This window comes from Myodes glareolus, chromosome 6 (assembly GCF_982192425.1).
Source record: "Myodes glareolus chromosome 6, mMyoGla1.1, whole genome shotgun sequence".
Taxonomy (NCBI): Eukaryota; Metazoa; Chordata; class Mammalia; order Rodentia; family Cricetidae; genus Myodes; species Myodes glareolus.
Window position 1 is genome coordinate 51,098,972 of NC_142031.1, and position 121,896 is coordinate 51,220,867.

The window sequence follows — 121,896 nt, forward strand, 5'->3', positions numbered from 1 at the left end:
ATCAAAGTGAGAATAGCTAGAACACTATTCTAGATATACGGCCTTTGTCCTAAGCCTGACTTAGAACACTGGTCCCATGACATGTCTACGGGCTAACTGGCATTAGAACACTGGTCACGTGATGTGTCTATGGGCTAGCTGGCATTAGAACACTGGTCACGTGATGTGTCTATGGGCTAGCCAGTGTTAGAATACTGGTCACCTGACATGTCTCCGGCCTAGCTGGTGTTAGAGCAGCAGTCGCTACAGCTTTCTTCTGCTCTGTGGCTTGATGCTAGCTGATTTTCTGGTCCTGTCATGGTACGCTGAAGCAGGAGAGGAGCTGGAAGTGCAGAGGTGAAGCAGAGACTGTTACTTTTCACTCCAAGTTCCTGATACAGTCTGTGTGGAACAGTGAGCAACCAGAGACCCAAAGCCCACAAGGAGATCGTCTTCCTTCACCAGCTATTGTGAACAGTTTGAACACCCAGCCTTGTCTCTAGTAAAATTATAGCAGCAGTACAGGACCTAGGCCTCTGGGGTTTGGGTCACTCAGAATTCCAGCAACACCAGGGCTCTCATCCCTCTCTGAAAGAAGCCACACTGTGGAATTTTCTGCCACTCAAGATCAAAGGAGGCAAATATTTCTGGTGCTACTAACTGGAGAATTTCCAGAATGGTGGAGTTCTGCTTTCCTCGCCTGGTGGATGGTCCTCCATCATAGCGGCGATACTCCAGTTTGCTCGATGCGGTGATAGCATTTATGCAGCCCGATCCCCAGGCTGGAATCCCATAATTCTAGGAGGCTGAGTTAAGACTTGAGGAGGTAGAGACACAGAGAGACCAAATTCAAAAGAAGAAGGAAGTGAATGGTAGATGGGAAGATATGGAGGTCACTCTGCTAGAAACAAGACGTCGGAATTCCTGTGTCAAAACGCCTGTGGATGCCACCAGGCACGCCAAAGAGAGTATTGGTGTCATGTTCCACCTGCAATGCCTTAAAAGCCCAAAGTGTTCTTGAATGAGTGAGAAGTGACTGTCAGCGAAACTGCGAATGCGGAAGTCAAAGCGGAAGCTCTTATGTCTAATATATGTGTTCCATGTAGCTGGAGATCTGTGTTTTAGTCGCTAATACCACACAAAGATGCCTCCAGCTCCAGGATGGAGAAGCCGAGTGTGGAGATCCTTCAGCCTTTATTCCTCCAGTGGGAAACCCAGGGCCCTTTCAAATTCATCTCCTGCTGCTTTAACTAAAGCAAGCAAGCACCATCATTGTCATGATCTCCTGGCAGCCAATCTGGGCTCTGAGTTCCCAGCTTGTATACCCAGCCTGAGTACGGAGGCTCAATCCCCTACCCAGTGGGGTTCAGAGTTTGGAAATTAAGTAGCTGCCTTAGACCATAGGCAGAAATGACATTCATGGTTTTCAGAAATAGTTTTCTTAAAAAAAAATGAAATTACGTTTAAAGTTCATGAGAGAAATCATGATAAATTTGAAACAAATGACTCTTGGTTATTAAGGACAACTCGCTATACAAGTGTCGTCCAGCCAAAGGTGCGTATGGCATTTCCATGCTTAGGACGTGAGGGTTCTATTTTCTTGTTTTGTGAGGAAGGTTTTCCCTTGCTGGTTTGGAGCTCACTATGTGAACCAGACTTGCCTCAGACTTGTGGTTACTCCCCGTTTCAGCCTCCTGAGAGTTGAGGTGGTATTTTACCTCTGAAACATGTCAGCACATGCTAAGGGAGCTTGAAGCCGTTGTGTAAGGCAGCATTGCCCACACTGCCCTGTTGATTCTCGGGAACCTGAGACTAAATGACAATATGTAGCCACTGTGGGGTTATGTAGGTGGGATCCAAACTTTCTATGTGAACTGAACTGTGGCAGCATCCTACTGGTAAGAGACGGGCCTTCAGTGGACTTATAGTTCTGCAGGCAAATAAGGAAGTAATGGTCTTGAAAAACTTCCAGGGTCGGTACAGGAAGACAAGGAAGGTAAAAGCAGGGTGCAGACTAGAAAGGCTAGCGTGCAACCCTGAGCTGGCTGGGCATGGGGGTCAGCCTCTACACACAGAATGCAGACATGTCATAAGAAATGGCATTTACCCAGATATGTGCTTTACGTTATGAGACATTCAGTGGATATAATATAACTTATGAATCACTCATTCGCTTCATTTCTCCTCAGAACGTCCTCTGGAGATTCAAGTTCTCTCAGCTTAAGGGATCTTCAGACGACGGGAAAACTCGAGTAAAGCTGCTGTTTCAGAATCCAGACACCAAACAGATCGAGACAAAGGTAAAACTTGCACATACCACATCCGGAGAGAAGGGTCAGCTGGTAAAGAGGCGTGGAAAGGAAACAAGCTCATCCTAAACCTGGAAGTCAACTTAACAAACCTAGGACTAATATTTTTCCACTGAGAGTTTGTGTCCTGAAATGGTGACAGATGACACAAAGTATTTAATTCCATCAAAATCCACAAATTGCTTAGTAAATAGTAGCAAAGACTTTAAAATGTTCTAGAAGCCAAAATCTAATAGGAGAGTATTGCAAACTACATTGTCTGATGGAATACCTACAGAAACAAATATAAGAAAAAGTCCCCTATCCCTTTCTTTCTTTTCTCTCTCTCTTTTTTTTTAAGAATTTTTAAATACAATCTTTTCTCATTTTGCCTAGCTGTCCCCTCCTTCTGCCCCACCCTTTGCCCTACCCCACCCCCATCCACTCCTCAGAAAGGGTAAGGCTTCCCATGGGGAGTCAACATAGTCTGACCAAGGTCTTCCTTCCCTATATCTAGGCTGAGCAAGGTATCCCTCCAAAGGGAATGTGCTCCAAGATGTCACTTCAAGCACTAGGGATAAATCCTGGTCCCACTGCCAGTGGCCCCACAGACTGCCCAAGCCTCCCAACTGTCTTCTGCATTCAGAGGGCCTAGTTTGGTCTTATGCAGGTTTCCCACCTGTTAGTCCGGAGTCAGTGAGCTCCCACTTGCTTGGGTTAGCTCAAGCTTGTGATTTCCCCATTATGGTCTGCCCTTCCCCTGTAATCAGATTGATCGCTGCCTTAATTGTCATCATAGAACCTTCATCCAGTAACTGGTGGAAGCAGATGCAGAGATCCACAACAGAGCCCTGGGCCAAACTCCTGGAGTCCATCACAGAGAGGGAGGAGCAGTATTATGAGCAAAAGGGTCAAGACCATAATGGGGAAACCCAGAATTGCTTTCTACGTAGAAGAGAAATTGTGCAGAATTGCTTGAGGCTTCCATGGATAGAATTGGCCAAGGCCAGTGGGATATGTACTTCCTAGGTAGTCTGTGGAGACTTCTGGATATACAGCCCTGAAGGGAAGTAGGAAGTTGTGGGCTCCTGAGGTGGGACATGCAAGCTCTAGGTTCTGAGTGTAGGCAGATTGGTTGTGAAGCCCTGAGGTGAGGGCAGACTATAGAGGTTTGAAGTGATACGTGGAGGGAGACAGATTGTGGAGCCTTGAGTTTGGGAGGAAGGCTATGGAGTCTTGAGCAGGCAGAAGGGTGTGAAACTGTGGGGGTGGGGCAACCTGTGAAGCTCTGGGTCTGGACAGGCTGCAGACTCTTGTGAAGTTAGAAGTTGGGGAGATGAGACTGTCTCACACTGCACTGTCAGGAGAGGTTGCCTCCTGCCGCTCCACAATGAGTTAAGTTCTGTGGTCTGAGTGGGAATGACTGAGTGGGGGCAGTCGGGTAGAGAGCGACTCGCAAACACATTCAAGTCAGGATTTCTGCTTCCCCCTGGTCTGTGCATTGATGGGGCACCCACGGCTGGGAGGGACCTGCCACCCTTCCCCGCATGGGTCCTTCTCCAGTCTGGGAGTCACAGGGCCCTGAGGATTTGGGCTCAAAATATGCTTAAGGCACTGTTGTTCCCTGGAGCACAAGCTGAAGGAACAGCACCTGCTTGCCTGATATCTGAGATGCCCCTTAGCAGAAGGTACAGTGTGGGCTAAAGGTATAATTTCCTATCTTACCATCAGTCAGTCAACTGCAGGTTGGCTTGTTGAGAGAGGGGTGGGTGTATCAGTGTGAGACGAATTTGAATTAATGTGTAGTGATCTGAAATGAACGCTAACTTCCCTGTGGCCCTTAGATTATGTGGGTTTCCATCCTAGTGGGTATAGAGGAGAAAGATCTAAGGTTTGCAGAGGTTATAGAAATGAATACTGCGTCAATAATGCTAAAATTTTAAACATTCTGTGGGGCTCTTTTTAAGGAAAATATGAGAAATCTGACATACACGCATAGAGATGTTTAGGAGGTGTGTGGATACATCTCAACAAACTCAAGTGCGCAAACTTGCAGCCCAACCCGGATGCTTCACAAATCTCAGACTCCCAGGGCTTCTCTTGGGACACAAGCAGGGAATAGGCAGAAAAAGGCTGAGGCTTTAACTGAAGTGAAGCAAGAGCCAGGGGCACCTCCTGGGCTTTGGAGGCTTCTGCAGGTACAGACCAGAGCTCATGGGGATGAGGCTCACATAACCCCACTCAGCTCAGAAATAATTTCCCTAGCTGCATCTGCTAGGGCTTATGAACCAGCAAAACAAGTTAGACCTCTAGGTATTCTTGGAATTAGCACACAGCCTCAATTCATTCTCTCTCGTGCAGTTCATGTATGTGCGCTTACATAGGTATGTGTACATATGCATGTGGGTGTACATACATGTGTATGTTCTGTGTGTAAAGGCCAGCGGTCAATGCTTGATATCTTTCTCAGTTTCTCTCTGCTTTATTTTTTGAGATGAGGACTCTGGACTGGAGCTCACTAATCCGGCTAGGCTGGCAGGCAGTGGGCTCTGAGAATCTACCTGTCTCCCCCTGTCCAGTGCTAGGTGGCTTATGCTGGCTTTGTGCAGCTGCTGAGTGTCTCCATTCAGGTCTTCTTGCTCGCATAGCACTTTGCCAACTGAGGCGCCTCTCCCACTTCTAAAGCTTTCGTAAGTGAAATATTTACTTTCCTGGAGGTCTGTTCAACTGACTAGTCATGTGACTTACAGTGAGATTATGAGGAAACACAGCCCAGGATAGTGGTGGAAGAAAAGCCCCCACCCCACAGCTGGCTCCTGCTGTGATGTGAAACTCCCCCATCCTAGCTTTGTTTGGGGGAACGTTGGTTATATTTAAATTTCTTATGCTTTCCTCTGTGTCTGAGGCTGAGCTTCTCAGGGTAGGTTAGATGGGTTATTTCTGCAGCCTGAGGTCCCCTGCACGTGTGTTTAATAAATGTGTTGTAAATTAATATAGTAACACTGAAAGAAAGAGAAACTTAGTACAGAAAGCACTGTCGGTTGTTGGGTGTGGTGGCACATGCCTGTGATCCCAGAGGTGGGGAAGTAGAGATAGGAGGATCCTGGGTTGGAAGTCATCCTTGGCTATGTACAAATTCAAGGCCACCCTGGGATACACAAGACTCTGGCTCAAGAAAGAGAGAGACTGGGGGAGGAGAAGAGAGGAGGAGGAGAAAGAGGAGGAGGGGAAATGAAAGGGAGGGTTGCCAAACAGACTCAGAGTTTTACAGGTTTCTCAGGAGAAAACACTTCCCATGATGCAAATGAAAGCCTTTCACCACTGCAGCCAGTGAGCTCATCTTAATCTTAATATCCCCCATCTGTATCCCTGCAACAAAGCACAGTTTAATGAAGAATAATTTTGTCTTTGGGAGAAACAATCACACTTAATTTTCACCCTCTAAGAGGGATTCCTGTATCATCAGGAAGTCAGTGAAGCCTATCAGATGCAGTGAGAAGGACCGGGCATAGGCAACTCTGAGCTGAGAGCAGCAGGCAGCAGACAGAACTGCCGGTCCGCCTTCCCGCAGAGCCCAATGCCAGGCATGCGTTGCTGCTGTTGCTGAGTTAGTCACACTGAAAAACCCTTCCGGGAAGCCAGAAGGAGCAAAGAGGGGCGGATGACCCAACCGAACCATAGACAGGTTGGAACATGGTCCATGAGCTGGAATCAGGAAGAGCTGAATGTATCATCTGCAGCAGCATGAGTTGAGACCTCTACAGTCTTAGAGTAGAGACTCTGAGATCCAGTGCCCCTCGGGTACAGCGCCCAGTCCCCAGTGTTCCTCAGAGACCTTTGATCGTGTGGTCCCACTCTGGCTTGCTCACACAGCTTAGCCATCCACCAGACAATATCACGTGGCTTTCTATAGCTCTGTTTTGTTTTGAGTACGCCCTGTCTGTTGTGGAATTAGAAGCACTGCGTCCTGTCTGTCCATGGAATTAGAATTATCATAGTAACAGAAACACATAGCTAAATGTGATCTCTAAGCAAGTGTGCAAGTCTTCTTCCACTAGGAAGACACCGGAAGAGGTGACGGGATACGTTTACCCCATCTAAGACGTCACCAGATGGGGGTTTTGGGGGCACACTATGGATGTTCATATCCCAAGCTAACTGAACAAGCGGCTCCTGCAGCAAGGTAGCAAGTGCCTGTGGAGCCTGTTCCTAAAGAAATCCATGAATCTTTTGCCCATGAGCTATAAGGAGGAAGGAAAAAAGGCCAAAGCAGGAAAAGCTTGGCATAATTAGACACTAGTAAGAGAGGGTTTGAGATGCTTTTCTAAAGTGAGGCACGGGAAGACACCAGGTATGTGCCAGCATGGAGCTGGATTTCAGGACTGCTTGGTTCACAGTCCTGGGAGCTTCAAGTCCTAGGTCCAGTCAGATCTGGCCTCTGGTATCTGAGGCTTCCTGGTTCACAAATACCACCTTCTCTGTGCCCTTACTTAGTGGGAGGATTTTGAAACAAGAACAAAAATGCCATCATGTGGGCCCCATCCATGTGACCCCCACCATCTCCAACATGTTCTTCTATCCCAGGGGACTAGGTTGTAACATGAACTGGAGGTGAGCACAGAATCTCAGATGAGCGCTATGTTTTCTTCTGCCTGTCTTCCCTACTCAGCAAGGCATGCCCAAGTGGGATTCTCATCGCCGTGCCTGATAGATAAGGAAGATGGAGAAGCAAGCTGACTGATGACCCACTAGAGACCACAAGGCTTCTTTCTGGTCATGCCACTCGGAGCTAGTTGACATCCTGCTGGAAATCAGGCCTGGAGCCAAGGTCCAGAGCCCTTAAACACACATACACATGCCCGATTCTTGACATGGACATCGTTTTCCAAGGCAGAAGCCTGTTTTGTGGGCAAGCATGGGGTGTGCTTGCAACAATCACCATCAGTTAAACTCAGTACAACACACATACAGTGTGTTTCAGGACCAGCACATCCCATTCTTTAGAAATGATTCTTTTTTTAAAATCAGAAATGAGCTATGAGCTTTTTGGAGGTAATAATAATAAATCATGCTGTCTGTTTAAAATTTAATCTTTAATCAAAATTTAAAGATTTTACTAGTGACAAGGAAAAGCTACCCAGCTAGATTATCAGAAAGCTCTGAGAGCTCCCCAAGTCACGTTCTTGTGTCCAGGGTCCCTTCTACAGGACAGATGCCACTCTCTGGGTACCAGTCAGGTTTGAGGAGAGACAGAGAACCCCCATCACTGGAAGTGAGCGTAGGCTGAAGCATCACAGAGATGAGGCTCCGTCTGGAAATAGGCACTATCTAGAAAGCTAATTGAGTTCCTGGGAACTTTATCAAAGGATTGATCTCCACATACGAAGGGCACCCTGTCCCCATGGACAAACAACACATGTGTGTGTTGGGCACCCAGAAGCATGGCTGACCTCGCTGCACGTGCTGTAGACTCACTTTATCTGTATCCAAGGAAACCGCCTAGATTAGTCCTTCTACGTCCACTTTATTAACCATTTTGCTTCTAATTATAGTTTATTAAATAACAGATTGTACAAGCAGAGACAGCTGGACCCAATTTCCATCCCTGTTTTGGAATGCCAGTGTGCTCTCATTGATCGCTGGCCCTGGAGATGAGTGAAGGCTGAAGATTTGGGTTCAGAGCAGCATCATCCGTGTTAGTGGTGAACGAAAAGTCAATCTGAGAACTATGTTTTTAAAGGAGAAACAGACGCACATGTGCTGGTATGCCTCCCTCCCAAAAAGGGGGGTGGATGGAGGTTATCGCCCTGCTGTCCTTCCTAGAACAGGAAGGAAAGACAAGGGACTGCACTGGGCAGCCTTACAGAGGTTAATGATGTACCAGGGGCAAAGGAGATACTGGGGCGTGAACAGCCGCTGGTTTCTTGCATTTGTAAACTATTTGAACTTCCCAATAACCCGAAGGTATCTTTCCAGTGCATCTCTATCAATATTTTACCCTTCAACATTAAATGAAAAATGAGAGAAGTTCTATACTGTCCTTCAAGATATTGACCTTGGTCGAATAAAATGGGCAAGAGTTATTTATCTTTGTCAGTACTTGGAAATTTCCAAATAAAATATTTACCAGCACAGAAAAAAAAATGTGAAACTGCGGGCACTCTTCCTCCCTGGCTTTCGCGCTCTCAGTATGTGTCTGAGTTATTCTGGATCCCCTGCGAACTGCAAAAACTGAATTAGTTAAAAACAGCCTTGCCAACGGGTTGTCGTTCATCTTAAAATATGTGGAAACAGCAAAAGTGATAGAGCCAGGGTCACTGGTAGAAGTCAGTTTGTTTGATTATTTAACATCCTGCCATGGTCAATAAAATACATTAATTTGTAATTCTGTTATTAGCTAAAAAAGAAAAATTAAGAATGTGAGCCAGAGGTGCTGGAGAGATGGCTTGGTGGTTAAAAACACATACCGCTCTTGTAGAGGACCCAAGTTCACTTTACAGGACCCATGCCCTACAGCTTGCAATGCCTATAACTCAACTCTAGGGAATCTGCTTCCCTGTTTGGACCACTAGCGGTATCTGTAGTCACATGTACATACCCCAGCATAAACATACAACCATACACATAATTAAAAATAAACATCCTTTTAGAAAAGGATGTGACCAGGGAAAGTCTAGAAGAGATGGATTACAGAGCCAATGTTGAAGGTGACGGCAAATATTTTAAAACCAGGTGTTAGGATTCCTGACAAACAAACACTTGGCTTTAAAATATTTGTCATAGTTTGAATCTATGCCCATATATGTGAGTGCTTAGTCACCAAGGATTGAACTATTTGAAAGGATTAGAAGGATTAAGCGGTGTGACCTTGTTGGAGTAAATATGGCCATGTTGAAGGAAGCATTGAATTTTGAGGTTTTAAAAACCCCTGCCAGGCCCAGTCTCTTTCTACCTGTGGATCAGGATGTGAAACTCTCAACTACTTCTCCAGCACCATGAATGCATGCTCCTATGTTCCCTGCCATGATGATAATGGACTAAGCCTTTGAAACTGTAAGAAACCCTCTAATTAAATACCTTCTTTTATAAGATTTCCCATGGCCATAATGTCATCTCAAGCAATAGAACACCAATGAGAACAAATATGAGCTTTGGAGAAGAGATGACAGGCTATTTCCAGGGGTCATGTTTTAAAATATCCTCTACCCAGTGGCTATGAGAAGCCACAAATAGGTACCTGTTTGAGTTGAGACTGAAATGTCCACCACATGTGTTGGATCTCTTGGGCCCCAACTGGTGGTGCTGATTTTAGAGGTTGTATAGACTTCAGTACAGAGTCTAGTTAGCAGACCTGAGTTGCTTGGAGTAGGACTTGAAGGTTATATATCTGCTTCTGGTTCTGGCTGAGATCTCTGTTTTCTGATCTTTCAAGCTCTAAAGAGCTGCCACAGCTCCACACAATCCTGTCACTATGAGCATCATGTTAGGTCCTGGGGCCTAACATGGTGGACTGCAATCTCCTGAAATCTAGAACCAAAGTAAAATCCCCTCCCTTAAGTTCCTTCTGGAAGATACCCTGTGACAGTGATGAGAAGTAGCTAATTTAAAACTGAAATCTTTGTACCTGTGTTTCCTCCTTTGTATGCCATACAAGTATTCCTATATAACTTTATGATAAACTTAAATTTATTTTGTTTAAGAGAAGCACTTTATGACTTCTTATTGTCACATCTGAATTGCCAATATCACCATTCTTCTACATTCTGGTCACCATTACGTAATGATAAGGGTCACTGCGGTACCGTGATAGTTGATCTGATAACAGATGGTTCCCAAATGACTAGCAGCAGGCAGTGTAGCCAGTGTGTAGACACAGAGAGAGGGATGTCTCACATCCCGGGTAGCCAGTGTGTAGACACAGAGAGAGGGATGTCTCACACCCCAGGTAGCCAGTGTGTAGACACAGAGAGAGATGTCTCACATCCCGGGTAGCCAGTGTGTAGACACAGAGAGAGGGATGTCTCACATCCCGGGTAGCCAGTGTGTAGACACAGAGAGAGGGATGTCTCACATCCCGGGTAGCCAGTGTGTAGACACAGAGAGAGGGATGTCTCACATCCCGGGTAGCCAGTGTGTAGACACAGAGAGAGGGATGTCTCACATCCCGGGTAGCCAGTGTGTAGACACAGAGAGAGGGATGTCTCACATCCCGGGTAGCCAGTGTGTAGACACTAGAGAGAGGGATGTCTCACACCCCAGGTAGGGCAGAGAAAACAGTGTGTGACTCCATCCAGTCACACAGATCGGTGGGCAACGTAAAACTTACCAATTGTTGACTTCTGGAAATCTCCAGTATTTTTATATTGCAGTGAGCTACATGTAGCTAAGACTCAGAAAGTAAAACCACAGACAGTCTACCCAAGCTGATGCAAGTAAATTCCAAATGCAGTGAGAAGAGACTCCTTTGAGGAGAGTGGTTTGTTCTTACACTCTCCATTAGTCCCTCCAGCTCCAGTCTGTGCCTTGAGCTGATCGTCCCTTCTTTTCCTGCTCCCATCCTCCCCCTCTGGCCTCAGTCTGTCTCTCTGTCTCTTCTGTGCATCTCTGTCTCTGTGCCGGTCTGTCTGTCTGTCTGTATCTATTCATCTATCTATCTATCTATCTATCTATCTATCTATCTATCTATCTATCTATCTATCTATCTATCTTCCATTGGTTACCTCACCATTTCTGGAGTACACCCCTTTCATTGCAGTCCTGGTGCCTTTGGGGATCTCTCAACTGGGTTGTGCCAACAAACACCAACCCGATTCCTGTGCATATCTGCCCTCTCAAAGCTGACATTGACTTCCTTTCTAGATCTAGCTCATGCCCTCATCATTTCTCGTGGGCACTTGTCCTCTCCTGAAGGGAATTCCTATCCCAAAGACTCCCCTTCTGTCTCATGTCCTTGCCCTACAGACACCGTTCTGTTTCTCTCCTAAACACCCTCCATCCACGGCTTCCTGTGCTTCCTGGAGGGTTGTCCTTAGAGTGGTGTTTGTGGTTCTGTGCCATGACCTTAGGGACATCCAGTACCTACTCAGCACGTTTTCTCCCTGATGCTACCCATACACAGACCCACAGTCACCACCTGCTTTGACTTTTGGTCCTTGGTTCCTGTCTTTTTCTGGAATGCCTCTATCCATACCTCTGTCCAAAAGCAGAAATGTTTGTTCAAGGATTGATATGCATGGGAACGTACCATCAAAATGACTCTTCTATTTCTCGGCACCTTTACTGTGGGGTTACTGGCCCTGTTCCCTATTCCTCCCAATTGATGGCACCTGAGTGTCCCTTCAACAGCACACATAGTCCTCAGGGTATTCCCAGGATAGAGACAGCCAGAGAGTGAGGAGGTTGAGTAAAGCTGAAACCGCCCTTGAGAGACTCTCAGGAGTCCTGGTGATGCAGGGTTGCTCGGAGTATCTCCCATTTCAGACAGCTTGCATTTGTTGACACTATAGTACCAAATTCTTAAAACTCTATCAGGACAGCATAGAAGCCCCTGGGGCTTCTTGGATCCCTGGCACAAGTGACATTTCTGCAACTAATTGGCCCTGTCACTTTGGAAGATTGCTTTAAACCTCCATTTCCTCATTTGAAAACTGGAAATGGTAGCCTCTGACTCTTATCTCACTTTACATTGTAGCTTTGAGGCTGATTATTTTATTATGCTGATAAAGAAATTATATCCACGTCACACTGATGTTGCTCTAGTGATGGTCCTCTGCTCTCTGCCATCTTAGTTCATCACACAGGGATGCTGAGGATGGTGTGGGGTCACGGTTTCACTGACAGGGTTATTACCACCAAGATACACAGTCTCCTGGCTGCCCAGCTCAACCGTGCACTATATTTAATCAGAACCCCACCAGATTCATTGAGCAAATTTTCAGACAATGTATTAGCCACGTGGTAAGTCATTTATAACTTAAAGACAATCCTGGTAAGACTATTGTCACCAGAGCAAGAAACAAAAGTCAGAAACATTGGGAGCAACTAACAGTGTCCCACTGTGTGCCTGCACAGTCAACCAATGGAATGACCAGAGTCTGAATTCCAAGGTGGCATCTCTGTGTCAAAGACATTAGCCATCAACTCAGCTCCAGGCTGTGCTGGGACAGGTAAGCAGGCACAAGTCATCAGTCAGGACTTCTTTCCAGATTTGCCTTCTTCACCTCAGAAACTGAGCAATACTGAAGAGTGGGCTCCACTGACAATGAGCTATCATTAAATACAGAAGTACCTTTATTTAAAACAGTATAATATATCACATCCCACCAAGAATCTCGGCTTCTCATGGCTCTATTGCACTGGTGGCCAGTGGCCATCTGGAGGCCCCAATTCTTAAAATGTCAAGTATGTTTGAAAAGTACCTATGTCACTCCTGGAGAAAACAGCCTCACTGGTGTGGGAAGCAACAGTTTATAGTTACAGATATTATCTGGCTTTCCCTGCTTTTCTCCCAACTTGTTTTTTAAAAAGAATTATCTTTACAATTATAATTTATAATTATAACTTATTTATAATTATCTTTATAATTTCAGGCCTGTAGGACAAATTTGGAGAAGGATGCTATGTCCCTGCTGTACAAATTCCTGTTCAAGTGTACAGATTTTCTTCCTCAGCAGGTAGAAGGTGGCAGCCCGCCACTACCTGTGACATAGTTTGAGGGCCAACAGGGAGAGGCAGTCGCAGAGATAGCACTGGGATCACCCTGATGTCATATTCAACAGAAGCCAAACATGGCTTTGGCTAACAACACTTACAAAGGTGCAATTCGGGATGGCCCTGCTGGCAGCGTCTGCTTAGGATCTAAGCAGAGCCGCGGGTATCATGATTGACCCTTGGCTGAACCAAGGGTGTTCTGTGAAATGTTCAGATTCTGTATTTGGATCAACACTGACTCTCGCTCCAGAAGCTTACACTTGATTCCTGGATAGGAACGCTCTCGACTGAGACTTCGCGGGGAGCCACTCTCTTGTGATAGCCTTCTCAAAATCTTTTGATGTGGCTTCAATTTACCATGCCAGAAAAACACCAAGTCTGCTTTGGGATCTGTGTCTCAATGCCAGGGGCCATCTGGCTGCCGCTTCCAGTGTGCCGTGCTGTTATTGAGTAAATTGTAGGAATTTGTAAAGCAATTTTCAGCCCCCATACATAAAGCCCAGCTGCTGGCGCGCACATGCTGTGGGCTTTGTGGCTCTGTCCTTCTCCTTGTCCCCTTGAGAAGGTGATGACTACCGGGAGGCAGGCACAGACTGAAGTCGAGTTTTGCTAAGCTTGCAAGAATCTTGTGTTTGCTCTAGACTATTACTTGGTCTTTCTCTCTTCTGGCAAAAAAATCATAACAAATAAAAAATCCTGACCACCGTCTCATGGTGTGTGGAGAACAAAAGGATCCTGCATGGTTGATGTTGGGCAAAGGAGCTCAGTAACTCATGGATCCTGCAAACACCCAGAATGGCGGCACCGTGCAGCAAGTACAGGGCTTCACAGTGAAAAGCCTTTAGCAATATAAAGGGAGCCCTAAGCATCTAGAATATCTTGTTAATTACTCAGACCAAAAAAAAAAAAAAAGAGAGAGAGAGAGAGAGAGAGAGATCAAAGTAACATATTCTTTCGTGCAGGTAAAATCAAGGTTAAGCTTCACCTGCATGCAAAGGAGGCTCTTACATTGGCAGACCGAAAAGAGAACCCTTTGGTCACAGGCGTAAGGAGTGGAGGACAGCTTTCAAGTATAAGAGACTCCATCCCCATGTCCTTTCTGTCTCTGGCCAGATATGACACCATGGGATTCATTTTCCACCTGGCTCACTCTCTCCATGGGCCAGCAGTGTAACATGAGGGGGCTGTTTGTTTGTGTTTTCTGTTCCGCCCCGTTCCCCCAGCTGTTTAGTCCCAAAGTAAAAAAACACAGAGATCTCTATTATTTATAAAGCTGATTGGCCCATTAGGTCAGGCTACTTATTAGCTAACGCTCACATCTTGTTTAACTCATTTTTCTGATCTATGTTAGCCATGTGGCTCAGTACCTTTTTCAGTAGGGCAGCTCACGTCCTGCTGCTTTGGTGATCTGGGCAAGAGTGCGAGGAATTGACTTCCTCCTCCCCAGAATTCTCCTGCTCTCCTTGCATCATTTCCACTTCCTGTCTGGTTTTCCCACCTACACCTCCTGCCTGGCCAATCAGCATTTATTTAAAACATGACTGACAGACAGACAGAATACAGACAATTCTCCTGCACAGCAGCCCAACTTCTTGGTTATTTCCAAGGGAAATCTCCTTTCCACTTTCCTGCATTACCCTCCCATTGTTCTCTGGTTGCTTGAGGGTCCTGAGTGTCGATACAGGAGCAGTTTCTAAAAGGAATGGAAAAGATAACAAAAGAGGCCTTTGGGCCCAGTCTTCTGTAAAAAAAGGTAGAGGATGGTTTCCTCTGGTATGGAGTCCTTGCCTTAGGGAGAGAAGTGCCTGAGTAAAACCCACAGGGGTTCAGTGGCAGGGGAGGGTCTTCACACCTGTGGAGAGCATCCATCCCTCCTGTAGGGAGGGGGACTGACTTGCTATCCCAGAGGTCCTGCCTGGTCAGGCTTCAAGGAGCACAACTGGGGGTCTGACAAGCCTAAGTGAGCCGTCCTCCTGAAAATGAAGCTTAACCTGTGGTGTTGTCTCGGCAGATTAGACTATGATAGAATTTTGCTGAAACTGAATAAATAGGGTATCAGTCGATGAAGTCACCTTAAGGGCATTGTGCTGTTCTTCACCATATTGAACCAATACAGAAGAGATTAAAAAAAGCATCAATGATACATTCAGAACGTCTCCCCTGCCTGTTGGGTGGATAGCAGGTTGGGATGTATTTGTATTCCAAGATACTAAGACTGATTTTCCCAATAACATCATGACATTTGAAGACTGTTCAACTTACGTTAAGCCTTGAAAACTCATTGCCAACTTTGCTGGTTTGGGCTGGGGACTTCATTTGGGGAAGTGTGTGAGGAAAGGAATAATGCCACAGACTAGCAGATGGCTCCGAGGCAGGTGACTTGCATTTGATCCCCAAAACCATGCTAGAAGGAGGGAGATGGCTCCATAAACTTGTCCTCTGATCTCCATTGGTATTTGCAAGCTTTAAGGTGTGGAAGTAAGACCTAGGAATTTAAGTTATTTTTCATATGCTCTATGGTGGTGACGTCCACAATCTCCTAAAGAACCCCAGTCTCGAGTATCATTTCTTCCTTTCGTTGGCATGACAACTGGGTGAGGAGCAACCAAGGTCTCTCCCTATGTGTGCTACTCAACAGCAGGGCTCTAGTTGTCCTTCCAAAAATACCCATTACAAATCACACATGGAAGCATGCACATGTGCAACCAGGGTAAGCAAACAGCCAGTTCCGCCGCCATGAAACTCTCATCCAAATGTCACTGTTAGCCCTGGCATTTCCAGCTTGTGGTGAAGACAGAAATCATAACTCTGATCTTCAGGTCTACCTAAGACAGCACAACTAAGGAAGAATTCAAATAGAGGGATTGCATGTCACCCTGTATGGAGATCAAGGACACACATCCTGAATTGTCAGAGTATCAATACAAATGACAGTATATCGATCTTTTTAAATCTGTGTGGATCCTGCTATGCTGCCTTAATTTTAACATTACCTGTTTCAATGTGTATTTGTGCTTATTTGGAGAAAGAGTCTTGGAATGCACAAAGAGCTGAGTTTGCTGAAATGTTGCCATAGTGCATCTTCCCAGTGACCACAGTCCCGTTTCATTTCCCCTCAGGAGCTGGAGTTCCAGGACTTGACAGCCATCCTCCACTGTATCCACTCCTTCATTGCCGCCAAGGTGGCCTCTTTGGACCCTGGGTTCATGGACAGCCAGAGTATGGCAAGGAGATACCTGTGCAACAGCTAAAATGAGTCCGGAGAGTGCTACAAGCAATTAAATTATTTTCTTAAGGAACCAATCTTTCCTGCACAATGTTGCAACTTTGTGTGGTTTTATAATGAGCCTATAGTTGTGATACCAATAAAGACATCACTAGTTTCACAGATGGGTCAGACTGTTGAATCTGACAATGGGATACAGCTCTGACCAGCCACCGTGGTGATGGGAACTCAGGGTCCTCTGAAACTGTCCCATCCAGCCTGTCTCAAACAGACAGTGATGCGACGCCACAGTCTACTGCTTGCATTCGTGAAATACAAATTTTATTTTTGCAAAGAGTCCGGTAGGAGAGCGAGAAGCCACGGCTTACTCTTTCTTAGAAGGAATGACTTCCCACAGGCAGATTGGCGACTCTCCCTTTGTCCCAGGTGGGACTGGCATTTGGGTTGAGAAAGGAGTAGGGGGTAAGGGAATTTGAATTATTTAGTTTTATATTAAATGCTTACATGTTTATTATGTAATTGAATTATATGTCATTTAAATGTGAATTCTATTTTTTCCTAATTAATCAAATACAGCACATGCTTTGGTTTCCTTGTCTTTCATATTGTTTATAACTTCTAATCTGGGACTTTTCTATTTTCTTATTAAAAACAATTTAATGGAGTGATTGAGTTTCCTTTCAGAAATTGAGGCTGTGGTTAGGAAAAGGTGTGACTGTGCTCTCATTTCTGAGGGCCTCTAGAAAAGGGTGAACATAAACTATGAGACTGTAGAGCACAGGAGCCTAAGGAAACACATGTGCCTCGTGGGAAGCAGAGGGAAACACCACAGGGGTCGAGCTGTCCTTCAGACCTGGAGGCAACGAAGGTTTCAGCAACCAGCCATAGCTCCCTGACTGCCCTTCACCCATGTTTATCTGACATCTGGGAGGAAGGAAAAAGTTTTAACATAACAAATATAGTATTGTTTTTCTTGCTGAAATGATAACATTCTTACCTAATGTATATCCATCACATAACTAAAATATGTGTTATACTTGACACCCTCTGAACGCTTTAGGTTCCTCTCAGACTCAAGTAGGGGTGGAGTTCTCCTCCCAGTCTGCCCTACAAGTGGTTTTCATGGAGGACTAGACAGCATTGTCTATGTGGAGGTTGATTGACATGTTTCTACTCAAGCTTCTGTTAGTGTGAATGTCTATAACAACACTAGTTAAAACTTCTGTGAACATTCACTTGGGAAAAAGAATGATAAATTCCCTCACTCCAAATCCTCTTTTGGGACATAATCTCTAATTTGGATGGAGTTTTCTTTATATATATATATATGTGTATATATATACATATATATATACACACACATATATATATGCATATATATATATACATATATAGCCAAATCCACTCAAAATTGGAAAGTGTTCTGGACTAGAATTGATGAAATGGGGAATATTTTTCATTTTGCTTTTACAAAATATCTCAATATCAAAAATGGATCTTACTGGATACCAGAGAAGGTCCCAGCATTTCCCCAGCAGATTGTAGCCTGCAGTATATTTTCACATTTGTGTGAACTCACAGCTCTTTCTGAAAGACGCCATTTTTCAAAAACAAGCAGATGCTCGCTGTCTTCTGCACATTGCACAGGTGCCAAGTATTGCACCTGGAATGGCCACATGCACATTTTAAGCCTAGGCTCCTCCAGGTGCCAAACCCTTCACCATTCTCAGAAGAAGATGCCTCCAGGATCTTAGCATCTGTTTCCGCTCAGCCCTTCACAATGGGGAAGGGGTCAGAAATTGTTTGATTTTTTTTTTAAATTTGGGTTCTATAGTTAATCTTAAGATGGCCTCAGCTCTATATTTCTATTAGAAAATTACAAGAATCAGCTGTGATCTCTGGAGAGGCCATTTGTAGTCTCCCACTGGGTCCTTGCAGCTCACAGCTCACAGCTCACTTAGGTGAAGGTAAAATCAGTCTTGGGCTCTCGGTGCCAGGGTGAAGACCCTGAGGCTTCTGAGCCTCTCCATGAGGCTGGCAATGAGCAAAACAGCATCCCCAGTGCCCATCACATCCCACTGGGTGTTCGTAGCGCTACCAAACAATGCGTAGACTCTGAAATGATAACGGCAATTATCTTATAAACATGATCATTTATGCATATTATGTCTCATTTGAATAGTAAGAACAGAAAGCTTTCTATTAATGAAATGTGAGTAATGGTGAAGAATCTCATTTTGAAAATTATTTCAATCCAAGTTATCAACCAACGTTTAATTTACAATTCAAATGTGGGCAGAAGATTATCCCAAGTAGATAGTTCCCAATAGTGGCATTTCTTGAAAATTGTTGATCTTGATATTCTATTCACAGCCTTAATGAGGAAGACTAGGAATGCCAGTGACCCTGAAAGGCAAATAAGTGAGATGACAAGTGACAAGTATTCCATTGTGTGTGTCATGGGGGTGGCACCCAACCCATCTGTGTGTCTTGCCGTCAGAGTGGGGTTATGCGGCTCATGCACAGCACCTTGGTATTTAACAAAGTGAAGCTAGCAGATGTGGTTGAACCCTGTCACAGTGAAAAAGTATTTATGGACCCTGCCTCTTTTAGAGAAAAAGACCACTTAAGACACAATTTCAGTCTGTCCATCAAGTTAAGGAGTAAATAAGTTTTATAGCAAGGAGGGGCTGCTTGTTCATCCCAGCCGCCTGACTAGCTTAGACACAAAATAATCACATATAAAACTATTAATTAAATCACTGCTTGACCCATTAGCTCTAGCTTCTTATTGGCTAACTCTTATATTAATTCAACCCATTTCTATTCATCTGTGTATCACCATGAGGTCATGGCCTACCAGTAAAGTTTTATCACATCTACCTCTGGTGGCTCCATGGCATCTCTCTCCGACTCCATTTTCTTTCTCCCAGCATTCAGCCCAGCCTTCCCGCCTACCTAAGTTATGCCTTCCTATAGGTCCAAAGCAGTTTCTTTATTCATTAACTAATACAAGCAATACATAGACAGAAGGATCTCCCACCCCAAAGTTTCAATAAGAATTAACTAGATTTGAAAAGAGAGAAATATATCATTTTCATAGTGTGTTGTGATAACTGATACTTGGTATGTTAGGGTTAAATTTTAATAAGAATGAGATACATTGCAAATAGTTTTGAACACTTGGAATTTTGCAGGGCAGTGGGGCTGCTCAGGATGGAACCCATGGCCTTGTTCATTCTAGGAATGCACCCTACAACCAAACATGTCTTCAGCTGTCTTTTTGCATCTTATTTTGAGGCAAGCCTTACTAAGTTTCTCAGGGAGGCCTTGAATTCACTCTGTCATCCTAGTGGATGACACTCATCCTGCCTCGACCTCTCAAATAGCTGATATTATTGCCTGCATGATCAGACTTGACCTAGAGATAGGTTTTTAAAGATACAACATGAGTTTACTCTCTTTTTGTGATCTGAATTTTGGTGACCTCAGAATTCATTTTGGTATCTTCATAGCTTTTGATTAAAGAAAAATCATCTTGAGTATGCTGGAAAGTCACTCAGAAACTCCTCCAGTATTGTTTTGAACGTCTTTTTGAATATGTGACTCAGTCAACTAATACGTTTTAATAAGCCTTAAGTTCTGATATTTACTCTGACATACTGTTTCAGTAATTAAGTTTCATTTGTTTCTTTCTAGAAATGTTGGCTCTGTTTATTCCTCTCTTCATTCCAATTTTCTCCATGGAGTTGTTTTGGTGTACATGATTTTTTTTTGTTGTTGTTGTTTTTGTTTTGTTATTTTTGCTTTTGTTCCGGAGACAGGGTTTCTCTGTAGCTTTGGAGCCTGTCTTGGAACTAGCTCTTGTAGATCAGGCTGGCCTCAAACTCACAGAGATTCACCTGCCTCTGCCTCCTGAGTGCTGGGATTAATGGTGTGTACCACCACCGCCCGGCTTTGTACATGAATTTTTTTAGCCTCTTTGTAGCATGGAAAGTTTTTTCTTTCTCCTTCAACTATGGAAGATGGTTTTGGTTTACAGTAGCCTAAGTTGGCAGGCATGGTCTTTTTGGACTTGGAGGGCATTGCTACAGGCTCCTCTGATGTTCAGAGTTTTTATTAAGAAATCAGCTATTTTGATGGGGTTTTCTTTACGTATGGCTTGCTGGGTTTGTTTGTTTGCTTGTTTCCTCTTGCAGTTTTCAATATACTTTCTTTGTTCTGTATACTTAATATTTTAACTATGATATGCCTTGGGGAGTTTCTTTTATGTTTTTGTCTATTGGATGCTCTATGTGTTTTCTGTATCTGTGTGGGCGTTTCTTTCCTAAATTTGGGTAAGATCTGGTTTATGCCATTGACCTTGGATTCTTCTTGCTCTTCTATGCCTGTAATTCAAAAGTTGTTTTTCTTTCATGTTGTCCCACATTTCCTGAATGTTCTCGTCTGCATTTTTTTCATACTTTTTGTTTGTGTGGTCTCATTTCTCTACTTTACCTTTGAGGCCTGATATCCTGTCTTTTATTTGATCCACTCTCCTGAGTTTCTAATTGGGTTATTGAATTTTTTCAGTTCAACTTGAGTTCTCTCCAGTGTTCCTATCTCTTTATTGAGTTCAGTCCTCTGCTCCTGGGTTGCTTTGATCATTTTATCCCACCTTACGGCTGTGTTTTCTTGAGTGCCCACTCAGACGTTCTTTGAATTCATTCTCTGTAGGTTCGCTGAGTTGTTTGTGTTTTCTTTAAATTCCTTCAAGTCTTTGATGAAGTTTATGGCTGTTCTTGTAATATTTGTGTCCTCTAATTCACCTAGGTAATCTTCATTGGAGGAACATTTTATGGGACTGATGGTTGCAGGGTCATATTATTTTGACCTTTCACGCAACTGTATTTTTGAAATGAGACCTGGGCATGGAAACTTTTTGGTTAGTTGTGTTCCATTGTGAACACAGCAGGCTGGGCTGTCACACAGGATATGTGTCCTGACCCAACCTGCTGTATTTTTGAAATGAGACCTGGGCATGGGGACTTTTTGATTAGTTGTGTTCCCTTGTGGACACAATAGGCTGAATTGTCACACAGGATGTGTATCCTGACCCAACCTGCTGTATATTTGAAATGAGACCTGGGCAAGGGGACTTTTTTGGTTTATTGTGTTCCGTTGTAGACACAACAGGCTGGGTTGTCACACAGGATATGTATCCTGCCCAACCTGCTGTATCTTTGAAATGAGACCTGGGCATGTGGACTTTTTGGTTAGTTGTGTTCCGTTGTGGACACAGCAGGCTGGGTTGTCACACAAGATATGTATCCTGGCCCAAACCTGAATCTTTAGTAGGCACAGCTTCTCAGAGGAGATCCAAGCACTGTGTGTGAGACCTGGACTCCACCTGAGGATTGGGGTGTGCACTGAGGATTGGGGTGTGCACTGAGGATTGGGGTGTGCACTGAGGATTGGGGTATGCACTGAGGATTGGGGTATGCACTGAAGATTGGGGTATGCACAGGAGCGTGGGCTTAGGAAGATAAGCTCACTGGGCTTGGGCTGTGCTGGTCCAGAAGGCAAATATGACAAAGGGTTTATTAGGGCAAAATAACCGACAGAGTGTGTAGGTAGGGTACGGGATGTGTATTCAGTCCCAAACCTGGAGATTGGGAAGGCGCAGGCACAGGCAGGGCTTCTTAGACTAGATTGAATCATGGAGTATAGGATCAGGGCTCCATCCTGTGACTAGCTTTTTAAGCATGGTTGATATAGAGTACCTATGCCTATTGTAGAAGACTTTTCTCTCCTCAAAAAGGAAGATTGTGTTTGAAAAAACTTAAGTAGGGACGGGAGAGATGGCCCCATGTTAAGAACGCTTGTTACTTTTTCAGAGGATGAACAGTCAGTTCCCAGTACCTAACTGTCTGTAAATGCAGTTCTAGAGATCCAGTACCCTCTTCTGGCCTCTTCTGGCACCCTTGTGTATGTTTACTTACACAGGCACACAGACACACATAGACACACACTAAATTCCTTTTTAAAGAGATTCTTCAATAAACCTGATTTTGTGGGAGCTTGATGTGCCCGTTCATCACACCTTCCCCTTTCTGCTGCCCCTGTACTTTCTACTCCATCTTCTACTAATTATGCTCAGGAGTTGGGGTCAGAATAACCTTGAAGAAGGACAACAGACCCCATTTCCAAGAGCACTTCCAAACTGCGGCTAAATCCAGGTACTTCAACCGGGATCATGGAAGATCTTCCCCAGTCAACAAAGACTGGAAACACAGAGAAAGACAAAACAATTGAAACTTTTTAGACTCATCATCCTGACAGGAAGCTCTGAGGAATCAATTCTGCACTGTGGATGCCAGCCTTGGCTGACATTAGAACCCAGACTCAGCTTTCAAATATGGGCTGAATACCAGTGGCCCTCTAGAATCTCCCTCCATCCGTTGGGACCAGATTAGGACAGTTCAGGCACCAGGCTCACGAGACTCGTTTACTGAGCGGCTAAGGGGTTCTCGGCCTTTCCAGCATGCAGACCGTCCTTGTTGACCTACCCAGCCCTTGTAGAAGGCAAACTAAGAAAGTCCCTTTGTAATATGTTCTCGTTCTATCGCTGCTGTCCCTGTGGAGAACCCTGACTGATCCGGCAGTGAAGACATCTAACAGAAAAACTGTCTCTCTTGAAAGAATGCCATCAGCATCGTTCTAAGAAACTGAAAAAACATAAAAGGTTCTGGAAGTGAGTGAAAAGTCAAATTCATATCTCTAAATTTAAAAATAGGTGCTGGTAAGATGGCTCAGAGGATAAGAGCACTGGCTGCTCTTCCAGAGGTCTTGAGTTCAAGTCCCAGCAACTACATGGTGGCTCACAACCATCTATCATGGGATCTAGTGCCCTCTTCTGTCCCACAGGGATACATGCAGGCAGAATATTGTATATATAATAAATAAATAAATCTTTAAAAAAATAAATTTAAAAATAAATATTTCAACTGCATTGGCAGTATGATAGCAGCATTAAAAGAACAGTGCACGGGAGGCCGTGGAGACAGCTTTGGTGAGCACTTGACTTTTAAAAGAACTGTTTTAGATTTGGAAATGGCAAGATAGATTCCACGGGATTTAGGCTGGTTGAAGGATGAAGATTTTACTGGTTTCTAACTCTTATATCTTCACCAGAGTAGCAGCTAGGAAATTTAAACAACATGTATTTACCACCATGAAAGAATGTTTCTCTTGTGATAAACTGCTCATCTAAAACTGAGATTCAGAGCAAATGAGAGGCTTGGCATCCAGAGCAGAGAGGGAAGACTCCCCCATTTCAGGTAGATTTGTGGCCCTTCTTCAGCTCAGCATGCAGAGCAGCAGGAAGGATAGTAGCTCTGCAGGCTTCCTTTGCAGACCATTTGGGGGAAGGTGTGTAGCTCCTCCCAGAATTCTGGGGCAAGGGGAGAGGGGCTACTGACATTTGCATAGCCATAACCAAACTGCTAGGTAATCGTTATAAAAGCAGGTCATTCCTTTGGCTCACCGTTTTAGGGGGTTTTAGCCTAGGATAGCTTAGACTATGCCTTTGGGCATAGTATCAAGGCAGTAGGGATGTGTGACAAAGGCTTCTCCACCTCATGGCAGCTGCTTCAAGCTTCTATTGCTTTGTCCTCCCCATCATGATGAATTAAGAACAGTGAACTAACATAAAACTTTTCTCTCATAAGATGCTATTGTCAGGGTGCTTGATCGAAGAAACAGGGAAAGCAACTAAGCCACCAAAGGTTTCATTCACTGCCCCAGATCAGCACATCAGGAAGGAGGCACATGTATGGAGCTGGAGCTGTAGGGGGCGCTAGCCCCGTTTCAGAACAGTCTGAGAAAATGATGAATCCCTCTGGACCCTTCCCCACTGACTATTTTGTTGTTGTTGTTGTAATTTAAAACCTCTTTTTTAATTCCGTAAGACAATCTTTTCTCATTTTACATACCAATCCCAGTTCTCTCCCCATCTCCTCCTCCTGCTCCCCCCACTTTCCTCCACCCCACCCCACCCCCATCCACTCCACAGAGAGGGTAAGGCTTCCCATGGAGAGTCAGCAAAGTCTGGCACATCCTTTTGAGGCAGGACCAAGGCCTCCCTCACTATATCTAGGTTGAGCAAGATATCCCTCCAAAAAGAGTGGGCTCCAAAAAGCCAGTACAAGCACTAGGGTCTCAGTGCCAGTGACCCTACACACTGCCCCAGCCATACAACTGTCACCCACATTCAGAGGACCTGGTTTGGTTCTATGCAGGTTTCCCCACCATCAGTCCAGTAGCTCAGGTCAGCTGTTTCTGTGGGTACTCCATCATGGTCCCCTGTGCTGTTTCTGTGAGTACCCATCATGGTCTTGACCCCTGTGCTGTTTCTGTGGGTACCCATCATCGTCCCCTGTGCTGTTTCTGTGGGTACCCATCATGGTCTTGACCCCTGTGCTCATATTTTCACTCCTTCCTCTCTCTTTGACTGGACTCCCAGAGCTCAGTCCAGTGCTTCACTGTGTGGATCTCTGCATCTACTTCCACTGGTTTCTGGATGAAGGCTCTATGATGGTAGTCATCAATCTGATTACAGGGGAAGGCCAGTTCAGGCACCCTCTCCACTATTGCTTAGGGTCTTAGCTGGGGTCATCCTTGTAGATTCCTGGGAATTTTCCTAGTGCCAGGTTTCTTACTAGCCCCATAATGGCTCCCTCAATCAAGATATCTCTTTTCTTTCTTTCCCTCTCTGTCCTTCCCCCATCTCAGCCATCCCATTCCCTCACCTTCTTTTCTCCCCTTCCCTTCCCCCTACTCTCACTTCTTCCCCACCCCCTACGCTCTCAGTTTTCTCAGGAGATCTTGTCTCTTTCCCCTTCCTATGGAGATTCATGTCTGTCTCTCTTAGGGTGGACTTTAAACTTAGGACACACAGCACTTGTGTGGCTGTGTGTCCTATTTTAAATTGGTCCATGTGTTTAGTGTGAAGGGCGTAGCAAACATTAGTAAGGTGCAGTGCTAGGCCATGTCTGCTTCTATTGTCTGTTTCTGCTTCTGTGAATCCTTTCCCTAGACTCCCAGCTGCGTTCCTTTATCTGTGCATCTCTCAGATGCCTCTGCACCTCAAGTTCTATCAACCTGTGTGCTATCCATTGATTTTCAAGTGCAGGTTTCATCTTCCCTTTGCAAAAGGTTTCCTGGGCAGCTAGCTCGAATGCAATCATTGATGGGGAATCAGAGATGATGACATCTAACCCCACCCATGATCCACAGGACACCCAGGTTTGCAGAAGGATAGGTATTTGGCCAAAAGAAAATGATGCCTGTGTCCACCATACCTGAGTGAACAGACTCAAACTCCACACAGAGGATGCATCCAGCCAAGGAAGGGCAGGCAGACAGGAGATCTGGAGAAGGGGACAGTATTCACAGGACTACTATGGCTGCCTCTTCCTGGGATCCCAACTCCAGATGTTAATGGAAGCCATAGGGGTTAGCAGGAGATGATGAACCAGGGTCTTAGGTGCCCTGCATCTGGGTACCGTATCATCACGTGTCTGCCTCCTGATTATCTTCCTTTCCACACATGTGTCCACTTTCTAGTCCAAGAATCCCAAGCTGCAGAAAACTCTCTCCGTGGCTCTTTGCCCTTGCTGTTGATTTCTGTCACTATGCATGATACCACCCCTGGAATTTCCATAAAAATGTCCATCTACAGAGGGCTCTTCCTATTGATATGTTTATCACTCTGCTTATACTGTGTAGCGTGAAATATTGAAGCTTGGAAATAATTTATTTATATTAAGCAGGCTCTGACTTTGTCCATAAGAAGATTTGGGTCATGTTAGATATTCATTATTTTATTGAACTTGGAGAAATATTTTCTCCTGACTCCTTAAAAAATTTAGGAGTGCATGGCAGTGCCTGGTAATTTCAGCACTTAGGATGCTAAAGCAGGAGGGTCACATATTTGAAGCCAGCCTTGGCCATTTAGTGAGACCCTGCCTTAAGAAATGAAAAGGGCTTCTACCCTAATTGTTTGTGGATTCCGTAGACACAGTGCTAACACAATAGATGTTGATTTCTTCCTAGGGACATGTGTCATCTGTCTCCTTGTTTCAGTCTGCTTTGACAAGTACTCAAGAAAAAAAATCCAAATAAAAAGAAAGGGAATCTGTTCCTCATGCTATCTAGTAACATTTAAAAAGATTAGTTTTCCCAGTGGAAGCCCCATTTAGCCCATGACTTCCTTGCGATAGCTGTGTAACTTGGCCATAGGCATCATGTGTCGCAGTGTTGTATCATCATGGGTGGAAACATTGTGTCTCTCGAATGAAGAAATGCTACCCAGTGATCACTGTATGGATGAATAGTTCCAGTTCTTAATTCTAGTTAAATTCAGAGAATTTAAAAGTATACAGAAATAGCAAAGTAATAAGAGACTTTATTCAGAAAAAGCCCGAAAGAGGAGATACCACTGCAATACAACTGCAGGCTCTGGGCGCAGTTTGCTCAAGATCTCTGAGTCCCTTCACAGGGCTTCTTTCCATGGGACCTGAAGGAATTGGTCACTGGATGCAGCAACTTTCTGCTTTGATTGACGGGCTACATAAGACTTTCTTCTCTGCTCATAGTCTTTCCCAAGATGCATCTGATTTTAATAATGTGCGTGACCAATCGTGCATAGCCATAAGATGGAAATAAAGGATTACCCCTCCCCTAAGAGTTCATTTTAGGACACAGTTTGCTTTACTGTCACCATACCACCAAGTCTAGGCTTGAATGGCATGCTGATATTAACTCCAGGATGTAGTCCAGCATATGTTTGGTGGCAAATAAGTAAGTAAGTAAGTAAGTAAATAAATAAATAAATGTATGAGAGGTGCCTAATGGGATGCTAGGAAGATAGTAGGGAATAGTGATCAGTTGTTTTGTTTTGCTTGGACAGGTGTGTGTATGTGTGTGTGTGTGTGTGTGTGTGTGTCTGTGTGTATGCATGTGTGTGTGTGTGTATGTGTGTGTGTGTATGTGTGTGTGTAGGGGTCCCAGGTTGCTAAGCCATTCTTGTAAACCACGTGGTTCAAAATTACCATGTCATAAAATTTCTACATGAGCATAAGAATTTATTGTTACTTCTCTACTCAAAGCAATTAAATTATCCAAGAGCTTACCTGGGTAGGCTGACTTTTTTCAGATTAGACCTTGTCTCAGAGAATTGTCTCCTGCATCAAAAGAAGTGGGGTAGGTATTCTGCCCCTGCTTTCCTGGTGGTAGTGTTACCCTAAGTGTTTAGATAGGGTACTGAAAACTGTGTGTCCAATGCTGGAATAGCCATACAGAGTTTAGTGTTGTAAACCTCTTGAACATGCTTTGACCTTAACCTAAGGAGAGACCTACGAGGGCCATGCACAGAATTCAGGCCGTTTAGACTTCCTGGATCTTGGGAATGGTAGTCTTGCAGAATAACTTCGTGCTTGAACAAATGCCCCCAAATGGAAAGGATGTATAGATGTTCTCAGATGGATAGCTAGCTACTCATAGTTCCTCTCTTCCTGACACGTGGGTACAGGTTTTCCTTGTCTAAACTGTCACCAGCTTCCATGCAAACCATTATAGAGTCAAAGAAATGGCAAGTATCCACATCTCACTGGCAAAGAAGCTCACATCCATCTGAACCTAAGTTCAGAAACTGCTTATCAGAGAAATAGCACACTCTGTTCACCAAGTACCATCCTTGTGACAGGTATTGACATTTTTAAAGTTGATTGGTCCAAGGGTTTTAGGCAGGAAGACTGCTCTGTGGATTTTAAAGATTGTTTGTTACTTAATAGGATATAATGAACAGTTCTGGGAAAACCTGGAATATAGATTCACAGGACAGAGAGGCTATTTGCCTGAGCATCACTTAGAAAGCCAACAAGTAGGGCTCATCAATAAAGAGTGTGTATTTCTGCTCTTCCAGAGGAGTCAAATTCAGTCTCCAGAACCCCCACCTATTGGTTTACAACTGCCTGTGACCAGCTCTAGGAGATCTGATACTACTAGGGAACCTTCTTCAGCCCATGGCCTTTGAGATAATGGACCAGGTTGGCCATGGCCTTGGGTACCAAAAATGTGCATGATTGCACACCCATACTCTCTCTCTCTTCTCACCTAGCTGCTGGGTTCAGTTCCTGTTGCCTGATCATGAGGAGGCTGTGATCTGTGAGTTTCCCCCTAAATAAAGAGCCCTGCATTATGCTCCATTCTGGGCTAGTGTGGGACTGTTTTAATCTTATTCTCCTACCCTCTTCTGACCTCCTTGGGTACCTTCACTCATATGCCCATATCCACACACTGACACACATACACATAAACACTTCTAAAAAGTAAAATAATTTTTTTAAATTAGATTTATTTATTTTTATGGGCACAAATATTTTGGCTGTGTGTATGTCAGTGTTCTACATGCATGTCTGGTACTCAGGGAAGGCAGAAGAGGTTTCAGATCTCCTGGAGCTAGAGTTATGGGAAAGTCGTGAGCCTGAGAAATGAACCCAGGTTCTCTGTATGGGTAACAAATGCTCTTAATCACTGAACCATCTCTCCACATGAGAGAAAGAAACAGAGAGAGGAAACGGAAGGGAGGAAGGGAGGGGGAGGGAGAGAGAGCTACAGAAAGAAAGTAAGTCAACAACTAACCCATTACAGAATTTTGAGAGAGAGAATATAACTCCTTGGCTATGTAAAGACTGCATGCCTAGCCAGTCACCAGCTCCCACTGGAAAAAGCTCAGAAAACTACTAAGAAGTGCAAACACAAGGAGTCTCAGTCAACATGAGTCGGCGGCTGTGTTTTGAGAAGCATAAAAATGAAACTTGGTTGCTCAACATCCTCAACCCAGAGATGCTCCACAGCATCTATTTTCCTCCCTATGCCTCGGTGATGATGCTGAGCCTTATACTAGCTCTTGCAGCTATGAATCACCTTGAACCCCAACCAAGTAGTGCAGTCATTCACGTGAGTCTTTATGCTTGAACCACAGTTCAAGTACATTAACCTTGTGATTCCTGACTGCCTGCTCATCCTGGCTCCAGAAGTCAACACCAGAAGAGATTAGTTCATTTGGCTGTCTGACACACACAAAGGAACATGAATATGAGCCAACTCTCCTTGGTCTCTGGGCTTGAGGAAGACCCCTTTCTTAAGTAGGACTTAAATGGTCCCTTCTGTCACTGACCACCTCTGTCTAATGTCCCGTATCAGCCCTAATAGAATCAGCACCATTTTGCCTTTATTGGGAAGCTGTTTAAGGGCAGGAGATTTACAACCATCTGGAGTAACAGTACCTAACATTCATAGAGTTTTCTCTAAATAGCTTGCAATGCACTAGGAATGGTGTCAATCCAATCAAATCAAATCCTAGGTGTATCAGAAGGCACACGCTTTTCTACAAGGTCGTGAGTGAGTCAATCGTTTCTCAGAAAAGAGTTGTGTTGGACGGACATCTGTGATACAAATAGCAACAGTTTCTTTCTATGTTCAGGTGTCTTGCCTCTTTAAAGAGCCCCAATCTTCAAACTTTTATATGTCACACCACTCAAGTGAGGACACCCCTCCCCGCCCAATCACAGTCCAAAATCCACAGTGTCTGGGGAGTGTATCCCTGAACTCTTGGAATGTGGGTTGTTGTGACCTAACAGCCACTGTCTGGGAAATGCTGACGTGGAGATGGGAATTTCCCTCTCTTGAAGAAAATATTCACCTATAGATGGTGTCTCTTAGTCTGAAGAAGGAGGAAGAGGAAGAGGAGGAGAGAGGAGAAGAAGGAGAAGGAGAAGGAGAGGGAGGGGAAGGGGAAGAAGGGGAAGGGGAAAGAGGAGGAGGAGGAGGAGAAGGAGGAGGAGGAGAAGGAGGAGGAGGAGGAGGAGGAGGAGGAGGAGGAGGAGGAGGAGAAGGAGAAGAAGGAGAAGAAGAAGAAGAAGAAGAAGAAGAAGAAGAAGAAGAAGAAGAAGAAGAAGAAGAAGAAGAAGAAGAAGAAGAAGAAGAAGAAGAAGAAGAAGAATTTACATTTGCAGAGTTCAGCTCAGGGCAGAGGTAGCGACTATAACCTCAAAGCCCACCTCCTGTAGGACATTGCCCCACTCTGTCCTGGTCACATCCTACAGCTGCTTCTACTAGCCGCAGCCAGAGCCCTTTCCTGTGTTGGTCTTTAAACCCAAGTTCTGAGATCCCAGGAGTGAGATGAGTTGTGCACCTAAACCTCTACTTGTGTTTCTCCCTGGCTTCCACTCCCAGTTACAGGAGAACAAGGAGGTATGGGGACATGAGAACGATTTCTTCCTTTATCATCTGCATTTTATCTCTGCATTACCAGAAATGGCAGAAAGGACAAAGGAAGTGGATTGAAAGGGAAGAAGCTAGAACTTAGCATTTACTGCAGGGTGTGTGCTATCGAGTACTTGGTGTATGAGTATCCCATGGGCCTATCCCCACCTACAGTGCTCAATCATGCGCTGCCATAATTCTCATTGTAGTGAAGGGAAAGTTGTGATCCACAGTGATTGTTACATGTTGTTCAAGGCAAAGTCAATATCCCCAAAAGACCTGGGCCTTGGGATCAGCCATTGGGAGATTATTAGAGGGCTGTGAACCACAGCTCCAACAAAGGAGGACAGGGAAAGAAGAGGTCAAATGGGCTTTAGAGTGATGAGGACAAAGGTACCTGATGTGGGACAATGGTCTGTATGCTGTCACTTGTATTTTAAATAAACGCTGATTGGCCAGTAGCCAGGCAGGAAGTATAGGTGGGACAACCAGCAGGAAGTAGAGACAGGGCAATGAGAATTCTGGGAAGAGGGAAGTTTTAGTCTGCAGTCGTGAGCCAGACATAGAGGAAGCAAGATGTGACTGCCTCGCCAAAAAAGGTACCAAGCTACGTGGCTAACACAGATGAGAATGATGGGCTAATATAAGTTATAATTATAAACTGAGCTACTAAATCAGTTTATAATTAATGTAGACCTCTGTGTATTTCTTTGGGACTGAATGACTGCAGGACCGGGCAGGACAGAAACCTCTGTCACCAGGTTCCTTAACAGTGGATAAAGGAAAGAGTCCATAGACAGAATAGAAATAAACCTGACAGCATCCACTGCCTGCACGGCACCCTCAGCTGTCCTCACGCTGGTCCTTTTATCCTGCCTCAATAGGCCTTGTCTCTCATAGGCTGCTGAAGGTCCACACAGGCGTGACTGGTGCTCAGTGAACACTTGGTTCAACATACCATCGCGGATCATTTTCCTTATGCTTTCACGAGCATTTTAAAAAGTTACTTCTGTCCTCCTCTTGGGTTTCACGGGGAGATCAGCTCAATATCTCGGCCTGTTCACTGCAGACCATGTGATTGTTAGGATGAACAGAGATGACCACTGGTTCTGAGAAATATTGAAATGACAACTCCAGACAAACTGAAGTAGGTTTGATAATGAGGTGCGAGGGCACAAGGGGGCAGAGCTAAGGTGGGTCTCTAGCTGCTGTCATGGGGAACTTTGGAGGTGAGCTTTGATTTTCATCTTTGACACTGGACAATTACGCACACATATAAAGCAAAAGAAGTCCTTCGGCCCACAGTCTGATCGAAACCTCTATCTCTCTCCCCTCTCTCATTCTCTCTCTCTCCTTCTTTCTCTTTCTCTCTCCAGCTAAGAATCAAGAATTCCGGCACAATTAACAGAACTTGCTGTAGAAATTGTTGACACAGAGATAACCTTTTTTATACAGAGAATAACATTAAAGTAGCAATGCAATCAATTTAAGACCTAAGGCTGTGTGACCTACAGGTTAGCCTGGCCTATTGCCAATTTCAAAAGCAAGACTAAACCTTGTTTGTAGTGTAAACATCTTAAGTTCCCTGCAACCCTTGTGACTTGAGGATTTACCTCATCAGCTGTGATCCATCAATCCCAGACCTTTAGCAGCAGGAACCAGCCCAAGGTCTCCTTTCCTGAAAAGAATAGTTCTTAAATATGTCTACTCTGTAGGCACTTAATCCTAACCAGTTCTCAAATGTGTCTTTCATCCACAGCACTGCCCTTCTCATCATCCTTGTGCTTAAGATCCATGTTTAAGGGACTGGAAAAACACCACGTTGGTTAAGAGCACTGGCTGTTCTTTCAGAGGATCTGGGTTCCCAGCATCCACATAGCAGCTCAAAATTGTCTGTCACTCCAGATGGAGGGAATCTGACATTCTCACACAGACACACATGCAGACAAAACGACAATGCACATGAAATAAAAATAAGTTTTTGGTTTTTTTTTGTTTTTTTAGGAAAAAGATCTATGTTTAATATGTTTTTGGGTAAACTTCAGCTCTGCTTTTTACTCACTGGCTTTACCGAAGTAGCTATTCCTAGATTCATGGAATTCTCAGAATGCTCCTGGAGGCAGTGTGGATCTGTGTCTTGGTCCCCACTGCTGCTGACAACCCATGATTAGAACACAGCAGCAGAGGCTTAGTGAGTCCTCTATCATCGATCCCCTACCCAGACGTGGGACAGTGGTACTCAGGAAACACCTGACTTGTCTTGACCAGGGATCTCTGCAACAGGTCTGCCATGTGGGCAACTTCTCTCAAGTTCATCAGCCTCTGCTGGAGGTGAATGCCATGTGTCTGTCCTGAGAGTAGTGAGAGATGAGAGAGAAGACGCACAGCCCTAGGAATGCCCCGTGACCATCCTCAAATGGTCTTTCTCTCAGCCATCTTTGTAACATGCCTACCCAAGGTACCATGGAAAGGTGAACGGTTCCTGAGAAGTTTTCTTAGAAGGAACAGAATGTGCTAGAATGAAGTCCTGGCATAAACATAAATTCTGTGTCTTGGGCCACTTTCAGTGTGGCCTAGACTGGGTTCATGGCTCAGTGTGTCTGTGAGTGGCTCTCAAGCCGGATACTCCCAACACTTGTGGTAGTTTCACAGGGAGGTGCTGGCTGCCAGGGAGAGAGGGAGCCTCCCACTGTGTGTACTCAACCACAGCACTGACCTCATTCTGAAGAGGCTTCCATACCTGCTCTCTTAGGCTTCCTATCGTTGTGATAAAACATAATCAAAAGCAACTTGGGAAGGGAGAAATTATTTAATATTACATTTCCAGGTAAGAGTTCATCACGGAGATGAGTGTCAGGGCAGAAACCTGGAGGAGGGAGCTGCTGAAGAAGCCATGGAGGGCGCCGCTTACTGGCTTGCTCATCATGTCTTGCTCAGTCTGCTCTCTTTTGGAACCCAGGACCACCAGCCCTTGGGTGGCAGCACCCACAATGGGCTGGATTCTCCAGCACAATCATCAAGAAAAGGCTCCACCAGGCTTGCCCACAGCCCAATTTGGTGGAGGTATTTTTATCAGTTTAGGTTCTCTCTTGCAAAATGGCTCTTATTGGCATCATATTAACAATGCTCTGATCCTTTATTTGATATTCTAGAAAGACACCTTTAACCCAAAGCATGACGAGTGATATTTTGAAAAGTTTTAAGTGTGCCTTGCTTCATCTGGTTCCAATTTTAAATGTGGAGTAAGAACCCTGTTGACAGAAAAGAAAAAAAGATAGAACCCTTACGTTTGTATATGACCCAGAGCAGAAGCCCCACTGAAGAAGACTGGATGCTTCTCTAAATCCAGCCAAGTTTTCACCAACACAGATCTGTTTATATAGCTCGTTATATAATCTTTAGCTGCAGTGTCATCTCAAGGACACCCAGAAAGGGAGGAAAAGGGGGTCTGATCCATCTGCTGCAGTGGACTTTGTGTCCCTCATCTGCTGAATGCTGGAGGTGTTTCTTACACACAGATACTTAAGCACACAATAAATGCTCGTCATGGTCCCATGAGGACATGTGCGTGCTGGTGTTATTACTGTTCAGAAAACCTGCACATGCTAATAAATTAGGCAGCAAGGTATAAGGGTAATCTTGACCCTTTTCCCTCTCTTTGATGAAAGAAACTTCAAAACATTTTAACCCTGAAGAAATGATCAGAAAAGAATGAAAGAAACGTTTAACACAGCATCTGTTGAAAACTGCCATGAAGGGAAGCCTGGTGAGGCTGCCTGCCTCTTTACAGCACCAGGTCAAGTAAAAACATTCGGAGGCTCTACCTGGACAGAGATCCTGTTGGAGTGTAGGACCAGGGGAATGGTCTCTGACAAGATCTGAGGTCCAGGCGCTGGAGACAGAGCAGCAGGTGTTTTGTGGGCCACAACTGGTATCACTGGAAAAATGGAGGCCGTGGGCAGGTCTGATCCTGGGGATAAGAACATTTATTCAGGTTGCTACAATTAAAGGAGACGGCAAGAAGAAAAGGTGACACAGGCCTCTCGAGAGATATTGTGAAGGCGCAGATGAAGAGGCTATTTCCTGAACCTATAGCCATGGAACAGAGGGTGGGAAAGATCTCTGAGGGGATCTGATGTGGGGTGAGGGTGTGTCCTAATACATCAAGATAGGAGCAGCTGCTACAGAACCAGAGGACCATGAGAAGAAGGCTTGGGAAATGACTCAGAATTTACTTTTGAAATTGAGGTAGGATTGATGGCAAAAACAAATCTACTAGTGAGTAATCCTGAAGACCAAGGGCAAAGTCCAACTGGGACCCAGAACCTAGAGCATCAACCACTGGTAGCATTTGGAGTCCTAATATTGGATCTAACTGCGAACCTAGTAGCCTCCTGAACTGGCATGGCCTGGTAGCCATTCCAGGGGCTGCCTAGACAGTTAAGAGTTTAGAGACCAGCTAAGGGCTCTTTAGAGAGAAAGGAGAGTTTGGGAGTCAGAAAAGTGGTGCCAGGACAATTTGTGGGAAAGTACCCCCAGAAGCTAAGACATGGTTTGCTATATCAAAGCTGCTTGGAATAATCTTGACCACGAGCCACATAACCTTGGCTGTGGAATGACGAACTGGATGATAGGGAAGAAAGTCTGACTAGGAATGGAAAGGTTTACATCAACCGAGGTAAAATAGAGTAGTTTGCAGTGCAGCCGTGTTAGGGACAGCCACACTACTGTGCAGCCCTCAGCCACTCAAAGTCAGGATGTTCTTCATCCCAAACCAGCTCTGTCCTGTTACAGATAACTCCCCATTCCTCCTGCTGATAGTCTTTCAAAGCCACATTCTACTTCATGTGTCTATGAAGTCCTTCTCTCTAGGGACATCTTAAAAGTGGGATTGCTAGATCTCCATCCTTTTTTAACTGACTTAAATCACACTGCACAATATCATCAAGGTTTACCCATGCTGGAGCTTGCATCTGAATTTCCTTCCTAAAGCTGAAGGTTCTGTTTTATATGTGTCTGTGTACACAGTTAAATGTACATGCGTGGACTTCTGTGCATATGCATGTTTGTGCTGAATATGTGGGCTGTTTCCTCCTTTGGACTATCCTGTGATCCTGGGTGTACAAACATCTCTTGTGCAAATATCTGGATCCTTGTGTTTAATTCTCTGGGATTAGAAACCGAGAAGTGGAGTTTCTGGGTCACACGGCAGACCTATTTTTGGTTTGTGAGTGCCTACCATACTGTTTTCCATTAGCAGTCCCATCAGTGGCTCACGACGGTGCTAGCAACTCCACAATAACTTTCGGTTGTTTTAAAAAACAGTTTAATTGCCAAGCAGATCAGAGAAAGTGGTAGATCCTTAGGGAATGTTCAAAAACGTGTTTAAATAATTCAGTATGAAATAAAATGCTGACATAAAAATACAGGCCCTGCTGCAGGTTCAGGCAATCCATGAATGTAAACAGCAAGACTCCATCCTTGCCTGGAATCTAACACACCCACATTCCCGTGGAGCTTCCCATAGGCGCTGGAGCCCCAAATACAGTGCAGAGTAGGAAGAGAAACAAGCAATGGCGCCGTCAGTAGCCCCTCTGTATGGCTATTGTTCCTAAGGCCATGAGAAAGGAATTTGACTGTGAGGGAAGCAAGGGGGGGGGTTTCAGAGTATAGAAAGTGAAGGATTGGGAGATGCTAGTCCATAGAAGGGAGAGTCAGTCCACAAGGACAAATGAGAGTTGCTAGGCAGTGGCATGGCCTTTTAAGTGGCCATGTCCATGTGGGGTCCAGCAGTGTGGTAGGAATGACAAGCTAGATCTAATGATAGTGGGCACACCTCTCCATAAGTGCAAGATTGAGTGCGAGGGAGCTAAGCTACCAAGTGAGATGTAGACACTAAAGGGAGGTGAATTGCCTTCAGGTTCCTCCTGGAGTTGACAACCATCTATTGTGGTTAACACAGACCAGTAAGCAGCAAAAACAGGAGAGAAATAATGGAAAGAAGTTCTTATTGAGAGTGCTAGGAAACCATCAAATGTGAAGGGGCATCTATACAGATAGTATGAACCTGAATGCTTCTTGATATCTGAAACTAGATAAATCTGTGGATCCAGGATCACTGGCATCTGATCCCCAAGCTGAGATGGTGCAGGGCATCAGCATCTTTGGTAATCCCTTCGCTTCTCATCCCTGTAGCCAGTTGTTGATGAAAACACAAATCACTGTCCCATGTCCTGTTACCAGGCTGTCGTTGGTTATGTTTACATAACCACATTTCTGCACCATTGTATTTTTCTCACAGGATTGCTAATGGCATCAAGTAATGTAAGTAAAACATAATTAGTGCTTTGTCGCTTGAAAAATGTTTACATATGTTAGAATTCATTCTTACTATAATCTATATTAATTACTCTTCGATCTCAGCCATTGTCATCCTTTCCCTAGACCCAATCAGTCCTGTCTCCTAGCTTCCTCCAAAGCTTCCACACAAAGGCTAAGAATGTCATCAGAACAGCATGGGAAAGAGACAGCAGGCTTTCCTCTATTTTTCATAAACTGCTTACCTGATGTTTCATATAATGTTTTTAAAAGGAGTCTTTATTTATGATTTTCTTGTTCCATTACTATAAAACTTCATGAAATTTACTGCTCAGGAACAAGGTGTTTGGAGTAACATGAATCTATTCCCAGGTCATGGCCACTCAAAACTGACTTCAGAACAAACTTTCTTGTTCTCTTTCGAGTACTCACTGTGCTTTGGTATTGATAGTGACATCATTTGGGACAGAGTCCTCCAAAACTACCCAAGCAGAATAATGAGAGTCTCAGCTAAGAGGGAACTACAGAGGCCTAAGTACCAGCAGCCATGTGGAATGGGCCAGCACTGCTACACAAAGCTAGCCCTCCTGAGACTATCCATTGGTTTGGTCTGGTAACAACCACGAAGGGAGTTGTGGTGTCTGTGACCCTAGAAACAGACCCACCTGTCCAGGTAAGTACTAGGAAAGATGCAGTGTTACTATCTGTTGCATCTGCAGTGTACAGAGATGGCTATTGTCTAAGCAGAGAAACATTGTTCTAGCCGGAATACTGAGTGTCTAAGCAGAGAAACATTGTTGCAGCCTGAATGCTAAGTGTCTAAGCAGAGAAACATTGTTCTAGCCGGAATACTGAGTGTCTAAGCAGAGAAACATTGTTGCAGCCTGAATCCAGCATGAACTCGGCATTTGAGGGTGGTGGCAGATTTGTGTGTATGATCACAGGGTACAAGCAAAGCTCTGGGAAATAACTATCTATCAACAAACGGATACAACACATCTCTATTTCATCAGCCATCTTTGTGCGATTTAAAAATAGTTAAGGTCATGTGTTTACTAGATTAGTTAAATAAGTAAAATGCTACTTAGGAATAAATCATAGACTATGAACTGAACATTCTTATGCCGCCTAAAACAACATCACGTTTGTTCAGGACATGTTTTCATTGAAGGTATTTTCCAAACAATACTTAAACTAGTCCAGACTCAAAGCTGATGATCATTGATCCTGTTACTGCATCTAAAAAAGAGAAATAATGGTAGATGTGATCAGAACTCAAGTCGTATGTAGTTTTATGTGTCTCTACTATCTATTGATATAATTTCAGTTACCAGCCTGTGGATGATGTTACAGTGCTTGTCTGTAAATTGTCTGTATTTGGGGAAAGTATTCTTTCCCAAATCCAGTTATCCGTGTGTATTGCAGATAAACACAAGAAAGCAAACCTGATGTGCTGCCCAGACCATGGGCTGTTTTAGTGCCTGGATCTGTACAAATGTTCAGGTAGTTACTGATAAAAATACAGAGCACTATCCTGTGTCCTTCTGCTGATGTGCCTCAAAAGGAGGATAACATGCCTCTGTCTCAGACTCCCCCAAGGACCCAGAAAAGCATTGGTGCAGCTTTGCTTAAATCCCAGCAGATTCGCTTGTTTCCTCCAGGCTCTCCATGGGTTTGTGGTTCAGATTCTAGGCACAGCGCACCTGCACTGCAATACTGCACCTGAAAGTACGAGGGGGCCTCTCCCAGCTCGTGCAGGAGGCTGAGCTGCAGATTCTTCCCCAGAAGAGACCCACTGACTTCTAGTCCCATCTGGTCGCAATAACCTCACCCTCCCTATAGCTGCTCTCTAAATTGCAGTGTCTGTTGCCTTGGAGACGAGTACCTGCCCTGGCCTCTTGCCACCTATTAGGATCTTCCTGGACAGCCAGCAAGGCTGTGTCCTCACCCTTTCAGTCGACTTCTTTTGCACTTTCTTCCCCAAACAGCTGAGCACAGCATTTTCAGACCCTGACCTCACATTTCAAAAAGTCATTTTCCAACTCCCACTGGGCCTGTCTGTAGGAACCCAAACTTGCAGCCATGCAAAAAAAAAATTCCATTCTACAAAGGATGGGAGAAAATATTGTTTGGATATTCTTAGGCATGTAACTTTATTCATAAACTAGGCTCTGGCTACATGCAGTGAGAAAGAATGAACCCAGTCAGTCCAAAGATACCAGTTAGAAAGCATCTCTCCATGGTGACCACAATGCTGGTCAGGACTACTAGAGAGAGGAGGTTCAGGTAATTATATGCCTGATGACACTCAGTGATATAGGGTCGTGTCATTGTGTCCTGGGCTCAAGCATGGCCTCCGTGGCTTCATATCCTAACACCTCAATACTGTTTTTTCAGGCCATTTTCATGTTGGGCTCTAGATCTACTAGAAACTTCTGAATTTAACTCAGACCCTTTCCCCAGAACACACTATGCCAAGTCCATGCTGGAACAGACACTGCAGAGGTACAAGGCAGCGCCCATTCAAAGACTTCTCCAAGCTTCCTCTCTGAAGCCATGGCTTGCCCATAAGTGTTCTTTTTCAGCCCATGTGAGGTCCTTGCATGCACTACAACTTCCCTACCAACGCATCTTAGAGACACACACAGAACCACTTGAACATAGAGAATCTCCTCATACTAAGATGGATTTTAACAATATTTAATACCTACACAGTACCCAGGGAGAGGTGAGTCCTCTCATCCACTTTTCCAGGGTTCCTTCAAAAACATTTTCCAGGGCTTCTATCAAGTTGTATTAGAAGGACATAGACCATACCCTCTGTCTGACAATCTCTCGTCCCGCAAGTCTACAAGACTTGTTTGGTATACTCATTTGGTACCCCTCCGCAGGTCACCTGTTCTCCCCAAGCCCTTGTGCATACCATCATCAGATTTCATTGTAAGCATGGCCATCATGGCCACTAAACAGGTTTCAAATTCATGTTGCAGATGTGAGATTTCTGCAAGGTCCTTTCTGGCTGTGGCCAGTCCTCCACATGGCTTTTAACCTCTTATGTTCTACAGAAGGCCCTGATCCCATCACACTGAGGTCTATCTGATTTCCAGTGCTGATTTAGAGTGAACACCACCACGTCATTCATCCACATCCATTGGCCTGGGGAAAGCCAAGTACTGCAAACACAGCTCTAACATGCTGCGGAGACTACTGTCAATTGAATGACAATGGTCACTGCTGTTTGAACTCCACTATAACCAAGATTCCTGCCATCGTGGGCAGCCTTCCATGCCAGGGCTGCCCAGGAAACCTCAACATTCCTCAGCCTGAAGTTTACCTCTTTCTCTTTGAACATTATCAACCTTCATCTTCATTCTTCTTATGGCATTGTGGCTAGCATATCATGAGAAAAACATGGAGAGATACTTGTGTGTCTTTCCATACTCTTTATATGTGACAACTTATATAGTAAGAATAGATCCATGTAGGTTTTGAGGAATAGTACTGGAGTCCTCAATATAGCACTGTTAACAAATACAGGTTCTTTCTTTCTGGTCTTGATTATATTGTCTCAAGTCACATACAGCACATTACCCAAAAACTCTGTGTATGTGACAGAGAGAGAGAGAGAGAAAGAGAGAGAGAGAAAGAGAGAGAGAGAGAGAGAGAGAGAGAGAGAGAGAGAGAGAGGAGAGAGAGAGAGAGAGAGAGAGAGAGAGAGAGAGGATACAGCTGAAAGGGAGTTAAGGGGGCTGCAACAGGGTTTAAGGAGTCTAATGGGATTGCAGTAGAGAGCTGCAAGGTATAAGGAGCTAAACTGCAAGACAGACTGCAGATCTCAGAGTTAACAGGAACTGTAACTGAGCTGAGCTACAAAAATGAAATATGGGATTCTGGAGGCAATAGAAGCAAGTATAGTACTATAGAATTTTAGAGGAAAGATACACAGTCAGGCCAGAAGGACAAATAGATGGATATGCTGTTGGCAATCTGAGTAGATCATGTCAACTGAAGGGACCAGAATAAGCTGAAGCCCAAGGGACAGTCAGAAGTTAACTTTCAGTTGGTTCATTGATACACACCCTGGGTAGCAGTGACAGCCCTGTGAATGCCAGCCACATTCCCAGCTTTCTAACATCTATGTCCTCTTCTTTCTGAGGGCCCAGATGAGTTTGCACCCTTCCTTGGTCTGGTGTATTTAATAATTCTCAAGGCTTGTTTCTGTTAGGGGTTTAATATGTACCCATGGGCTCATGCCAGGCCAGTTGACTCTGACAAATTTATAAAGTGGCGGTTTTTATTGCTAGGAGTTGGTTAGTTACCAGTCAATGCCTAGTGAGTGATGCTGGTCCAGCGGTGATGCTGGGATGCACAGCTAGGAGCAGAGTCATCCCGCTGGCTACATTTGTACTCAAAATAAAGTCAAACCCTGTAGGCAAAATCACTCAGGGCAGCACACATTCTGAAAGGCACTGTTTCACACAATGGGGAACCACTTAGAGCAGGGAACAGCCTGCTCTGGACAGGCACATTCCCTATCTCCTCTCTGTAGTACCTTCTTACCCTTAGAACTCATTTTCAGATGCTGCTATGGGAGACCAGTGGGGGATTACAGAAAAGACAGGAAATTGTTTCTAAACAAAATATTTGGGACTGGCTCCACATTTATCTGAGAATAAAATCCTTACTGGCATGATGGGCAAAGACGCCCAGGCAGGGAAGGTAGGTGTGTGGATGTCCTCTATGTTTCCGTGAAGTCTGTGCCTGCTTTGAGGGTAGAAGTGAGCTGATTGTGGAGAGAGCGTTGACTTCATTCTAGGCTTCCTCCTGTCCTGGCAAGTCAGTCGCTGATCTGTCAGCCTACAGGGAGTCTTCTTAAAAAATTCCTTTTATCTTTTACAAACATGGAGAGAGAGATAGAGAGAGAGATAGAGAGAGAGAGAGGGGGGGGAGGAAGGGGGAAAGAGAGATTGCTTTCCAATCATGTGTTCTTGGTACCAAAACTTCAAATGATCTAAATAAAATGGAAATCCTTCCTAAAAGATCTTCCTAATCCTTTACAAGTATGTCATTAAAAAGCAAGCTGGTTTCAGCTTAAAAGGGTGATTTTATACCATGGATCTCTTGCCCATTCACCATAACGTGTCCTTATAATGACCCAGACGCCTCCTGAAATGTGTCACACATTCAGTCACTTATTTTGCCCATCTTATACATATCCACCTTCCTATATGCCTATATTATGTATGTGCTCATGTCTGTATTCATCCATCAATTCTCCTATTCACACATTAGTCCATGGACTCCCCTACCCACCCATCATCTATTCACGTGTGCATCCATCCAGCCGCGGACCCACGTACCGTGCCTCTCTCATATCTTCATCTGTCCACCCATCCATTACCATGTCCATGTTTTCACTCCTCCAACTTTCCACACGGCCATCAACCCATCCCTGTATCCACCCACTCATATACCCATCCACTCGTCTATCCATAGCCAGAACCCCCGTCCTCATCCACATTTCTCCCTCCTTGCTTTTATTCCCTACATTTCCTATCATGTCTAATGATCAAATAGTCCCTCCATGCTCCCACAGATTCACCTCCCGGAAGCACGTGAGGAACCTAGCTGATGTGCGCGATCACAGCCTTCCTGGCCTGTGAGGGTTTGGTTTGAAATCACCACGCATGACTTACAGCCTCCATGGTCTCTGGGAACAACAGCAAACTAGACTTCTGGCCTTCTGGCCATCTTAGTCCTGCACTTTTTGGCACTCGAGGACCTGGGAATGTCCCATTCCCTGTGGTCTCACATCAGGGGATGTGCTTCCCACAGCATTGGGAAAGGAGGGTATACTGCCCTTAACATTTCACCCCTAGCAACATCTTTGTAGCACAGAGATCATCACCCTTTAAGGAGTGAAAGCCTACGCTACCTCTCTGCTCTCACCAAGGGTGGGAGAGCCAAAGGAGAGGCTCCCATCTGAGAAGAGGATGTTGCCAGGACCCAGGCAAAGGAAGCAACCGTTCTGGGCCAGTCTGTTGTTTGGAAGCTCACAGACCTGAAGGAGCACTGGTGTCAATTTGCCATCACATCAGTCAATAAACACATTATTACCCCAGGGACAGAAACAAACTCACTTTTCTACCTAAGGATGTTAGAAGGCCCAGGCTGAAGCAGAGCCGAGACACATGCTGGAGTGAGAGAGGGGAGCAGTACCAGTGTTTGCAGCGGGAAAGACAGAAGCTCATGGTCAGCCTTCAGGAACATCCTGATGAATGGTCCCCTCTGCATGCCCTCCAGGCTTTGATTCGGTCTACATTGATGTTGACAGGCCACATGGGCACCTCTCACTCCCCACGCTCTTAGAAAGGTTACAGTGGCAGCAAAGTTCTTTCCCATCCGTGGCGATGCTCAGCTGCAGCCCAAGGCGGCCTGAGGTGGAGGCTGGGGGCATGGGTAACGGTTTGCTCTGGACATCAAGAAGTGCTGTTCTAGGGCTCTCAAGACGCAGAAAATTAAGTGAATGTTGTGTGAAAATGCAGCTCCGTTAGTTCTTACAACCAGCCAAGCAAGTCCTTGACGCTATTTGTAACACCAAGAAAAGCTACGGTGTCTTGTTTTCTTTCTTCTTAGGATCGGCACATTTATTTTGCACAAATCTCCCAAAACACTCTAATTCACAGGTTGTCTTTAAACCAATAAATGGATTCCACATTCCAGAACATTCCTGCAGTTGTTTTGTATTAATGCATCAAATATCAGTGTCTTAATGCCAATGATTAAATCGAGTTTAAATCAGGCAAAAAGAGGTAGTACAGTGTCTGTAATCACCAGACTCAAGAGGCGCTCAAAACAGGAGGGTTGCCAGTTCAAAGTCAGTCTGGGATACATAGTGAAAACTTGTCTTTTTTTGTTTTGTTTTTTGCGGGGTTGGGGGGAGGTTGGCTTTGGTTTTTCCAGACAAGGTTTCTCTATGAAACAGTCCTGACTATCCTGGAACTTGTTTCGTAGACGAAGCTACGGACTCGAACTCGAAAGCTTCTCTTTTAAAGCTGGGTGGAGTTTATCAGAAACGTTAGCAAATCAGATGAGTCCAGGCCATTTTCTATTCATTGACATGTCAATACTTCCCACTTCCCTTGCAGCAACCTCGGTCCACTAAAGCAAGAACAATGATGCAGGTTTCTCTGTCTCTTAGGTCAAGGATACAATAATCATGTTTAGACTCTCTTCTTCAGGGTCACTCTGCAAGCAGCTGAGTTGTGTAAGACCTTCGAATAACATGTGTGACTCCAGGTCATTTATCCTAGCGGCTGCTGGGCCTGACAACACTGGATCCATCTGTGCGAGCGTGATATGCTGTGGTACGTGATTTAGAAGTGCTTGAAAATTCCTGAGAGAAACAAAGGCCCCTTCAACATCTCTACTCCACGCGCACGGTCCTTGAGCATCTGACGTCAAACCAGCGCAGTCAGGTAAGGACTGTGATTAGCTTCACCTCTCCAGAACCAGCAATTTACTGCTTGTCCTTAATTGAGCAGTCAGTGCCAGCTGGTTTTCTGTGCTTCAGCTACTGGGAAGGAGAGAGGGGTGGTCTCCAAAATGATTCTGAAAGAGCAGTGCCTAGTCCCTGGCAAGGGATTATCTGGTTTCCTGCTTTAGCAGTTGGTGTACACGGCTAGAAGCCTGAGCATCCTACGGATTTCATAAAGAAGCTAACACCCACACTAGAGTGTAGCAATGCCGCATGTTCTTAGGAACTGGGATGGGGAAGTTCTGTGCCTCTCCCTCTGCTTACTCTGCTCTCAACAGTACCAGTTAGGGAACGCCGGAACCAAGCCCTCCTCAAACCTGGTGCTCTCAAGCCCCTGCTGTCCGTGCGGTCAGAGCGTCTCAAAGGCATGGTGGGTCCAAAGCAGAATGTGGCCTTAGCAATACAAGGAATCGTATTTCCAATTGCATTCATTCAATCTCTTTATCAGTGGGCGAGAACGGAGCAAATGAGAACCTACAAAATGAACTCTGCAGTTACACGTGGATCTGACATTAAGGTCCTTCTTTGGTCTGCTTTTTCTCCGTGAGGACTCTATAGCCTCTAGGGCAGTCTTTCTCAACCTGGGGGTCACGGCCCCTTTGGGGGCTGAAAGATTCTTTTGCAGGAGTCACCTGAGACCATCGGAAAACACCGATTTCTTTACATTATGACTCAGAAGAGTTGCAAAATTTTAATTAGGAAGTAGCAATGAAAATGATTTTATGGATGGGGTCAACACAACATGAGGAACTGTATTAAAGGGCCTTAGCATTAGGAAGGTTGAGAACCACTGCTTTAGAGCAATATAGCTACAATGTCTAAACATCAGGGGAACCCAATGCCATGCTGAGATGACGACTTTGGGTGGGGCTAGAATATACCTCATATGAAATATCCCGAGTCCCTAGATGAGATGCACTGCACAGATTTAGCCCTCAGAAAGGTACCTACTTATAGGATACACCTGTAGACACTGGAAGAGATGCGCAGCCATAGCACACTGTGAAAACAGGCACGTAGACGGCCCCGGGCCTGGCACAGCATCAAAATACAGTTAGATCTCTTTCATCAAAGTGATCAGATGGTAATTATTGGGCACATAAGCAAAAAGTAAAATCCATAAACAGGGACTCTACCCTGATCATGATGCTCACAGTCTGCAATGAACAAGACAACACAGACTTGAGCTCCCTCAGACAGAGGCTCCCACTTCACATCTGGACTACAGAAACTGCCATCACTAGACGCTGAGGTTTTAGAGTGTGTGGGAGAGCCACTGTCTATTTATTTAACTTCTGTCAACTAATGTCTTCTCTGTAAGGATGTCTTTGGCTGATTCTGACTTGTATAAATTAACAAATTGCCTACGGACCTCAGTTTAAGTTTGAACAACACCACATGATTCTTTGAATTCCACCAGGTAAGTGAATTGATTTCTAAATGCAACATATTAGTCAATTTTTAAGGCTAAGAAAGTATAACATGATTCTTTTCTTAATTTATTTATTTATTAAAAATTTCCACTTCCTCCCCACCTCCCTTTGCCCTCCCCCTCCCCCCCTCCCCCTCCCTCTCCAGTCCTAAGAGCAGTCAGGGTTCCCTGCCCCATGGGAAGTCCAAGGTCCTCCCCCCTCCATCCAGGTCTATGAAAGTGAGCATCCAAACAAACCAGACTCCCACAAAGCCAGTCCATGCAATAGAATCAAAACCCAGTGCCATTGTCCTTGGCTTCTCAGTCAGCCTTTATTGACAGCCACATTCAGAGAGTTCGGTTTGATCACATGCTCCATCACTCCCAGTCCAGCTGGCCTTGGTGAGCTCCCATTAGATCAGTCCCACCATCTCAGTGGGTGTACACACCCTTTGCAGTCCTGACTTCCTTGCTCATGTTCTCCCTCCTTCTACTCCTCATTTGGACCTTGGGAGCTCAGTCCAGTGCTCCAATGTGGGTCTCTGTCTCTATCTCCATCCATTGCCAGATGAAGGTTCTATGGTGATGTGCAAGATATTCATCAGTGTGGCTATGGGACAAGGTCAGTTCAGGCACCCTCTCCGCTGCTCAAGGAACAACCTGGGGACACCCAAAAAGATGAATATGGTATGTACTCACTCATAAGTGGATTCTAGTCATAATTAAATGACATTGAGCCTATAATTTGTGATCCTAGAGAAGCTAAATAAGAAGATGAACCCAAAGAAAATCATATAGTTATCCTCCTGGATATTTAATATGATTCTTAACTGAGCTGGAAGACTGCAGTAGTTTTCAGCACCTCCTGCAGAAGGCACACTTTATGTAGCTATAGTACAATCTTTAACCCAGAATGATAATGCCGAGATAACTCCGTAAGCCTACTTTGTTCTGGTTCCCCTAAGTTCTCCAGTCTGTGTCTGTTTTCTATACCAGGATGCAATGAAGGTACTATGTTGTAGTGTTGGTGTCATAAATTCATAGCACATGCACACACACACACACACTACTACACTACAAGGCTCAGGCATGGAAAGTCAAATACTTCATCATCTTTCTCATAAGTAGAACCTAAGCATGTCAAGTTTATGGGTGTGAGAAATAGAAGCTGGTGGCAGGGCAGGATTATGACCTAATGAGGCTATGGTCTAAGAGTACAAATGTTCATGTTGAAGACATGATATCCTGATGCATTGCATACTTTCCTGGAAGTTGGTTAAAGGAGGTAGTCAGAGAACTTGTCCCAAAACCCTAGCGTTTGAACTGAGTTTATGAGACTAGATTATGAGGAGAAATGAATCCCAGAGAGTTATCAACTTGACACAAGCTAAAGTCATCTGAGAGAAGGGGACCCCAACTAAGAAAATGCTTCCCAGAGAGGGAAATCAGAGAAACATCACCTTTCATGATAGCCACAAATAGCATAAAATATCTTGGGGTAACTCTAACCAAGGAAGTGAAAGACCTATTTGACAAGAACTTTAAGTCCTTGAAAAAAGAAATTGAGGAGGATACCAGAAAATGGAAAGACCTCCCCTGCTCTTGGATTGGGAGAATCAACATAGTAAAAATGGCAATTCTACCAAAAGCAATCTATAGATTCAATGCAATTCCCATCAAAATTCCATCAAACTTCTTCACAGACCTTGAGAGAACATTAATCAAGTTTATATGGAAAAACAAAAAACCCAGGATAGCCAAAACAATCTTATACAATAAAGGAACTTCTGGAGGCATTACCATCCCTGACTCCAAACTCTATTACAGAGCAACAATATTGAAAATAGCTTGGTATTGGCATAACAACAGAGAAGTCGACCTATGGAATCGAATAGAAGACCCGGGTATTAACCCACAAACGTATGAACACCTGATATTTGACAAGGGAGCTAAAGGTATACAATGGAAGAAGGAAAGCATCTTTAACAAATGGTGCTGGCATAACTGGATGTCAACCAGTAGAAGAATGAAAATAGATCCATATCTATCACCATGCACAAAACTCAGGTCCAAATGGATTAAAGACATCAACATTAATCCGACCACTTTGAACCTGATAGAAGAGAAAGTGGGAAGTAGTCTACAAGATATAGGCACAGGAGACCAGTTCCTAAGCAGAACCCCAGGAGCGCAGACAATAAGAGAAGCAATGAATAAATGGGACCTACTGAAACTGAGAAGCTTCTGTAAAGCAAAGGACACTGTCAGTAAGACAAAAAGGCTACCTTCCGACTGGGAGAAGATCTTCACAAACCCCTCATCAGACAAAGGTCTGATCTCCAAAATATACAAAGAACTCAAGAAACTAGACACTAAAACTCTAATTAACCCAATTAAAAAATGGGGTACTGAACTGAACAGAGAATTCACAACAGATGAACTCCGAATGGCCAAAAGGCACTTAAGGTCATGCTCAACCTCCTTAGCGATCAGGGAAATGCAAATCAAAACAACTTTGAGATATTATCTTACACCTGTCAGAATAGCCAAACTCAAAAACACCAATGATAGCCTATACTGGAGAGGATGTGGAATGAGGGGAACACTCATCCATTGTTGGTGGGAATGCAAACTTGTGCAGCCACTGTGGAAATCAGTGTGGCGGTTTCTCAGGAAACTGGGAGTCAACCTCCCTCAGGACCCAGCAATTCCACTCTTGGGAATATACCCAAGAGGTGCCCTATCATACTACAAAAGCATTTGTTCAACTATGTTCATAGCAGCACTATTTGTAATAGCCAGAACCTGGAAACAACCTAGGTGCCCCTCAATAGAAGAATGGTTAATAAAGGTGTGGAACATATACACATTAGAGTTCTACTCAGCGGTAAAAAACAATGACATCTTGAATTTTGCATGCAAATGGATGGAAATAGAAAACGCTTTACTGAGTGAGGTAAGCCAGACCCAAAAAGAGGAATATGGTATGTATTCACTCGTATGTGGATTCTAACCATAATTAAAGGTCTTTGAGCCTATTATTCGTGATCCTAGAGAAGCTAAATAAGAAGGTGAACCTGTTGAAAATCATGTAGCTATCTGTCTGGAGATTGGAAATAGACAAGAGTCCCAGGTAACCTCGGGTGCATGGGGGGTGGGAGGGTTGTTGGAAGGGGAGAGGGTTAGAGAGAAGAGAGTAGGGGAGGAATGGGGAAAGCTAGGTGGACTGGGATGGGGGGAGGGAGGAAGGATGGATATGAGATCAGGGAAGAATATATTTCAACTAAGGGAGTCATTTTAGGGTTTACAGGAGACTTGATTATAAATGGGATCCCAGGTCCAAGGAGAGATCCCCAGACTGTTCTCTAGACAGAGGAGAGGGTGTCTGAACCGGCCTTGGCCTATAACCATACTGATGAAGATTTTGCTTATCACCATAGATCCTTCATCTGACGATGGATGGCGATACAGACCGAGACCCACATTGGAGCACCGGACTGAGTCCCCCATGGTCCAAATGAGGGGCAGAAGGAGGAAGAACATGAAAAAAACTCAGGACCACGAGGGGTGCGATCACCCACTGATACAAGGGGACTGATCTAATGAGAGTTCACCAAGGCCAGTTGGACTGGGACTGAACGAGCATGTGATCCAACCAGATTTTCTGAATGTGGCCGGATTCTCTGAATGTGGCTGGCCTGGAGCCTTTCTGAAAAGCCACTGACAATGACACTGGGACTTGTTTCCTCTGCATATACTGGATTTTTGGGATCCAGTCTGTTCGGATACTCACCTTCCGGGACCTGGAAGGAGGGGGGAGGAACTTGAACTTACCACAGGGCTGGAAGCCCTGACTGCTCTTAGGGATGGAGAGGGAGGAGGAGGGGGAGGGGGGGGGAGGGGGAGGGTGCTGGGAGGAGGAGCAGAAATGGAAACTTTCATAATTTAATAAACTTTAAAAAAAAAGAAAATGCTTCCATAAAATTTGGTTTGTAGGCAAGCCTGCATCAGCTCCTCCCTTCAGGTTCTAGCCCCACTTGAGTTCCAGTCCTGGCTTCCTTCAGTAACGAATTGTGATGTCCAAGAGTAATCCAAATAAACCCTTTCCTCCCCAAGTTGCTTTTGGTCATGGGGTTTCAATCACAGCTGTCTCAGCCTTACCTAGAACAGAAGTTGGTGCCAGGATAGTGGAGGACCTCGATGACAGACCTGACTATGTTTGGAGGCAAGGTTGCAGAAGGATCTGGAACTTTGGGCCAGAAGACTCATTGAGCGCTGAGGACTCAGTGAACTGTTTCATTGGAACTTTGAAGATAAGAATGTTGAGAGCAGAGAAGATGGTGGAGACCTGGCTTGTGAAGCTGCAGAGGGAAGCAAAGACTCTACTGAGCCATTTATGTGATGAGTCTGTGGTTTCTGGTCAGCTGGGGCTGAAGAATCAACTGTGATTAATAAGCCACCAGAACCGCTAAAGTAAAACCTTTATTATGCTGGGTCAGTTGACACTGGTCAGTTAGAGTCTAGAAATTAGCACTGATTAAGAAGTGACCATCATAATGGAGCCAGAATCTTCTGGACAGTATTTCCTGAGAGCACGGAAAAATTGTGTTCCAGAGGCAGCAAAGATTGTACCTGGAGTTGGCAGCTGAACTTGGTAATGTGTAAGAGTCACCCAGGTGGTACTGGTTTTGAAGGCATGAAAGGGTCATGGAGAGCAGCTGTGGCCTGGCCCTAGGAGAGGCCTGGAGAGGCCATTGGTGAAGGCACAGACTCAGGGGCAGTGGAGGGCCCAGGACTGAAGAGGTCATGTGAATAAGTTGAGGTTTGGCATCACGAAGAGCCTAAGAGAGGTTATTGGTGAAAGTGCAGCCCAATTGCAGCCAAAGACCCCAGCATTTTGAAGAGGCCGGTACCATGGGGCAACCACCAAAGATAGCAGCAGCAACAGAGCGGAGCCATCCTGAACTCAAAAGACAAGCGGTATGTGCTGCAGAGGGCAGAGCCCGGTAGAGGAGCCAGTCAAATTGTGAGTCAATCCCAAATATTGGATATTTTGTTATTCACACTGTCAGAGTTTGATTTTTTTCTTTGATCTAATTGTAACTGTGTCTTGGTTTTTTCCTCTTGAAGTTAGAAAGTATTTAACTTAATTTTGATTTTTAAAGGAACCGACAGTTGAGAGATTTTGAATTTTTAAGAGATTTTGGATTCTTAATGAGGCTGGATATTTTAAAGGGACTGAATTTTTATTTTTTTTTTTAAAGAAAACAAGCTGTCTTTTTTCATTTTACATACCAATCCCAGTTCCCACTCCCTCCCTTCCTCCCATTCCCTCCACCTTCACCCCATCCACTCCTCAAAGGGTAAGGCACATTGCTACAAGGAAGAAACACGGCCCTCCCTACTATATATCTAGGCTGAGCAAGGTATCCATCCAAAGAGAATGTGCTCCAAAAAGCCAGTATAAGTAGTAGGGATAAATCCTGGTGCCACTGCCAGTGGCCCCTCAGTCTGCCCCAGCCATCCAACTGTCACCTACATTCAGAGAATCTAGTTTGGTCCTATGCTGGTTCCTTCCCTGTTTGGCTGGAGTTGGTGAGCTCCCATTAGCTCAGGTAGACTGTTTCAGTGGGTGTTCCCATCATGGTCTTGACCTCTTTGCTCATATTCTCACTCCTTCCACTCTTTGACTAGACTTTGGGAGCTCAGCCCAGTGCTCCACTGTGAGTTTCTGCCTCTGTTTTCATAAGTTGCTGGATAAAAGTTCTATAGTAACATTTAAGATATTTATCAATCTGACTACAGGGCAATGTCAGTTCAGAACCCTCTCCTCTATTTCTTAGGGCCTTAGCTGGGGTCATCCTTGTGGATTCTTGGGATCAATTCACCTATACAAAGCCACAGGCTAAGAGAAGGGACTGAGTTTTTAGTGTGTTTGGATTTTTAGTGTGTATTGGAACTTTTAAAGGTTTTTATGTCTTTTATGTGCGATCTTGGGGATGAATGAGAAAAAAAGTTTGGGACTTAGTTGTGATATCTTTGTGTGTCAAGTTAAAAAGGGGTCAAGTGTCCTGGATCGTTTACGTCAGCTAGACACGAGGTAAAGTTTATCTTAGAGGCAGGGACCTCAGTTAAGAAAATGCCTCCATAAGATCAGGTTGTAGGCAAGCCTGTAGGACATTTCTTAATTAGTGATTGATAGGGGAGTCCATTGTGGGAGCTACCATGCCTGGGACAGTGGTCTAGGGTTCTGTAAGAAAGCAGACTGAGCAAGCATGAGGAGCAAGCCAGTAAGCAGCACCCCTCCATGGCCTCTGCGTCAGCTCCTGCCTCCAGGTTCCCACAGCGTTTCCTGGCCTGACTTCCTTCAGTGATGGACGACCATGCAGAAGTGTAAGCCACAGAAACCCTTTCCTCTGAAGCTGTTCTGGTCATGGTGTTTCATCACAGCCATGGTAACCCTAACTCAGACACAGTGTGAGCGGGTAGTGAACTAGAGGAAGATGCAGAGAGGCCAAGGAGTAAAGCTAGGGAGAGAAAGAGCTAGGAGGTGAGGGTGTGAGAAGATGTGAAGACGAGAGGGTGCTTGGGAAGGATGTGAGGGGAGAATGTGAGAAAAATATGGAGGAGATGTGAGAAGGTAAGAAACGGATCTGAGAAGAGATAACCATGAGGAGAGGAAATAAGGGGGATACAGGAAATGATGGCCGTTTTAAGCTGGTGCAGTCACTCCTCATTCATTGCTTTTGCACACAGAAGTACTAACCAGTCTTCACAGAGGGATGTAACTTTTACCAACACTATAGCTTAATAGAGATAGAAGAGTAAAATTGCAGCCTATAGCTTAGAGGAAAAGATAGAGTTTTCTAACTTTTAGAAGTTCACTCTGCTGCCTCCGTGGAGGTCTTTCTTGTTCTTAGGCACTTTTTGTTGGCCTCCGGGTACCACTGAAATGTGTTTATATATGTATGACAAGACTTTCATAGGGGAGACACAACACACATGTCTCCTCACCCCAAATATCAAACCGACGACAGATCAAATAGATACCACTGAAGTCTAGTTTGATAAACCAATGATTTTATTAGGGTTCCATACAGGGATATGGGTGAGGAGTTACTTGGAGGAACAGAAACGACTCAAAACCCGAAAGCTGCGTCACCAAAACTCATCCCAGCACAGATGACGGTAACCTGGAGACATGCACAGCCTACGGGCAGCACAAATGAGGCGGTCATTTCCAGGTGCCTCACCCAATCGCTCTTCCAGGTCTGCTCTTCCAGGCAGCTGGGCTGGTCTTCCTTGCATCTCGGCTTCTCTGAACACAACTGGACTTTGTTTATTCTGGCAGGGAGGAACTTAGTGAATCTTTCCCATTTCAGAGATGGTAGGTTTGGGAATGTTGCTGGTAAGCATCAAATGCTTTCTGGCTGAGACGCTTTCGTCATGCTTACAAACACAGGTATAGCTTATTCACTTTTCAGGGAGAAAGGCTGTTGGGGAATATTATTTTCAGGTGTGTTACTTTTGTTTATGTTGCATTTGCTTAACTCTTGCGGGGCCTGTCTGAAGCACCTGATGGTCTAATAAAGAGCTGGACGGCCAATAGCAAGGCAGGAGCAAGGATGGGCAGGGCCAGCAGGCAGAGAGTATAAAGAAGAGGACAGAGGAAGGAGGAGAGGAAGGCATCAGGGGTCAGCCACCCAGCTACACACAGCAAGCCACGGAGGGAGAAGGAAGGAAAGGTATACGGAAATGGAGAAAGATAAAAGCCCAGAGGCAAAAGGTGGCCAGGATAACATAAAATAAGAAAAGCTGGCTAGAAATAAGCCAAGTGGAGGCTAGGCATTCATAACTAGGAATAAGCCTCCATGTGTGATTTATTTAGGTACTGGGTAGTAGGCCCCTCAAAAAGCATTGAGTGAAAAAAGAAAATCACACAGCAAAGACCCCTGACATCACAGAGGCATGCACTGAGGTCCCAGGTGGATATTGCTAGTGGGGACCAGCGAACCACACAATCCAGCTGGTGTTGGGTGATTCATACTTTCTTTCATGTAGTTCTTTTATTCTAGTTATTGCTTTACAATTTCTCATATGTAATTCATATTGTAAACACACATTTTTTTTATCAAAATGTCCCATTATCCTATTATCCCATTACTACCCCCCGACTAAATCTCTTCTTCCAAAGTCTGCCCCTACTTTAATTGTGTGTGTGTATGTGTGTGGTGGTGGGGTGTCCAGTTGCATCAGCTCGGAAATGCGCAAATGTCCAAGGGGTTGGTTTTTAATAAGTTTCTTTTTCTCCAAAGATCACACGTCTTTCCAGGTCAGGTGGGCAGAGGGTCCTCTAAGACACGGCACCTTCTTTCTGATCAGCCAGGACACAGGAGAACTTGGCACAAACACAATGCTAAGCAAACATAGGATGGAGCCACTCCCCTCAGATGCTTGAGTGGGCAGTCAAGCCGGAGCAGAGTCCCTTTATATGGTGGGTGACCAAATCCTAGAAAACTAATCAAGATTCACATCTCAGAAGTTAAGACTGCAAAGAACGCACCCAACTGTGCACATCCTGCTTCCTCGGCTAAGAAAAAGAAAATGGTCAGGTTGTAAACTTTTTATTTTCCCATTTTCTAAGAGAAATCTATCATGAAAGGTGTAAAGTTGTCTACAGGAGGCCACACATTGGGCTGTGTGGCAAACAGATAGCTTTTCCCAGCAAACCCTGGCAGTGCCCTGATCCCGTGACTTCAGCTCAGCCATGCTGGGTGACTTATAGACCCCTGTGCACTATGATGTAGTCCCCCTGGGGTGTCCTGCTTAATAAAGTCAGGGGTTCAAAAAAAAGCTGTGTCTAAGACTAAGAAAACAAAGGCTTAGAAAGTGGATGTGGCCCATTTGAGGCCTTCTGTTTCATCTGAAATCGCTTCATTATAATCCTCATTTCTTAAGAAAGGCAGCAGGTCCAGGGGTTCATTTGTCTTTATAGGGCTAAATTCTTAATGTTAGTTATCTGCTCCACATAGACGTGTGTGAAGAGAGAAATCTCCCATTCTCTAGGCCCAGATTTGGTGAAAAGAGGACCAGCTTTGATAAGCACTCCGGTCTCTCTATGCGTCGTGTAGTTCTGAGAACTTTCAGCGTCCTGAGGAGTAGCAGCCTTGGACTCAGGAGGGCACACCTGAGGAGAGGCCTGGGTGTTTATGGTAGATCCCACAGCGCGCTGCTGAATACCTGATTACCTCTTAGCCACTTCAGCTCCAGAACAAGAGCCCTTGGAGCTGCAGCAGTCACACTGGCGGTGATAGGAGCTGGAATTTTCTTCCCTTTCATCTCGAGGAGCAGAGAAGTCTTGTGGGGTAAGCAACAAATAAGATGTGATCTTTTAGCCTTGCAAAGCTGTTTCTCACACTCAACAAATGGAACGTGCTGCGCCAGTTGTTGAGAACTGGTTAAGATCCTTTTGTGCTTGTCAAGGAGAAAATGGAAGTCTTCAGTTTAGAGGGATGAAAATGTAATTCGTTGTTTAAAAGAACTGATTTTTTTCGTGATTTCATGATTGCAGGATAAATCATTTCCATTTTACCTGTACATATATCTGGAAGAAAAGTTCTGAGTATTGTGTTACCTTTGTTATAAAATCATCTTTCATTAAATGTCTCTGGTACAGTTTCTGGAATTAGTCAGTTGTATGGGAAATTATGGTAAGAAAGGTACTGAGAAGCCATGATTAGCATAATCACTCTTTGCTATAGAGAAGAAAGGAAGTGAGGAGGGAAGGGAGGAGAGGGAGAAGGGAGGGAAGATAGGAAGAGCAGGACGTGGGGGAGGAAGGGGAAAAAGGACCTCAGTCACCCTGGAGGAAGTTTCCTGGTGGCAGAATGCTGGCAGGGCAGTTGCCCACGCCCCCTGCCCCCCCCACTGTGCCCAGTCTCTCAGACACTGCCCATCCCTTAGACTTGCATCCTCATTCACACCCAACCCTGCCTCCAGTTAGGGGCCACGCTCTGTCTATTGTTTTCTGACTGTCTGGGCATCATGTCTGTACTGAAGTCACCCTGCTGCCTTCCCAGCCTCCCTCCTCCCTTCCTTCTAGGTCTCCACACTGGTTACACTGTGAACCGCAAAGCTCTCCTTCTGGTGGCCAAGCCTTTCCCCTCCCAAGTCTGGGTCTTCACCTGGCCACCACAGACATTTCTGGTCAGCCTTCACTTAGGAAGTGTGTTGCCATCCGCAGCTAGAGAAAACAAAAGGGATACTCATTTTAAATCTTACTCCTCCATACCAACCCTTCTAACATCTGGAACAAAGCAGGTGTTCAGCACGCAGGCAGGGAGTAAACCACTTTGTCCTTCTGCTTCATAGTTATCAGGGCCCTAGAGCAATAAAACAAGACTTGGAAGGCGGAGGTCAAGAGGCAAGCCAAGCGCAAGCTGCTGTCCCCCACGAGCTGTCCACATCTGCGTGCCGTGGCTTTAAATTTTGGAAATTTATTTTCAGAAATCAGCATGTGGGGGGATATCTATAACTCCACACACAGATTGTTTTGTTTCTTGAGGACAAGGTCTCAGTATGTAGCCCCCATCAGCCCAAAACTCACTATGTAGAACACACAGAGATCTGCCTGCCTCTACTTCTGCTTCCAGAATGCTGAGATGAAAAACATGATTTATGAATCTACGAATATGTAATATATTTAACTCTTTTGCCTACATTTTAAATAACATATAATAATGTACAAAGCAACTTTTATCACGGTAGTGCACTTTGAAGTATATTTTGCCATTCTTTCTGATGCTTTGAAGCAGGCTTATTTTCTATCTAGTCTATGAATTTGTCATTTAGAAGATATGCCAGCAGTGGTGCCACAAGCCGATAGGCCAGCACTAAAGACAATGACGTGAGAGTCACGAGGTTAAGGATAGCTTTGGCTATGCCTTTGGTCTGGTATAGGTCAGCAGGGGAGCACTTGCCTTGGTGAAGTCATAGTGATTTAAAACATTAAAATCACTAGTAGTGCTCTTTAAGTTCTTCTTGGTGCAGTAGCACACCTATAATTCCATCTGAGGCAGGAGGATCAAGAATTCAAGGCTAGCATCGAATATATAGCAAGTTTAAGTGAACCCGGCCTGGACTTCATAAAACGCTGTGGCAGACAAACAAAAGCAAAGCAAAGAGTGTTTGCTTCGCAGTAGTTTGATTTTACATCCTTTAACATATGGACATTACTTAGCTGGAAAGAAAACAGCAGTGCCTTTGAAACAATAAATATTCACTGGTAAAATGTAATTGAAACATAGCTTTCATTTGGTCTATTTTACCACAGCCAAAATTAAATGCATTTGGAAGATGACAAGGCAGAGATGGGTTTGTACATTTGGGTGACATCAATGGCACTTTGGGAAACAAAGTTATAGGACAAGGACACACAAACACACACATACATACACACACATACACACACATACACGTACACACACCCATGCTCATACACACACTCATACACACACATACACACGCATACACACGTGCACACGCGCACACACGCGCGCACACACACACACACACCACTGTGTAGAGCCAGATGGCTCAAAACAGAGGAGAAAACCCTCAACACCTGGAAATTCAGTAATAAAATTTTGAAAATGAAAACAGGTTTTATCCTCCCCTAAGGTATACCCACGGCCATTATCAATCTAAGAAAACTCTCCTCGGAGCATCTCTTGACAACCCTTGGTAGCACACGCTTCATGAAGACCTGTGCATCCTCTCCACAGCCTGAGACAGGCTTCCAGCGTTGGTGCCAAATTGAGATCCATGTGAAATGATCTTTACGGTGAACTCAGAGCTCTGTAGCTGTGAAAAGAAAATAAGATGCAAATGAACAGCGTGAGCAGGAAAAGCTGCCTGCGAAGCCTGAGATTGGGAAGCCAGCCTAGTGGGGGAGTTTGTTTAAAAGGAGAACTGCTGAGCTCTATTCCAGTTCACCAGATTTATGAAAACAGAAACCGTCAAAACAGGATCTACACATGGCTCTGAGCAAAATCCAAGGGATCTGAGTTAGCCAGAGACAGCACCTGGAAGCTGGGGGCATCGGTGGCTTTGGAAAGAAAGACATTAGTTCTCTGTGCTGTTTCGTTTCGTATCGTTTTGCTTTGTGTTGGTGAACATGTTTGGAACTACGGAGCCTATTTCTTTGTCTTGACACACAGTACCTTTCTTGTATAATGACTTCTTGCATCCCAGTAATGAATATGCAAAGGGTGGGATTCTAGAGGCCACTGTGCCTCCCAGAGCAGATGGCACTTTCAGAAGGTACACATGGAAAACCAGGTGACAAATGATATTTCCCAGACAGGCAATGAGTCAAGTTATTCTCTAGAATTTGGATTTCTCTTCTAGAAAAACAGAGGAAGCCGAGTTGAAATTCTCAGTGTCATTGGCCTAGCCTCAATCACAAGTAGGAGGTAGTTGTGCACCTGATGGGTGGATCTTAAGAAGCTACATATAACTTGGGTCCTAGAGAAGCACTCTGTCTCCTCCTGCTGGCCAGAAAACCCATTTGCAAAGTGTCTCCAGGTCTCCAGCCAGGCGCAGACATTCAGGAATAGGCATCACAAACCCAGCAGCCAGCTGCCTTAAAGACCTTCTCCACTTATCTTCCTCCTCACAGCTTGTTCCCCAACCACCTGCTCCCTCTTCCCTCCCTCCATCTCTTCCTCCCTTCTTCCCTTTCTCCTTCCTTCCCTCTTTCTTTTCTTCCTTTCCCTGAGAATGCCATCTAGCCAGCTTTCCAGCTCGGCTTTGTCAGTCAGCTCTGGCAGCTCTCATGGGAGGTTGGTACACAGACCAAGACTTGCATCTGCCATTTTTTTCACTTGTTTATCCTTTCTTTGTCTGTCTAATTTATGCAGCCCCAGAAAGTTAACCTAAGATGGACAGAGGGGAAGATTCCCTCCTCTGTTGTAGATGAATGAGACCTCTCTGCTCACCCAAAAGATAATTAATTCAAAATCCATCCAGTTCCAGGGAGATTTTTAGATAATCATTGATGAGAGGTGTTCCTGCAGCAAAATTTGAAATAATAAATTTTTCTTTAAATTTTGGTAAAATATTTTATAGTATAGCAAATTAAGTATAAGCAATACATAACCAGTTTTATTTAAATATCATCTTAATAGGGGTAAATAACAAGAAATTCTCTCATTGACAGCTACTATACCCCCAGAATAGCAAATACACACACACACACACACACACATGCACACACACACACTTTTTTTTCTTCATAGTTAATTCTTCTATTCAATCACTTAGGGCATACACATGACATGCCTCTACTAAGCCCCACCTCTAACCTAGCAGAGGCCATGCATTCTAGTCCCCTCTAAAGGTCACAGTGCACAGGATACACAGTGAAGAATTGGTCATTTTCTTCTACTGCGTCCACTCAGAAGGTCATGGCTTTGTTAAGGAAGAGAAAATGAGTTGTATATTTTAAGTAACTACTTTGGGGGGGGGGATATATACAGAGGTATATAACAGTGTTGGTGCCCATGTGTATGTGTATGGAGGCCAGCAGAGGGCATCAGGCGTCTTATCACTCTTACATTACTGCCCTAAGACAGGTTCTCTCTCTGAACCTGCAGGTGGACTGGCAGCCAGCAAGCCTCAGTAACCCTCCTCACCGGGCTTGTGCAGTGTTTCAGTAAAAGGTGAATGAAGGCACGCCAGACTTTTCATGGATATTGGGATCTGAACTGAGGTCCTAATGCTAGGAATCAAATGTTCTCATTCACTAAGCCACTTCTGTAGCACCAGAGGGTGATACTTTTTAAAGTGAGGAGGAAATCGGGCTACAACAGCCAGAGCTATGAAATATTAAACCTTGTCGCTGTAGATTGTTGGGTCTTGTAGTTCATAGAAAAGAGCCTGGATTACTCTGTGGGCAGTGGGGTCTTTGTGTTGGGAGGGGAGGCGCAGTCCAGCAGGTGTGTGTTTTCAAAGGCACCTGATGGACAGCAGGAAGGAAAGAAAGGTGAGATGTCTCCGCCGTGACTGTCCCCTCTCAGTGATGGGAGTGCAGGGGAATCCAGTTTTGAGGGACAGAACTTCCCACAAGGCATTGATGGAGTGAAAAGAGACACATTTTCAAGCCTCTCCAACTGCACTTGACCCCAGACAAACCATCGGAGGCTGCCTTAGCATTCTATTGCTGTGAGGAGACACCGTGAACATGGCAATGCTTATTAAAAAGAAAGTGTTAAGTTAGGGGCTTGCTTACAGGTTTTAGAGGCTCAGTCCAAGATCATCGTGGTAGGAAGCAGACAGGTATGGCATTGTCCAGAGGATGAGTTCTTTCCCCAGCTAGGAAATCCCGTGCCATAGCTGACTTCAGGAACGGAAATGAGAACTGGGGATAGCAAGCTAGATTTCAAAGGAAAGTGAGTACTCAAACACTGTGCCCTACCTGAGGGCTGGTGTGGTCTTGGGAACTCGGGATCACAAGCGTCTGAGACTCTCCCACAGCTTCCCATAGTACTACTGTCTCCTACATCAGATGTCAAAGGCAGATGCTGTCAGATGCTGAGGCTACAAGGCACTCCCGTTGATACAGTGTCTGAAATGCTCAGTTACTTAGTTTACCTTTTCACAATTTGTTTCATTTTGATGTAAAAATGTCAATGCCCAAGAACAGTTCAACAATCCATTCATCTCTAGAGACTGTGGCACCATTGCTGTGCCCGTCTGCACTTGAGGAAGGACACCAAACCTGGGAGAGTTGCTGCACCCTGGGTGTTTTAGTGGTGCCATGTTTTATATCCTAGGGAAGATGATGAAGTCCCGTGTTATCAGTGTCGTGGAAGCAAGCCAGCTCATGGTGGACAATGCAGTCTACAACACCATGGAAAGGTAAGGGACAGTGTTCCCCATTACCCCCCACCCTGCAAATGAGGCACTGAAGCTCAGGTGAGATGATTCATGGTTCCAACGTTGTGGGCAGCAACGATGAAACAATGCTCAGTCTCCAACGCTTCGCTCAGAGAAACACGGATCAAAAGCCTGTGGTCTAATTGTAGTACAAGGTGCCATGCTGACAGAGTCTGACTCCTGGTCAGGAATAACATTAGGGCACATTCAGGAGGAAATATGCTGTATGCCTCGGGCTTGGTGGCTAGCCACTGTGATGTCACCATTGTACTACCTCAAGCATGGAACCAAAGCTGCCCATCATTTTATCCTGACATCATATACTCATTTTTAATTTTTTTAAACAAAATTTTATAATCTTACTGTATGTCTGTACATGTTTTACTCACATGCATATCTAAGTTCCATGTGCACACCGTATGCCTGAGGTGGCCAGATGCGGGCATCAGGTCTAATGGAACTGGATTTACAGACTGCTGCGAGCCATAGTGTGGGTGCTGGGAATCCAGTGCCCTGAACTCTGAGCCACCTCTCCAGGCCCTGGTCATGCTTTTAAATTTGTGGCAGACCCCAGTGCTAATGGTATCATGGTGTCTCTTTAGATGTTCAGAAAGCATCAAAAAACATACTAGGTTTTGTCTTCCCATGCTTTTCATTTTACTGGAAGTTGGTGGAAAGTTACAACATCTCTTAAGGCCAAATTATTACCTGACATATTCTGATTTTACTTCAAATTTCTGTTGTTCCAGGTAGGAGACGGTTTCATTATTCCGCATTGGCTACGGACAATTTGTAGCTTGACTATTGAAAAAGATTGAAGGTGGAGAAAAAGAGGAAACACTAGCAGATGAACTGATAGGAATCATGAGGAAAGACAGGGAGGTTTTCAGTAGTGCAGGATGCTCCTGGGAATCTTAGAGCTGGAGAGTTCCCCACTGGAGGTAGAAGATGTGGCTGAGAGTTCATAAACCCAAAAGGGTTTCATGGTGCCGCCCTTGGTGCAGGAACTGCAGCTGATGGCATGGGGGGGGGGGCATGACTACACCGTTTGGGGCGGAAGGAGTCTGAGGCTGTACTGGCCAGATGGCAGCTTCCGCTGTGATTGGCAGCCTATGCTTCTGCAGCAGGAAGTAAAGCCAGGTCTAAAAACTGGGAAGGGTGGGTAGGGCCTGCTGTTAGTCTTGGCTGAGCCACCTAGGTCAGATATGCTGTAGGAAGTAGCTCCGAAGATCCCTGTATGGAGGACCAGGCATGCTCAGCAACCCTTTCTGAATGTAGGAGAAAAGCCACCAACTCCTCCACTCTCTTGAACCAAGAATCTTCATCAGACCAAGCAGATGAACTTTCCTGGCTCAGACTTGCGCATCTGTAGAACAAAATCTATACCCGTATATTCATCAAGTGGTCCTCTCTCTCCCTCTCTTTCTTTCTCCAGTCCCTTCTCCATCTCCCCCTTACCCTCCCTATCTCCCATCTTCTCTCCCACCCAGAACGTGGATAAGATTACTTTCCCTCTTTTTCTCTTCCGAGAGACAGTGGGTCTGGGGAAATAGAAAGCTCTAGACAGCACAAAGTGCCAGGATCACATCCTTACTCAGAGGCCCACTCCTGGGGCAACAAATGGATTCCCTTTCAGGGCTCAGAGTGAGTTTCTGGTTCACAGTTGCCCACAGGCTCCAAGATGTACTCAGCTAGATTATCAACACTCAGACCTGTGACTTCATCTTAGTCTGCCGACACCGAAATGTTCCAGGTTCTGCCTGGCAACAGATTGAGAAGCAAAGGGCACAGGATGGCTTAATGAGGACGATGCCGCTGGGCAGTGTTCTCCACTTCTCAGACACCCAGGGGACTGAAGAATGGGCCGCAGATGGACAGCTGACTGGGCAATTGATACAAACACTTCGTCTAGTCCCTAAGACCTGAGCATGGAGCAGGCTGAGTATGTGAGAGAGGTCATATGCCAGGGGGGACCAGTTTTTTTGAAGGACCATGTGATAGCTAAGGGGACAAGCTAGGGGAATATATAGGCACTGGTCCTTGGTAATGGCCACTATTGTCAGAAAGCTGTGAGGACTAGAAAGCCCAGCCTAGGGGCCAAGGTACCATGGAAGACTGTTCCAGTGGCTGTCTACCTCAGAACAGGGCAGGGTTCTGGCATCACCAACCAGCCAGCCGGGGGTTCTTTTGCTCTGCCCACATGGGAATCCTGGACAAGCAAGGAGAAGCTCTTCCAGAGCTCCTCTCCCGCGGCTTTCCTTTCCCTGTGTGGCAGCAGTTAGCAACAGCAGTAGGCATAAAGAGGCATTAGCAAGTGGCACCCTCCAGTGCCAGTCCCTGTAGGTCTCAGGTGTAAGGGCCCTTAGTCTGACAAGTGTAACAGTACCTATCAGGCCTGGGGGTTTAGAAATTTAGCCCTTGGCAGGGACTAGTAATTATAACTCTTGGACCAGGGTCTAAGAGCCTTGACTCTAAGGAACGGACAGCTCTCTGAGAATACTCCATCAACCATGGTCTGCACGTTCTCTTCTCTGGTTTCTTAAATCTCTGTCCTTCCTTTGTCTCAGCCCTCCACTCCCTCCCTCATCATCTTTGCTTCTGCTTCGTTCTTCTGCCCTAGATGCTCTCAACCTTATCAGATGCTTCCTCGGCGTCAGGTAGCCAGATGCTCAACCCCTCCCCCTCCATCCAGCCTCCTAGCACCAATCTCAGCCATCGAGGCGTCTGTTTTGGACACATTGTGGTCTTGCCCCAGCTCCAGTCTCACCAGTTCTGCTAGAACCCCAGAGAGCTCCTCTGAGGAGGTAGAAATGGTTCATCAAGGATCATGACAGCAAAAAACCTGGCGCTGACCCCTGGGGTCTTTGGTAAGATGTCCATGGTGTATTCGATGGTTAGTTCTGGCATAGTCTGGCATAGCGGTAGTTGGTAGTCAACTGTTAGACTAGCAGGCTTTTTTTTTCCCTCAAAGCAGCTAGAGCAGTAAGGGAAAGTTCATCAACCACTAAATAAAAAGACAGATCACCATGCACCCAAAATATTTGCATGTTTACAAAGGCAAACAGCAGAAGAGGTGCTCGAGATACAAACATTAAAACATCCCATTTTCCCTCCTAATGATGTCCTTTGCTCAAATAAGCTTTAGGGAAATGTCTCTGTCTTTAAGGGCCTTGCTTCTGCCTACCATTAGCATCTCAGGAAGGTAAAGCCCTGATAATGGTGAGTGACAATGGCCTCCACCTCTGAACTGAGGTCTCCTGACCTCTGTCCATATCCTTGGAGCTTTGGTCAATTCATGCCCTAGATTGCAAATTAAATAACCTGTCTCCTCAAGACTCAGGACTTCATTAGATCTTTTACAAATATGTGAGCGTGTAAAAAATATAAGTATTTAATATGTCATATTTTATACCATGGACATTGGTAAACAGAGTCACTCATTACCCATGTATTGAGGTGTGTGTGTACATGTGTGTATGTGTGTATGTATCTCAACACTGCTACTGCCACGCATATCTACCTTGCCAGTTACTCACCTTACATGAGTTTAAGTGTTAAATTCCTCATCTACAAAACTGTCATAATCATAGTATTTATGCCCTGAGGTTTTAAAGTCTTACTTGTATTGCATATTTTAGGGTCTGCATGTGCTGTTTTTGGATATAGAGAGAGATGTGGAATTGATTACAAAAGACACTGTCATCTGAAGTCACTGGTCTTGTTCTATGATAAAGTCGTCCCACACTAGAGCAGAAGGGAGTATAATGAAGGGTTCTTTATTTAGGAGTAGACTCACAGATCACAGTCCTCTGCACAAGAGGGGAGTAGAAACCAAATCCAGCAGCGAAGAGAGAGAGAGAGAGAAAACACATTTCTACATCTGTTTTTATAGTATTCAAGAGCACACCCAAAGTGGTCCAGCATTTCAAAGGGCATTGGCTGAAGAAATTTCCCCCCAGTACCTCCCGCTTTTATCTAAATATGAAATACAAAACTAAATGCAATAAGAAACATATCAAGTATAAAAATTAGAATTACAACCAGCACAAATAATTTAAGCAAGAAACATAAGCAAAATGTTTCAATAATTGTCCTATCCTAAGGAGTCTAAGTCTTGTATTAGAAATGGCTTGGCTAGGTCATGAGAGGAAAGTAACTGACTATCGAGTCTTCAACCCCATCAAAGACCTGAGAAGGGAAATAATATTACTTGAGTAAATAGGAAGTGCAAACAAACAACTTCCAAAATGTGCAATAAATGAAAGAGACAACTGACTACCTGGGCAATACCCAAAGTCTCATTTGCAACGTTGGAGGAACCAAATTTGGTGAAGTCCTAGAGTAACTGCCAGAACATTTTCAGAGGCAGAAAAATTTTCAAAACTGTCTTCCCCTGTCTTAGCAAGGTTTGGCAGTCTTTTTTCTTGTATCCTGCTTGTCCAGTTCAAATACTGTGTGTTTTATCAGTGGTAGAAAAATGGTCTGTTCTTTGCTCAAAGGCCAGTTTTGCCAAGAAGAAAACAAGCTCCAAGTAGAGTGTCTTCGGTGCCCAATATTTTCTCAGGAATAGATTGGTGCTGCCCAGAGTAATTGTGCCTCACGTCAACAGAACCCTAAGATATTTAAATGCCATGTTCTACACTTCTTTTCTAGTGGCTTGTGACTGCCTGCAAGCTTTGGGTTCCTTGATATTCTGGCCACCTCAATTCTCCATATATGAACATGTTGCTCTTAAATTAACTAAATTTACTAATGAAGTCCCAGGCAAATCAGGCCTCTCCCAATAAAGTTTGTCCTCAGGGTTAGGGACATCAATTAGGGGTTGATTATAACTGGTATAGAATTGGGGGTTGGGGTGGAAATTTTGTAGGTTCAGGGATCTCTTTTTTAAAAAAGGAGAGAAAATTGAATAGGATAATAGGTAGATTAGTGTGAGCTTACACTAATAATAATAGTGAGTAACAGAGTGGAAACTTATGAGCTATTGTTTATAAAAAATATACATTAGTATAGAGTCTTGTATATTGATACAAATTCAAATTATATTTGTTATGTTTAATATGCTCCTATTTCTGTTTACAATATTTGTATACCTATGCAAAATTATTTTGTCATGTTGTATATATGCATACCTTTGATTAAGACATTTTTGTATATTGATGCAATTTTAGGATATATTTATCATATTGCACTATACATTTCTACCTCTGATCAAGATACTTATATCTTGTATATATTTTGAGGTCATTGTCCTCACTTGCTGCTCAGTTGTTTAAAGATTATTTAATATTTTAATACTAAATTTTAGTATTTAAGCTATATAGGTATTAAGAATTATAGGTCAATAGCCATTCATGTTTGTCATACTTATAGTTAGACTAATCAAGTTCTTTAGATACATAGTAGTTGTACTTCACATAAATAGATATTCTTCAACCACTTCACAGACCACTATGCTCAGATTTTTCCATAGGTTCTGGAGATCAAATTTGAGTACTTATTATGCTTGTTCATCAAGTACTCTTGCCAGCTGAACTGCCTCCCCAGCTCCACCTAACTTATGCCTCCGTTTGCTCTAGAAACCTCAAGAAAAGAGAAGTCTTTTCACCCGCCCAGCTTCTCTCTCTCTCCAAGCTGCCAGAGCCCACCAGTGGAGCTATTTCCCGAGCAGCAGAGATCATGGAAACATCAATACAAACCCTGAAACAGGGACAACCACAGTTCTTCACAGGTAAGTGGACACATGTCTCTGCCTCTGCTTAAACCTATGCATAATCTCTCATTTGTGTTATTCTGAGAAATACAGTTTCTCTGGTATTTGTGTCCTATTTAGAGAAACGTGCCTTTTAGGGTCTGAAATAAATTGGGGACGTTCTTATAATCTTCCCACCTAGTGAAACTTGGTAAACACCTTCCCTCATAGGAGTTCTGTGAGGAAACGTTCATCCAGGGTGTGTCTTGCCATGGCTTCCCAGTTTGTAGCCAGGGCCTCTGACTTAGTCAGTTACTCACGGAATGTGACAGCCACATGGGCTGTCCCCAAAACGTGAGGTGAGTCTTCTGTCTCTGGGCTCATGTGGTGGCTGCAGTGGAGCACACTGGAAGAAAATATAAACCGCCTCAGATCAAAACTTCGGCGGAGCTGAGATACTGAAGCCAGCATGGGCACCACCTAGACAGCATCATAATTTCTGTGGTGACACGCTTGAAAATGAGCATTCCTTTAATGAGCTCTGTGAGATCTATTTCCAATGCAGTGCTGTGAGCTGCCTGACCGTTAGTGCTGCTTTGACTGATTAGGTGAATGTATTTTAAAACAGGATTAACCATAATTCTCAGACTCAGATCCTACACTGAACAGTTAAGTAAATTGATTTTGTTTGTTTGTTTGTTTGTTTTTAGAGACAGGATTTCTGTATAGTTTTAGAACCTGTCCTGGAACTTGCTCTGTAGACCAGGCTGGCCTCAGACTCACAGAGATCCACCTGCCTCTGCCTCCCGAATGCTGGGATTAAAGGCATAAGCCACCACCGCCCAGCAAGTTTAATTGATTTTTTTATAGCAACCAAAAAGTCATTCCTAAGAGAGGTTTGCTTCAGACCACAGAGTTGAGAGACCTTCCCAGGAACTTTGGTCCCCTATCCAGTAATGACGTCAGCTCAGACAGTGGTAGAAGTGATGTGGGGTGACCTGCCCCAAAGACGGGAGCCTGCTAGCTCCTCCTTTCATTTTCCAAGGCTCTCAGCCCAGGCCTAGAGCACGCTGGGAAGGCAGGCCGCACTGTGAAACTGGAGAGTTCTACCCTAAGGAATGTTGTAAAGTGTTTTGGCTATAGACTCTGCCACTCCAGAACGTTTACGATATCATAAGGGAGGTGACGGAATTGGCAAGAAAAACAGTAAACATAAACAAAAGAGATTTCATTCACAGGCTCCAATCTAGAGAAGTTTATAAGAGAAAAGAATCAATAGGAGAAAAGAATAAAGGCTTTTGTAGAGGAAGGAATGAATGCTAGTAGCCAGCTAAACCAAGGCAGGTTCCTACAGGAAGATGGATATCCAGTTGGGGCTCCCCTGAAGCATTACATAATTGTGAGAAGGGAATGACTTGTTGCACAGATATGAGTTGGCCCCAGCGATGTGTCCTGTGAGATGGGTGACATCTCTAAGAGGTGGCCTACTGGCCTGTCCTTCTGGAGCCTCGTGGTTCTTAGGCTGTTTTTCTCAATCTTCACGAAGCAAAAGAATAGACAAAACCCCCAATCCTATCAATGAAGATGGTCAAGGGGATTAAATAAAGGTGTATATGACTGGGAAGGAAATGGCAGGTTTTCTCAGAACGGTGACGGAGGCTCCACAGGAAGCCCCAGTGCAGATGCCGAAGCTATGGCTGATTGGAAAGGGACTTTAACTGGTACTGGTGTTATCTGGTACTGACGTTGTCACACACATTCTGGTCTATCTTGTTATGCAGATGCCCTACCAGCAGACCTTCTGGGCACCATTGCCAACCTGTCAGGATGCTTGCCTTTCATGCTGCCACCGAGATGTCCTGATACCTGCCTGGCAAAGAAGTACCGATCCATCACCGGGGCGTGCAACAACAGGTACTGTGTGCGGAGCCTCTGCCCCTCGTGACTTGATATGGATTGCAAATTGCTGTGAAGTAGCCTCTAGATCCATGAACTGACCATCCACCCCGCTCTGTGCCGTATTCTCCCTTACTCCAGCTCCTTGGCCTTGCCACCCTCCGGCTGCCCTGCACTACAGATACAGACAGCAGAAGAGAGCTTTCTTGCTCTGTCTCACCCCTATCTCCAAAAACCACAGATGAATTATCCTCACCTAATATCTCAAGTCCAGTACTTAGGCAGCATCCTTGACTTCTCCGTATCTCCCGCCTGTCTCTAGTGTGTTACCAGGACTTTCTGCCTCTCCTGCCAATTGTAACTGAAAGAAGAGTCTGGCATCAGCTCCTGTGGCATGTAACTCTTGATTTCCTCCACGTGTGTGCCCAATGTCAGCAACAAAACCCTCACAGTGACTCCCCCTCTCTTCTTGACCTCATTTGGCTTCAGAGCAAGAGCCCAGTTCAGTATTTCCTAGGGCACCCCACCTAGTCCAGCCAGCCACTTACTCACATCAAAACTTTGCGTGCTTGCTTGCTTCATGTGTATCCAATAAGTGTATAGTTAATATGGGTAATGGACACTATGTACAGGAAGCCCCTTGAGGGAAACACTGTATGCACCCTAATAAATCTTTGGGGTTATTTCTGCTCAGCTGCCAGCAGATGTCAGTCCTTGATTGGGTACTCCCAACCCTCAGTATGTACTGACGTTATGTAGTTTCCCCTGGTATGTCATTCCACATGTTAGAGACGGTCTTACTTCCCTGACTTGAGTTACAATGGCCAAGGTATTAATATGACCACACCCCCCACGCTATTGTTTAACTTTTCAGCTGAGCAGGATCCTCTCTCCAGGACTCTAGCCACCTCTGTCAGACTCTGTTTCTGCAGACACCATGAAGTTTCATATCGAGTCTCTTCTCCTATCTTGATTGTGGAACACCTACCCAAGTTCAGCAGAGTACTTCTTAGTTCCCAGATGACCACTTGCCCAGGAAATAGCAGGGTATTTCCCTTTTGGGCTGTTCCCACCAGATTTCCAGTGCTGGTCTTGGGTCTCTCTTTTGTGCATCCAGCTCCTGGTCACATTTCTACAGCCTGTCCTTTTTCCAGCCCAGAGTTCTGCCCTGCGGTTGCAGGGTCCCTCGGGAAATTATCCCTAGCCTTGGCCCAAACTTCATGGTCCAGCCTCATTTTTCAGCGCCTGCTAGAATAGACTTCACTACTTACTATCCTGTATCTTTCAATGGGTCCCACTGAGGATGTCTTAGTTTGCTGCTTCTGTTGCTATGGTAAAGCACCCTGACAAATACAGTTGAAGGGGGGAATGGTTCATTCTGATTTACAGTTCTGGGATACATCATTGTGGGAGAAGAAAATGTGTCATCTTGAAGCGTTCACACCATAGCCACAGTCATGAAAGAGAGCCATGAATGTTTGCTGCTTGGCTGGCTTCCTGTCTTCTATTTACCCCAGGCTCCCCCACCTAAGTAACAGCCTCACACATAGTCAAGATGGGTCTTCTCATATGACTATAGTCTCCCACATGCTTGTTCAGAGGCTTTTACCAGATGATGCTAAATTCTGTCAGGTTGATGATCAATACTAACCATCAGAGGGAGCTTCTAATCCATCATCTTACCTGTAAGTTCCTCATTTGGTACATTATGTGGTATGTGTAGTAGGGACTAAGAAAGGTTTTGTGTGTATCTACATAAATGACGTTCTCTGTATTACAAACATCATTGCTTACATGCCGAACTCCATTCGTGCCTTATCATGAACCAAGCAACCTCAGATATGTGCGAGCTTATTGCTGGCCTCCGGTACTAAGGGGAAGGAGGGTGCACAACTGATCACAGAGGTCTTACCCCTCTTAGAAAAACAGCCAATGTCAAACAGAAACACAGACCTCGGTCACATGCAAGAAGCCAGTGTGCCTCTTCCCACAAAGAATAGACAATGGTTGCTTTTCAGAATTGTTTCTCAGACCTGGGTGTGTCCTGCCTCGCAAGTAGGCTCTTTTCTCCCACCCTTGCTGTCATCTTATTCTTGAGCCTTTTCCTCTGCTGGGGCATATTAGCAGGGGCCTTCAGCTTTATTCATGAAGCCCTAAGGAACTGATGACTATTCTTGACCCCCCAGGATTCAGAGAACCATATCTGCTTCCTATCCTCAACCCCATAATGCTCAGAACCCACCAGAAACACGGGTGGTTTTGTTTTTCTTTTTAAAGCAGTCTCTAAGAGAGTATCTAGAAAAAGGAAAGCAAGCTTCCTAAAACGCAACCACATACAGAAGCCTTTGGTGTGCTTCGGTAGGCAAAGAGATCACCATGAAGGGTAGAGAGAAGGGAGCATCCTTCCAGACAGTAGTAGAACTGGAAGGTAAAGTTGCTGAGCAGCCATTGTTAGACATATCCTGTTCATACATGCTGGCCACTGCTGAGGGATCGCAAGCATGATCTAGTTCAGAACCATGCCTCTGTCCTCAAGACCTAAACATACAGTCCTGATGAAACAGATACCATGTCACAAGTTTTGTTTTAAGCAAGTGTCTCCTTGGGACATAGAGGAGGGATAAGAGCCCCCCACACACAAAGAGTTGAAGTGCCAGCCCTTCTAGCATAGATTCCACAACAACCATGTTCATGAGAGCTTGCTGCTGTTTGTATGGCTTTCTCTGCTTTGATAACCCATGCTCCCCTGACTAGAGAATGGTAGTTCCTCCTGAGTAGTTTCTGGGAATATAAATGTATACCTTCCTCGGGAAGCAGTCTTTTCCTTAAACTATATCAGAAAGAAGGGGCAATGTGGAACTCTAAGAGAAGAAAAGGAATAGTAGGATTGGGGCCAAGAGTCCTCTCCTGAAGGTGGATGCAGATATATGTAGCCCTTCTTAGAGCACAGCCAACGCTCCAAAGCTTGGCCCTTGAGGAGGTAGTCTGACCCATCCAGAAAGGATGGTAGCCGATGAGGACTGGACAGGGCAGAGCGTGAATCCCAACCCTGTGATCTCACGCCCAAGACTTGACCTCTGGAACAGAGCGCAGATGAAAATTGCCCCAATCTGCCAATCATACACGTCCTCTGGATCCCAGTGATAAAAACCATGAGTGCCACCATGAAGACACTCTTTAGCATCTACCTTCCTTGTGCTTCGGCCCAGACTTGAGCCTCAAGAATGTCCCAGTGTAACTCAGCATGCTTTTCCAAGGAGAGCTGTCCTGGAGAGCAGGAAATGTAAGTGGCAGCCATGACTGACCTCAGGGTGCTACGGCATCTCAGAATCAAAGCAGGCCTTTCAACCTCTGGAAAGCATGTGGTGAGCCCCGACAGCCTGGCCCCTCGTGGTCTTAACAGTCTTTCACCAGAGTTGACTTGAAGGAGCCTAACCTTTGCCTGCTAATCAAGGTTGCCAACTGTACCTCCAACACAAAGACAGACACATGCCATGATCAGCAGAACCCCACTCAGGGCCAGCTTGTCTGTGTCCCTACGGTGTTGATCTGTGCTCCTCTTTGCGAGGGATATTTTCTGTTCAATACAGTCTAAAGACTCAGAAATCATTCCTAGGGGAAATGGCAAACTCTGAAAAGAAAATCTGATGGGCGTGTCTGTTACCAGAAGAACTCCCACCCCATCTGCGCACAGAATATGATTTGCTGTACAGCTTTCTGTGGTCGTTCCCTAACAGTTAAACTTTGTGTTTGTCTTCTAAGCACATTGTGCAATAACTTAATCCCTGACAACTGTCAGCTTCAATTAGGGCCATTCCAGAAGCACCAGCTAGCAGTAGGTGTGATGCTCTAGGGAGGCCTGTTGACTTCTGTGTGTCTGCATGCACGGTGAGTGCTTATCCTGGACGTGTGTCTTGTGGGCACACATTCACAGGCGCCTTTAACGCCTCCTTTCCATCTGTGTTTTAATGTAACCTGTGGAATTGTGATGCTTTGGGGAGTTTTCTTGGGAGGAATTAACACCATCAACCCTTTGGGGAATGTCTATGCCTTGATAGTTAAGCTACTTTAAACAACAATTGTTCCAAACACGAGCCCATGCAGAGTCTAAATCATACTTTAAAATTAAGAAGGAAGGTATCAGTTAATGATGTGGAACAAGATATTAGAAATCAAAACAACTCCTCTTGAGGAGGCGGGTGATGCTGGTGTCCTGTAGGCCTCTCAGACCATCACATGGGTACCGGGGGTGCCACAAGATAGATGTCCAAAACTCTTGAAAAAATCCACATCATATCAGTTACGGAAAAGTACGTTCCTCAATCTGAGAGACCCCAATGTGCTTCCCTGACCACAGCAAGGACAAGCCCACCTTCTGGATGGTTTTATTTTCTCCAGGAAAGCAGCTCTTGCCAAAGATCTCCCTAATCAGGATCCGAGCACCTTCCCTCCCCCAGACAAGCTTTCGAAGTGCAGTGAACTCCTTGGATCACTGTATGGCTGTTCAGGTGTGCTGAGTTCTCTGTGTTCCTACCCCATGCAAAGCGGCCAGCGTCCTTATTCACACTAATTCCACCTTCCTGCTGAGAAGGCAGCATGTTTGTAAAAGTGAAAAGAAAAGCTAATCTCATCCATGACCCAGGGCCATTCTGCTTTTCTCTGTGTGTTTGGGCTGGGGAGATGTCCAGAAAACCAAACCGAGTAGCATTTCCCAGCATGCTCCCTTTTCAGCTGGAGGTCTAGGGCTTCTTGCTTGTTAGAATGTGGAACACGGAGCGGACCGTGGTCCTGGTGCCTGTGCATAAGTCCTGGTCACTAGCGCTATGAAGGAAATAAGGTGCCACTCTCCTGAAAAACACACGGAGAAATGTTTCTGCTCACTGCCGCCATCAACAAGTTTACACGGCTGTCATGAATCCAAGCCTAATAAAAGAACTACAGAGAAATGCAGAATGAGACATCGAAGCCACTGGGGATGGAGGCTCTTTCAGCGCCTGCTGACAGGTGTCTCTGTGCGGCCCCCCACAGCCGAAGGGCTCCAGAGCAGTGAGAGGCACTCAGCACTGTCTATCTGGGGTCCTAGCTGACCCTAACTGTATGGATCCAGTGACAGGCTGTGTGTCCACAGCAGCAACCGGTGTTTCTGAGTACCGCAGACCTCCTAGTGAACTGTTGAAATAGGAAAGCCAACCAGGAAAGAAAGAAACCACAGTGAGGCTCTGTAAACATTATGTTAGTTTTGTCTGCATGCAATAGGGCCTCTCTGGGAGCTGTATTTTATGGTGCACCAGTAAGGAGCAGCTGGCTGTAACAAATCTATGTGGAGGGCTGACTGCCCTCATGTTACTAATTAAAAGCACTACTCCAATGCCTACCTTTGCAAATTGAGCCAGCTAGTTGGGTGAGATGTCAATGAAGTATTAATAATAGAGTTGTTTGCCACTTGCTGTCTCTTGAGGCACACAAGTCATCAAGCCTCCTTGGAGCTTCGTGGCTGGTTGCTAACTAGTCCTTCTGGAATGCTGGAGGGAAACCAACAGACACGTAAAGGGTGAAGCCTTTCCCCTCTGGGGTCATTTCTGGCAGTTCTTTGTAACTACTAGCCCCTCCTCTGCAGCAAATCTTAGTGACACAGAAAAAGGGTTGCAATGGTTACAATGTCTAGGTAATAAGGAAAATCAGTATGGAAGACTTGAAAAGATCTTAAAAATCACTTTTGCCTGGTGGGGAGAAGGCTCAGCTTGTAAGTTACTTGCCACTCAGGATGAAGACTGGAAATGAATCCCTTGAGTCCTTGTAAACGCCAAGTAAGTATGGCAGCTTGTCTATAACCCCAAGCTCAAGGGGGCAGAGACAAGGGAATATCTAGAGGAGACTGGCAAACTGAGTAGGTTGCCAGACTACCCGAAATGGTGGGGCATTGGTTCAACAAGAGACCCTGCTCAACATGGAAGATGGAGAGGAATGGAACCGGATATGTGACATAAACCTCTGTCTACACAGGCAACTGCACACACATGAATACGTACACACATGCAAACAAGTCACTTACCTCACTACAGTTCTATATTCTGAGGGTATATATATATATATATTATGTATATTATATATTATATATATTATATATTATATATATAATCTCCAGATAGCAGTTTTCCTTTTACCCCCCTTTCATTGAAAATAGATTATTTTCTCATGTGATATATCCTGGTTGCAGTTTCCCCTCTGCCTGTTCCTCCAAGTTCCTCTCCACCGCCCCTCCCATCTGGATCCACTCCCTTGCTTTCTCTCATTGGAAAAAGAACCGGCCTCTAAGAGATAGCAACAAAACATAACAAAGTGTAATAAGATGAAACAAAAACCACCACTTCAAAGTTAGACAAGGCAAATCAACAAAAATAAAAGAACACCAAGAGAAGGTACTAGAATCCAGAGACCCACAAGACCCACATTTTCACACACTCTAAATTCAATAAAATACTAAACTGAAAGCTATAAAACACACACACACACACACACACACACACAGAGAGAGAGAGAGAGAGAGAGAGAGAGAGAGAGAGAGAGAGAACGAGAGAACCCAGTACACACCCACGCAGGCAGGCCCAGTATTGCTGTGTCGGTCTCCGTGAGCTCATTTGCGCTTTGCTCAGTTGATTTAGAGGGCCTTGTTCTCCTGGGACCCTCCATCCCTTCTGGTTCTTGCATGCATACTTCTTTCCCTCTCCTCTTCTGTGGGGTTCCCTGATGGGAGTGATGTGGTGGAGACATCCCATTTAGTGTTCCAAGGTGTCTCTCTCTCTCTCTCTCTGCACTGTGTCTGACTGTGGGTCTCTGTGTTTGTTCCCATCTATTGCAGGAGGAAAGCTCTCTGGCGATGGCTCAGTAAGGAATTGACCTGAGTATAGCAGAATATCATTGGGAGTCCTTAGCAACTACTTTTTTTCTGTAAGACCAGTACTATTTGGCTTTACCCTAAGACTCTGGGCTATTTAGCCTCTGGTTCTTGGTCACCCAAGCAGTGCCAGGTAGGGGTTTCATCTCTTGGAGCGGACCTTAAGTCAAATCAAATATTGGTTGGTTCCTCTCACAAGCTTTGTGCTGCCATTGTCCAGGCATATTTTGCAGGACAGATTGTAGATCAAAGGGTTTGTGTCTGGGTTGGTGTTTACTTTTCTCTTTTGATAGCCTTCCAGAGAGCCTTTCCACAGAGAAGACACAAGAGCGTTAGGGTGAGGGTTCTAAATAGACACCAGTTTGACCTCTCCATGTTCAATAGGGTTGTCTTCAGCAATAGGGTCTTGCTCTCACTATGTGGAGATGAACCTAATGTTTCGGCAACAGCCTGGGTGTTTGGGGATTTCCATGGGACCTCTTTAGCAAACAACTCAATTGGATGTAACCTAGCCACCATATTGGAAACTTTGCTTGAAGACAAGAGATAGCCAGTGGGATTCCATCCTCCTGATCATGTATCTTAGGAAGTTTCCATTCCACTAGGTTTCCAAACCACCCCTCAAATCTATGATTGATGCCCCTCAATCATAGATGTCTCTGCCTGCATTTCCTCCCCCTACCCAATCTTTCCATCTGATTCGTCTGTTCCCATCCTCCTCACACCCATTCCTTCTACAAAACTCTTCATTTCCCCCTCCCAGGAAGAAACAAATGTTGCCCAATTCCCTTTCCTATACCTAACCTCCGTAGGTCTACAGATTTTAGCTTATTTATCATTTATTTAATAACTAACACCCACTTATAAGTGAGTAGATATAATTATCTTTCTGGGTCTGGATTACCTCACTCAAGATGACTTTTTTCCTAGTTCCATCCGTTTGCCTGCACGTTTCATGATGTAATTTTTAACAGCTGACTAATACTCCATTGCATAAATGTACCACATTTTCTTCATCCATTCTTCTGCTGATTGACATTTAGGTAATTACCAATTTCTTGCTATTGTAAATAGAGCAGCAATGAACAGGACTGAACAAGCATTATTTGGGTAGGATGAAGCATCCTTCGGGCAGATGCCCCTGCGTGGTTATAGATGTATCTTGAAATAGATTCCTGTCTTTCTGAAGAACTGCCATACAGTGCACTTTCATCAGCAATGATTGAGTGTTCCCCTTGCTCTACATCCTTGCTAGGATGAGCTGTCATTTGTGTCATTAACATTCTGACAGTGTAAGATGGAATCTCAAAGCAATTTTTATTTGCATCTCCCTGATGCCTAAGGATATTGAACCATTTTCATGTTTTTCTCAGCAATTTGAGTTTCCTCTATTAAGAATTCTTTGTTTAGGTATATTTTTACTTGGATTATGTGGGATTTTTGTAGAGCATTTTCTTTTTTATTTTTTTAAAGAAAACAGACGATCTTTTTTCATTTTACACACCATTCCAAATTCCCACTCCCTCCCCTCCTCTAATTCCCTCCACCTTCACCCCATCCACTCCTCAGAGAGGGTAAGGTACATTGCTTTGTGGAAGATCCAAGGCCCTCCCTACTCTATCTAGGCTGAGCAAGGTATCCATCCAAAAACAATAGGTTCCCCAAAAGCCAGAACAAGCAGTAGGGATAAATCCTGGTGCCACTGCCAGTGACCCCACAGTCTGCCCCCAGCCATACAACTCTAACCCATATTCAGAGAACCTAGTTTGGTTCTATACTGGTTCCTTCCCAGTCCAGCTGGTATTAGTGAGCTCCCATTAGCTCAGGTAGACTGTTTCAGTGGGTGTCCCCATCATGGTCTTGACCTCTTGGTCATATTTTCACTCCTTCCACTCTTCAGCTGGACTTTGGGAGATCAACCAAGTGCTTCACTGCACGTATTCCCATCAGTTGCTATGGTGACATTTAAGATAGTCATCAATCTGACTTCAGGACAAGGCCAGTTCAGGCGCCCTCTCCTCTGTTGCTTGGAGTCTTCTCCGAGGTTATTCTTGTGGATTGCTTGGAATCTATCTTGATAGATTATTCCTCTTATGAGTATAAAGTGTCCTTCACATCTTTTGATTGATTTTAGTTTGGATATTAGGATTGCTACAGCCACTTGCTTTTTGGGTTCATTTGCTTGAAAAATCATTTCCTAACCCTTTATTCTGAGGTAGTAACTGTCTTTGAGGTTGAGGTGTGTTTCTTGTATACAGCAGAAGGATGGATGCTGCTTTTGTATCCATTCTCTTAGTCTGTGTGTTTTTATAGGTGAATTGAGTTCATTGATTTAAGAGATAATAATGGCCAGTGATTGTTAATTCCTGTGATTTTTTTCAGTGGTAGTGTTTGGGTGTTTCCCTTCTCTGGGGTTTGCTGGTGTGAGGTTATCTGCTACCTGTGTTTTTTGTGGGTGCAGTTAGCTTCCTTGGGTTGGAATTTTTTTCTACTATTTTCTGTAGGGCTGATTTATGGATAGATATAGTTTAAATCTGGTTTTGTCATGGACTATCTTGTTTTCTCCATCAATGGTGATTGAAAGCTTTGCTAGGTATAATAATTTGCTAGGTATAATATAATAGACTTCCATCTGTGGTCTCTTAGTGTTTATAGCACATCTGTCCAGGACTTTCTGGCTTTCATGGTTTCCATTGAGAAGTCAGGTAATTCTGATAGGTCTGCCTTTATATGTTACTTGATCTTTTTCCTTTGCAGCTCTTAGTATTCTTTCTTTATTCTATGTTTTGTGTTTTGATTATTATATGGTGAGGGGACTTTTTTTGGCCAGAATATTTGGTGTTCTGTGAGTTTCTTGTGCCTTCATAGGAATATCCTTCTTTAGGTTGGAAAAGTTTTCTTCTATGATTTTGTTGAATATATTTTTTCTACCTTTGAGCTGGAGTTCTCTTTCTTTTATCCCTATTATCCTTAGGTTTGTTCTTTTCATGATGTCCCAGATTTCCTAGCTGTTTTTTGTTAAGAATTTGTTGGATTTAATGTTTTCTTTGACTGATGAATCTATTTATTCTATAGTATCTTGAACACCTGAGTTTATTTCTTCCATCTCTTATATTCTGTTGGTTATGCTTGCCTCTATAGTTTCTGTTCATTTACCCAGATTTTCCATATCCAGAATTCCCTCAGTTTGTGTTTTCTTTATTGCCTCTATTTCAGTCTTCAAGTCTTGAACTGTTTGAACTGCTTCACCTGTTTGATTGTTTTTTCTTGGTTTTCTTTGGGAGATTTATTGATTTCTTCCAATTTTTTTGTCTTTTTCTCCATTTCTTTAAGGGAGTTTTTCATTTCCTCTTTTAAGATCTCCATCATCCTCATAAAGTTACATTTAAAATCATTTTCTTCTGCTTCTTCTGGACTAGGATATTCAAGTCTTCCTGTTGTATGACCACTGGGTTCTGGTGTTTCCATATTGCTTTTTATGATATTAAGCGAATTCTTGCATTGACGCCTACCCATCTCTTCCTCCACTTGGTGCTGGCAGTATCTTTGCCACTTTATCCAATTCTTGCAGTGGCTATCTGTGTCTTTGGTAGCTGTTCTTTGTCTGCCCTTACTGTTGCTGTCTGTGTCTCAGGGAGCCACTGTGGTCTCTCTTGGCCCTCTCTCTTGCTTCACTCTGTGCAGTCACAGCCTGTACTTCAGAGTTCCTCTCTTGGTCCTCTCTGTGTAGTTGCAGCATCTTGGTCCTCTTGTGCAGATTCAGGCTGTTTCAGAGTTCCACTGAGGTTGTGGGGGATAGGAGCGTTGGGAGCAGAGTGGGACTTGTAGCTTGCAGGGTCTGATCGAAGGGGTCAGGGTGTTGGAGCAGCCTTCCTGCAGCTGTATATCATTTTCTTATGTTCTTTATATATTTTGGACATTAGTCCCACATTGGATGTGAAGCTGGTAAAAATCCTTTCCCATTCTGTATGCTTATGCTTTGTCTAAATGGCAGTGTGCTTTGTCTCACATAAGTTTTTCAGTTTCATGAGTTCCTATTTATTAATTGTTGTTCTTAGTGCCTGGGCTATCGGTGTTCTCTGCAGAAAGTGTTTTGTGCCAATAAGTTCAAGGTTATCCTCTAATTCCTTTCTATCAGGTTCAGTGTACCTCTTTCCTTTGAGGTCTTTAATCCTTTTGGAGTTGAGTTTCCTGCAGGGTGATAAGTATAGATCTATTGCATTCTCCCACATGTAGACATCCGGGTCGACCAGCACCATTTGTTTATTCTGTTGGCGAAGCTTGCCACTCGAATTCCTATTCAAATTCTTCATTTTTTTTTTTATTTCCAGAATTCCCCCAATTTGGGGAATTTTATGTTTACCTGGATTGATTTTATTTTCTTTTTCATATCTTGAACAGTTTCATTCTTTTTCTTCCACTTTATATCTGTGTTTTCCTGGCTTTCTTTAAGGGATTGATTCATTTCCTCTTTAAGACTCTCTATCTTTCTACAGGCTGTGTAAGTCCTTTCTTTAGTGTGTTTCAGCTAGGTTGGAATTTTCAGGGCCTGTTGTACGGTTCCTGGGCTCTAGTAGAGATGCCTTGTCTTGCCTGTTACTGACCTTGTTTTTAAACCCTGGTGTCTAGGCACCTGAGATCGAAATGATTACAGGTCTAGGTACTGGTATCTGTTTGGGGTTTTTTGTTTGTTTGTTTTGTTAGGTTGGCTTTTGTTCCTTGCTTTATGTTTCCTCTCTGAGTTTCAGGAGAGTGTGATAGTTATGTGCTGCCTGGTAGAAAATTTTCTGTGGACCTACAGGTGTGGCCACTGGGGCTTCATATGAAATGTGTCTCTGAGTATTGGGAGCTGACACTTAGGAGAGGGGATAAGGCAGGGCTCTGAGAAGGCTCACAGGAGGGAGGAAAGCAGAGTGTCCAGCCAGAATCTGCTTAGTTAGTCTCCTTGGAATTAAGTCGGAGAGTGAAGACAGGTTACCCCCAGAAGGTCTGCTGCAGAGCTAGGAATGAGACTGGAGGAATGGACCTGAGGAAATGGAAAGAGAGGAGACCTACAGTCAACATGCCTGCTTCTCTGACCTGCTCAACTGGTGTGTGTAGTTGTAATTAATGAGGTTGGGGGTCAAAATGTAGTCATAATTAATGAGGTCCATGATAGCCTTGGATAAAGGATAACAAGTATTTATTTGGGGGAAAACTCACAGTAAGGGTAGAGAGCTGCTGTCCTCTGTGGGCACTGGAGGCTGCTCAGAACTCAAACCACACACAAGAGAGCGAGTATGCTTCCTGTCTGTGCTAAGCAGTCCACACAGAGTACCTCAGACCATGCTCTAATGGGCTGGTACCCAGAAGTCTGAAGCTGCAGGGTGATTGGTAAAGAAAAGTCCCCAGACTATCTTGATACAAAATATATAGCTTTAATAAACAGAAGTAAGACTTACAACAGCTTACACCAGAATCCAACCGATCCATCCGGACTCAGGAGCCAGGCGAAAAGAGCAAGCGGAGCGCGTTTGCAAGGTTTATAGGCAGGCTTTTGCCTGAGGGCGGCACGCCCCGAAAACAGAATATGATTGGCTGAACTCCCCTATCAGAAGTCTACTGGTTGGATGAATTCCCACAACAGGTGTGTTCCCAGGGAATGCCTGCTAGTGTTGGATGCTGGGGTGATGGGATGAATGGTGTCAGAGAGTAAAGGGAGATTGCGTCTGGTGCTTGGCTACAGAGCTGGAGAGGGGCGGGATGGTGAGACTGGTGAACTGAATCTGAGGGACCAGAAGGAGAGGTGAAGTTCTGTAGTCAGCCTACCTGCTTCCCTGGAAGGAGTGCAGATAACAATTTTCAAAGTCAAAATCTCAAGTATTTTTATTACAAATTCCTTTCTACATGACCTCCCAGGCCCTGAACAATAGTCACCCACCCATCTCTAATGCTGAAACTTGCCTGTTCCACACCTTTCTAATAATCTATGCCTCCCTCCCCACATGACTCATGTTGAGTCACCAATCACAGTCCCCTTTTATGGGGCATGAGGTGGACACACAGTGACCACCTTTCCCCTCTTCAGTACAGAGAACTGGAGAACCTTGTACATGTGATGTGAACTTGTGATCACCAACAGAAGTTTATCATGAAAATTGAGTCTGGGTATCAAAATTCTTTCTGAAGATATACAAAAAACAAACATGCCAATGAGCTGTTAAAATTGTTTCTTGAGACTGGAGAAGTCGAATAGTTTACAAAGTCCTTGCCTAGCATGCACAATGTCCTCATTCAAGTACCAACACCACATACATTACACACTGACATGGTAGTACATGCTTGTAATCCTAGCACTGGAGAGGTAGAGGAAAGATAATCAGAAGTTCAAAGTCATCAAAGCCACTCTGGGCCACGTGAGACCAGATCAAAACAAAAATACAACAGTATATACAACTATATACTGGTCTGTCATAAATCAACAAAAACTAGCTTGTTGCTCTTCTTCAACAAACTTGGAACCCATCTCCTTTTCTCGAGGGTTAGTAGCCAATCATTATTACTTCAGTTTCTTAATTTCTGAAGACGGTACCAAAATGTGTCAATGTTTAATTACACCCTTTCCCCTTTGACTTAGAGGCACTGTCCCTGACATACTCAGAAGCAGCTTGGGAAATCAGTAAATCATTGGTCAACACGACTTTGCCTTAACATGGACCTTAAATATATTTTGTCTAAGTTATGCCTTGACCAAAGAATAAAATCACAGATTAGTTTGGGTGTAGAAAACATCCCCCTTTAGCCTGGGTGATGGTGTTCATTCTTTTGTCAAAGCAATTAATTCAGAAAAGGGTTTAATTTTATTTTGAATCCAAATGTGCATTTTAACATGTGTTCCTTTGGCAGTCCTCTCATTTCTGAATTTAGAACACTTTGGTAATTTCCTGAGTACTTATTTCTATTAGAAATATCATCCTAGTCAGCACAAGGATCTTGTATGGGTCTTGATTAAAGATGCTTAAATAGGACAATATTTTCAGAAAGTAACTTTGAATACCCCAAATTTCTGTCCTCTGGGTGGGAACCCACAGCAATTTCTAGAAAGATGAGTGTCCTTCTTTGGAGAGAAGCCTCAGGATGGCACCTGGGAAGGGACAGCATAAGGAGGCTACCAGCAGAAAGACATCCTCAAGGAAGGAGTACCACTCAAGAAGGTTATAGACTAAGGTCCTACGAATCAGTTCCCTCCACAAACCCCAGGGAAGCCCATCCAGAGGATCAGCTGATAGGGACAACCTGGAGACTTAGAGGCCGAGTGCATCATCGTGAGTGAGCTATGCTGTATTAAGAACCCGAGGTTTCCTTATTCTCTTCTGTCTCAGACACATCCCTTCATTTGTTTCCACAGAGATCACCCCAGATGGGGCGCCTCCAACACAGCCCTAGCAAGATGGCTGCCTCCTGCCTATGAAGATGGCTTCAGTCAGCCCAGAGGCTGGAACCCTGACTTCTTATACCATGGCTTCCCACTACCCCCAGTTGGTACTCATTTAGAACCTATTTCAGCGGGACAGGGACAGATTTTCCATAATGCCGACATACTCCCTGCAGCCTTGGAAAGCAATGGCAGCTACTGGGATGATTTTGTATCCTTAGGAACTCATACAACACCTTGTGTTCCCAGACTTCCTCAGAAGCTAGAACCCTGAGGTGTAAACCTATCTGTGTGGCTCTGCTAGCAAGCCACACATGGCCAGCTAGCAAGGAGAGCAACTGAGATTTAAAGTTACTGTTGTCTAATTTGACACCTTTCCTCTGGATATACACTTTAATATTCTCAAATCAATTCTTCTACTCTTTGGTTGAAGACAAGATGCAGCCAGAGACACATTCACTAATGAATTCACTACTGTACACTACGTATATACAGATGCTGGCTACCACTTTACTATCAGAGGCACATTTATTTGAGATACACATTCATTTTCTACTGATCCTTTGGTCCGACATGTACTATTGGATCCATTGTTCTACTTCATCAAAGCATGGTTCATTTTGTCTCTAGTTTGACTCTTCATGTCAATGGATATAGGTCAACATTTGCTTTTAAGCTACATTCCACAACAGAATGATGGGAGTCCCCTCTGGATGCGGTGATTACCATTGATGAATAAAGAAACTGCTTTGGGCCTATAGCAGAGCCATAGGGGAATAGAGCTAGGCAGGAAAACTAAGCTGAATGCTGGGAGGAAGGAGGCAGAGGCAGAGAGAAGCTATGTAGCCCCACAGGAGCCAGATGGAACTTTACCAGGTAAGCCACAGCCACGTGGCAATACACAGATTAATAGAAATGGGTTAAATTAATATTTAAGAGTCAGGCAATAATAAGCTAGAGCTAATGGGCCAAGCAATGATTTAATTAATATGGTTTCTGTGTGATTATTTTGGTTCTGGGCAGCCGGGACGAACAAGTGGCCTCCTTCCTACAAGAGACTTCTCAAAATGTATTCCATCCCAGTACTCAGCTCAGCATAGAGAAAATCAGGATCAGAAGGGAGAGACTAACCCAGTAAGCTGTGGGCCGACACCTTTACCATCACAAAGCTCTCCAGTGGTTTTTCAGTTTTTTTCAGATGTCTTTTTTTGAGAGGGCCAAGTGTTCCTAGCAGTTGGTGGGGGCCATCAGGTGGAGTTGGGTGGGTACCAAGGTTCACTGAGAAAGCATGCTATTCCTGTCTACATGTAAACAAGATGTTTCTCTTGCCTCTCATGTGTTTGCCATTGGACCAGTTCAAATCCTAAAGTCTTCCGAGCCCTGTGCTGATACTAAGATTCTACAAATTCTTGTCTGTTTATATATGATATTATTTATAAGAATCAGCACCCAAGTATGTTTACATGTAGCCTGTTCATTTCTTGAGCTTATTCTAACAGAGTAATCCAAGTTTACAGGCTCATACGAATACAAAATTTTTAACTCCAGTTTTGTAGGCCAAAAGCAAGGCCTCTTAGGACCGTGTCCTTTTAAAGGTCCTTGGGAGAAAATCCATCTCCTTGTCTTTTCCGGATCGTTTGTGAATGGGATACTGAGGGTCAAAGCCCAGTGCTTTGCATATGCAAGGCAGGTGCTTTTACCACAGAAACATCTCTTGAGCCTCGTCTTCTCTAACTTCTAAAGACTGCTCACACCCTTGCTTTATGGCTCCTCTGTCACATAGCAATGTGGTATCTCTCCAAGTCTTCCACCCCAAGCCCCAGCTCTTGACCACAGTCAAGAAGGCTCTCAAAACATAAAGACCCATGCGGTGAGAATATTCTTGAAAACCTGTAAAAATCTCTGTGTCCCACGGTCTTTGATCTAGCCATGCATACAGGTTATATATTTTAACACAGACATATTTGGAGGTGTTCTTCTGCCCATCACCATCTACTTTCTGATCCCCAGAGCCTCACATCTATCCATCCAACCATGGGTGCCCACACCACGGGTCCCACTTTGTCACAACACTCAAGGTCTTTCCAACCCAGATCTTACCATTGGAGGCCACTGAAGTCTGTCCTACAGGGGGAGATTCTGCGTGGGACTTACCTGGGAACAAATTCTCTTCATCTAGACCTGTGGCTGGCAAAATGGCTCACCTGGTAAACGCGCTTGTCGTGCAAGTTTGAGTTTGGCTCCCAGGACCCCATAGTGGAAAGAGAGAATCAACTTATGAAATAGGCAAAGCTTCTTTCTGTTCCCAAAATACATCTTCCTTACAGTCCTGGTAATAGCACTATCCTGGGACAGGGAGGAAGGAAAGGAACAGAGAGAGAATGGCTGCTCCTCAATGGCAGGGAGATCAGTCAGACAACTCTTCAGGAACTAAGACCTTGGTCAGAACCCTGTAGTTGAGGGCTGAGAGTCGTGGGCTATCTGTGTTCTTCACACACCTTCCCACAAAGGCCTGGGACCTGATCGCTTTCTGTCTACTTACATATTTTATATGTACTTCCTAAGGCTCTGAGAACTGACCTAACAGGCCCCAGACATCACAAATCAGGGCAGGTTTCAAAGTCCAGATGTGTCGATCTTCCATCTTGGCTCTTCCCATCATGTCTACAATGACAGGTCTTCCCCGGGGCTCTCTGGAGCTGTAAACAAGACCCTCACTGTACATTGAAAACCCCAAGGTCTCCTTTATCGACTACAATGCAATCTGTCTACGTCATTGCTATCTGTTCTCCTCCTCCAGGTACGGGAAGTGACGAGGCACCTCATTCAAGTTTCAAATGAGGCTGTGACGGAGGATGACCAGTACTCTGATTTCCTGACAGCCTGGGGACAGTACATCGATCATGACATTGCCCTCACGCCACAGAGCACCAGCACAGCGGCCTTCTGGGGTGGTGTCGACTGCCAGCTGACCTGTGAGAACCAAAATCCCTGCTTCCCCATACAGGTAGTTTCCCTACACTCATCCTTGATTATGAAACAACGTGTCTTTCTAAAAATTATACAGAAAAAAAAACCTGAAATGAAATACAAAGTCTCCTTTGCTTGACCTGTCCCCAGAAGCTTCCTACATATGCTCCTTGGATATTCAATGGGCTCCTGTGAAAAACATTATTTTGTATGTGCAAACTACCCTACAATTCCCAGGCATGCAATGTGCGTACTCTGAACCAGCAATAATTGTTACCCCTTACTCCATATCATAATCAACACACATTTATTTTATGATTTAAGATTATAAAGGGACCCAAGATTCCAAGCTGATATCTAGTCTCCTTTTTGCTACAGCTTCCCTCAAACTCCTCGGGGACCACGGCCTGCTTGCCTTTCTACCGCTCCTCAGCTGCTTGTGGCACTGGGGACCAAGGAGCTCTCTTCGGCAACTTGTCTGTGGCCAATCCTAGGCAGCAGATGAACGGTTTGACCTCCTTCCTTGACGCATCCACTGTGTACGGCAGCTCCCCTGGCGCCGAGAAGCAGCTGCGCAACTGGAGCAGCTCCGCAGGCCTGTTGCGTGTCAACACACGCCACCTAGACTCAGGCCGCACCTACCTGCCCTTCGCATCTGTTGCCTGTGCTCCAGAGCCCGGTGCCCCACGTACCACCCGGACTCCCTGCTTCCTGGCTGGCGACGGCCGCGCAAGCGAGGTCCCTGCCCTGGCAGCCGTACACACCCTGTGGCTGCGTGAGCACAACCGCTTGGCTGCTACGTTCAAGGCCATCAACCCACACTGGAGCGCTGAGACTTCCTATCAGGAGGCTCGAAAGGTGGTGGGCGCGCTGCATCAGGTGCGTACCATGGCATGGGGGTGGAGGGCTGTACAGACAGGAACCTAGTGCGTACCCCTAAGGCGTGTCTGTGAGGCCACTGTGAGAGCCCTAGCGGTGTTGGGCAGGGTCACTGTGGATTTAACAGTTAACAGTGGCTTCCAGCAGGACTATCATGGTTTCTCTGAGTTTCCGGCAGGATCACCTTGGGATATTCAAATGGGGACATCCAAGGCACACGTATTTGTGAGCAAAACACTCCCGGCACTAGGGGCCTCCTCTTGGCTCCATCCTCCCAGCACTGGATCACCCAGAGTAGCGACAGAACCACAGACCTTCTGCAGCCACAACTGTGACTGGCAGCAACAGGTCGGTTCACTGGCTACCTGGCAACCATAACCCTCAGAGCCTCACAGAGTGCAGCCCGCATACTCCTTGGAGCAGCCCTATGAAGTGGGCACAAAGCTGGATTCTGGCATGTTTGTGTTTTGGTAATAATGGAGATCCTAAGTCTGTCAAGTTAAATTAAGAATCAGTTTTTCTTTATTTCTAATAGAAACTGATATTTTATTAAGCTAGCCGAATGATCATTTATGGAGCACTTAAGATATTCCTTGTAGCTCTTTCATGAATGATGGATACTGATGTCATCTTAGACCATCCTCGCCTACTTTCTATACTAATCATGCATTGTGAGCTTTTCAGTTTAAGAACATGGGTCGTCTTTAGAAAGAACTACTGGGTAATCATATCTATGAACCTGTAAGTTATTACTAGTCAACAAGCAGTCAGAAATCCAAAAACTCAGGTAAAAAAAAAAACAATAAAAATGATTAGCGCTGACAGAAAGTTCTGGCAACACAGCCCTGATTAACTACGTGCTAATTTTTTTATTGTTAGATAATAACTATCATGTGCTTATTCTTTAAATCTTGACAGTTTTTAGGGTGAAAAAAAATCTTAGTTGTGCATTCGCTACCCTGTAAGGATCGCTACAGAGTAACGATGAGAAAAGCTTTGGTGTGACTGAGGAGCTGCCCGTGGCCATGGATTGTTTTCTGGGCTCCTTATCTGTGTGTGGTCTGATTTACCACCCGGCCCTGTGTATGCTCCAGGGCTGTCTTCAGGTCCTGCCTGTGGTTTACAGGAGTTTGACTCTATAGCCGTCCTCTATGGTCAGTGGCGGGTGACTCATCCACGGAAGCCTGGTCCACAGAAGCCTGGTCCACAGAGGACACCAGCTTCCCTTCTCTTGTTAGCTGAGCTCACCAGCTGTCTGGAAACATGCAGCGACTGCAGGACATTCCGTTGTGTTACTTCTCCCAGGCAAAGATTGTCAGCTAAACACCTCGGGATCTTAAGGAGCTAGCAGGGAAGCAGATGGTAGGTGGGTTTCTCCCTTTAAGCAAAAATGAGCCGGGAGCATGGAAATGTCATACGAAGCATTATATGCAGACTGTTATCCACTGTGATTGAGTCATCGGCTCCTAGGTGTCGGGCTGTTCTTCAGTTTAGGAGGGTGCTGTGGCTCCATCTTAGAAGATGATGTCTTTTTGTTTCCAGAGAGCTAAGGCACTGAGGAAGCAGAGCCATGACTGCTTACCTCAAACAACGTCTTAAGGTTTGGCAACTGAGACTAAGCAAACTCATGTAGATTAAAGAAAGGCATTTAAGAATCCTTAATGTCTTGATTTCCATGCTTGCAGCAGCAACATCAGCGATACAGCTAAGCAAGCACTGGGCACTTGTTTAATACTAGAACAAGGTCGTGTTTAATTCTGTCAGTAACAGAGTGAAAAGTCGCAATGCTTCATGTCCGAGACATGCAGTTTCTAGAAGCGTTTTTCCCAAGGTTCCCAGCTGCTGAGGAGCAGAGCTACCCTGGCACCCAAGACTGCAGTAAAAGAACCAGGTTGTCAGGGATGACACCCATCTTCCCATCCATGCTCAGACTTGTTTTAAGATCTCCAAATGCAAGATTTTCTAGTTAACATTTCTACTCCCTATTTATTTGTATGTGAAATACTGACACACTTTGCAATCAGTGGCATCTCAAGAGTTTTCCTGAAATGGATTATGGGTATAGTTGAGTGCATAGCTACATTTAGAAGCTGGATTTTTGTTAGACTGAGTCTATGTAGCCCAGGCTTGCCTTGATCTCCTCACTATATACTTTTTTTTTATTTGATTGTTTTTATTGAGCTGTATATTTTCTCCACTCCTCTGCCTTCCTCCTCTCTCCCCTTCTACCCTCTCCATGACTCCCACACTCCCAGTTTACTCAGGAGATCTTGTCTTTTTCTCCTTCCTATGTAGATCCCTGTATGTCTCTCTGAGGGTTTCCTTTGTTGTCTAGGTTAAGAGCAAGTTTTTAAAACTCTATTTTATGATTCTTTTTAAAAAGCCAGAGGATCTTAAATGAAGATTCCTGTGGGTCATTTATCAGTTGTGTGACATCGAAAATCATACAAGAAAGGAAAGAAGGAGAGGGAAGGAGAGGGGAGGGGTAGAGAGGGGAAGGAATGAAGGAAGGAAGGAAGGAAGAAAGGAAGGAACGAAGGAAGGAAGGAAGGAAAAACGCAGCACTAACTCCACAGTCTCACTTGGTTGTTATGGAAAAATGAGTTATTTTACTCTATTCCAGTTCTCAACCTGTGGGTCTCAATCCCATCAGGGGCTGCTTATCGGCTATTTGCATTATGATTCATAACACTAGCAAAATTACAGTTATAAAATAGCAATGAAATAATTTTAGTGGATGGGGTCACTACAACATAAGGAACTGTATTAAAGGGTCACAATGTTAGGAAGGTTGAGAACCACTGCTCTATATTAACCTTCCTCCATTGTCAGATTAGAACAGGCTCTGTGCTAGGCACTTGGCATCGCCCCTGTGTTCTCATAGAAACACTGGGGAAGTATACTGCGTGGCTTTGTGGCTTCCTTAGAGGAAGGAGCCTCAGCTGAGGAAATGCCTCCTTGAGATCCAGCTGTGTTGGGGGAGGCTGCTTGTTCGTTCCCAGCTGCCCAGAACTGAAATAACCAACAGAAATTATATTAATTGCAACACTGACCAAAAGCTTAAGCATATTTCTGGCTAACTCTTATATCCTAAACTAACCCCATCTCCATTAATCTGTGTATCACCACGTGGCTGTGTCTTACTGGGTAAAGTTTGTTCCCTGCGTCTGTCTTCAGCAGGGCTACATGGCATCTCCCTGACTCGGTCTCTCTTTCTCTTTCTCTCTCTCTGGATGATATATATATATATATATATATATATATATATATATATATATATATATATATATATATATATCTTCCAGCCTGGCTATATTCTGTTAAGCTAGTGGCCAAAAGCAGCTTCCTTATTAACCAATGGGAATAAAACATATTCAAAGCATACATCACCTGCCACATCACAGTTGTAGGATATTTTCTCATTTAGTGATCAATTGGGGATGGCCCAGCCCATGTTAGGGGGTGTCTGAACTGCTGGTACTGGGTTCTATAAGAATAGGTATGCTGGATTAGTAGCTATGTATTGTTTAAATTTGTTTTTATCCTGAAATATTTTGTTTTCTCCGTTGATAGTGAACAATAGCTTGGCTGGGTAAAGTAGTCTGGGTTTGCATCCATTGTCTCTTAGTTTCTGCAGTACCTCTATCCAGGACCTTCTGGCTTTCATGGTTTCCATCGAGAAGTCTGGTGTAAGTCTGATAGGTTTACCTTTATAAGTTACTTGACCTTTTTCCTTTGCAGCTCTCAATATCCTTTCTTTAGTCTGAATGCTTTGTGTTTTGATTATTATATGACGAGGGGATGTTTTTTTCTGATCCAGTCTATTCGGTGTTCTGTATGCTTCTTGAACCTTCATAGGAATATCGTTCTTTAGGATGGGAAAGTTTTCTTCTATAATTTTGTTGAGTATATTTTCTGGACCTTTGAAATGCAATTCTTCTCCTTCTTCTACTCCAATTATTCTTAGATTTGGTTTTTTTATTGTGTCCCACAGTTCCTGAATGTTTTGTGATGAGAATTTGTTGGATTTGCTGTTTTCTTTGGACAGAGTGTTTAATTTCTCTGCATATACTGGATTTTTGGGATCCAGTCTGTTTGGATGCTCACCTTCCTGGACCTGGAGGGAGGAGGGAGGAACTTGGACTTCCCACAGGGCAGGAGACCCTGACTGCCCTTGGGGACAAAGAGGGTGGAGGAGAGGGAGGGGGGAGTGGGAGGGCGTTGGGAGGAGGGGCGTAAATGGAAACTTTTTATAATTTAATAAAATTACTTCAAAAAAAAAAAGAATAGGTATGCTGAGCAAGTCATAGGAAGCGAGCCAGTAAGCAACACCCTTCCAAGGCCTCTGTGCTAATTTCTGCTCCAGGATCCTTCCCTGTCCAGACTTCTTCAGTTGTAAGGGGCAGCCCAGGAGTGCCTGCCCTACCATGGCTCAGGCACCTGAAGACCAGGCCTTAGCCCATGGGTTGCTGGGAGTAAGGAGGACACAAAGACAGGGAGCATCAGGGGTTGGAACATCTTTACCAGCCCCATAGAAATGTCCAAATACTCCAGAACCTGTATGTACACAGAGGTATACATTGGGTGTCTATCAGCTCTGCTTAGGGAATCCTGTGCACTGTGTATACTGTATCTGGGCTCAGTATTTTGTGTGTTGTGTGTCTGAGTGTTTGTCTCTGTGAGTTCAAACTGTGCTGTGCACCTGTTCTGTGTGGATGTTTCTGGAGTGGATTGTGTTCTATATGTCTATTTCTAGTCGTAGGTCTGTGCCTGTGTTACACTGGGTTAGAGAAGAGAGTAGACCTGAGAGAAGTTGGTCCACGTGCTGCACTGTGGGCTCTGCTGTCTGGGGAGTCCAGACAAGTGTGACACCCGCACTGGGAATGCAGTGACCAACGATGATGTTTGTATCGACTTCCCTTGGGAAGAGTGGGCTTTGGTGGATCCTTCGCAGAAGAATCTCTGCAAAGGTGTGATACTGGAAACCTTCAGGAACCTCACTGCGATAGGCTACACCTGGGAAGAGCATATTGAAGGACACTGTAAAAGTTAGAGAAGATGTGGAAGGTATTCCAGATGTCACACTGGATAGAGGTCTTGTGAGAACAGGAGTATGTAAAGAAGCAATGGACTTGTCTTTCGTTGAACAATGAGAAGATATATAGAATCCCCCACCTGAAGTAGACTTGATTAGTATGATACAACCTTGCAGTTAATTAATTTTCCAACTTCATTGAGAATACATCAAAAACTCACCGAAGAAGAGTCCTTTGAGCCCGAGGAATGTGGAAATTCTTGTTTGACCTGACTCAGCATGCAAATGTAGTAGGACTCACAGTCTAGAAAAAAATCATGAACGAAAGCAGTGTGGTAAAACTCTGAGTTTTTCCAGTTCTCTTCAAGTATGTGAAAAACTCACGTGAAAAGGAGGTACTGCACATGTGAGTCATGGGCTAAAAGCTCTTCCCATCACAGGTATCTTCAAAGACAAAAAGGAACCCATAATGAAGAAGAATAACAATGTAAAGAAAGCCATCAAACCTTGAGGTCTGATGCCTCTTTACAATCAGACAAAGTCGAAAAATAATTCATCCCGGTGAAAAGATTCATCAGTGTAATGAATGTGGTAGATCTTTCATGTGAGCCAATTTATCTTCACAAGCGTGTGAGATGTCATACTGGAAAGAAACCCTGTGAATATACTCAATGTGGTAAAGCCTTTCCATGCCACAGTCATCTTCCAAGTCATGAAATAAGTCATACTAGAGAGAAACTTGTAAATGTAAACAATATGTTAACTCCTTCACGTGGTCTCCAAAGACATAAAATACACATACTGGAGAGAATCCCTACAAATGTAATGAATGTGGTAAAACCTTCTCTACACAGTGTACTCTACAAATACATAGAAGAACACATACTGGAGAGAAACCTATGAATGTAGTCAGTGTGGTCAAGCTTTTGCATGTCATAGTCATTTTTGAATACATACAAGAATACACACTAGAGAAACCCTAAAAATGCAATGAATGTGGGAAAGACTTTGTACAGCCCAGTCATCTTTATCTTCAAAGTCGTGAAAGAATTCATACTGGAGAGAAACCCTAGGAATGAAAGCTGTGTGGTGAAGTCTGCAATTCCTCTAGTCTCAGAATACATGCATGTAGGCTGGTTCCCAAGAAGGTTAGACCCTGTGATATTGTAGCAAGTGTTATAAGAAGTTGTCAAAATCCTGACCTTGGTTTCAAGGGGACAAAAAGCTTGTTTCATCTCTTTTTTCATCACAGTCTTGAAGTATGTAAATTAATATCAAGTTCACTAAGCACCAATGGTGAGATCACAGCATTGCAGCTTCTATTTTGCAATATATGAGTTATATATTAAAGTATGCCGTGTGGCAAATCTACTTAACAAAGTTCATTTTGTGTTTCTTATATTCCTTCAGTGACTTTTGTGTATCTTTGGTTGTACTTTTACTCACTGGTATATATTTTTCTGCTGCTGTGTATAGAATTGGATGCCCATCATCTAAGTGGTCCATTGTTTAATTAAACATGGGCCAATGTGTGATCATACTTTTCAAGTCAAGGTGTCAGCTCCATAGGGAGAGGAGTGTAGGCCTAGTACTTCTCGTTCTGCTTTCCAAGCAGCGAGAGTGTCCTAGCAAGTGTACGTATCCCGTGAATGTGTATGGAGTTTCTACAGAGGTTAAAGTCCCAGGAGTAATCCCAGGAGGACTCTCTTTCCTTACTGCCTCTTCCAGAGTTTAGACTGTCTAAGTGAGAGTTGGCCAGTTACCCAAGGAAGGTACAAGGAACCACAAGTGACCATTCACGTGTGCAAAAATAATGTGATGAGTGAGGGCCCTGGTTGCATGTTTCTTCTGAGTAAATCTCTGCAGTATTGGTGGTGGGGCTTCTCTGTCTGGGATGCCCTTACACAAGCCCAATAATTGTAAAATAGAGGGTGTGGTTCTGCATATCTGAGGATCTCTGCTGACCTGAACATTAATCATCCAGCGGCCTATTCTTGATAGGAAAGAGATAATTGTCTCAATGAACAGGAAAGATGCTCTCAGATTGCTGTATCACCCTCGTCAACCTAAAGTCTCTTCTCTACTTGTATTTATTTTAAAACATCCTATGGGTTGTGCCTTACCTGATGGGCATGTCCCCCCCACACCTCTGCCTTCATCTGTGGACTGTGTCCTCCTTTTGGAAGCTTGCCAATTTTATGATGTTCTATCACAAGGATGCCCCTGGCAGACTTTCTCCCTACTGCTTTATCTTAATCTCCAATTGGCCTGCAGGCATCCTTGGGCGTTGCTGAAAACCATCCCTGCTCAGAAAACACCTGTCTCCTTCTCTGTAGATCATCACCATGAGGGATTATATCCCTAAGATCCTGGGTCCTGATGCCTTCAGGCAGTACGTGGGCCCCTATGAAGGCTACGACCCCACTGTGAACCCTACAGTTTCCAATGTCTTCTCTACTGCCGCTTTCCGCTTTGGCCACGCCGCAGTCCATCCACTCGTGAGACGGCTAGATACTGACTTCCAGGACCACACAGACCTTCCCAGGCTGCAGCTGCATGATGTCTTTTTCAGGCCCTGGAGGCTGATCCAGGAAGGTATGCTTGTCCTCCTGACATGATCCTATAGCTAAGCACACCCAGGGTGGCCCAGTGTGAGACTTTACCTTCGATGCTGGCTGGATATGTGAATGCTACCTAATTTTTCAGTATTATTTAGAGCACATAAATATATTCAAAACCTTTTTCACACATGTAAATATGTGGCATGTTTTTTTGCGTGTGTTCTGGTGCATGTGTGTGCAAATACAGGCTAGAAGACAGTCTCCGGTGTCATTCTTAGGAAAGCAATCTACTTCCTTTGAGAAAGGTCTCTCATTGACCCGAAGTTCACCAATTAATCTAGACTGACTGAACAGTGGGCCACAAGAATCACCCTGTCTCTGCCTCCACAAGATCAGAATTACAAGCTCTCACCATTACACCTTACAATTATCGGCGAATCAATCCCACACCAGTTATGTTTTAAGGGGTTATTTATTTTGGGGGGTAAAACTTACATACACCATAAACCGTCAGGAAGGGAGCCTAGTCGCAGGAGCTGGGAGCAGGAGCCAGGAGCAAGCACCGGAACCAAGAGCCGGAACCAAGAGGGCCTGATCCGGATATGCTTCTCTTTTTAAAAGAGAAATATACCACGCCCCAGTGGGCTGGTATTTCAGCAGCTATTGGCTGACAGAGCGGAAGTCGCTCCCCGCTGCACTGTGGGCTCGTATTTCAGCGACTATTGGTTGAGGCAGCGGAAGTTACTCCCACAACATACATTATTCCCCTGGGTTCTGAGGAGCAAATTCAGATTTTTGGGCCTGCCTTGCATTGTACGTTACTGATTGAGCCATTCTCCAGAGCAGTGCTCAAAGGTTTTTAAAAGGTGAAATTTCCTGAGAAATGCCTTGGCTCACATCTGGAGCTCTTTAGTATTCAGAATAAATTATCTAGGTACAGAGTGCTCTCTCTCTCTCTCTCTCTCTTTCATACACACACACACACACACTCTCTTTTTCTCCCTCTCTCTTTCCTCTCCCTCCCTCTCTATCTTTCCCTCTTCTCTCTCTCTCTCTCTCACCTCTATCTCTCCTCTACCTATTTCTCCCTCTATCTCTCCTCTCTTTCTCTCTTTCTCCTTTTTCCTCTCTATCTCTCCCTCTCTGTCCTCTCTCTCCTCCTCCTTGTCCTCCTCTTTCTCCCTCCTCCTCCCACCACATTCCCACTCAGCAGACAGACAGGTAGTAGTGTCTTGGTAGTTGCGCCTCATAGATGGGTGCTGTCAATTTTTTCATCACCAAGAACTGTACCTGTTCTCTGATGAGACCAGCCCTGTGAGCTGCAGGTTGCTGGCATTTTGCAAAAACGAAATAAAAAAAAACTGTAGTTCTCTGGAGGATTGTTTTTTCACATTTTTACTTTCTATTCTTCTTCCTATGTTCTTTCTCTCCCTCTGATAATTTTTAAACGGTCTCAAGAGTAAGTTCGGGGACGGTGGAGGGTGGAGATGATGTCAGCTGACAGTATGTTCCCTCACTATAAGTTGCTACCTTGCAGAACATGAGGAGAGACGCTTGGGATCTTCCCAGGTCACCCTATCCAACTCAAAATGTATTATAAATTTGCCTTTGGTGGGCACCTAAGGTATCTGGCCTCTTAGTTTATGCTATTGCATGTAATTCTGAGTTCAGTAGGCAAGACCTGGGAGCTGGGTGGTTTGCTTCCTTTGAGGCCTTCTATGAGGATAACCCAGACTTCAGTGGGTAACAGGGCAAGGTTCGTGAGAAACAGAGTTTACCAGAACCAGGCCGCATCTCACTGCTCCAGACAGTGGAGTCCAGAGACTATTTCCCTGGGCTCTAAACCAGCAGTTCTCAATCTGAACTGATGACACCTTTGGGGATCAAAAGACCATTTCCCTGGGGTCTCACCTGAGACCACTGGAAAACACAGATGTTTATATTCACAGATGTTATGATTCATAACAGTAGTAAAATTAGTTTTGAAGTAACGATGAAAATAAATTTATGGTTGGGGGGTCCCCACAACTTGAGGAACTGTATTATTAAAGGATTGCAGCATTAGGAAAGTTAAAAATCATTTTTCTAAACATTCTGCTGCTGAAAAATAAATAATGATGAATCTCAGTAATGTAGCCCTGCACACGTCTAGGCCCCAAGGTGTTGTAGGTGCAGCCGCGGCACTAAGCTGCCAATAACCACAGTGTCCTAAGGAACCTGGAACACTTTCGGAACTGCAAAAGGTGATTTGGGGAAGCTGCACAGACAATGGTTAAGAATAAACCTGCTTTGTAACTGAGAATCTATTGTCCCCAGAACTCAGCAGGGACTTAGGGACCTCTCTGACCTGTGTATGATTTGTTTTCAGGTGGTTTGGACCCAATAGTGAGAGGCCTCCTGGCAAGGCCAGCGAAGCTGCAGGTCCAGGAGCAGCTGATGAACGAGGAGCTGACCGAGAAGCTCTTTGTATTGTCTAATGCTGGCACCTTGGATCTGGCATCGCTCAACTTGCAGAGGGGCCGTGACCATGGCTTACCAGGTCTGTCTGGTCTCTAGATGGTATGCCTCGGTATGTGTTGAGGGAAGGACTGTGGGGTTCATTGTCTGGGGTAAAGTGAAATACACCCACAAATCTATTGCACTGCCAGCTTCAAAGGAATAGATTTGTGTTTTCTTGTTCAGTTGGCTGGGTTTTGTGTTTTTATATGAGGTTTTGCTATGTTGCTCAGCCTAGATTCATACTCATGATCTTTCTGCTTCAGCCTTTCTAGTAACTGGGATTATAGGTATTTGCCCGCCCTGTAACTACATATCTACCTGTAAACCGACTGCCCTGCACCCTGTGAGCACCACATCAGAGTCTGTGTGCCTTTCTATAATTTGTATTTAAGATGTGTGTTTCCCTGTATGGCCTGGGGACAAGTCCCAGTCTTGTTGAGCATCCAACTACAGAACTGCAGCCTCTCCCAGGATCCTGTTGGAGTCCCTCCCACAGGAATCTGTGGAGTCCCAGGGTTCCCCAGGAGATGCTACAATGATGCTTTGTCTAACCCAGTGACCCACTCAGAGGACCAGTGGCCAGTATCCTCTGCCCTAAGTACATGCAGCAGAAAAAGCCCCAAGTTCAAGGGCTATTACTGTGGTTGCCATTCTGAAGTCCCAATTGCAGGGTGTAGTTGGTGCTGTCCTGTATCATTCTTCCCTCACCACAGCCAAAAAAAAGATGATAGTAACTTGGGTCTGAAGAGCAAATCCATACAGGGAAGCTATAGAAAAAGTCCCCTTGGCTTGTGCTGGAAGACCACACACCATTTGTACTTCACCCTGAACTTGGTGCACTTGCTTCTCTGAGCTGTGGAAGCATACAGCTGCCGCGTATGGCCCTTGAAAAAAATCTCTCTCCCAATTTCTGGGTGTGATTCACTCACATTTTGGGCCTCAGCTATCCTGAAAGTAAATGACCCTTCAAGCAGATAGTTAATGAAGTAACTGCTGTATTCCCCAACCTCGGTGGGGATATATGTTTTTAGATAAATCAAATCCGCTGATTTTACTTTGTTTGTCATGAGATTGTGGGATCTGGGAGGACTGCCCTAAAACAGACTGTGATGAAGTAGAAATGCTATGGAATTCATCAGAACTGGGGAGATAGGAAAGGAGGAGCCTGTTACCTTGCTATACCTTTCTACCTGAGAAAGATAACTGAGATGACCCATTGGAATTAGAGGGAAAAAGAGAGAATGACCGGTGAGATGCCACTCACTGGGTCCAGCGTGCACAGCAGACCCTGAGTCGAGGTGGAACAGACTCGTTGACCAGGAAGTTCAGGAGCTATGGCTCTGAAAAAGGTGGTATGGTGATTAGCTGTATCAACTATAAATACACACACACACGTACACATACACCACCCTCATTAAACAGATACCAGCTTCTTCTGAATCAGAATGGAAGGAGCTGCTGTCATTAAGGATTAACTCAATACCATTGGATGGCAGCATTCACAAACCAGTTTTTAAATTCTCACTGCTGATTTTTCTTCACTTTTTGTGTATAAGAGAGTGCCTATGTTTGTGAATGTGTGTGTATATGTGTGTAAATGTGTGTGTGTGTGTGTGTGTGTGTGTGTGCTGGTGTGCTCTTGTTCTCCATGAGTCTCAGTGTCCTCCTGGAGCATCAACAAGTCTGAAGAGGGTGGGGCTGTCACCAGAGTTCAGTAGGAGAAGGCTGATCCAATAATAGTATGAACCCACTAAAGTATCTTGACTTGGCTCCTTTTCTATCCTAATCCACCCCAAGATACACTCTTTATAAGAACCCTAAGTCTGTGTTGCATGGCCTGTCCTGTTTAATTCCATAGGGCTGTAAGTCATACCACAATAACACAACGCTCACTCTGCATCAGGGAATGGCAGACAGGACTGTCTCTGCAACTCTGCCTTCCAGGGATCAATAGGGTAGATTAGCGAACCCTAAATCCCTATAAAAACAGACCTAGCCTCTCTTTCTTGTACAGGCTACAATGAATGGAGAAAGTTCTGTGGCTTGTCACGCCTGGAAACACCAGCTGAGCTGAGCAGGGCCATTACCAACCAAACTGTGGTCAACAAGATCATGGAGCTGTACAAGCACGCAGACAACATCGACGTCTGGATGGGAGGCCTGACTGAAACCTTCCTGCTGGGGGCCCGCACTGGCCCTCTGTTTGCATGCATCATTGGGAAACAGATGAAAGCCCTGCGGGATGGAGACAGGTGAGCACCTGTGGAGAGCCTCTCCACATTCAGGGCAAAGCACGCTGGGTATAGCAGAGTGTTCCACGTAAGGATTGTGTAAAGCAGCTAGATCTATGCTCAGACACTTATGGGACCTTGGGAAGGTTTTCTCTCAAACCATTCCCAACCCTAAAACAACGTTGCCACCAAACAAAAGGACCACAAGGCATATAGAATATTCTGTTCACTTAGAAATATTCCTGTTGTAGCTGGGTGGTGGTGGTGCACGCCTATTAATCCCAGCAGTCTGGAGGCAGAGGCAGGCAGATCTTTGTGAGTTAGAGGCCAGTCTGTTCTAGATGAGCTAGTTCCAGGACAGGCTCTGAAGCTACAGAAAAACCCTGTCTTGGAAAAAAGAAAAAAAAGGAAATATTTCTGTTGCTTTCCCATATTTCTAGTCATGTGTATGAGAAGGCACATAACAAAATTCAAACTGTGACAATCTTATCGCGTCCATCTTTGGCCATTCACTGGCACTGCCTTAGTGTAGATGTGGACCCCAGCTGGTACCCAGGAGCAGAATGTGGCTGAAAAGAGTCCCGCCAACTCCCCACCATGCCTCCCCTCCATCCCCACACAGCTGGCTGAGACTCCTGCCTGGCTTTCACTTGCTTCTTCCTCCATTTCAGTCTAGAATTTTGAGCTCCCCAGGAGCTGAAGAGAAAAGCAGGTGTGTTACACCTGTGCACCTCATGAGCTGATGCCAGACAGTGATTGGGGGTGTGACATGAAACATTAGAATCATGGAACCATCAGGGAAAAACCAAGGAAGCATTTCTTTCTTTTTGATAGTTATCCCCATACTAGATTCTGTCTTCTTGCCTGCCTGCCTCCATCCATCTCTCTCTCCCTATAAGACTGCTTTTCACAAGTATCTCAGCTTTTAGACACAGCTTTAGGGTTCTTTCCTTCCCTTTGCTATGAATGTTGCCGTAAATTTCTGGGACACAGCATCTCACAGAGATGAGACACCTGGAAGAAATCCTGGGGGAGCTTATCTCCCTTGAAACTATATCCTTAGAAAAGTCATGTGATTGACATAATTGGGGAATGAGAAGACACAAACTTTGGAGGCAGGTGATTTCCTGGACTCCCTTGAGTATGACATGGTCTTTGGGTCAAGTCCAATGGCAAAGTCCAAGAGGCTCTGGTAGATGCTGTGGTGATACAGTGATTCCTTACTCTTGTGTTTATGACTGAATGTCCCCAAAAAGCAACTCTTCCACCAGCCAGCTGATATAGAGGAGATTCCTTCCCATGCCGTCCAAGCCCTTTTGCAGATTTCAATTCCTTCCCACAAGCCAAGAATGTGTTCCCAACTAGGAATGGAGAGGGTCTTTATATAGTAAACGGCTATGGGAAACTGGAGCTTTGCCATAGGAAGAACTGACATGATTTCCTTCCTTGGTCGGCCCTGGCCTGGAGGGAAGGACAAGAACAACACCCGGTCCTTGGCCTGAACTGCGGCACCTCATCCTGTGGCTGACTTTTCTGTTGCCCCACTTGTTTCTGAGGCAAATAGGCACAGTGTAACTAGTCGGCTTGTGCTGCCCTGCAGATGGTCCCCACCCCACAGACTGGCCCGTGCCCTTCTTTTCTCCACTCTAATACCCAATTCTCACAGCCCAGGGATGCTGTGCTTACCCCCTCACCATCTTCTCCGTGGGGATACTGAGTGCAGGAGGAACCAGAGATAGCACTGTACCCTACTGCCCACCCATGTGCCCTCTCCCGTGCAGGTTTTGGTGGGAGAACAGCGATGTTTTCACAGACGCTCAGAGGCAGGAACTGGAGAAGCATTCACTACCGCGGGTTATCTGTGACAACACTGGCCTCGCCAGGGTACCTGTGGATGCCTTCCGGACTGGAAAATTCCCCCAGGACTTTGAGTCCTGTGAAGACATCCCTAGCATGAACCTTGACGCGTGGAGGGAGACCTTTCCACAAGGTGACTCTGAGCCGTTTGGTACTTCATTATGACACTAGAGTTCAGTGTAACCTCTCAGAGAGGCTGGCTTCAACCCCGTGCTCCTCAGAAAGTACTGGTGAGACTGAGTCTTGCCTTCCCCTGTGGTACGGGAGTACCCAAGGAGAACTAGGAATCAGAACAGAAGTCTGCAACAGTTGACGGATCTGTACCCTGTCCAGGTTCACACACTACTTGAAAGCTGCCGAGCCGTGGCTCTGGCAATCCCAGATTCTCCTTATCTGTCATGGGCTCTATACCCATGAGATTCCAACAGCACTAGGGAGCTCTGGCCACACGGTCTCCTGGGATTCTACTGGCTCAGTCCTCCCGGCTGAGAAGCAATGGATGAGCTCTTATTGAAGAGCCAGTAGTGGTTGACATTTGGCTATGTAGAAAAGATGTAAGATTGAGCAGATTCCTACAGATTCCTGAGATTTTATTAGCGAAGTCAATGTTCTCACCTTGATTTTAGTCCTATCCTTAGGACAGACTAAATTATATCTCATTAATTACCCGTCACAAAACATTTATTCATGTATTTTCCTTTGTTTAAAAAAAAAAGAGGGAAATGATACAAGAGAATTGTCTGTATTCTGTCAATCATTTTAATAAAACGCTGATTGGCCAGGCAGGCAGTATAGGCGGGAAAGCCAGACAGGAAGTAGGGATGGAGCAAAGAGACTGGGAGTATTCTGGAAGCAGAGCTCCCTCAGCACTCCTGCGCAGACCACTGAAGAGGCAGCATGTAACTTGCCCAGCTGAGAAAGGTACGGAGCCATTATGGCTAACATAGATGAGAATAATGGGTTAATATAAGTTATAAGAGTTAACAAGAAGCCTGACCTAATGGGCCAATCAGTTTATAACCTTATGGAGTCCTATGTGTGATTTTTCCTTGGGAGTTGCCGGTTGTGGAGTACTGGGCGGGACAGAAACCCCAACAAGCCAGCCGTCATGCTACATATTCTTTTTGCATGTATGTGCATGATATATTACGCTGTGCGTATTCACGTGTGTATGGATTTGGGCACCCATTTGTACACACTTGTGTCTGGAGGCCTGACATTGACATTGAGTGTCCTCGATCTCTTCATCTTATATTACCTCCTGCTGACTCTAGAACTGGCTGTCTGCTTAGCCAGCCTGCTCTAGGAACTCCTTGTCTTTGCCTCTGTGTGCTGGAATTGTGGTCCGAGCACCATGGCGCCAGGCCCATCCAGCTGTTATGTGGGTTATGGGTATCTAAATTCTGATCCTCACAGTTCAGTTGCATAGCAAACGCTTGAGCAGCCAAGGAATTTTTCTCAACCACACCAAATGCTTACTCTTTTGTTAACTATATGACATCAGTTCTGTACCATGTCAATCTTGACTTTAGGCAGGAGCTAAAGAATTAGCTACGTGGCAGGCACTTGTCCATGGCCTGGAACCCATTTGCCCACAGAGACACAGAGAGGCGTGCTGTACATGCCCATAGAGAGACATGCATACAAACCTACTAACCACTTCCATTCCAGACCAAGGGCCAAGGAGCCCTCCTCTCTGCAGCCTCCATCTCCCAATGTAATGCTATGCAGATACAAGATGTTGGGAAATGAAGTTTAATTGAGGGCTGCAGCTCAACACACAGCAGGGCTGGCGGTCTAGAATCTTAGTGGTTTCACTGAATTCTAACCTTCAACATCCCATAGATGACAAGTGCATCTTCCCAGATAAGGTGGACAATGGGAACTTTGTACACTGTGAAGAGTCTGGGAAGCTGGTCCTGGTATATTCCTGTCTCCATGGATACAAGCTGCAAGGCCAGGAGCAGGTCACATGCACCCAGAATGGATGGGACTCTGAGCCTCCTGTCTGTAAAGGTTAGTGGTGTCACATGGTGTGGAGTTTAACAGCAATTACGGAACAACAGTCTGTGTTTCCCCAGAGGAGAGCATCAGATCCTTCACCAGGACATTTTCTAAGCACAGGTGTATCTATCCCTAGAGTTTTTCTGGCACTGGAAGAGAAGAGTCCCCCTCTATTCGTCACACTCCATTGCTTTCTTTAGATGGTAAAACATGGAGACAGTCACTTTGAATCTGACCCGGGGTGATTTCGGCAAGGAGAGAAGAAAAGGAGCCAGTTAGTTTTTGACAAGGTTGTGGGAAGAACTGAGGGAGTCCATTCCCCCAAATGAAATGACAGAGAAGTTTCTCACTCCAGGCACCTATAGAAAGATCTAGAACTGTCTCCCCCTTTTGAGCATCGCCTTCCCAGCTGTGTGCTTGGACTCCGCATGCTCAGGCGGTCACTTCCCGGTCCTTCTCACAGCCAGTAATAGGACAGCAGAAAGAAGCAGGCACTTTCAGGCCCTGTTTCAGGTGTGGCTTCCATCACCCACCCTGTTGTGTGTTTGCAAAGTAGGGGCTGCTGCCTGGGAAGCTGGCAAGAGTGTCAGCCTCTGTTGGAAGAGCCTTGGTCCTGGGTTCGACCTGTAAAGAGACAAGCTTGAGAGAGAGAATAAACTTTTTTCCAGAAAGCACCCACCTGGGCTGGAAACTTGGATGTGAGCTCGCAGCCCCATTCTCCCGGTCTTGTACCAGGAGAAAGTGGCCTGGGAAGGCCCAGAATGGACAGACTCCCCAGTTCTCTGTTGGGTCTAATCATGAGCGACAGTGGGCCAGGGGACAAGGTAAGGGACTTTATCACTGAGAACACCATCCGAGATCCTCTGCCAGAAGACAGAATACCCACAGAAGGAGTGCCAGAAGCCCAGCTGTTCTATGAAGTGGCGACAGCTCTGTGCAGGTGTTTCTGACAACCGCTACTTAGATCTCTCTGAATCATCACCTTCTGTAGTTAATCTTCATTATGACAAACCTGACAGCCTCCGTGCTGCTTCAGCTTAGCAACCAAACAAACGAGAAGTGCTCTCTTGCCAGGATTCCTAGTTCTTCCCACTGGCAGCGTCTTGTTAGGGTGTGACCCTTAGGGCTTGGCACAGTGATGCTTTATGAATGACCAGGCTCTCTTAACTTATATACCTTAATTTATTTAGTCTAAAAACCTGAACTTCTACCAGTTCACTGGGGCGATTTGTTTTAGGATTTTCAACTGCAAAGGAAAGCTTAGCTGAGGGAAATTCTCCGTCCTCAGACTCCGTGAGTCGACCACTGATTGCACTGGATATGAGCTAATATGACCGTTCACAGGGCTCCTCTCTGCGGAGCTCTGAAGAGAAGCCCACCCCTTCTGCTTCCACTAGACCGTTTTATGTCCTAGAAATTGTTTTTCTGTCCCCAGCCCACACCCTTTGGCTATTTTTTATCCCGACTTTTCACTTTAGCAGTCCCTGGCTCCCCAAAGTTAAGGAAGTGTGGGTACCATGGTCAGCAGGTACCAAGGACTTAGTTGCCATCGACTTAATTTCTTAGCTGCCCAGGTGCTCCTGGTGATAGACAACTTGGGTGGCATGGTCTCCACATGCAACAAGTGAGCTCACAATGTAGACTCTGTGACAAGAAGAAATGACATCCTCTTTTCAGACCAGCAGTCTTTCAGAGCCAACCACTGTGAGATCGGATTGGCAAGGTTTATAAGTCACTGCAAAGGCCAAGCATGTGAAGGGTGAGACACCCATTGAGCAGCACTGACCATGGTCTTGTTCCGCCACATAGAAACTCAGCAGCTTCCCATCAAAATAGCTTTCAGCAACTAATTACTCTGCCCTTTGAGGTCACTCTGCTTGTGCCTGCCTCCAAGCCTACCAATGGACAGTGAGAATGGTCATGGAATTCAACTCCTGGGTTGCCTATCTAAATAAATTAAGGTACAACATTGTAGGGGCCTAGTGCCCCTACAATGAATGTGTGCACACTGTGAAATACCATGCTGAACATATTAAGGAGGGTCGGCTAGGACTGTAGAACCAAGCTCACCTAAGATACACCACTGAACAAAGACACAACCGTCAGACTGGCATGTTTGATGAGAATCCATTCTGATTCATCTGGAAGGAAGGGCACCTATTCGTATGTATTACACAGATAAAGGTCTTTGAGCTTATAAAGAGCATTGCATGGCTGAGACCTTAGAACTAGAGGTGCCTCTGCAGAGCAAGACGAGAAGGAAGGAAGGGAGTCCTCATTTTATGATGACAAAAGCCATGTTTTCTGTATTGTTTTTTTTATAATGTTCTCATATGCAATTCATGAAGGTGCATTGAGGAAACATTCTAGGTGCAGACGTGTTTCTCACTAAATCTTGCCTCTAACTACATGTACCCAAAGAAGGACTCACAAGGAAACAAAACATATCTTTAAAAAGAAAGACTAAATATTTTTGTTGTACATTGACATGAATATGTATCTCACTGATCTCCAACCAATGTGCCTAGCTATGTGACTCACTAGAGTAGGGAGAGCAGCAAGCTGAACAACTGACCATAGGAAATCCAGGGAGATTATTTTATCTTCTCCGCTCAAATCCCATTTAGGCACTAAAATGCAGCTGTGATGCTCTGAATGAGTTTAAAAACCTAGAGTCTGGGGCGTTTGAATGCTTGGTCCCCAGTTGGTTGTATTGTTTGGAGAGCATTAGGAGGATGTGGCTTTGTTGAAGGAAGTGTATCACTGTGGACAAATTTGCAAAGTTTGCTCTCTGTTTGGGGCTTGAGGTTCCAGATGTGAGCTCTTAGCTGTTCCAGCTGCCACGCCCACCTGTGACTATGCTTCCCTACCATGATGGACTATTATTAACCCTCTAGAATCAGTCCAAATAGGCCCTTTCTTCTGTAGCTGCCTTGATTATAATGTTTTATTACAATAGTACAAAGTAGTGAATACATATGCTAGAACTAGGGAGTGGGCTATTGCTGTGTCAGACGTGATCGCACTGGTGTTGGGAGAAATGTGGAATATTTTGGAACTATGAGCTAGAAAAGAGGTGGATACTGCAGTGGAGCTTAATGACCTCCCTGGAAACCTGGAAGGCAGTAGTAATGGAAGCTATGTGGATTGTGGGCTGTCTCAATAGATGCTAGATGAAAATGATACTATTGTGAGATTTTGGCAACATCGTGACTGTTTTCTGCCTTTGTCTTACAAACTTGCCTGGGGCTGAATTTAAAAGCAATGGTATTTGTTGAAGACTTTAAGAAAGCCTGATATTAATGCTATTAACTGGTGATGAGTAATCACTGTTAGGTATGTCCGCAATGAAAATGAGAAAGTAAGACAAAAGTTTGAAGAGATAGATACTTTGCAAAATAGTTTGAAGAGATAAAGAGCACCAGGAAACTTGATGCTGCAGCCCAGGCTTGTGACGGAAGGGGCAGGAAGACAAGGCGAGGCCTTGTCTGCATTAGAACAAAGGGAAGGCTTGTGGAAGCGGGAAGCCTAGGAAGGAATAACTAGCAAACACTGCTCCATACGTGGCTCAAGAGTTCGAGGGTTCATCCCAGACTGGTGGCTGGACTTGGCAGTACCACCTACATGATGCTGGCTTAAGAATAATGTAAGATGCGGGGAGTAAATAGGTCATGGACTCTCCCTCCACAGTCTGTTGAGGTCAAAGCAGTCTGTGGCAGGGGAGTCCCTGCAAGAAGGTCCTTGAGAAGGCAAGAGTCCCTGAGAGCCCCGTGCGTGAAACTAAAAATAAAGCATGTGTTTCAGTAAGACACCAAGATGTTTCAGATGTCGGAGCCATGAGTATCTGCCAAAGAGAACTGCACACAGGGCATGGAAATAGCTTGGGATGGGGCAGATCTCCTAGGCAGCAAAGTTGAAAGGGCCTTTTGACATCAAACATGGAACTACAAAATTTGGTATTTTCTATGTTGGGTTTTAGTCTTGCTCTGGTCTATTATTTTCTCACTACACTGCCATCCTTCCCTTTTGGAAGGGCAAAGTATGTTCTTATGTTCTGTGCCACCATGTGTTGGAAGCATGCAATTTGCATTTTTGAGTTTACAATGACTATAGTCTCTTACAGATAAGAGATTGCCTTGAGTCTCAGAAGAGACACAGACTTTTGGCTTTTAAACCATGTTAAGACTCAAGACTATAGAGACTTTGGGAGCTAGACGAAATGCATTCTGCTTTAATACTTGGCCATGACGCTATGACCCTATGGCATCCAGGGAGTGGAATGTAGTAGTTTGAATGAGATGCCTCCCGTAATCTCAGTCATTTGAGGATTTGGTCCCCAGTTGGTTTCACTCTTTGGGGAGGTGTGGTCTTGTTGGAATGTGTCACTGCGAGTGCACTGTTCCAAGATGTCCTCTGGTGGCTTGTGGTATAAGGTGTGAGCTCTTGATTGTTACAGGCCCATGACTGCCTACTGGCATACTTCTCCGCCATAATGGTGATAGACTGTTATCCCTCTAGCAGGATAACTGGCCCCAAACCTTTCTTCTTTAAGTTACCTTGGTTACAGTGTTTCATCACAGCAATGAAGAAGTAGCTAATACACCATCCATGTGAAATCGATAGGAAAATCCCACCGGTGTGTATGATGAGTCGTGTTCCAGGTGTGGGTTCCAGTAGATAGAAGCTGCTTGTCTGTAGCTTTTCATACTTGTTACACACATGTGTGTAGAAGATGAGTGCAGATATTTCTGTCTGCTTCCAGGGACAGACAGACATGTGTATTTCCATGGTGACCTGAGGACCCAACCTGCTACTCTTGAGAAACATCACCATCTTATCAGACACACAACACCTTTGTCCTCCACACAGGTGGCACTAGAGTTCTAATAGGGTGGACCACCTCCACATGTTTTTTTCTTCTTCTTTGTGGGGAGTACCAGTCTCCTCTCAAAATAGACTTGCAGCACACTCCTCGGGGTTAACCCTCTGCAAGGAAGCTCAGAGTGCGCACGGTCCCAAACTCACTGGAGTGACCTCTGCTTAAAACCAAGTGACCATGTTGAGTCTGAGATTGACTGTCATCCCAAAGAAAGCTGAGTTCAAGTCCTAAGCCTCAGTATCTCAGGATGTGGCCCTATTTGAAAATAGGATCTTTACAGATGCTCCCAGTTGGCCCTCACCCAGGGTCCAGAGTCCTTACAAGACATGACACCAAGGCAGGAAAGTTGAAGAGACTTGGGGACTACAATGAGTCTAAAAGACACGACATACCTGGAGATGTTCTGGAAGAGGCAAAGGAAGACCCTGTAGAGGGCTCCAGTCATTAAGCTCCTGGCTTCCAGAACAGAAAGGAAACCAGATTCTATTCTTAGGCTCTCAGCTTGTGGTGATTCCCGTGGCAGCATGAAAAAAAAATGCATATGGGAAAAGTAAGGATAAGACCCCCCAATTCATCGAGAAGTAGAGAAGGGCATAAGGTCTGTCATCCGTTACCTTCCACAGGCACAGCTTGCCCTGCACACTGTGGCAGAGATGGTCAGAGTGAGTCACAGTCTTCACACAGCGAGACACGAAAGGCAAGTTTGGCCCTGACAGTCAGTGACTCATGCTCGTGTGGAAAAGGGAATGGAGGCATAAATGACAGGGTCGTCAGGGACATAGGTAGACTAAGAGCCAAAGGAACACAGCTGGACCACAAGCGACAGGAACTGGTAAGACAGGCCTGGTCACAGACCCAGCCCGAAGGTGCTTTGCATCTGACTCACAAGCATAGGGAGCATGAAGGCAGCAAGGCTGGAACACTGATATTTTTGATTCCAAGGAAGGACCTAGGTGGTAAATGCCTGGAAAGGAAGGGTCTGCCACATGGGGCTAGGGACTTAAGGTCTTTTTTCCCCCTACTAGTGACTGTGCATTTTTCCTGTAGATGTGAATGAGTGTGCAGATTTGACACACCCACCTTGCCACCCCTCTGCAAAGTGCAAGAACACCAAGGGAAGCTTCCAGTGTGTGTGCACAGACCCCTACGTGCTGGGTGAAGATGAGAAGACCTGCATAGGTGAGTGTTCCTCACCTTCCTTGCAATGTCTGTTGGCCAGTTTCTCTGAAATAAGGAAAATACTGTGTTTGAGCTCATCAAACTTTAGCTATATTCCTAGCGGGCACCCCAGATCATCCCAGATGCCAAGCTGATGTTCACCCTGCCTAGTGGTGAGTAGACAAGGGGAACCTGGAGGAATTCAGGGAATGGCACCCTGACAGCTTTCGGTAGTATATCTGAAAACACCGTTTAAATGCAAATCATGCGGCGAGATGTGTACAGCAGAATCTGCAGCAGCTTCCGCCTGCATTTACAGCTGTAAACCCAAGATAGTTAATTCAGAAAGAAACCTCCCAAAGTGAAGCGTGAGACCCTGAAGTCGGCATCCCAAATCCCTCTGCTAACCTTTTTTATTTATCACGTGAGACACCTTCAGGGGTCCAGAATAAAATTCCTGATGCTGTCAGCTAAAGGGCACCTGTCTGCAATGTAGATGTTTGTTTGGCCCAGGATGTCTTCAGCATTCCCCTCTGAATATTTAGCATGCAAGCCAGAAAACTGTTGAGGATAGAATTTCTTCATTTAATGTCTTACCACCAAAAAGCACATGTTCCAGAAACAAGCACTAGGGACAGTGGCCCTTGCAAGGGTGGCACTGAGGTCTTAACCAGGCCTGAAATTGATCAAGTCATTCTGGAGTGGAAAACGTGTGAAGGGTTTCACAGAGCTGAGCTTGGAGCTGAGCAGGGTGCACAAGCCAAGCCTGGAGACTCTACAGTCATGTGCAGGCAGAGGCACAGTATGTGGCCTCATAGGATACCAGTTCCATGTTGGGGGAGGATAGTGAGGTCCATCGGAAGAATTTTCACATGACAGACTGCCAAATGTTAACCCCATTGATAAGAAATATCAATGTCCCCAGCTTACAAGAAGGTCAGACCCTGAGAGATTTACACATTCTCTATAGAGAGAGCTGCCGAGCGCAGGTCCCAGCTGGAAAGCCAGTCTAATCACACCAGGCTGCCAAGGCCTCAGTGCTTCCTCTCCCTCAGCACCATCCCTAGCCAGCACTGACCCAGTCCCCTTGCAGCCTCCTGCTGGGACTCATCCCCCTAGCTTTAGGGGCGTGACACCTTTTCCAGGGATGGAGACAGGACAGTGTTGACACCGTGGCATTTAAAAACCAGTTCTCTGCCAGAGGCGTTCTAACAAATCCAGGGAGCTAGCGATGAACAGCTGGCAGAGGAGTCAACCACAAGGTTGTGATAGCAGGGACTTTGAGCAAAGGTCCCTGGCCACAGACTGACAGCCTTCGCAGGAAGTCAGTGGGCTCAGAACGTGGTAGGCACCCAGAAGGCGTGAGAGCAGCACCCGCTCGGACTCCAGTGTCTCGGGGTCCTGGCTAGGCTGGCCCAAGGGGTCCGACCTTTGCTTTCTAATTCCCAGTGCGTGACTCAGATTATCTGTTGGAAAGATCACTGGGAAATTTGCCATTTGTCCCTACACCTCCCAAAAATTCTAACTGCACGGGGGCTTCAGGTTGCCTTCCTGGACCCTACCTGGATCTCACAGTCTTTGCAAATTCCAAGAGCATATGGCTAGTTCCTGGGCTATGTCCTGATCTTCACACAGCTGCTGTGTGCCCACTGTCAGTCCCATCTGATTCCTTTAGGAGTCTTGCACAGCTCCCTCAGGAAACTCACTGTCTGTCCTCCGAGATGAGAAAGGAATGGCATCCTCATCCCCATCCCAGCCCTGGAACTATGGCAGTCACTAGACCTGAACCTTTCTCCCAGTTAAAGGGCCAGTCCCTCCCAGCTCTCCCCAAACCCAATTCACTCAGGGAAGAACATAGTATCTAAAAATCTTCTCCTCCATGAGTTCTGCTAAGAGCCAGTCAAGTGAAAAATCTGTAGCCATGCTGGCTGGATCTGCTGACTCATGTCCTCTTGTACAGATTCTGGCAGGCTCTCTCGGGCATCCTGGGTCTCCATTGCACTGGGTGCACTCCTCGTGGGTGGTTTGGCCAGTCTCACCTGGACTGTAATTTGCAGGTGGTAAGTTCCTCCTTCTGCACATTTCCTATACAGGGCGTTTCCTTTCCTCTGGGTATGGCTCTTCCCAACGATCCTTTATGATTAGGGCGGTTGAAACCCCAATCCTACTTACCACTGACCACTAGTCGGCCAGATGTAAATTAGATAAGAAAGGTGGGGCTGGTGGTGTAGAGCCAGAAAGGAGCTGGCCTGATTTAGTGGGAAGGACCAAGGCCATACATATAAATGGCGTGTGACGAGAGTAACGGCCAGCTGAGGCAGTTACTACCCACCAACCACTGTGGTAGGGCCGTACAGAGTATCCTGGGAGCCAGTCAGGATGCAGCTGTAGTGTCTGAGTCCCCCCACAAACACACACACACTCAAATAATAGCATAAGGTGGGGGTCAGGAACACATCTGTACTGTGTAGAGTATCATGTAGGTGCTCCCAGGAAACAGGCATTATGGGAGGATCTTTGACTAAGCAGCTCACAAGTATCCCAAGTCTCTGGCCATGGTGGCCACCAGCTTATCAGGGTCCACCCTTCATTAGGTCGAGTATCAAGTTTTCTCCTCCCCTCTCCCCATTCTCCACTCTCTTCCTCCCCTACTCTCTCTACCCCACATTCATTTTTCCCTTCTTCTCCCCTTCCCTCCCGTATCTTGTCTCTAGAAGAAAGACTTCCCTTCTATATTCATAGCACACACAGTTAACCACAGTTTACACACCCTTCTTACCTCAGGGGAAGATATTTACATACTAAGTGGTGCTTGGTAGCCTGCTTTAGGGCTCCAGAGTCCACAACTACTTCCCACTTTATTTTCTTGGAAAGGCATTTCTTTCAACCACGGTCCCCAGTCTCATAGAAACCTGTTGTGCTGTAAGAGAGCTAGAGGGATTGTGCGCACGACAAAATCTCCACTGGAAAGAAATGTACGGACAGAGGCTGCCCACGGTCCATGGGTAGAAGAAAACATGACTCTCCTTCAGGTGTCACATGACCACTTGCATGCACATGGGAGTGGAGAGCCATGGTGGATAGGCTGTGTGACATGACAGTAATGTAATTTTGCGTGTCTGCAGGACAGCTTATAAGCCCACACCTGGAGCAAACCTGGCAGGCCATTAAAAAGAATGTGAGCAGTAAGAAGCAAATGTCTGCTTTACAATTTGATTCCTCCTTATAGACATTGCAATTTGATTAACACATTTTTTTAATAATTAAAAAACCATGAGCCAGGCGGTGGTAGAGCGTGACTTCCATCCCAGTCGGGTTACAAAGTCATTTCTAGGACAACCAGGGTTACATGGTAAAACCCTGTCTTAAAAAAACAAAAAACAAAAATCAAAAAAAAAACTTTAAATAAAACATGATAAATTAAAGAGGCAGGGTCAGGCATGGATGCAGTTGACGAGATTATGAGGAATGGCTTTTCTAGCCACTGTGCCCTGGAGTTCCTCCTGACAGTGCAAAAAACCACAGGCTGCTCTCCACGCCTCTGGAGTCATAGGCTACCAATCAGTGACCTGCAAGAGGCCATAGAGGAAGACATTCTCTGTGGTCCTTTGAGTGACTTCCCTGACTTTAAATCCAGAGAGGAGGTTACTCTTTCCACGACTGTGTGCAGCTACCGTGGAGCAGGATGTATACAGGCCCTGGAGTTGTCTTCTAAGTTCTGGTAACAATGACTAGATGTGTGTGTATTTATCCACAGGACATATTCTGATAGGAAATCCACATTGCTGATCACAGAGGGAAATGCAAGAGTGACCACCCAGACAGGATTAAAGAACAATCAGGAGAAAGGAATTTTGCCACACAAGGCTGCAACTCAAGACACCGGACAGGTAGTGTATGTCTCCCCAATCCTGGAAATGTATCTCTGACCATCGGTCGTTTCTGTAGCTCTACACAGGTACCCTCCATGAAGCTACTTAATATGGACCTCTGTTCTATTCTGCACTTCCCCCATGCTGGCTTTCTTTCTCACACTAATTATCAAAGACTGATAATTTGTCAGAAGTTGAACCTACTTTTTAAAAGGTACATGTGAGTTAGAATTAGTAACTAATTAGATCCAAAAGAAACTCCTAGATAAATGGCTAACTATGTTGCCTTTTAGCACACCAAAGTGCCTGCTGGCCTGCATGCTCTCTCAGCATGGCAAGTACCCACTACAGAGTCCCTGCTTGCTTCCTAGCTCTTCTCACTCCATCCCCTAAACTCCTCCCAGTTTCTTATTCCTATAAAACCCTGCCATTGCAGCCAGGTGCCCTCTTGGTTCTCTCTTTCTTTTTGGTCCTCTTCTTTCACCTTTCATCCTGACCATGTTTGGTCTACAACTTTCTCTCCATGTTCTGAACTCTTCCAGATGCCTCTGTCCTCTCCCTCATATTTATAGTAATAACCTCCCTCAACCACACTTTGGCATGGCCATGTCCTCACTTTATACATCTGGTGCTGAAACCCAGGAGGGACAAGCATGAGCCCCCTTCTGAGTGGCTCAACCACTTCTAACCATTGTCTCTACTTGCCTATTCAATAAGTGTCTTCTCATTCCCTCTGACTCCTGGAGACTTCCATGCCCTCCTAGGTGCCCACCATGTTGGCCTCTCTCTACTAAGACAACTTACCCTTTCTAATCTATTGCAATGGTTCTCAACCTTCCTAATGCGGTGACGCTTTAATACAGTCCCACATGGTATAGTGACCCCACAACCATAAAATTATTTTATTGCTACTTCATGACTAATTTTGCTATTTTTATGAGTTGTAAATATCTGATATGCACCCTCCAAAGGGTCATAATCCACAGGTTGAGAATGGCTGCTCTCCTGGAATCCCACTTTTCCTAAAGGCCTCCGCCAGTTCTCCTCCGCAGCTGCTTTCTCATGCACTTTCTCTAACCACGCATCTCCCCTCTACTGGGTAAGCATCTCCCCAGAGCTGCCTGCTTTGTCTACTACAGCTGTAAATGTCACACGGATGTGCCAGGATGCTCCTCTCGCCTCACACTGCAAAGGACAAACTTACAAACCAGGTTTCCATGTACCTTTTTATCATTTCTTTATAACTTTGCAGTGACAGTTCTTAGCAACCAACCACCTGTGTCTCATGGTAAATGATTGGATGGAAAGATAAAGGTTTGAAATTTGTGTAAGTCATGCAGGTCTGGGAAAGGTACCAGGATGTGAAAGCTTAAGTTGTAAGGGTCTAAGAAAATGATTTTAGGGTACGTGAAAAGTGAGAATGTTTCAAATCCTATTCCCTCACACTATGCTATTGTTACGTGAAGACTTCAAAAGTTCAGAGCTAAAACATTGATCGATTAAGTTCTGATAACCTCTTAATCTAGCTCTGGTAAGACACTGACTACTATTATCAGAGTTATAGCTCAAAATTTAAATTTCCTTTGGTTATAAAGACTTGAAAATGCTTCTCACCGTGCTGAAAACAACTTTTCTCCATCCACATGTCCAACCCTCTTGACATAGGAGAGTGTTCATTCTTCAAACCAAGACAGCCCATTCCAGCTGTTTACAGGCATTTCCAGTATGGATTTCTGTGTAGATTACAAACAATGGTAATAATAATAATGTATCTAAAATTTTCACTCCTTTTGTAAAGTTAAAATTCACATAAGCTTCAGGGAGTTATGTTTTGGTTTAGGATTGGTAGAGAATGTGGAGGTGCCACTGTACCCCTAAGACCCTCAAGACTGACTGACTCTAGAAATGAAAGCTAGGCCATTATCTGATTGTACGGATCTAGTAAGTCCAAATCTGGATAAGATACCATTTATGAGGTGGGAATCGCTTCTGTGGTCTCAGCTTTAGTAGGGAAAGCTTTGACCCCTCCTGAGAAACTGTCTACCATAATAAGATATTTGTGTGTTTTGGTAGGAGGCAGGTGTGTGAGTCTGCCAGTCCTCCCCAGCCTCCCCAAGAAGACTGCTCCTCACCCCCATGGTTGGGTTGAAATGAGAGGATTGCAAGGGCCCCTGTTGGGAGATTTGAGTGCAGGTGGAGCATCCTGGGGTGGTAGCCGTAAGAAGGAGTAGAAGAAGAGTTGGAGGAATCAGAGAAGTAGAGACCCGGTGTGAAAAGAGTTGCTAATACCTGTCAGAAAGGACTTTGCTTGAGGTCCAGAAAACAGTACCTGTCCTGTAGAAGAAGCCAACCCTGAGGCTTCATGACTCCTTCATAACTTGCAGGGCCTGTCATTGGGACTCACAGTAGGTAGAGATTAAGTTTGGGAGAATTGGAAATGTTGGCTGGTCTCCTTTGCAGTCTTGTTAGCAAAACATTTCCCAAGGCTATATCATTAGAAGGGACCTGGTGCCCCCAGCAGTGAATAACTGCTGTCTTCTTGGAAAGATAAGAGGCTTTTAGCAGTTTTAGGATTAATGTCCCATTGGTAATATATGTGCCTCTTTGTTGTGAGATCACCTTTTTCCTCCTGAATGGAAGCATAGTAACGTAGAATAAGGAAATCATACTTAGAACCTCTGTATATATTGATGGTTTTGTATCGCGCAAGTTGAAGTCGCTAGTGATAGCGATGAGCTCTGTCTTCTGAGAAGCCATGCCTGGAGTAGAGAGGAAGGTACTACAACCGGGTCAGAGGAGACCATGGCATAACCTGCTTGGTAGAAAACAGTGGGGAGGAGAGATGAGCTTCCGTCTATAAACCGAGTACAGTCAGGATGTGACAGAGGGGAACAGGAAGCTGTGGATTTCTATAAGTAAGGGTATCAAGTAGCTCTAGGCAGGAATGGGTGAGGGTCATGACATTGGGAAGGGAGGTGGCAATGTTAAATGGAGGGCAGGAGCCAAATGAGATATTAGGACTTTCTCTCTAGGAAGGTGACATGAAACATCTGGAGCTTAGAAGGGGACAGAGTGGAAAGACTCCTGTGTGACAGGAGATCCTTGAGCTGGTGTGGTAAGAGGGCAACCAAAAGTGAGCTTAGAAGCCTCTTGGTCCAGTAGGGAAGCTGCTGCATCCAGCTGTTTAGAAAAGCAGGCAATAGGGCCAAAGGTGGGTCCTCTGATTTGTTCCAAAACTCATAGGCCATTCCCTATTTCAGTAGAACACAGAATAAAGGGTTTGTGAGGTCAGGGAGAGGCACAGTCCGTATGAGTTTGTAACTCAAAGGCATGACAGGTTTAACAGGATCCAGAGGCTTGGTTGATGTCCCTAGCTGCTTCATAGAGGGGAGACCAAGAAGAGTAAAGTTAGACATCAGGTTCTAAGGTTCTCTGTCAGGCCAAATGATGACTCAAAGCTCTTCCTCAGTGGTTGGAGGGTCTGCGGGTACTGTGATCAAGAGTAAGTTCATGTCTATTAGGGGATAGTGAACAGCCTAGATGCTTGACCCGAGAGTCAGAAAGTTGAGCTTTAGAAGGGAGACGCGGTGTATCCTAAAGGTTATCAACATATTGAACATATTAGGTGGTTTGGGGCAGGTCTAGGGAGAGGAAATTAATGGCTAGAGCCTGGTTGAAACCATGCAGGCTGTCTTAGAACTCCCGGGAGAAGACCAGCCAAGGAAGCTGGGATGCTCTACTGGTGTCAGGATCCTATCAGGTAAAAGCAAAGAGATTGTGGGAATCTGGGGGTGGGGGGGAGAGGAATGGTGAAAAAAGCATCCTCGAGGTCTCGGATTATAATATGGGAGATAGAGGAGGGAATCTGAGAAAATCCCAGCTATATTAATAATCCTGAGGGTCCTGGACTAAGTGGTAAGAACCTTCATGCTTTAGTATAGGCAGGATGGGGTGCAATGGGGTGAGTGGGTGCTCTTGAGAACACCTTTATCAAGAAAACTGTATGATAGGTTTTAAGCCCTAAAACCTGTCTATGCTTTAGAGAAATATGGTACTGAAAGTGATAGGGGTAGGAAGTAGGGTCCAGGAGGAGTATGGGAGGCCACTGAGGGAGAGGAAGAATCCCATACTCTTAGGTCAACGAGTCTGATAGGAGGTAGGGGTGAAATCAGTGTTAGTGAATAAGGGGGCTGGAAGGAGGGGGAAATTCCAGAGACAGAGTTGTTTGGGAAGGGGAAGTATGACTGAACCATGATATCTCTGCCCAATAATGTGATGAGGAAGGAGTGAGCTATCAGGTGACCCCAGAGAGGACAGAGGAGAGGACCCGTAGCTCTAGGCAGGCGGGGATGACTATCAACACCCACCACGGAGATCTGAGAAGACTAGGTGTCACCAGAGTAACCAGGAAGTATAGACCAATTAGCTCCTGAATCAATTAAGAATGGCATAGACTTACCTACTACCTGGACAATTATCCTAGGCTCTTCCAAGGTCATCTTGATGATTTTGCTGGAGATGGAGGTCCCAGGGCAGTGCTAGTCTTCAGCCATTAGGTCCAAAAGATCCAAGGTATGTTCGTGTGTAGAAGAAACTTGGGAGACTGACCTACCTTAGTGAGGCAAAGAGGTGCAGTTAACTCTCCAATGTCCAAAGTTTAGGCAGGGTCCTGGAGACAGGTGAAGTAAAGTGCAGTTTTTTATCCAGGGGTCAACTTGGCTTCTTTAAAGCAAGCTCCAGGTGGAGTTCATTTGTGCCTTCATCTGCTGTGGGATAATGGCTCTTGAACACTATAAAGATTTGTCGCTTGTATTGGTTCAATAAAATACGGATTGGCCAGTAGCCAGGCAGGTTCTATAGATGGGGTGACCAGACTAGGAGAATTCTGGAGGGAGGAAAGGCAGAGATGCAGTCACCAGCCAGATGCAGAGGAAGCAAGATGAGAATGCCTCACTGAGAAAAGGTACCAAGCCACATGGCTAAACATAGAACTTAAATTAACCCATCATGCTTGTCTAAGAGCTAGTTAATAATAAGCCTGAGTTAACAGGACACGCAGTTTATAATATAAGCCTCTGTGTGTTTCTTTGGGCCTGAACAGCTGTAGGACCAGGCAGGACAGAAACTTCTCTCTATACCCATCCTCTTCTTTGGAGGAGACCTGAGGGCTGCCTCTAGAAGCTGGTTTCTATCACAGGAAGCTTTTTCTGTCTTTTCCTGCTCCCCACATCTATCAAACATCTTAAATGTTATATTCAATGGGTCTCTGTAGAGGGTTGAAGGACAATATCCAGCCTTTTAACTTTTTTTTCTAATATCAGGAGCTAACTAGGAGATGAAGTGAGAGTCGAAGTCAAGCCCTCTTGAGAATTAGGATCTAGCTTTGTGTTCTGTAAGCAGGGTGAGGATTTTCAACCAGTCTGGCTGCCCTCTCTCAGTTTATCAAAGTGAATTATCTCGTGGGAGACCATCCAGGAGGCAAATAATCATTTCATCTCAGGCTACCCTGCTAGGGGACTCATTCTCAGCATTAACCTGGTAATCCCAGTGTGAGTCCATCCTGGGAACTGCCTCTGCCCCCACTAGATATGAATCATCTGTGTGATGGACATCACCTTGGAGAAACAACAGAAAAAAATCTTCAGAGATATAAAGGAATGGATACCTGAGAGAAAGGGAACCAACGAGGCTATAGCAAGTACTTGTGAGCAGGGACTGAGGCAGCCTGGAGGTTAGCTAGGATGAAGATACACTGATAGGCGCTCTATAGCCTAGATGTTAATGGAGAGCCATATGCCCCTTTTGCCAAAGATAAAAGTGGGAACTAGCTTCTCAAGTTACTGAGAGAATGCTGGCTTTTGTCTAAATGCCAGACTTTGGGAAAAGGAATTTCTTGGGACCTGACACTTCCACACCAACTATCAGGACCATAGGTTTGGAAGTTTTAAGTGCACACCCGAGATAAAGATTTCCCCCTAAGATCTTTAACTTTACCTTCTGTCTGTCCCTAATCTATATCTGTCCCAGCAGATTTCTAGTCAACTGAAGACTGCACACTCCTCCATATTGGAACCAGCAAGCTCCAGACTTGCTGAAAGCAATATAAACCAGATGCTTCTGAGGAATTCTGAATCAGCACTTTGCTAGCCCCGGGGGGGTCCTGCAGAACCTGGGTAGCAAGCAAAGCAGATGTCCCTCAGTCTGTACTCACCTCTTCCTTCCTGACCTTTGAGTAGTACTCCAGCCTTCCTGGGCCCTGACAGCAGCACCTTAATTTTACCTAAGAAGCAGTTACAGAAGAGATTACCTCACCCTCTATCATCAACCAAAAGGCTGGAATGTCATGTCCAAAAGAAACCCCAGAACAAATGGCTCACTGTGGTGCCTATTAGCATACCAAAGTGTGTGCTGGCCTCTGGGTTTTCTCAGCATAGCAAGCACCTATTACAGAGTCCATGCTGGCAATCCTAGCTCTTCTTTTCCCACCTGCCCTAAACTTCTCCAGCTCCTATATAACCCTGCCATTAGCGTCCTCTTGGTCACCCTCTTCCACCTTACCCCATGGCCTGGTTGCTTCTACTGCCCATGCCAGTCTACTGCGTTCTCTTCCAGATGTCCCTGGCTGTGCTCTCCCTCATAGCTACAATAAAAACCTCCTCTCAACCATACCTTGGAACAGCCAGGTCCTCGCTTTATACATCTGGTGCTAAAACCCCCACTTTATACAGTAACCCAGAGGAAAAGACGACAGGAAGGCATTTTAGCATCTGCTTCAATATTGCCTGAGTGAGGACTGGAAGGAAATGAAGAGAAAAAAAAAACAATTTTTAAATTTACTTTTTTAAAATAAAATGGTTGCAGGGCTGGAGAGACAGCTTAGTGGCTAAGAGGGCTTGCTCTCCCAGAGCAGCAGGGTGCAGTCCCACTCGTGTCTGTGAAGCTGCTCACAAACGCCTGCCGCTCTGGCTCCAGGAGATCTGATGCTTCCTTACTGCCTCCCAGCCACCCAGACATAGACACACATACCCACAGAGACACGCACCAGGGTAAAAAGGAACCAAAGTAAGGTTGTAACCAGCATGGGAAAATCAGTATAAATTTGTGTTGTTGTTTTTTTTTTTTTTTTTACCTTAGGTGATGTTGTATTTATAGATCGTGTATGACATAGGTTTGACTTGAGTTCCTAGACACAGAGCAAATGATGGTACCCAGCATCCGAGATGGGTGAATCTCAGGAGATGCAGGATGGGAGGGTAAAGCTTCTGTTGGGCGGGAGGGCTGCTCCCCAGATTGTGACCACAGCACTGTTTTGTGTCAGAGTTGTTGAAAAACTGGTGTACACAATGTTCTTACTACGAGAAAACTTATAGTATGGGGTGGTGGGTTAGTTAATTAGTTTGACATACTTATTCCACAAATCCAGCACATGTGAAAGCCACATCAAGGCTTACACACACAAATATATTATGTTATCCTCCAATTAAAAGTAAACTGTAGGGCCTGAGACATGGCTCAACGGTAAAGGCACTTGCTACCATGCCTAAGGACCCAGGTTTGATCACCAGGACTCACATGATAGCGGGCGAGAGCCAGCTCCCACATGTTTTAATTGAAAGGCACCTATCATATGAGGGGCCTGCCAGGAATGACTATCTTCACCCTAATATTCACTGCTGGGTGGAACCCCACAGCACTTCCATCCTGAAAGGTGAGTAGGGTCACTGTAAACCTGAATGTGGCTGAGCCTGCCTCCTGGGGCTCACCCTGCTTGAAATGAGGGCTTTGCTTAGCTAAATGCAATGGTACTTTTGAATTTAAATTCACAATTCCGTGGCTTGATTGGCACCTGAAATGTCAGAGGCAATGGTAACGGGGACATTGCTCACCGTGCCTTCTCTCCAGCAGGAACCTGCCTATGGATCCCGGGTCCTCCTGTGTGAGTAGAAGTCCTCACCGCTTTGGAGCCAGGCACTGGCAAATGTGGGTCTCGAGCTGCTTGGAAAAGACATGGCACATGCTGGAGTCATAGGCTTGAGGAAGAGGATGGTTAATCTCCTGGACAGCCCTAGGCTGGGATAACTTTTAGCTCACATTTTTTTCCATGGAAGCAGGCCAACCTTGCTAATGACTCTTATGCATTGGGGCTAATGGATGAGTGGGTGGAAGGCTGAGAGTATCCCATGACTGAAAGGCTGGACTGGGAGATGCTGGCGTAGACTCCAGATCCTTCGAGACAGTTTTATGTTCATTCAGAACCACCAAGACTCTCCTCCAAATACACTCAGTTTTCTCATTGTGTTCTAGTCAACACAAAGCACAGATGAATAAATGCCACAACCTTATCCTGGTCTGGCCAAATATCTTCCTCCTCTGGGCTTGCATGAAAAATTATATTTCCATATTCCATGTGATACTATGTTTATAAGTCACAGAAACATGCTTCCACTGTAGCCATCTTAGCTATCTCATTACCACCCATCCTCCGTCTTTAATTCCTCCTTGTCCTCTTGCCCTCTGCACTACTGTAACATATGTGGCCTGGTAAAGTTATAGAGAAAAAAAGCTTCATTTTTGCTCCTGATTCTGGAGGTTTTCATCCATGACTGCTTTGGCCACATAGCTTTGGCCATGGTAAGACAGAACACGGTGGTGGGGTCGCAGAGTGCAGCAAAGCTGCTCAACTTGAGACTGAAACACAAAACGTAAAAACGACGGAAAAGGCAGGAGAGACCCACAGTCTGCTTTCGGGGCCTGTGCCCAGTGTCCTTCCCGTTAGGCCTAGCTCGTAAGGGTTCCACCACCTAACTGTAAAGTGGGTGCAGCCACTGTTGATAGTACTGGGGTGGGTTCCCAACCATACCACTCCTGAGCATGCACACGAAGGATGTTAAGCCAGTAGACCACAAAGCCACCCGCACAGCCATGTTGACCGTTGTCCTATTCACAAGAGCCCAGGAATGAAACTGGCCTAAGTATCTATTAGCAGACAGAGAAAATGTGGTATCCATACACGAGAAGACTTTATCTAGCCTTAAAGAAAACTGACATCCTGACCTTTGTATAGGAAAAGAGATAGAATAAGAAATTATTACGTTAACCAAAATAAGTCAGATCTGAGAAACAGCACCTTTTTTTTCTCTCTCATAACTGTGTGTGTATGTGGAAAGGGTTTAGGTCCTGAGAGGGGAAAAAAGATTTCTAGAAGAAGAAAAGAGAGAAAGGAGGCCAGCAGGAGAACAGGAAGGCAGTGGAGAGATCAGAAAACCTATGAAGCAAGCTGGTGAAGCCACTTGATATCTAATGAAATAGACTTCAAACAAAAACTATTCAGAAGAATC

The 121,896-nt window shown here is 45.0% G+C and overlaps 2 protein-coding genes across 6 annotated transcripts in view; both read left to right on the plus strand.

The window, feature by feature from the left end:
* The window catches only part of Sntg2 (syntrophin gamma 2), a 204,355-nt gene extending 187,488 nt beyond the window's left edge, over window positions 1–16,867 (plus strand). For 4 of the 5 annotated variants that reach the window (XM_085690810.2, XM_048439847.3, XM_085690812.2 and 1 more), the window contains 2 exons: window positions 2,169–2,279; window positions 16,097–16,867. In XM_085690810.2, the coding sequence (XP_085546936.2) occupies window positions 2,169–2,279; window positions 16,097–16,228 (243 nt within the window). In that variant the 3' untranslated portion in view covers window positions 16,229–16,867. Of the gene's footprint in view, window positions 1–2,168; window positions 2,280–7,834; window positions 8,071–16,096 lie in introns of those variants that run through there. The other variant, XM_085690809.2, reaches the window with a different exon arrangement.
* A 26,374-nt stretch (window positions 16,868–43,241) lies between these two features.
* Window positions 43,242–120,900, plus strand: Tpo (thyroid peroxidase). Its single transcript, XM_085691314.2, has 18 exons — window positions 43,242–43,290; window positions 44,647–44,716; window positions 55,035–55,144; window positions 60,614–60,698; window positions 66,296–66,447; window positions 68,190–68,322; window positions 82,587–82,716; window positions 85,414–85,620; window positions 85,962–86,462; window positions 93,834–94,092; window positions 96,427–96,597; window positions 98,572–98,809; window positions 100,570–100,778; window positions 102,491–102,661; window positions 108,576–108,707; window positions 110,647–110,746; window positions 112,444–112,576; window positions 120,464–120,900. Exons 1-18 carry the CDS (start codon window positions 43,242–43,244, stop codon window positions 120,500–120,502), a joined length of 2,889 nt encoding a protein of 962 aa, XP_085547440.2. The 3' UTR covers window positions 120,503–120,900.
* The last annotated feature ends 996 nt before the right edge of the window (window positions 120,901–121,896 follow it).

Coding starts and splice junctions, on each gene's coding strand:
- Tpo (XM_085691314.2), top strand. CDS start 43,242: ATGCTCAGCTGCAGCCCAAGGCGGCCTGAGGTGGAGGCTGGGGGCATG. Junction 43,291..44,646: donor GGTGGAGGCTGGGGGCATGG/GTAACGGTTTGC, acceptor TGCTCTCAACAG/TACCAGTTAGGGAACGCCGG. Junction 100,779..102,490: donor GAGGGAGACCTTTCCACAAG/GTGACTCTGAGC, acceptor AACATCCCATAG/ATGACAAGTGCATCTTCCCA.